This window comes from Onychomys torridus, chromosome 5 (genome assembly GCF_903995425.1).
Source record: "Onychomys torridus chromosome 5, mOncTor1.1, whole genome shotgun sequence".
NCBI lineage: Eukaryota > Metazoa > Chordata > Mammalia > Rodentia > Cricetidae > Onychomys > Onychomys torridus.
The window spans coordinates 14,395,315-14,539,493 of NC_050447.1; positions in this window are offsets into that span (position 1 = coordinate 14,395,315).

Sequence of the window (144,179 nt, forward strand, 5' to 3'; positions counted from 1 at the left end):
CTTTACAGAAATGTTTCACAGGATTTTAACAAAGGATTGAACTTTCCTGATCCCAACAGCAAACAGTACAGCACACAGACTTATCAACCTGTATCCATGTCGCTTCCAACATTTATGGTGGATATTTGTTTTGTAAGGTTTCTTTTCAACTCATTTGTTGCTCTTAGCATTTATCACCATAATTCATGTGCAAGCGCGTGCGCATGCACACATGTGTGCGCGCACACACACACACACACACACACACAAGTGTGTTACTGTTACTCATGGGTCAGGGGAATGAGAGACTATATAATTTAAGATTACAGCTATTCATTAACTTAGGTTGTAAAAGCTGATTATATGAGAAATCCAAGGCAATTAACTTGGCTGTTACATTGTTCTCTTAAAGGCAGGTCAAACAAACAGGCTGAGTACACAGTAGGAGAGCAGTCTTAAGTCTTAGATGACGTTAAGGAGTATTAGTAACTCTGGCTGTGAGGTCCAGCAAAAGTTCTGGTCTTTTAGAATATAAGGTATTTTCACAATAATATACTGCTACAGCATATATTCATGCCTGTCTTGGAGAATCATTGCTTTCCAACCCTCAGCCTATGGGGTTGTGTTATGGGTGGTACCCTTGTTGGCCAATCAGAACACTGGATTCCCTTAACCATGACTCAGTGTTCACACAGAGACTGCATCTGGTGCTTGGCTTTATGCTACTGTAAAGACAAGAGATTATCTGTTCAGATGGATAAGGGCTTGAGCTCCGGGTAGTATCCTGCCACCTGGGAGTGAGCACTTTGCTGAGAATGAATCCAGCAACAAAAGGAACAGAGAGGAAGCAGTGCCAGCCGCCATCTTTGTCTGAGCACTGTGGGGGTCTCAGTCTGAGTGGCTCATCCTCCTAGTCTGAAGAACTTGGCTGCAAAGGCTTATACAAGGCAGAGTCGAGTGGCCTCATTTTACAGAAGAACACTTAGGGCCCAGAGAGACCAGGAACCATAGAAAGAACCAAAGCCGGTCTGAGCCTCCGTGTGTGTGTGTGTGTGTGTGTGTGTGTGTGTGTGTGTGTGTGTGTGTGTGTGTTTTCTAGGAAGCCCAGACTGGCAACCATGATGGAGAAAAGGGAACACAAGAAAGTCTGACTCCTACACCACCTGACATTCAGACTCAAGTTACGTTAAATGCATCCAATATATGATTTTTTTCAGAAGCTCATGTGCTTATACAGACGTATGACAGGCATATGTTGAAGACCAAGCATGGGCTGTGACCAAACATTGTGTGTGCAGTGGTAAGAGAAAATAGACTCCAATGTGAGAAGCCCCAGGTTTCAGAAAACAGCTGTGTGGGTTGCTCACTGCCCAACTCAGGGAGGATCCACAGACATTGAAGTAAGTGGCACACACTAGCATTATGCAGGGCAGAACAGTACATGGCTCCAAGGGCTCAGGCCAAATTTCTCTTGACCCTGAAACCTGGCTCTGTGCTTAGCAATGCAGAAGAGACTGCCTGAGCCCTGGGGAAGTCTGTTGTATCTCATCTGCAAGCCTCTGTGGTCTACTTGTGGGGTATATCTTCACAAGCTTGAGTTCCCTGCCTTTAAAGGCACCAGAGGTAGTGCCAGGGGCACATGAAGTAAGCTTTGCTGTGTTCTGCTTAATGCCAGGCTTTCTTAATAATTTCCAATGAGTAGGAAGAAGGGGTAGAGTAAGGAGGGGCCGGAAGGGGCTGTGGAAGAGCCGTGCACAGCCAGTCAGCAGAAACATCATAGTCAGTGCCCCAGCCGGAGGGGCTCATTAAGCCACCAAGATCTCTGACAGCTTTTGGTTATAGGTAAGGGCAGGCAAGGACCCTCTGCTTCCCGTGTGTGGCCAGCCCTATGCCTCTGAGCCTGCAGGTCTACCTGTTTCAGGACCTTGCATCCTCCCTGTATGCCCCCTGGGGGGTCTCCCCCCCTCCAGGTCTTTTCCAAATACCAAGCGATTTCCTGCATGCGCAAATTACATTTTCCCCTGGAAAGTTTAATCGGAATGCTCAGTGTTCAGTTGCCAAGGGCTGTGAACTAATTTTTCTTGTCATTGCCACTTGGTGAAAATGTCATCATTAGTGAAGTAGATATGCTAAAGAAGGGAGAAGAGAGAAGAGGAGTATGATGGGGCATCTTAGCTCTCCCAAGGGCTCCAAAAGCCACAGGAACTACAGACCCCAGGATGGCGAAGGGAGTGGTCTGTTAGGGGTGAGCATCACTGAAGATGTGCAGCTGGGGAGTTGACCATAGACTTGTGCTTCTGGGTGGAGCAGGGCTTATTCCATGGGTCATTGTTCCCTGGGGACAGGTAGCTAAAGCCCTGAGTGACCCCTGTAATGAGAACAGTTTCTGAAGGATGGTTCTGTGTTTTGCTAAATCACAGTTCACTCTGTGACCTGGCTTATGTAAGGGTCCTTGCAGCAGTGACTCTTTGCAACCAGACTGCAGCGACTTTGGGGACAGGCAGCCTTGTTGCTTGTTACTGGTCAGTGAGAACTCATCCGATTTCTGGGGTAGACTCTGGGTTTACTTCCATCTTCAAACATGCTTCCTGTCTTGTGGTGGCTAGCTCTGTTGTTTTCTATCCTCTTTAATTGTTTGTGCGCCCTGCCTTTCATTTTGTGTGATTTTCCTTTGATTAAAATGATGACAATTTAATAAGACCAAAGCATTGGGAACATAACTGTTGGAACCTTCCTCCACTGACCTCTGTCCTTGACACGTGGAAATGTGGGGTGTGCTGTTAACCCTCTTAATACACCTCACATTTGATTTGGAAAAAAATGGATCATAATCAAACACAGTCAGATTCTGAACACCTGTAGGAATGTGCTAGACACTTCCCATAATTATTTTTCCCAGGTTTTGCAGATGCTAGCCAGAGCTCTAGCACTGAGCTACAGGCCCAGTCCGCAGACAGCCTTATGAGGTGGGCTCTATGGTCTTCATGTTTCATGTAAGGGTCAGAAATGGTCTGTGATTTGTCTCATGGTCTGCAGTCTAGTAAATGGCTGTGCTGGGATTTGAACCTAAGACCAACTGACTAATTGTATTCTTTGAATGATTTATATGAGGCTTTCTGCTAGCAATTATGAGATCTGGTTTCTTTCCAAAGCTTGGAGCATATGCTGAGATGGGTGACTGCCACTCTTGGGGTCTCAGTTCCCCCATCTATGTCCTGACTCTCTTACTGCCTTTTGTGCAGACCAAATTGGATGAGGACATGGGTTGAGGTTCTGCATTAGGGCTCCTGGGATGTCAGGAGTATGGTGTTGTCTATCCCTAGCTAAATTTGCAACACAAAAGGTTAATGACATCAACAAGGACAGTAATCTCTTTCTTTTCTTTTGTGCCAACTTTACAAAAGGTATTTTTTTTTTTTTCATTACTATATTAAACCCTCTAAACAACCAGGGATGAGAATTTCTCCTCATTTTAGGTGATGGTAGCCCAGCAAGACCCAAGTTCACTCAGGCCTGCCTCTTAGAATCAATTTTACACAGGAGTATTTTAGAAGTGCTGGGGGGGGGGAGGGAGAGAGAGAGAGAGGGAGAGAGAGAGAGAGAGAGAGGGAGAGAGAGAGAGGGAGAGAGAGAGAGAGATCTTGAAGAGTATGGGCCTTGGACAAAGAAAAGAAATAGGCAGGCAATGACGTCTCAAGGTCATTCCCTGCCCAAGGTCTCTCTGATTTTGCAGGATCCAGATGCCATCCTCAATCCTCTCTCCACCTCTCTCACTAGGGACCAAAGGCTCAAAATTAAAAAGTCATCATTTGCCAGAACAAGGCAGCTTTGGGCCCTAGGGCTCAGGCAATGAGGACCACACTTGACGCTGCCTGTTCACAGCCTGCCTGGGTTGGGGGGATGGAAAAGTCCTTGCCATCTGGCTGCTGAGCCACACTGTGGTCGGAGAGGACGCCGCACTTGGCTGGGGTCCTTGACAATGGGGCTGAAGCTGCAACTTGTGCCTGGATTTTGTATTATATTTTGACTTCACTTTCCACCACTTTCTTATTTATTTTAAAGATTTTTTAATTGTGCATGCATGAGTCTGTGTTTATGTTCATATTTACTTATTTATTTATTTACTGTGCATACATATAGTATGTGTGTAGGGGACACGTGTACGTTGTGCTGAAGTCAGAAGACAACTTTGTGGGATTGGTTATTTCTTTCTACCTCTTTACGGGTACGCAGAAAACACTTTAACACACGGAGCCATCCTGCTAGCTTTTGCCACATCTTGCTAATCTTACCGAACTCACATTCCAGTTCAGTCCTGAGCCAGGGCCAGATCCGAAGAGGGCCTGAATCTTTAGAGGAGAGCAGGGTGTAGGGTGGGGAGCAGGATGTGGGGCAGGGAGCAGGGTGTGGGGCAGGGAGCAGGGTGTGGGGCAGAGAGCAGGGTGTGGGGCAGAGAGCAGGGTGTGGGGCAGGGAGCAGGATGTGGGGAGGAGAGCAGGGTGTGGGGTGGAGAGCAGGGTGTGGGGTGGAGAGCAGGGTGTGGGGTGGAGAGCAGGGTGTGGGGTAGGGAGCAGGGTGTGGGGAGGAGAGCAGGGTGTGGGGCGGAGAGCAGGGTGTGGGGTGGAGAGCAGGGTGTGGGGTAGGGAGCAGGAGGGCATAGGTGAACAGAAAATGAAATGTGTTTTCAATCACATGAGAAAAATTGCTTTTGTTTTTTTTCAACATCACGGTTACCCAAATGTCTGCCCATTGTGCCGTTGAGGGGTGCAGAGAGAAGTCAGACACTGCCACTTTGTTTGAAGCCACTTCTGCTGTGTTATATGGTGCAGCCTTGACTGAGCTGTTTTCTGGCTTGCTGAAACCTGGATTGAAGATCTCAGACACAAAACAGGAGCCGTGGGCAGAAGAGGCACCAGCTCAGTTGTTTATAAAGTCCAAGCAGAGAAGGTCAGTGATAAATAAGCCAAGTCGAGTTGTGAGGAGTGTGGCAAAGGAGACCCACCCCAAAAAGACACCATTCCTTCACAGCTCCTACCTGCCTTCACAGAGGGAAGAGACCTCAGATGAACATCTCTCCTTATTTCTCAGGAGAAGCTAAAAACCTGTATTTTAAAAGTAGTTGACAGCTAATTCAAATAAGTATTTCAAAAACACAGTTAGGGGACCACACATGTGATATTTGGGCTGAATTGGCCTGACCATCTCTGTAGTAGGAAAGAGTTAGTGTGAAGGAGAAGATGAGAAATATAGGTTGGTCAGCAAAATGAAGGTCCAAGAACATCAGAGCTGTATAGAGGAGGAAACAGCCCATTAGCTCTGAAGAGGAAGATCTGGGTGTTGCTTGCAAGACATTTTGCAACAGGAGTTAGGAGCAAGTAGTGTTTGGAATGGAGGTAACTTAGTTACTTTTATATTGCTGTGGCAAAACACCACAACCAAGGCAACTGATAGAAGAGTTTATTGGGAGTTCACAGCTTCAGAGGGTGAGTCCATGACATCATGGTAGGGAGCGTGGCAGTGGGCAGGCAAACAAACACGGCATTGGAGAAGTAGCTGGGAACTTATATATTGATACATAAGCACAAGGCAAAAAAATAACTGGGAATGAGATGGGCTTCTGAAACCTCAAAGTCTCCTCCCAGTGACACACTTTCTTTAAGAAGACCACACCACATAATCCTTCCCAAACAGTTCTACCAACTGAGCACCAAGTATTCAAACATATGAGCCTGTGAGGCCATTCTCATTCACACCATCACAGGAGGAAGGAGATTTGGGTCTGTCTTGGCTAGATGTTATCAATTTCATCACTGTTAATGTATGCATGGTACTAGTGCTGAGAGCCATGTTGAATACACAGGACCAGCTCAAGATGTTTCAGAAGGGAACAATTTTAGCAACCAGGCTAGAGATGAGACAATTCTTGTGATGTTCTGGCAAAGAATGTGGCTGCTTTCCACCCTTGTCCTAAAAGTCTGCCAGAGGCTAAATTGAAAGCTTTGGACTAATTTTGTTGGCAGAGGAGATTTCAAGACAATCTAATATTGACTTTGTCATGCAGTTATTAGTAATCACTCTTATGCAATTCTACAAGGTAAAAGAGCAAGCAGGGCAAAAAGAAATGTAAAATGTAAAATTTCTAGCGCCTCCTTTTTGAGGAGAAAAAGGGCACTAGAAAATTTAATGTTGGAGCCAAGGCTTGTGTTGAAAGAGATAAGGAGAAACAGAAAAATGAAGAGATGCCCTCAGAGCAAGATAGCATCAGGCTAAACTTGCAACTCATGAAAAGAAAAGGCCCAAGACATTTTATGCTCCTAAAAAGCAATATCAAACCAAAGCTGTGGCAAATGTGATTTAAGTAGAGAGGGAGGGGGCGTCCAAAGTGGGCAGCATCAGCCACATGGTTCTGAATTGGCGACATTGGCTATGTGGTTCTGATTTTAGAATCATGAAGGATAAACAAGGGAAGGATTTGTAGAATCTTCCTCTGCAGTTAAGGTAAGATTCCAAGGCCAGGTGTGTAGCAGGGGAGTCCTTGCACAGAGATCCTTGCATAAAGCTTTGAAAGTGAATCCTGGATAGAACTCTGGGTTTGGAGACATCAGAGTCATGGGATAACTGCCTCAGGATTTTTGTTTTAAAATTAAAAATTATATTGATCTATTTAGTGTGTGTATGTGCGGGTGTGGCTGCCATGGTGCAGAAGGTGACTTGTGGAAGCTGTTTCTCTCTTTCTGTCATGTGGGTCCTGGGGACTAGACTCAGGTCATCAAGCTTGGAAACAAGCACCTTTACCTGTGAGCCATCTCTCCAGCCCTGTTTGTTTTTTGCTTTAATGCAAATTCTGAGAAGACTGGATTACACAGACTCCTGGCTTATCTTTAGGTTGAAGTAACATGTTTGATGTATCAGGAGTTATTTCTACAAATTTACTATTGTAACAGTTGGTGAGGTAGATGGGTCCTGGCAACTGCTCCTTTGATTTAGTTGGTGAGGATGACTTTGCCAACCTTTCTACCCTAGAGCTCCTGGGGTACATGAGATGGGGGCCTGAAGTTCTGCTCACTTGTGTGTCTCAGCTGTCCTGTGCCTCTCATGTCACTTTCTGCAGTGGATGCTGTTCTAGATATGATGTATGTGGATTGTATGACATAGATCTTGAATATGAACCAGCTATTTTTATCTAGCACCCAAATAAAAGGTGATCTCCTCTAAAATTGAAGGAAAACATGGTCATTGAATGGTGTATGGGACACACCATGACTTTACACCCTTCTGAGGCACTTTGTGTGTGTGTGAAAGGTACAAGTGTGGGGTTTGTGTACATGTGGAGGTCAGAGGTTGATGGGTGAGGTCTTCTTCAATCAATTTTCTACCTTATGTTTTAGAGGCAGGATCTTCCACTTAACCCAGAGGTCACTGATTGGCTAGACTGGGCTGACCAGCATCCCCAGGAATCCTCCTTAGTGCTGGGATTACAGACATGTCCCAGTGTGCCTGGTATTTTATGCAGGTGCAAGCATTTTAACAACTGAGCATAGCACCTTCTGAGGCACTTTTCAAGGGGGATTTTTACCCTGGGTGAGGTTTGCTTTGTGTGTTAATGTTTCAATTAACCATGTGTATGTTGTGCAGTGGGATGCTAGGAAAAGCTATGAAAACCGCTGTGACTGTCTTGAGGAAGTAGTGACATTCTCCTTAGTACTGAGGAAGACTCAAGAGGATCTGAACTCACAGAAACAGTATAGACAGCATGAGGTCCTTATGCTTACAGATAAGCACTAGGAAAGTTAGGGATGTTAAACACACAGGGTTATCTTCTTAACAGAAGAGATATATAATCTATTTTCCTCCCAGAAGAGACTGGGAATAGATGTAGTTAACAGCCTGGTGATCTGTGCTGTCTGTAGGACCAGCTCATACCTGAATCTCCCAGACTATAGTATTTATCCCAGACTCCTCCTCTCTAGATCTTTATCTTGAGCATTGTTTCTCAGCCCAAAGAACCCATCCTTATGGGAGATGTACTTTGTGGATTGGTGATCTATGTGAGATCACACCAGATCCTCCTCTAGGCCCTTAAGCCGTAGAACCCATCATTATAGAAGAGGTCACATGTATTTTGTGAAAGAAGTTTTGTTGTGCACATGGGATTGAGTTTATTGTTACCTGGAAACTATTTCCAAAATTGTACTCTATTTTAGACCTACTTAAATATGTCTAAAATAAACTGTCCAGTGTCAGGTTCTAGAAGTTTGAATCAGCACTGGCTACTGAGTTGTGCTGAACCAGATTTTTTTTCTTTGCTCCACAGAGATCAACACTCTGCTGGCTGTGGTGTGTGACACTCTGTTGGCTATGGCATGTGCAGAGACTCTCACAAGATGTAAGTAGAAGTTTGTGAGGAGTTGAGAAAGTGATAATATAGGGGGAAATCAGCAGAAGTTTGGTCTAAGCTGTTTCCACACCTCCAGATTGTACACGATGAACCAGGCAGTGGATAAATTTACTGGAACATGATAAGAATGTTCTTTAACAAGTAGTCTGTTTGCTGGGTCTTGAGGTAGATTGATTCCCAATTTTCTGAGAAACCACCATACTGATTTCCAAAGTGGTTGTACAAGTTTGCAGTCCCACCAGCAGTGGAGGAGTGTTCTCCTTGCTCCACATCCTCTCCAACTTAAGCTGTGATCAGTGTTTATGATCTTAGCCTTTCTGACAGGTGTAGGATGGTATCTCAGAGTCATTTTGATTTGCATTTCCCTAATGACTAAGGATGTTGAGCAGGCTTTGTTGACGCCTCACAAGAGGCCTCTCCGAGGAGGGGATATGGAATGGGGTGAGGGCGAAGTGAGGGGAAAGTAGGAGGAGGGAGGGGCAACTGTGGTTAGTATGTAAAATGAAAAAAATTAAATAAAAAGTTAAACCAACCAAATAATAACAAAACAAATGGTCTACCACATCAGCAGAGTTCCAAGCAGTCACAGAATGCCAATTAGTTGCAGATGCCAACCCATTCCACCACACCACATCGTGCTTAGCCAAGGCAAAGCCAGCTGGGCTCCTGTGCCTTTTTCTTTTTCTGTCTGTGAGTACTGATGCTGGGTGCTGTCTGATTCATGAGCCCTTTGCTCAAATTTACCCCGCTAAATGTAGTTTGTCTGACATTTCATTATTAGTAGCAGTATTACTAAATATTTTAGCATAGGGGAGAGTCATCTTAGGCAGAGAGAACATTGCACAGAATAGCATGACATTAAAAAACAAAAATCTGAATTTATCTGGGAAATGCCATGTCACTTGCTGTTGGCGGTGGTGACAAGTACCATTGTTATCTGCTGTCATATGCTGTACCCAAAAGTCTGAGATTTAGCTCACAAATCTTGTTTTGGAGCAAAATGGGAGTAATATGATGTTACAAACTAACTTCAGAGACCAGCTCAAGAAACTGGGAATGTGGAAAGATGATTCTAATTAAAATTTCCTTATTGGCATATGAACTATATATACCGTTGGGGTTCAGTGTGATATAGTCACAGGTGAGTGTAGCGCACGCCTTCTTTCAACACTCCCATGGCTCTGCTAATCCTTATTCTGCTCCCAGGCCATTTGGCTTTAGCTTCCATTTATATAAGAGAGCATGTAGCACCTGACAAGATGATCTAGAAGGTTCTGTCCTCCTCCAGGTTCCCAGATCCTTTCCCTTTTAGGAAGCCCAAGAATGAGTGAAGTGCTATCCCACTGGGAGAGCTGCAGAAACAGATTTCTTATCTGTCTGCCTGTGGACATTCCCAGGTGTCTTGCTTATATATCTGGCATGCATTTACTTCATTTATTTACTCACTTGAAAAATAATATCCAGTACTCTCTCTGTGATGTACAATGTTAGATTTTTTTTGTGGGTGAAAAGACAAAGAAGAGGCAGGCAGAAGACAGCTGCATGAGGCCTGCCCATGGCACAGTGGTGCACCAGCACTGTGAGCAAATGTGTGGTGAAGAAATGGGAGAGAAAGAGAAGGGGAGAGGTTCATGTGCTGTGGAGAGAGGCGGAGCTGGAGATGGGGCAGCAGTGAGGAACAGGCTGATGTGAGTAGCCTGTGCTGCCACTGAAGGCCAGGCCTGAGTCCTGCTGCAGCTGGAGTCTGTGTTGATGTCTCTGGCCAGTGTTACCAAGGGCCATGTGGATGCCTGTGGTCTGGACTGCCACCTAAAGCAGTGTGGATGTCTGAGGACCATGCTGAGCAGTACCTTCCCCTCACTGATCTTGGGAGAGATGGCCTCACCCCTCAATGGCCACTTTAGCCTGGAGAACTGGCCCTACAGGTGGGAGAGCTGGCCCAGGTGGCCTGATATCCCCTGATAGTCAAAGAGATGTCTCCTGCCCCTCATTGGCCACCACATGCTGGGCTGCTGAGTGGCTGTATGTGCCTGGGCACAGGAGAGCCAGCCCTGGTGGTGGTGGGGGCAATGGCACAGTTGGTCCTGATGGGGTGGATGCAGAAGAGCTGACTCCATCCCTCCCCTGAGGGCATGAGGATCCCCATGGAAGCCCAGGCTAGCCCACCCAGTTACCACCCAGGCCCACATCCAGGGTTTTGAATTAGCCCACCACAGCATCTGCCCCATCTATGACCTGCTGGAGTGCATGAAAGGACTGGTCCTGTGGAACCATAGCTGCAGGATCTCCATGACTTGGGGCAACAGCAGGATATCTGGGAGGAGTTTTGGAGAGGGTCCATTTGTTACCTGCATTCTCCAACTTTAACCTTTGGTATGATACTGAGTAGAAACGGCAAGAGATTTCATGTTGGTTTTACTTATAACCAACATTTTATCAAGGAAACTGAGTTGTTGATGACAAATTTCTTAAAGACATCTTAAACAGAAAAATAAATGAAATTCTATACTTAGCAATATAATGACCAAACCTGACTTTCTCACTCTATTTTGGAAGATGCTTCTGTCCTGAAGTCTATCCATCATTGTGTGTGAATATTCAGTGTCTTAGTCACTGTTCTATCACCGTGAAAAGACTCCAGGATCAAGGAAACTCTTATTTTAAAAAAAAAATTAACTGGGGGCTTGCTTACAGTTTCAGAGGTCTAGTCCTGTAGCTGGAAGATTTCCTGTGTTCCGGTCAGCCGGAGGTTGGGACAAATCTCTTCTACTCGTGTCCCCCAAGTAAACACATAGACGCTTATATTAATTAAAACCATTTGGCCATTAGCTCAGACTTTCCACTGACTAGCTCTTACATTTAAACTCAGCCCATTTCTGTTAATCTATATGTTGCTACATGTTCTGTGTGGCATTTACCTATGTGTCATTACATGCCACTCCCTGGACTGCGGGCTCTCTTCTCCCCTGCCTTCTTCCTGTCTCTCCCTTTGAATTTCCTGCCTGCCTCTAAGCTGTCTTGCCATAGGCTAAACAGCTTTATTTATCAACCAATCAGAGAAACACATATTCTCAGTATACAGAAAGGCATGGCACTAGAGAAGCAGCCAAGAGTTACATCCTTCCTGATTTGCAGGCAGAGAGGGAGACACTGGCTCTGGTGTGGGCTTTTGAAAGCTCAAAGCCTGGTGACACACTTCCTCCAACAAGACCACATCTCCTAATCCTTCTAATCCTATAAAAGAGTTCCACTCCCTGGTGACTAAGCATTCAACTATAGGAACCTATGGGACCATTCTTATTCAAACCACCATATTCAGGTCTGCCAGAGGACACATTCTCTGAAAAAGGAGACTGATGCATGCAGGAGTCCTCTTCAAGGAATGATTCATGCAGCTTAGCTCTGGGACAGACATCATTAGCTAACCCCTACCCTTGTCCTCCTCAGGCACTGTCTCACCTCAGAGAGCCACATTGCCTGTGGTCATACCTCTTCCTGGGTGGACCACATCCAGTGACTGCCTTGTTGTGGAGTAACATTTTAACTATGTAAAGTTATGTTACATTTGTTTATGCCACAGAATATTACTTTAACTGAGTAAAGGTGTGTTACATTTGTTTATGCTGCATTTGTTAGTGGATGTAAGAATGTGCTACATTTGTTTATATTGCAGTTATTTAATTATGAAAAGAAGTGTTGCTGTTCCATTTTGCCTGCCTAAGGCACCTGATTGGTCTAATAAAGAGCTGAACAACCAATAGCTATGCAGGAGAGGGAAAGGTGGGGCTGGCAAGCAGAGAGAATAAGTAGGAGGAGAAATCTGGGCAGGAAGAATGGGAGAAGGATGAGAGAATGAGGGAGAAAAAGAGAGAGATGCCCGGGGCCAGAAGCCAGGCAGCTGCCAGCCAGCCATGGAGGTGGCAAAAAAGTAAGAAAAAAAGAAAGAAAGAAAGAAAGAAAGAAAGAAAGAAAGAAAGAAAGAAAGAAAGAAAGAAAGAAAGGAAGGAAGGAAGGAAGGAAGGAAGAGAGAGAGAGAGAGAGAGAGAAAGAAAGAAAGAAAGAAAGAAAGAAAGAAAGAAAGAAAGAAAGGTAAAAAGCCCTGAGATAAAACATAGATGTAGAGAAACAGGTTAAGTTGTAAGAGCTAGTTGGACAAGCATGTAGCTAGAGTTTTTCTGGTCCTGCCTGGCCCAGGGTCAAGACAAATCTCTCTCACCTGTCAGTCCCACAGCTGCTTAGACCCAACCAAGAAGACACACAGAGACTTATATTACTTATAAACTGTATGGCCATGGCAGGCTTCTTGCTAACTGTTCTTATATCTTAAATCAACACATCTATTAATCTATTAATCTATACTTTGCCATGTTTCTCGTGGCTTACCTGTACCTTACACCTCACTTGTCATGGCGGCAGCTGCAGGTCTCTCCTTCCCAGCCTTCACTTCCCTCAATTCTCTTCTCTGCTTGTCCCACCTATAGTTCCTGCCTGGCTACTGGACAATCAGTGTTTTATTTACTTACCAATCAGAGCAGCACATTCACGGCATAGAGAACATCCCACAGCACAAGCATAAGATAAGGTTGAGCTTTCAAAACTAATAATAAATCTCTGTGTCATGACTTGGGAGCTGGTTGGTGGCCCCAAAGTGAAAAGCCTGGTACATACAGTCTTGGCCCATAGCAGCCCCAGAGCCCCTGTAGGCTTGGCCAGTGTCGCTGGTGGCGGCGGTTACTGACACCATCCAGACATTTCCTCTGTTTTGCCTGCTTCCTCCTTTCCTTGCCCTTGTGTTGGTTCCCGAAGGCTTTTCAAAACATTACAGAGGCCAAATTCCATACCAGAGTCCACCTCCTGAGGACTATCATCTATATCACACATGCCTGCTTATCCCTATGCCAATAGAACCCCAGACTCAGCAAACTCATAAGGAATATGACACCAGAAGTGCATCTTGTGAGCACTTAAACACTTTTCCCCCCACGTGTGTCTCTGGGCCATCTCTCCTTTGCAAGCAGTGCCAACTCTTGCAGTGACTCCCAGTTAGCACTTGGCATCTGGGAGTTATATTAACACCAGCATTCCCAGGATGCTGACTCAGGAGTGATTATCCCGGGAAGGGAGATTGCAGTACATGTAGGGTTCTGATGCTAAATTTATCCTGACCAGCATTTTAAAATTGATTCTAAGCGCGAAAGGATGAGAAACAGCAAACAAACAAACAAACAAACAAAAGGCCCAGAAGAGGAGCTTCCCCAGAAGCTGTAAATATGATCTTAAAAGGTAAAGAGTTTTGCAAATGAAATTAAGGGTTTCACTCTAGAGAGATAATCTTGCAGTTTCTAGGTGGATCCTGAGTTTGAACATGAACATTTTTATAAGAGAGACAGAGGGAGACCTAATACCTTGAAGAAACGGTAACTTGCTACAAACACAGAGATTGAAGCCGTGCAACCATAAGCCAAGGAAGGCCAGCAGCTGGAAGAGGCAGGGAAGATTCCCAAGGGAATATGGACCTTTTAGCATCTTGATTTGAGCCCAGTGAAACTCATTGTGGACTTCTATTCTCCTGAACTATAGGAAAACAAACGTCTGCTGGCTCAGGTCACCAAGTCTGGGGTAATTTGCCATAGCAGCCTTGAGTAGCTAATATCCTGGCTTTTACTCACTGTTAGGACATCTGCCACATCTTCAAAGATCTTACCTCAGAAGGAAAAGGTCAACCAGTGCCTGATCCAGGGTCCTTCTAGGCAACTCCGTTGAAGATACAGATGTGTGATTGATTTATAGACAGGAAGAAGCTCAACCCACTGGGGAAGCAACAGGTATGCAGGTTCAGCAGGATGCCAGCTAATTTTATCTCTAATGTATGTAACTTAAGTGTCTGCCTTTATGTCCAGGAGTAGAGTTCATGCAAGTCACTAGACTGAACTGTAGGGGCTTGAATTCCTTCCTCAGCATGCATAATAAGTCTGTCTCACTGTTGCATGCTTATTGACAGCTTAGACCCTGCTTCCTGGGAAACTGAGTGATTGCACAGCGACTTAGCACACAATCTTAACCTTGTTAGACAAAACTAGCAGTGCTCTTGGCATCTTGAGTGCCCTAGTTGGTGGCCATAGGCAAGCACTGGACTTTCCCTCTTGTGATGGTGTGAGTAAAAATGACACCTATGGACTCATATATTTGAAGGCTTACTCATCAGGGAGTGGTACTACTTAAGAAGGATTAGGAGGTGTGGCCTTGTTGGAGGCAGTATGTCACTGGGTGGACTTTGAGGTCTCAAAAGTCCAAGCCAGGTTCAGTGTCTCTCTCTTTCTGCTGCCTGTGGATCTAGATGTAGAGCTCTCAGCTACTTCCTGGCACCATGTCCGCCTACATGACACCATGCTTCCCATCATGATGACAATAGACCAAACCTCTGAAACTGTAGGCAAGCCCCAATTAGATGCTTTCTTTTATAAGAGTTGCCAGGTTCTGACACCTATTCAGAGCAATAGAATACTGACTAAGACATCCCTTTTTGTCTACCTTTACCTGTAAGGCTTTAATGACCTGTACATTGGAATTAGTCACTTTTCTTGTTGCAAGGGTTTACCTTGGTTCACAATCTGAAGGTATATAACTATCATGGCAGGGAAGCCTTAGTGGCAGATGGTTCCATGACAGTAGGCAGAGCTCCATGGCAGTAGGGTGAGCAGGTTATTTGGTCTTCTCACATCCTTACATTTCAGCAGATCAGGAAGCAGACAGCAGAAAGAAGGAGTAGGCTTGTGGTGGTTTGAATGAGAACGGCCCCCATTGACTCATATTTTGAATACTGGGCCCCAGTTGGTGAAACTGGGAAGGATTGGGAGTTATTACCTTGTTGAAGGATGCGTGTCACTGGGGGCTGAGCTTTGGGGTTTCAAAAGTACATGCCATCTCCAGTTAGCTTTCTCTACCTTGTGTCTGTGGATCAGATATAAGCTCTCCACTACTGCCCAAGCACCATGGCTGCCTATCTGCTGCCTGCCTCCGTGTCATGATAACCATGAACTTTAACCCATTGGAACTATAAAGCCCCAAATAAATGCTTTATTTTATAAGTTACCTTTGTCATGGGATCTTATCACAGATTATAAAAATAACTTAAGCAGGGCTACTAAGCCCTACACCCTAGCAATCTGTTTCCTTTAGGTAGGCCCATTTCCAAAAGGTTCTATGACCTCCCAAAGCAATGTCTTTAGCTAGGGACAAAGCAATCAGACACATGAACCTGTGGGAGATCCTTCACATCCAAACCCTATCAGCCTTTTCCTTCAGCTCAACAACTAAATTTGTTTCTACTGGTCTTGATATCCTCCATTGCTTGGATACAATAGATTTTTTTATAGGTCAATGCTGTCAACTCAATACTCTTTGCCCAAGACAGTGAAGGTTTGTTTAATAAACTCGTGGATGCTACAAAACTATAAGGCTGAACTCTGCAAACCTAGGATAAGGTGACAGACTCAGGGCTTATAAATATTTTTTATGGTTGGAAAAGAAAGTTCCAAAATGACATACTGAACAAGACAAAAATATAAACTCACACATTTAGTTTCAAAACAATCAATTGTCTTATGTATCGAAATGGAGAGCCTTTTATTTTCCAATGAAAGCCATATGGGAAAGGGTCTATAAGATTTAGTTGAGCACAGGCTCAGTATGAGACATCTAAGTTCCGTGACCCTGAGAAGTTTGTGGAGTTACGGCGTGCATTAGTAGGAGTTCAGTGGACAGACTGGGGGGCACTGTGAGTTCTTGACTGGGCAACTTGCACATGGAATTGGCCTCTCTTCTGGTACCAGATCCAAGCGGGGGGGAGCCCTGAGGAAGACAATAAAGAAGTGGAAACTTGAAGAAAGGGCGGGGGTGGTGGGCAGAGGTAGCTGTCCTGGAGAGGAACAGACCAAAGACAGGCAGAGCACTGGGTTCAGTTCCCCACAGAGCCGTCATGTGGACACGATGTAGCCCATTACTTAGGAGCTAAGAAGAACTTAGCTCCCCCAAAGAGGCAAAGTCAGAGATTTCATGTAAAAGATGTCTTTGAGATGTCTAGAGTATTCTTTATGCAGAGGGAGGATGAGCAGTCTACCAGAAATGTTCTGGAAAAATTTCCTGCAATTGGAAAGAAATTGGGGTAGATACCCACTCCCTGGCCCTGCTGGTCCTGGGTTCTCTGGACTCCATCAGGCCTCACAGGAAGTGAAAGGGAGGCAATGGGATTTCTGCTGCAAAGATAAGAGCTGTTGTGCTTTGTCCAAGAGTTGCAGGCCCAGGGAAGAAGCTCAGGCTCATCCAGAAGGAATTGCATGGAAACCTGGCTTTTAGTTTATGCCTGTTGTAGAAATCTTGAACAAGACAGTAGAAGGCCCCAGGGATCTTTTGGGGACAGATTTGTCACCTCACTGCCCAGTTTTCTAAAATTCAGATTTCTACCAGTGTTTGCCCACTGGCATACATCTGAATGAGACGGAAAAACAGACTAGCTTCTGTAGCACGAATCTCAAAAGTTCTTACTAATAAAATCAAACCTGAGGCCAGGTATTGGGGTGAATGCTGGAAGATCAGAGAAGCAGAACAAGCCACAGCTTCCTCACCTCACCAGTTCCTCAGCTGGTCTGTTTCCTCAGACTGGAAGCTTCTGAATCCTCATCCCAATGGCTCTCAGCTGGACTGTGCTGCTCCAAAGCCTGAATGCTAAACCAGCCAAATGCTTAACTAACTCTGGTGCCTGGTTTTCACGCCTTATATATCCTTCTACTTTCTGCATCACTCCCTGGAATTAAAGGCTGGGTTTCTGGGATTAAAGGCGTGGGTCATCTTGCTTAGCTGTTTCTAATGTGGCCTTGAACTCAGATATCCAGAGGGATTTCTTTCTCTGGAATGCTAGGATTAAAGGCATGTGCTACCACTGCCTATCCTTTTTAATAATGTGGCCGTACTGCTCTCTGACCCCAGATAAGTTTATTTTGGGGAACACACAATATTTTGGGGAACACAATACCACCACAAGCTTCATTTCATCCTTCCTAGAGATGATTTGAGGGAGTTTGCCTGGGTTGGTCAGGCTTCACTTTTGAGTGGCCTTGCTATCCTTTATGTCCTTCTGCCCTCAGAAGGCAGTCGGTGGGGAATAGGTGCTTCAGAAAAATGTTCAAGTTGAGTTGTCTCTCTAGCAAACACCAAAAACTCAGCACACTGTGAAGATGGATTGCAGGGCCAAGATGTGTGAGCCAGAGAGGCTGTGACAGGTTGTAGAGATGGCTGTTTTTGTGGGATAGGGGCGGCATAGGGTGAAGAGGGAGATGAGATACAACTAGTACTAAAGATTTATTACATGTTTCCAGATATTATCTTAGTAACTCAAATACCCAAAGATTTAATATTTTTTTCAAAGCACTTGGGAAACTGAGGAGGGAGGCTTATAAGTTGAAGGCTAGTCTGGGCTACATAGCAAGACCCTTTCTTACCAAACAAAATGAAATGAAGCCAAACCAAACATTATCTAACCAAAAAGAATCAACAAACCAAAACCAAAAAGATTGCTCAGAGGAGGGCTATCAGGCCTCTCTGGACTATCTGATGGTGGCCGTGTTTCTGACTACTCAGCAACCCTTGCTCTGTCTTAGTGTCTCTCTAGTTCCTCCTGTGTAGATGGCATTGTTCACGGGAAAAGCATTTGTGACATCCTTTTGCCAGAGTCAGTGGACTGGGAGTCAGCCTTCATGTTAAGCACCATGGAGAGATGAAGTGACATCAGAGAACGCCTCATTCCCATTCTCTTCTCTGCCTCTGTTACTTTTGTCTAAGCAAATATCTCACATTTGACTTCTAGCCCAGGCAGAACCCACCTACCTCTTCCCCAAGACGACAACAGGGTTGTCACAGGCTGCAAATGAGCAGCTTCGATTGCTCAGGAAAAGATATTACAATTTTATCTCCTTGTACTGTTCAATAAAACATTAGTATCTCAGCATTTTTATTTAACAATAGGCAACCTTAGGCCAGTAATTATGCAACAATTATAATCATAAAAACTGTCCCCTGCTGCTCACCTAGAAACACGAATATATTAAACCAAGACTAACCATCTAAAAGGCAAGCAGCAAAGCCCCCTCATTTTTAATGTCCCTGCAGTGCACCATGGGAAGCTAATAATTCACCCTCTAATTAGTATCCCTTCTGCTGCTGTTGGCGCAAGGACAGACAAAGAGGGAGCGGATTCCTTACAAACTCGCCTTGGTAATCTTTAAACGTCGGCACGCTCTGCGGGTTGGCCGAGTGGAGCTGGGCAAATGGGGTGTGCAATTAGAGGCGGGCAGCACCTCACCTTGTCCTGACTGGGCATTCTTGCCCTAACAAGCTCTGGGCAAGCACCCCACCAGCTTGTCCCTTTCTTTTTCAAGCCATGCCATGCTCTTGATCCTCCTTTAAATCTGGCTGTGACTGCATTGACAGTAGTGGTTGAGGGGAAAACCAAGGAGTCCTTGGCCTGTAAGTGCTCCCATGCAGAGACCCCACACTGGGGCTGTAGTTAGTGAGAGCTGCTCCAGCTGGCTGGACAGGGGCCACTGGGCAGTAACAATGTCCACCGGGCATCAGGAGGGCACAAGCACCTTCTCCAGCTCTTCTGCGGCGAACAGTCTGACTTACCTGCCCTGATCCTCTGACCTAAGCCCCAAGGGTCATGCTTGTGACTTCAGGAGGGCTTATAGTAGGAGTCCTTAAGGAACACAAACTCTATCCTGTGCCACTGTTAGGAAGTAGTCATCAGGGATCTTAGTCATGAGTGTCAAAGGAATAAACATCAGGGGCAATAGAGAGCAGTGGTGACTGTGGCTACTGGTACCCACACCCTGTATTCCTAGAGCTGTGTTCCCAAACTCAAGCTAATTAGTGACACAGGCCAGGAATATTCTGTGTTCAGGGCTTCTGTAGCAGAAAAGAGAAATCTACCTTTTGTGATGTGAAATCTGAAGTAGATATTTTTAATGTCCTAGGATCACACAATTAGGTAAAATGGTAGAAACCTTTTTTTTTTTTCCTTCAATGCATTGACTATTTCTGATCTAGGCCTGGCTGGAGGACCTCCAGTGTGGGATTCTGGGTTACAGGCCAACATCTGTGGACACATAGCCAGATGACATAGATTTTTCTGTGCTGAGTTTTGGATTCAATTTGACCAATAATTGGCCTTCCTTGTGCTCTGCTTGTGAGGCCAGCCAGTCAACCCCCTCTCTGGACAGCTGGGAGCAGGCTGGGAGGGTGTCAGAGAATCACTGAGTGCAATTAGGCAGCCAGGATTAAATCCGAGCCTAAGACGATGGGGCATTTTTTCTCTCCGTCACCAACTCATTAAGGGCCTGCTTGACAGCCAAAGCATTCCCAAGGCTGGCCACAGCACATTTCTTTCTCCAGAGCTGCAGAGAGCACCTAAGATTGGGTAATGAGATGTGCCCGAGCTGAGTTGAGAGGGCCGCAGAGGGCTGAGTCATGAACTCCTGGGACCGACTCTCCCAGAGAACCAATTTGGCCAGAGGAAAAGTGAGTAGAGTCTGGGAGGACAGGACCCCTTGCTTGAAAAGGAATCAAACTCCCAGGACCAGCTACTGTTCAGGGTCCTCCTGGCTTTTGCCACAACACCACTCTGAAGACCAGGAGGAAGGCTGGGAAGGAAGATCCAGTTTAAGGGGAATACGGTCCTTCCTGGAGCCTCAAGGGACCAGAGATGCAAAATATTTTTAGTGTAGCCCTCTGTGCTGCAGGGGGCCACTGACTTCTTTCCCAGGGACTCCCTAGCAGAGGGAGGATCGCCTTTTGTTTGACCTCTTAGTTCTTCTCAAAAAGCAAAGGTGATTGTATTGGCACCTCACCCCACCCCCAGTGTGGGGAGAAGCCTGAACTCAGCAGGTGATCCAGCCACAGGGCAGCTACTACAGTTACTGGGTGTTGAGTGCCACTGGCTCTCTGTGGCTGCTTTGAACAGGAAAAGCTAAGAGCTCCATTCTTAGCTTTTTATTATGATTTTATTATGATTTTACTATTTTTTTTCTGTTTGAACATTGTATTTAGACTATCTATGATAGGTTAAATTCAAGAGAACAATTGCTCTTGGTAATCAAGGAAGTAACTACCACACACTTGAGTTCTTTCACATAGTTGCTGTCCAGTGAACTTAGGGTCACTTACATCCATTTACTCTTTCAGGGCCTTGGTTACATTTTCTCAGCACATAGTGTTGATCATACCCATTTGCAGATGAGGAAACAGGCCTAAGGCTTTTGAGTCACACCATGACGGTTAATTTGGCATTCAACTTCAAAGCCTTCTCATGGTCCCATCTTCCCTTTGCCCTGTGTTTTGGATGCCTCCTCCTCCTCCTCCTCCTCCTCCTCCTCCTCCTCCTCCTCCCCTCCTCCTCCTCCCCCTCCTCCTCTCCCTCCTTCTCCCCTTCCAGGACACCCTCTTCCTCTCTATCTTCTTCTTAAGTCACAACAGTTTCTTTAGCTAAAAGACAAAAACAAACAAGCCAACCGACCAATCGTGAATTGTACAGATGCCAGAACATGAGAAAAACATTGAAATGCTTGTAGACAAAGATGAAAGTGGGGGAGTAATGACTGACAGAAAGTTCTCCTGAAGTTTGTGCTGCCCTGATACCTGCCCAGCAAGGGTAGTGGTGCTAATAAGATTGACTTCTCTCTTCCTGTTCTATTGCTATGCGGAGACACCATGACCACGACAACTCTTATAAAGGAAAGCATTTAATTGGGGCTTGTTTACAGTTTCAGGGGTTTAGTCCATTGTCATCATGGTGGGATATGGCAGCGTGAAGGCAGACACAGTGCTGGAAGAGTTCTACATCTGAGAGTCCTACATCTGGAACCAGAAGAGGAGAGACACTCTGGGCCTGGGTTGGCCTTTTGGAACTTCAAAGTGACACACTTCCTCCAAAAATCTGCACCTACTCCAACAAGGCCAATCCTTTTCTTCCTTCTCAAGTAGTGCCACTCCCTGATGACCAAGCATTCAAATCCATGAGCTTTGTGGGGGGCCTTCTTATTCAAACCACCACAGCTTTGGAAACATGGGTATGCCGTGGACACAGCAATGCAAGGACATCCAGTCTAGCTGATTGTAGGGACCAGAGAGATAGGAAAGTGAATCCCTCCCCAGAGCAATTGCCAGGTGGGAGACTAAACAATTCTTGGCACTTTCTCAGTATCATGCTGTCTGACAGCTGGAGAGATTGCTGGCCTTTCTGTTTTCCACCTCTCCTGACTTTCCAAGATAGCCTACCAGGACCAACACAAACTCAATGGGGCTGCAGCTCCAAGAGTGAATGAGTCCTTGGGCCTTTGACTTAAGATCTCAAGCCAGGTGAACCAAAGGGTGCTGACCAGAACCCTGTGAGAACTGAACAGGCAGGGGTTCTGTACACAAAACCAAGGGTGGGAAGTCAGCATGGGTTGGCCTTGCTAGGGTGACACATATGGCTCCCAGCAGTCTGGGGCCAGTATGGCCTTTCCCAGGGTACAGTACAGGCAACTTATCTCTCATTAAGGCAAAGGGGCATCAAGATGTCCACAGTTCACCCTGGGAAGGGCTGTCAAGGAACAGCCACATGGAACACTCAGACAGCCTGAGTCCATTTTGGATTGCCCACACCTCACACTATCTGTATAGCATCAACTGTTCAGCCTTGCAGCTGTCCCCTGGTGGGTGGGGTGGGGGCTTACCTAAACTGTCTCCACAGCACTGTGCAAGAAAGCCAGAGTGTAGAGAGGCTGAAGGTGGAAACAGTTCTGGAGTAGAGGACCAGAGCTCCAGGGCTGGCTCATCTGAACTTTGTCAAGGTGTCTGTCAGGCAAGGCCCACCTCTGCTCTGTCCTCCAGCTTGATAGAAAAGTCTTAGGCACTGAGATTTGCATCATGGGAGAACTGATGGTGCCCCCCTGCCCAGTAATCACACTGAACACCCAAGAGGGACTTCTCTGAAGGAAGAAAGGAAACAGAATTAAGTCTCCTTAGCGCCCCTTTGTGAATTTTTATCTTTGAAACAATATATAAAAGTTTTCTGGGCAGGGATTTCCTACTGGTAGCTGTTCTCATAACTAACCTTTCCCTTCAGGTTAATCAAGCTACAGGGCACACTAGACTAAGAACCCACTTTCCAGCCACCAGGCAGGTCTCCTGCTAGGAGGGACATGATGCTCCCAGGCAGGACCTCAGCTCCACAGTAGGAGAACAGAGATAGCCAGCCCCAAACTGGGAGCCTGGCCTGGGGAGATGAGGGTCAAAAGCACAAAGGAAGGAAAGTGAGCGGGTGATAGCAGTGACCCCCATTCCTTCACAATTTCAGGTGATAATTTTGAGATGCTCAGTCCCTCCACTGCAGTGGGGGTATTAACTGGGTCAGGCGTGTGGGACCTGGGCAGGGCTGCACTGCATTTAAAGTGTGTGTGTGTGTGTGTGTGTGTGTGTGTGTGTGTGTGTGTGTGTGTGTTCAGTCCCAGCACAGCAGTTGGGGCCCTTTATCTTGAACATGTTTCTGAGTCCAGTGTACCACGGCTTGTCCCAGAGTTAATGAATCATAATAAAAACAGACTGGAGTCCTGGGTCAGAAGGATGGGGGTGAGAATGGAGTTAGATGGCTCTGTTCAAGTCCTGCCTGTGTGGTTGCTTCTCATGTTTCACACGCATGTTGTTGTCTTAGACCAGATTTAAGAAGTGCATGACTGAGGGAAACAAAATTCTGCACGTGGAGGTACTTCCTGAGGGCTGAAGTCACTGTGCACAAGTCTGTCATCATTCTCCTAGACATACTCAAACCCAAGCTCAGTCTTTCCCTCCAGAATTACCGGAAGTTCAGGGTCATGCTGGAACCATTGTGAGAGTCCTTATTTCAGACTCTGACAATGCCACTTCCTCTTCCTGCAGCTGTTTGTTGATGATTAAATTATTGTAAATAGGTTCTACTCACAGCATAATAAAACGCCATTAGCATGACTAATCACACACCTGATTATATAACCCACTCCTTTTCCCCCAACCTATTTTCTGCATCCTACACCCAATAAATCCAGGGCTGACAGGGAGCTCTTGTTAAAGCTGATAAATGGGAGGATCGGGAACTTTGCCGGGGTACCTTATTCCTCCCACAATAGAAAAGACCTTTGGAGATGGCCATGAATGAAAAGGGTGCTGAGGTACGTCTCCGCCCAGTTTGTCTCAGGTTCTGGCATTATTGTTAATTGTTGTTATTCATCTAATGGTGCACTAGTACTGTTTGATAAAGCCACTTTGTTTCAGGCACTGATAAGCTCCTTTATGTCTTTATTTTGCCTGTGGGTGTTTTCTTTTCATTCCTTCAAGAAACCATAGGATGTGTGAATTACTGTTATCTCCCTCGTTTTATGAATGAGCACACTGAGAAGTGGAGATCTAAATAACTTTCCCACAGGTGGAGTGTTCTCATTTGCTTTCTATTGCTGTGATAAAACACCCTGACCAAAAGCAACCCAGGGAGGAAAGGGTTCATTTCTGTTTACAGGTTACAGTCCATCACAAAGGGAAGCCAAGGCAGGAACTCAAGGCAGGAACCTGGAGGCAGGAACAGGAGCAGAGACCATGGGGGAGTGCTGCTTACAGGTTTGCTCCCCATGGCTTGCTCAGCTACCTGTCTTATACAGCTAACTATAACGTGGAGTCAGAGTTGGGACTGAAGTCAGTTTGATTCAAAAGTGGTTTTTTCATTATCTGTCACGTGCCTCCTCTGCATGGAGAAGCACTTCCCAAGAACAGTCCTGCTGCTATGGGGCAGGGCCAGAAAGTGAAGGTGCCGGAAGAGTGGTGAAGATTGACCAACCAAAACTTTGGGGAGTTAGCAAATGTCTCCTGAATTGCCTGCCTCTCTGGTTATTAGTCATGTGATGGCTGGGGACCTGGTGATGTTGGCAGAGGATGTGTGGCTCCATGGGTGTGTGCGGTGACAACAGACAGGGGCTCAGTGAGCAGAGCTGTAGTCTTGCCTTGGCCCTTCCTCTTGTCTTTGGCCCATAGGCCTTCTTGTGCTGGGCCTGTTTTCTCATCACAGGGCTGTTCTGAAGATCAAATGAAATCAAGGTTGTGAAGGCACTATGTAAGCTGTGAAGTGATTTCCATTTGCAAAGAACTGTGCCCAGCCTTCCTTCCTATGAAAGAGGACCCCAGCACTTTATATGTAGAGACTTGAGTCCTTTGCAAGTAGAGATGGATCTTCTAGTTAAGCAAATAGGCAGGCAAATATGGTCCATATTATCTATAGTCTAGCCATCTGTAGAATTCTGTTATAGCAGCTGAGATAGACTGACAGAAGATACATTCTTGTATCTCTTATCTGAGGTGCTTGAGACAGACATATTCTTGGTTTTAGCTTTTGTAAAGTTTTAGAATATTGTACATTTTTAATGTGGTGTCTTTGGGATGAGACTCAAAAACAGCCTGGAAATTCACCTATGTTTCAAAGAACCTGTACACAGTATCTGAAAACAATTTTATATGCTTCTAATGCTTCTGTGTCTTAGCCGTGACCTATGTGAAGCCAGATGCAGAGTTTTCCATCTACACCATCATCTTTGTTGTTGTTTGCTTGCTTTTTGGTTTATTTATTTATTGGAGCTGAGGATCGAACCCAGGGCCTTGTGCTTGCTAGGCAAGCACTCTACCACTGAGCTAAATCCCAACCCCCAAAAGGCATATTTTCATAGTTTTTTTTTTGTTTTGTTTTGTTTTTTAAGTTTTACTGTTTCTTTTTTTGTTTTGTTTTGTTTTTTTGAGGGGGGGGGGTTGAGGCAGGGTTTCTCTGTGTAGCTTTGCAGCTCTCCTGGAACTTGCTTTGTAGACCAGGTTGGCTTCGAACTCACAAAGATCAGCCTGCCTCTGCCTCCCGAGTGCTGGGATTAAAGGCATGAGCCACCAACGCCCGGCTTTTTTGGTTTATTTTTAAGTTTTAGATTTTGTAGTTGTTTTGGATCTTTAGATCAGTGGTGCTCAGCCTGCGTGTTCTTCTCCACAGAAAACTACTCCCAACATACCCTACAGCAGTGGCCATTGTCCTTACTCTTCCAGCAGTAATAGACGATGAGAACAAACGTGGGAGCATGTGGTGCCTCTGGAGGCCAAGACTCAGAACTGACTTCATGAGTCAGTACCGAGACTCCAGTACTGTGACAAGTCACCTGAAATAAATTAGTTTGAAGGAGGAAAAGCTTATTTGGGTTATGATTTTAGTCCGTGACTACTTAGTCATTCTGCTCTGTACCCATGACAGCACAGTGCACTGTGGAGGGAGTGTGGGGGGATAGAAGCTGCTTGTGCCATCCCATAAGCAAAGAGGGAAAGAGAGGAAGGGGCCAAGGTCCAATATCCCTTTCAGGATGGGACTCAATGGCCTAACTTCCTCCCGCTAGGCCCCACATCCTAAAGGTCCCATCACCTCCCAATGATACTCCAGGCGGGGGACCAAGCCTTCAGCACATGTGGGGGGACATTCATTCTCCCCCAAACCACTCCATGAACACAGTGTCACTTCTGCTATATTATATTGTCCAAAGCAGTCACAGATAAGACTGGGACTGGGATGGGGAAAAAGTGCCCTAGGACACGTGTTGGAAGGTGACGTCAACTCTTGGGCAGTGGCCTTGCACTTGACTGACTGCCAGTGTGAGCATCTTCCTACAAATTGGACCTTCAATTTTGGACCTCAGATTGTATATTGATTGCCCCAGTCTCAGAGAGGGGTGAAGAAGCAAGCCTCATCTTTAGTGGGAAGACCTGGAGTCACATTGCTAAAGTCACTGTTCCGAGGGGGAGGAACAAGGCTCTCAGTGCAGTGAGTCAACAGAAGGGCACTACAAAGCCAAAGCCGGCCTGGTCGAGTCAGAGCTCCCCAGAGGGAGGGAGCCTGAAGCTCGTGTTACTGAATATACTTCTCTTCCATCACTGGGCAGCCAGTTTTCTCAAGGAAGCCTTTGTCCTATCCAGTTTCCTTATTCCTAAACACTTTGCCCAGTTCTGAATCAGTTTGGTTCACCTACAACACTACCAGTTTCTATGTCCCCCTGAGTGTGATCTGTTACACTTAAGTTGGGGGTCACTGTGGTCCTGGGAAAAAGTCCTAGATTTTAGGTCTTCAGAGATAATCAACATGTGTGTGTGGGATGTGTGTGTGTGTGTGTGTGTGTGTGTGTGTGTGTGTGTACATGCATGCATACATGGAGGCCATAGGATGTAGGAAGTCCTGCTCATGAGCTCTCAGCCTTATCCCTTTGAGATAATGTCTCTCACTGAACCTGGATCAAGGCTAGCAGTCAACAAATCGCAGCAAGCCCCCTGTCTCTACCATCCTCAAAACTGTGGTTACAGGCACATGCACAACCTCGCCCAGCTTCTTACGTGGTTGCTGGTATCTAGACATGGGTCCTCATGCCTGTACAGCACGTGCTCTTACCCACCAAATCAGCTCCCTAGCTCCCTGTATTCTATTTAAATCTACTGGTAATGACCGTTTTGTCACAGCCACAGGTTATTTTTGAGGCATACATGATTTGATGTGTTTGTTAAATCTAATCTAAAAGCTTGCTCCTATGGGATTCTAGGAAATAAAGAATTTATGAGTTTTTGAGGTATTTTCCAAGGATGCAGGTAGTTGAATTCATGTTTATGTCTAGCCCTGAGAAATGTGGATCTGTTAGGACCAGAGGAGTTGTCACTAGAACCAGCAACTGGGAGAGCTTGGCATGGTGCATGCCTATAACTGCTGCACTCAGGAGGTGGAGGAAGGGTTAGCTAGTCTGCCAGCAGCCTGGGCTACACAATAAGGCCCTGTCTCCAAACACAAGCAAGTAGGCAAACAGTAACACCGAACCAGAAGTGGCACTTAATTTGTGCTGTGGCAGACAGAAGTTGTTTCCCACCTAGGATGAAAAACCAGCCCCCTCCCCAAAATAGGTTGTCACTGTCACTGAGCCTAAGGCCATCCTTAAGTCAGGGGATCAGGATGGGTAACGTGGTTGAGACTGACCAGACCACTGTCTCAAGTAATGACATCAGCTAAGAGGTGATGCCCAAGCTCCATCTTCAACTTTGACCTGTTTGTCAAGGAGGCCTGGAAATAGCTTTCACGTTTTCCCCCTTCCTTTGCCACTTGACTCCCAGGCTTACCCTCTGACCTCTAAAGGTCAATAGGCGATCATCTAAACTACAGCTCTGATAGTGTCATATTAGTTAATTCCATGTACCTGGTGGTGACGCTCCTCTAACTCCACACACTTGGTGGGGACCCCAACTCCACACATCTGGTGGTGATGCTCCTCTAACTCCACACACTTGGTGGGGACCCTAACTCCACACATCTGGTGGTGACGCTCCTCTAACTCCACACACTTGGTGGGGACCCTAACTCCACACATCTGGTGGTGACGCTCTTCTAACTCCACACACTTGGTGGGGACCCTAACTCCACACATCTTGTGGTGACGCTCCTCTAACTCCACACACTTGGTGGGGACCCTAACTCTGCACATCTGGTGGTGACGCTCCTCTCTGGCCACATTTCCTCTTGCCTCCTGTACGAGTGTGTCCACCGTGCTGAGCTTGGCTATCCTCTGCACCCAGCTGCTCAGCACCAGCTGTCCTCTGCGCTTCTCCTCAGATGCTCTCCCATTACTACTAAGTCTGAAGCCTAGCCTTCCTTAAGGCACAGACCAGCTTCCACCTCATCCATGAAGTCTTCCTCGATTTCATTGCAGGACCCTGGCTCAGAGACCTGTGCTATCTTTGGGGGTATTAGGAATATGGTTAAAGGAGAAACTTGTGGAAACTATGGTCAAAGACCAGGTTCATCACTTCCTTGCTGTGTGATCCGGAGTAATGTACTTCACTCCTGTGTGTCTAAGCCCTAGAAAGAAGTGCAGAAACAGAATTGCCCCCCCCCAGGTTATGATAAAAATTGAAATCTTTATTACACACTAACTTGCAATGGGAATGATGCATCGTGTCAACTCTTATCTGTGTTTTAACATGTCAGAAAATATGCAGGCAGAGAGGTGCATGCCTGTCATTATAGCACTGAATGAAAATACAGAATAATAAGTTGGAGGCTAACCTGGGATACACAGTGAGTTTAAGGCTAACCTGTGCTACATAACCAGACTTTGTATTAATCAATCAATCAATCATCTCAAAAGTAGTTATTAAGTCTCTTCTATGAGCCCTGGAGATAACAGTAGTGCATGAAGAACACAGTGCCTTCCAATAAAGCTTGCAGCTTGGCAAATAAGACAGGTCAGTTGATCCTTTTAGTGTGATATTAGATTGTTAGTTTTATTTTCTTTTTCAGACCATGGAGGCATTTTTTTTTTTTTAATTTCTAAGGATTTGGCATCTTATGTCATGCATAGTAAGTGGTATGCCAATGAATGAAAACATGGTAATAACAAAATCACTCACCAGTCCAGGCTGTAGCTTTCCTGCCAAGAGTTACTGGGCACAGGCTCTACCTCCCATGGGAAAGGTCCAGAATGAAATGCAGAAATGGGAATCCTGGGCCAGCAATAAGGCCTGGTGTTTACAGCTGGTAAGAAGCCTGGGACAGGGGCAGGCTTGTCCTGATGATGTCTTGGGGTAGACTCCCCAGTTCTTGTGCTGTGAAATACAATTGTATCTCTAAAATTGAAAATGCATAAGGGGGCCACCAAGAGGACTTGGTAGCTTAGTAAGTGGAGCACTTGCATTTGGGTGCAGGCTCCATTGTTGACCTCTTGGTGACATTAACAAATTTCTCCCACTTTCTGAGTTCTAGTTTTCTCATTTGAAAAATAAGGAGGTCAGACCAGGTGAGTCTCCTTCTTTCTCTGTTCCTTTTATCTTTCATTCTTTCTCTTTCCTTGGAAATATTATCATTTAAGCTATTTTTTCCAAGTAAATTTATATTTGGGAGTGTTCCCCATATTTGGGGAAAATGAGACCAGAAACTGGGGCTTTTGCATCCAACTCTTAGCCCTCACTACTTCCTACTGTGGCCTGATAGCACTCCAAGAAGAACCCTAAGGACCCCAGGATTGCAGCAAACACAACAGGAAGACCCATGATCCTTCAGCTCAGCCTTGGGGTGAAGCATCTATGACTCAGGGCACCAGAACCCACAGCCTTTAATTAAAACCACTTCAACTTACCCCCATTAACTATGATTGATGCACCAACCGGAGAATAAGTGCATTAATACTATAATTATCTGTTAAGGATGTTTTATTGATTCTTCAATGATATTCTAGTCAGTTTGTATTATTTAGTTTCTGGCTTAAATCAGGAAGAAATGGCTATTGGTGAAGAAATTAATCATCTAAATCAAATTGCCATTGATGCTTTCAGAAATAAAACTCTGGGACTGCGTTAGTCAAGCCGCTCACTGGCTAATGTTGGTTGCTGTGATGATTGATGGTGTGGGCTGTGAAGGCTTCAGTGCATAGCTCAAGGCTGTGGGTGAAACATCGAGGCATCCTGGGCTTCTGTCGAAGTGAAATCTTTTCTCCAGCTCAATTTACTCTCCAGTCTTCTGGGTCCTTGAATTGTGGGTCAGTAGGTGACAGATCCCGGGCTGGCCAGGTCCGGGAGCTTCATGCTTTTGGGTCCTAGGAGCACATATGCTTTAGTTATGGTCCCATGGCTCCTGAGTCAGCCTTTGGTTCCTTCATCTCTTGCGAGGAAAATGGGAGAGGCTGAGAGAGGAGAGCATATATTTGGAACCTCTTTCAAGCAGAAATCTTTTAGTTACAATGGATGAAAACTCTGTTGCCAACAGTCCTATGTGAAAGCCCTGTAGGGTAGGGTATGGTTTTCCAGATGGCTTTGCAGGAGCTAGAGCTGCCACAAAGGCAGGCTTCTGTATGCCTCAGCTAATGGTCCTCAACATCTGGGCCTTGCCTTTAAGCTCTAGGATAGCTGGAAAGGTAAGCAGATGCATGTACCCTGTTCCCTACCTTACACCCTATGGAGAAAGTGACCACACCTTGCTTGTTCCATTATGTTAAGTGTGGACAGCTCTGGTTGGCTCCTAGGCTTCCTACCATGGGTCTTCTTGCTCAGAGAGCATGAATATTTTCTTTCTTTCTTCATTCATCCTTTTATTTATTTTGTTTTTACATTCCAATCGAAGCTTCCCTCACTCCCCTCTTCCCAGCTCCTCCCTCCTCCCTCCTCCTCCACTGTTTCTCTTCAGATACAGGCAGACTTCCCATGGACATCAACCAGCCATAGCATACCAAGTTGCTGTGAGACTAGGCACCTCTTCTAGTAAGGCTGGATGAGGCAGTACAGTAGGGGAATGGGTCCCCAAAGCAGGCAACACAGTCAGAGACAGCCCTGCTCCCAATGTTAGGAGTCCCACATGAAGACCAAGTTACACAATTGTCACGGAGTCCCATGCCATTAATTTTTGTTTTATCCTAGATCTCTGGGGCGTCCTGCCTATGGGTCCTGGCCCTCAGAGATGAGATCCCTCCCAAGGTATGGCTATCCAGCTGTTCCAGTCATTAGCTGGCCACTCCCACAATTTCTGTGCCATCTTTACCCCAGCACATCCTGTAGGCAGGACAATTGGTTGGAGTCCCAGTCCCTCCCCTGGAAGTCTTACCTGGTTTATAAGAGATGGCCTGTTCAGGCCCCATATCCCCAATTGCTAGGAGTCTTAGCTGGGGTCACCCTGATGGATTCTGGGAGTTTCCGTTGCTCTAGGTTTCTAGCTCATCCTAGAGATGTCCTCAGATTCCAGTTATCTCTTCCAGTACTCTCAACCTCCATCCTACCCTAACCTGATCCCTCCTGTTTTTATCCCCATTCTCCCATCCAGCACCCCCTCCATTGGCAATGTCCATTTGATTATTGTGCGTCTCCCCCTCCACACACACACACTTGAGCCCTCCTTGTTACTTAGCTTCTTTGGGTCTGTGGGTTGTAGCATGGTTCCCCTTTACTTTACAGCTAATATTCATTTATGAATGAATATGTGCCATGTTTGTCTTTCTGGGTCTGGGTTACCTCACTCAGCATGATTTTTCAAGTTCCATCCATTTGCCAGCAAATTTCCTGGTGTCCTTATTTTTAACAGCTGAGCAATACTCCATTGTGTAAATGTACCACATTTTCTTTATCCATTCCTCAGTTGGGGGACATTTAGGTTGTTTCCAGTTTCTAGTTATTACAAATAAAGTTGCTATAAATATAGTTAAGCAAGTGTCCTTGTAGCACAGTAGAGCATCCTTTGGCTATATGCCCAGGAGTGGTATAGCTAGGTCTTGAGGTGGATCAAGTCACAGTTTTCTGAGAAACTGCCACATATTTTCAATGTGTGCTAAAAGCACTCTGAGAACATTCAGAAAGAGCAGAAGACAAAGGTGAAAAATCATGCTGAGTGAGGTAACCCAGACCCAGAAAGACAAACATGGCACATACTCATTCATAAATGAATATTAGCTGTAAAGTAAAGGGGAACCATGCTTCTAGTCACACATGTTCCAGTCAGGATCACCTGTGTTCTATTGGCCAAGGCTAGTCACGTGACTAAGACAGGCAGTAAAGGGCTGGTGTGCATATGGCTCCCATAGGGATGGGGTGAGTGGCACTCAAGAATCCTCATAAGATCTACCATGACTCCCACTCTAGATAAACTGAAAACAGAGAAGGAGCTTCCAAGCCAAAGGGTGGTGTGCCAGAAGAATGGACAAGACAAGACAGGCTCCTGGAGGGTGACATCCCCATCTAGTGTTTTAAAGCCCTCTGCTGGCCCCTGTGTAGGGGAACTCAGGCTCCAGCAGCAGCATGTTCTACCTTTTGACCACTCTGACACTATTCCAGAAAAAAAAGGGAATGAAAATATTCTTTTCTTAACCTACCACTATAGAAGCTATTACTGTCGAGCAAGGGGAGAGATGAAGACAGGAGGCTTCTCTGTAAAGAGAAGAGAGAATGGGGTGTGGAAGAAGCAAACCCAAACATCGCTCTAGCCCTCCTCACTCCAACCCATGCACAGGAATTTAATGCCTGCCACCCTGTGCTTCCTTCAGGTAGGTGACACCCTTGTGACTCCGGCAGAGACATATCACCGATCGGGACAGAGGGCAGGAGCCTCAGCCCACAGGAACACGACTTGCTCTCATTCATGTCTTCGGAAGAACTATTTGTTCTACCATGCTTTCAGTTTACCAGCCAACAATTAGAGCTGGCTAACGGGCCAACAAGCTGGCGTGGTGCACCCAATTATCTTCCGAAAATGGATTTCTATGACTGGGGCTTTGAATCGCAGCTTAAATCAAAAGCTCGTGAACCCAGTTGTGGTGGAGGGAATGAGTCTAGCTGATGAGATAATGAGAGTTCTGACTCCAGCCCTCTCTCTCTCTCTCTCTCTCTCTCTCTCTCTCTCTCTCTCTCTCTCTCTCTCTCTGTCTTTTCTTCTCTCCCACTTATCTTCTTTTTAAAAATTGCCTTTGAAGACAACAATGCCTCACATCTCCTCTCGGGGCGGCGATGTGGCAGATGGCAGCTTGTTCAATGGCCTCAAATGAACAAGAGCCCTTTAGCATTCAGGTTTCCCTCTGTCCATCCAGCCTTTGCCTGCTCTGGTTCATGTGGGCACCCAAGCTTGCACTCCCATTCCCTCAGACCAAACTCCCCAAGCAGAGCATTTGCAATCCAGGGTCACAGAAGGAGGAGCTCTTGTCCCAGGGACTGATTTGTTTATGCAGATATGGTTGGAGCCCAGAGCCCAGAGGGCAGGCATTTGCCTGCTCACTCATGGCACTTAATTCCGATTACTTCCCTTTTAAGAAGAACCAATTTGCCAATTATCCCTGAAATGTTTGATTAGGTGGCTTTCACCTAAGCTGCTCTGCCACTGGCTGTGGTCTTCTGGGGTTCAGTCTCTTTGGAAGATGGGGATGGGGCTTGGATGAGAAGCACCCAACACAAGCATGCTGTTTCTCCTAGGGTCCACACACCTTGGCATCTGGAGAATGTGAGTTTAAGCAAGCAACCGCAGCAGTCATAAAGCTCCCATTTCCCCTCTCTTTGCTGCTAATTACAGTCCCCTCAGGACTTCTAAAAAAATGTTCACATCAAGGCTCCCACTTCTAGGGAGGCCAATTTTGTGAGTCTGAGCACTTTTTAAAGCTCCCAGATGAATCTCACATACAGAGGCAGGGAGAGCTGATTTGAGGCCCCCAGTATGCCAGGAATGGTGCACAGATTGGCCAATGTGAGCCTGGGGATGAGGAAAGCAGTACCTTCCTGTGGCCAGGAACCAGATCCAGCAAGCTTAGGAACTCATTGAGGGTGGTTTGGAGAGCAGTCAGCAATAGAAAAGTACTCAAATTAGGTACTCTGTGGGGAAAGAGATACCTAAGGGTGTTTGAAGCAGAAGTGTAGAGGGAGGGTAGTGGTAAACTGAGGGAAGATGAGAGGAACCTCCTATCCCCCCGAGACAAGCGTGGGGCCTCGGTGAGGGGACACACTTGCCACTTCGAGAGTCACATTTGTTAATGTTCAAAATTACTTCATTCATCCAATTTCTAAATTGTTTCTATGTATATAGAAGCTACACACACACATATGCACACTCACTATACATGTATTGTATACACACACACACACACACACACACACACACACACACACACACACACACACACACACACACACACGGGAGGGGTGGTTTATAGTCTCCTTGACTATAACCTCCATGGAGTCAGGGAGCTCTCATGGTTAGCACCAATAGGCCTGGCAGAGCCTAATTACTTGATCTGTGCATGTCACTGAACCCCCCGTCTCTAGAATCCCACAGACCCCTTGGATCATCACCCAGAGCTTCTGGAAGGTGGAATTTTTGGTTATGGTTGACAAGGGATTCTTCTGACAACAAAGTCAAAGAATGAGCCATAGGAAGCAGGCTGACAGTGCCTTTTTGAGAGCTGGCCCAGAGCATCTGATAAGAATACAGGGAGAGATCAGAGCATGGTGAATCATATTTGGGAGAAAATCTCTTTTGAAAAGCTAAGGATAGGTCATGTTTTTTTCATGCTTGTCAACTTGGCTGAATAATTTGCTTAAAATAAATGGCCGAGAATGGTAAGTTGCTATGTAAGGGGAATCAGGTAAACTCTGGGCTCTGTGAGTATGTCTGCTCTGGAGGGCCTGGCTCGGGTGGTGCAAATTTTGTGGGTGGGGGAGGTAGTTATGCATTCAGACAGGTTCAGTGTCTCCTTGGCACCAGCACAAGGTTTCTAGGGTGCACATTAGCCAATTTCCAAGGCAAACAGACCCCATCCATCAGCAAGGCTGAAAAGGAGCCCTGTATCTACAGTGTGTCAGGTTTTCAAACATGAGCCAAATGAGTTAATATCTTCTCATTGTCATTTTTATTAAGCCTTTGTTAAGCTAATCTTGGCTAATGATGTGTCTCTGTCAGAGGTTGTATAATAAGGTAAGCATTATTTCCATAACCTCTCCAGAGAGAACACAGTAGCTTTGCAAGTGCAGGGAATGGCAATGTCCAAAACATAAATGACCTGGCCAATCCTTGCAGCACAGAGCCCAGGGAACCACTCGACACTTGTGGCACCAGCTTTGAGGAAAATATTGTTTAGGCAGTAACGGTCGGATGATCTTCAGTCTGTCAGGGGAGAATTGGTAAGTTCAGGATGAAGCGGGCAGAGTGCCAACCTCACCACCAAGTGCCAGAGGCACGGCACAAGAGCAAATGCAGGAAACAACATGGCTTGGCTTTGTTCTTTCTGCCTCTACCATTCACAAATAGTGTGCCTGGGCTCAGGGAAACCATATTTGGGTACTGCTAGTCCAAACCTTGCTGAGCTGGCTCATCCTGTCATGGAAGAGCCAAGAATCCAAAACTTTCTCTAGTTTCTCTGCTTGTCAAAATTCTCTTTTTTTCCCACCTAACCATTTTTCTTCTGTAAAAAACTGATCAATGAATTTATACTAATACTGTAATGATTTATGCAGTAAGTAGCTATTGAGTTAACTGTTGGCCCCGGCCTGCTGGCAGCCACAGTATATATCCTGGCTTCTGGATAGTTTGTTCCGGGGGTGGGGTGTTGATACAAATATAAACTTTTTATATTCCTATTTAAGATAATTTGTATATTGATACAAATACAGAACTATGTTTGTTATATTGTACACATATTTTTACTCTTATTTGAAATATTTGTATATTGATACAAATGTGAATTTATGTCTGTCATACTGTATGTATGTTCTACTTCTGTTTAAGATATTCTGTATACTGATATATATTTAGGATTATTATCATATTGCATATTGCACTATACATTCCTACCTCTGTTAAAGATATTTTGTGTATTGTCACAATTTGAAGTCATTGTCCTTTTACTGTACATTTGCTTACAGACTGTTTGCCTTATTTATAGGAAGCCTTAGTCCTTAGGTTGTTTAGGTAGATGAGACTTACAGAGTTATTGTCACCTATGCTTGTCATCTCTATAATTATGTTAGTTAGGTTATCCAGATTTATAATACATAGGTCGGATGGACAGGTAATCTTCAAACACTTCATGGACCTAGAGAATATGGCATTTAAATAATTTAGAATTCTGTTGACGTGAGACATAATTGCTCCTGGCAGCACCAATTTGATCCCGAGAGAATGTTGGGCTTCTAAGACATTTCCATTTGGAATTTTGTCTTCTTGGCACAAAATGGCCTACTGGGCAAAGAACTGCCCTTGCCTCAACTGCTGACAGTACAAATGCTGTCCTTTCTTGACAAGCGGGACACAAAGAAAGCGACCACCATACTTTGCCAAGACAGGGTAAGATGGTCTTTCAGAATTCCTGCTTCTGAAAATGGTCTGTCAGAAACTCTAGGCCTGTAGCCAATTTGAATGCACCAATGATACTGAGAAACATTAGGTGACTGTCCAGGCTGCTAGCTGTCTCTGTCTACTCTTGCAAGACTCCCGAAAGTTGCTTGCATCCTTCTCCCATTTCTCAGGTATTATTATATTCCTTTTCAGGTCTTTGATGAGGTTGGAGATGAACAGTTATAGTTACAACTTAGTATATATACATATATGCTGTGGATATAGCTCTGTGTAAAGAAAGTTCTGATTGGCCAGTGGCCAGACAGGAAGGATAGGCGGGACAAGAGAGAAGAGAATTCTGGGAAGTAAAAGGCTGGAGAGAGACTGAGACTCCGCCAGCCGCCGCCATGAAAAGCAACATGTAAAGACACTGGTAAGCCACAAGCCATGTGGCAAAGTATAGACTAACAGAAATGGGTTAATTTAAGATAGAAGAAGCAGATAACAAGAAGCCTGCCACGGCCATGCAGTTTCTAAACAATGTAAATTTCTGTGTGCTTTCTTGGTTGGGTCTGAGCGACTGTGGGACTGGCGGGTAAGAGAGATTTGTCCTGACTCTGGGCCAGGCAGGAAAACTCTAACTACACATACCTTAGATAGAATATATTAAGTATTAGACTCAGGTTCTTTAGGATAGTACACCTTTTGGAATGATCCTTGTAACATGCCACCTACCCATGCCCCAGACTTCCCTGGATTTTACTATGTGTTTTTTGCTTGATATTGTTTGCACTTATTGTAATTCCAACTTATCTAAGTCATTATCCCTCATTACTCCTGGACAATATTTGATAACCATCTCTTTGTGTATAGTCTTGTATTAGGTTAGAACTTTCTTATTTAGACAAAAGGGGGAGATGTAGTGGATAGCCAACCCAGCATTGGCCTGGAAGTTCCAACCCCCATTGAGGCTTCAGTAATGATCACGCCCACAAGGCGGGGCAGAGGAGGGAGCGGAAGACCGAGGATCAGGAGGAGGTCGCTCTCTTGGTTCGGGACTCTGGACGCTGGAGGTGGACCAAGCAGAGTTCTCCAGAGAACACCGCAGGACTGCGCTATACCTTTGCCAGACCCTGCAACCTATCCCTTCATTTGTAAGTTACCCCACAAAATAAACCTCCCTTTTAACTACGTGGAGTTGCCTTAATAATTTCACCAATAGTGGGGAGTGGGGGTAGGGGGGTAGGAGGGTAGGGGGGTGGGGGGATGGCGAAGAGGTGTCAGAATATCTGAACATGAAGGGGAGTCACTTCTATGATAAGTTATGAAGGGTTCCTGGCTCTGTTTGGACAGCAGACTCTTCATTACATTCTCAGCTTGCACAGTCTTGGTGAGGCTCATGCAACCACAGACTGGCGACAATCTTGAGGTGGCCAGATAACAGGGAGCAGAAGCTGTCTTCAGTCATTCTTAGCTGAATGCCCCCAGAAGCCATGAGAATTTGGAAGTGGATTCTTCCTGGGCGAGCTTTTGGATGAGGCTTCATTCAGCTCTGGCTGATGTACTGTTGTGGACATTATTAGCAGTTTAAAATTTAGATTTATTTATTTTAGTGCATAAGTGATTTGCCTGAATATATGTTTGATTACCATGTGTGTGCCTGGTACCCAGGGATGTCAGAAGAAGGCATCAGCTCCCCCGGAATTGGAGCTATGGATGGTTGTGAGCCACCATGTAGGTGCTAGGAAGGGGCAACAGTTGCTCCTAATTACTGAGCCATATCTCCAGTCTCAATTATTTCAGAAGACAATGGGTTTCTATGTGATTATATATATAGACATACATACATACTGCGTACATACATATGATTATATTTACTTCCCTACTCCACCATGCTGGCTTTCTTCTTCTTCCTGAATAGAGTACCTTTTACTGTTTTGTCATTTCTTTGCTAAATATAGAGTCCACATATGAGGGAAAACAAGCAGGACTTTGTCTTTCTGAGTCTGGCTTATTTTATTTAACATAATGATCTTCAATTCCATCCATTTTTCTATGAATGCTGTGGTTTCATTTTACTTCATGACTGAATAATGTTCCACTGTGTGTACGTGTCACCCATTTCTTTGTTCATTCATGTGTTGAAGGGATCCAGGATGGCTCTACATCTGATGTGTGTGTATCTCTGTGGTGTGCTGACCCAGCAGGGACCTTGGGAGGTCTGTGTTCAGGACTAGAAAAGCTGAGCCATATGGTAGATCTACTTTTTACTTAATGTTGTTTGTTTGTTTGTTTTGAGACAAGGTCTCACTATGTATCCTTGGCTGACATGGAATTCACTATGTAGACTAGGCTGGATTTGAACTCACAGAAACCCATGTGGTGCCTGCCTTTGCCTCCCAATTTCTGGATTAAAAATGTGCACCACCATGCTTGAATAGTCTTAGTCTTTGGAGGAACCTTCATATCAATTTCCATAGTGACTAATTTAATTTACATTCCTGGCAATAGTGAATAAAGGATCCTTACCCCAGCCCTGGATCCTCACCAACATTTCTTGATGCTCTGGCTGTCACATAGATTGCAGCTTTCAGAGGGATGTGTCAACAGATGGATGCCTAACCTGCTCAGTCCTACCCATGGGAACCATGGGAACATCTTATGATTAAGCCCCTACACCTGCAGCCATCTTTTGTGTGGTAGTTCAGAGATTGGCCACTGAGGTTCAGGGGGCTAACCCTCCCATCAAAGGCTGCAGCACATGTTACAGAGAAGAGCCTCTCCAACTGTGCCCATGATAGCAGGCAGTTGGGCAATGCTATGTGTAGGGGATATTTCTAGGGATAGGCTGTGGGGTGAAGTTCCAAAATCCCTTTTTGAGGCTTCCCTAAAGTGTATGGGTCTCTGTCCTTTGGTGCCATTTCTCTGAAGAAGGTCTGCATGGCCACTACTTAGACCCAACCACCTTGTTCTAGGGAGGCAGGACAAATGCACCATCCTGGTTTCTCTTGAGGACAGCTATTTGAACGGTTCCATGTTTATTTGTTTGCCAATTACCTACCTATGACTCTACCTTCCTTATGAGTTCATGTTCCTTCAGGACAGGAAGACATGCTTTGGCCAGACCATAGGTCAGCATTTCAGAGGCAGGTTTCCTGATCTGCCAGGCCCTCTCCTTCCAATTGTGTGATGAGATCTCTCTGGGTCTCAGTTTCCTCACTGAAGAGTAGGGTAAGAGTATAGCACTCTCTATGCAGTTTCATAGTGACTAACTGGGACTAACTGAGTAGTTACAAACTACTAGGTCACAGGAGTCAATCAGTGCCAGCAATTTCTTCACTCTTTCCCTCTGAAATGTTGACTTTCCTCAAAGCTCTCGCAGTAGAATTCAGGTCCCATGCGGGCACCCGTATCTTGGTGTCAGACGAAGACTTTTTCACAGATGTTGAGAACTCTCATCCCAAGGTCACTGTCTCTTTTCAGAGTCCCCTGCTCTCCTTCACAGGCCTCTAGTTGTCACTTTGTCACTTGAGAGGATCATTTCTTTCCCAACCTCAGTTTCTTCATCTATAAGATGGGACTAAAAGCAGCTTGATCTTCCTGAATGGGCTGTGGTCAGAACTAAAGGAATGAGAGCTGGAAAGGGGTGAGGAAGTGAGACCTCCCCACAAATAAAGTCAGGAGAACACTGGAGAATGAGGACAGAGGAGGCCAATGAGTGGAAAGAATATTCCAAGCCCTTGTCTTCTCTTTCTGGCCCTAGAAAGAGTGTTGATGCTCTTGCCTCCTCATGGGACAGTACATGCTTGGTGCAGAGTGTGGGGTTTCATCCATTTCTAGGCCCAGAACATAGGAAGCAATTGGTAGGTTTGTGCTGAACGAATGTGTGAGGGAGGGGAACGGGTTTCTAAGTACTTGTGATTCACACATGACAATATCCCTGAAGCACAAGATGCTAGAGGACTAAAAATTGAAGGCCAGCAAACTATATATGCATACATACATGCACACACATATGTATATAGCACATTATATAATTTTTATATTACAGGTCTTCTGCATATATAATATATATATATGCAGATGTATGTATATGCTGAAGACCTGTAATATAAAAGAATGTACAGACACAGTATTATGAGACAAAGAACCTTAAAAATTCCCACTTAGCTCATTTTGTGTTGGCCATCTACTGCTGGGCATGGGACCCGGCCTTAAGTGTGGTTTGTATATTCAATGAGACCCCCTTGGAGAAAACAAATTTTTTCTTTGTAGGTGGTTATCAATTGGAGATAGCATCTGGGTTAAGAATGGGGGCTTGTGTCTGCTTCTCTCAGTTGAGACCCCATGAGGCTTAGACCAATGCAGGCCCTGTGCATGCTGCTACAGTCTCGCCAGCAGGCCTTTTAACCTGGATTCAGATCAGAATCCCACCATGCTGAGGTCATACTGGGATTTTGGTCTCAGCCATGTCCAGAAGTCTGAGCCCAGAGGGTAAAGCTGGGTGGATCTGTTAATTCTGTTCTATGCTGGAGTGGAACAGGCAGGTTTCTGACCACTAGAACATTCTCCTATATGTTCAGGAGACATTTTGATGGTGGCATGTTCATCACTCAGGAGTGGTGCAAGGGAACCTATCTGTTCAGATGACAGCCCAAGGTTAGAGAAAACTCTGCTAGGCTGAGACAGGTCCCAGAAAGCTGTAACCCTGCCCTGGCAGTTGTCACACTAAATATGAATAGTAAGTAGTACCAAATGACCTCCCAGAGCCAGGTCAAGTGTCCTGGAAGGGTAGAGGTCTTGGTTGATGCATCTGGATTGTCCATGGCAGGGCAGGAAAAGTCAGGGCTGAATAAGTCATTGAGTACATCAGGGAGTGAGCATATTCACTGCAGTATGCCAGGGAGCAAGCTCCAAGCTCCAATGTCTAGAAACCATCAAACTTAGAGGCTAGACCAGTCACTTTGCCTTCTCTGGTCCTTGATTCTATCCCCTGTCAGCACAGACTGGGTCTGAAATTAGAGCCTTAGGAGCCATACCAGGTTGTAATGTGTTTTGTTTGGCCAGCATTAAAATGTAAAATTAAAAAATCTGAATGCATTTAGGCCAGGCACAGTGCTATCCAGTGGTCCACAGAAGCATCCCCTGCTAGCACGTGTATCCTGTCCATGCTCCGTATGTGAGAGACCTGTTAGCTCAAGGACACTTGGTTTGCTAATTCTGACATAGGAAGTCTCTGGAACTCACTTGCTCTGATGTGCTAACATCTTATTAAAAGAAGAGGGCTAAGAAAATGGAGCGTAACAGAATAAAGGAAGCAGAGGGGGAAAAAAGAGAAAGAAGAAAGTAGGAAATGACTGAGAGGCAGGGGAAAAAATCAGCAAGAAAAAAATGTTCCATCTCAAAGAGTCACTCCAACCTGTCCTTTGAATCAAAAACAAATCCACGGCCACTTAGGAGAAAATGGAATCAATAGGCAGATACTGGGAGAGACTGCCATTCCTGAGTGTCCAGGCACAGCCAGAATTCCTGGCCATGACTGAGTCCAGGGATACACCTACCTCTGCTCTTGTAAGCAAAAAGACTTGACCTCAAGGGCAGCAGCCCCCTCAGATATTGTCCTAAGAAACAGCAGCTCACCTGGCCACAGCTGTCCACAAGTCTCCATGCCCTAAGCCGGAGAGGAGCTGGAGGCTGGCCGCTGCAGTGGCGTTGGCCATGGTGCTGAATTATTAATGCGCATTTCAGTTATCCTTTGCTTCAGCAGAAATATGACAAAGCAATCCCAGATAATGAAATCAGCCACATTTCTGCTGTTCACAGCAGGTTTTCAGGGGCCAGATTTTGCCCCCATAGTCACGGTGCTGATTGAGTTACATGTTTGTGGGTGGGAGCATGACTGTCCGTGTTATCGATTGGTATGTAGTACATAGATTAGAAGGACCTGAGGCCCTTTATTACAGTGGGTCAGTGACTGTTCATAGCCAGATGGTAAGAGGGGGGGACTCTGCAGAACCAGCAGCTGTCATTTCTGAGAGGGACTCTGGGGGACGGCTGGAGGCCACACAGCCTTAGTCCAACCTGACAAATCTTTACCATCCCTGCATCTATCTGTCACAGAAGCGTCATGCTTTCAATGACATCTGGGCTTGTGGAGGAGCTTTGATATAAGGAATGAGATATGAGATTCCACAGCTCTTCCACTCTCCCTTCCTCTCTGCTACCCTCCCCCCTCTTGGCTATGTAGTGTTAATTCCCCCACCTCCAAATTCAAGTAACTAGAAACTAAAGTTATATTCAATCATCCATCAACTCCAGGGCCTCTATCTACAGATAGTAAACCTGTTACAGATCAAGGAACACTCAGGCATGTGGACATGCTTTGTTTTCTCATGCTGAACAAAATAACCTCCATGTGATTAAGATATCCACTCTAGCTGCTTATGCATTAAAGTTAGAAATGTGACAGAATTCAGGGCCAGGGACTTCTAACATATTATACCTGCAGAGCCCAAGCCCACAGATAAGGGTAGATTCCTAGTTGTTACTGCAATTTTCCCCAATGTTTTATACAGTGATGTTGAACACAGCCTCATAAGAAAGAAAGAAAGAAAGAAAGAAAGAAAGGAAGGAAGGAAGAAAGAAAGAAAGAAAGAAAGAAAGAAAAGAAAAGAAAAGAAATAAACAAATTCACCATTACATACAATTTCCTGATTTCCAGGTGCCAAGATGCAACCAGAAGAACTTGACATATTTTGTCATAACTGTAATTGGGATTCACACAACAGCATTTCTTAAGGCATTCATCTTCAAAGTGTTATTTCCTTTTGAAAAGCTTCACCTGGGTCATGGGTCTTTCATTACTCCAATCTTAAACCTGCACAGGAAATAAGAACACTCCTATTCAAAGAATAGAAAATAGAAATAATTTCTGGTCTATAGACCAGGTACAGTGAGTAGGTTAATGTCACTCTGGGATGTGGGATAGAATCAAGTTGACAGCAGTCATGGGGTGGAACAGACACATTTGCTCAGACAAGCTTCTGTGGGCTAGCCTGTGGTGCTTGGCACCAAGAGTGATATCAGTGGTACTTGGGTAAATCTATTAGCTGGTATTAGCGATTAGCTAATTATTAGCTAATGGGTAAAACTGCCAGCTGGTATTTTAGTACTTGGTTATTGTGTGTTGTGCCATTCACATGGAGTTTGGGAATACTTTCAACTCTTTTTCATCTCTTATCCAAGGGCACCTGTTTTTGAGACAGGGTCTCATGTGGCTCATGCTGGCCTTGAACTTGCTGTGTAGCTGAGGATAAACTTGAACTCCTGCTCCTCCTACCTCAGCCTCCAATGTGCTGGGATTACTGTCATGTACCACTATGCTTAGCTTAACCTGGGGTTTCTTGAATGTTTCCACTCATGATCTACTTTCACCTGAGAAATTTTCATGTGACTCTGGGTATGTATCTAAAACAGGCATACAAATAAAATGCTTGATGACAATAAATCATAAGGAGATTTATTGTCAAATAATTATTTGATATGCATATAATTTTTCTATTTATTAGAGATGAAAGCACATTTGTTTAGTAATGCATATGCTTCTTTATTTTCATGTAAAAAATTAAATCTTGGCTAAGCAGTTTATACTGCAAGGCATAGAGCATCTTCAACATTTTTCAGGTTGATGGCTATTTTGATTTTATGAGTGTCAGTGCTGAGAATGTCACTTCACATAAATACATAGCACAAAATGACAGCAGTTTGTTTGGGGCCATTTCAGAAATGGTTGGAAATTTTGTCCTAATCCGGTCAAATTTCATTTAACATTTTAAAAAATAAAATTCAAGTCAGAAACCCAAACAGCATCCCCCCTCTCTCTCTCCGTGTGTGTGTGTGTGTGTGTGTGTGTGTGTGTGTGTGTGTGTGTGTGTATGTGTACGCACACAAGTACAAATATTTTACTAGGAACTGAGCTCAGGGCCTCAGGGCCTTACCCATACTGGCAAGAACTCTACCTCTGAAATATCTCTCTAGTCCTATTTTCACATATTTATTTTGAGACAGAGTCTCACTAAGTTTCCCAGGCTGACCTTGAACTTACGCTGTAGTTCAGACAGGCCTCAGCTTCCTGAATGGTGAGATTTTAAGTCTATACCATCATGCCAGACTCAAACAGTAGGTTTTCCAATCAAACATTCTATCATAATTCAATCCAAAGAGACACCAATTTGATACCTACATGCTGAGGAATGATGGTAGGAAAATATTCAAAGCATTTGTTTTCTGTAATTAAACCAAAAGTACTGCAATTCATAGCATGGAGCAGCCTGGAATTTGAGCCCAGGTGTTCAAGAAGTGTTTGACGACATTGCATGGAGTGATAGCATGCACACAGTATGAAGTGAGCATGTTGTGCATTCAGAATCAAGGCTGCAGTAAAATCTTGAGATGCAACATGAGTGAACTTACTGTTGCCAATTTCTTTTGAATTGTTACATTTGATTACTGTGTGAGTGTAAATACGTGTGTGTGTGTGTGTGTGTGTGTGTGTGTGTGTGTGTGTGTGTATGTATGTGGGCATCTGCACCACAGTGCATGTGTGAAAAATCAAATGATAGATCTTTATTTATTTTTGAGACAAGGTCTCGCTCTATAGCCCATGCTGGCCTAGAACTTGCTATGTAGGCCAGATTGGCCTTGAACTTGAAGAAGTCCATCTGCCTCTGCCTCCCAAGTGCTGGGATTAAAGGTGTGCACCACCACCATGCTCTGCCCCTTCCACACTGAGACTCAGGGATAGACCTCAGTCTTGGTGGCTAGTACCCTTCTCTGCCAAGCCATCTAGCCATCCCTGTTTTTCATGATCCCTCCATTCAGTTACATGTCTCTATCTGGGGTCATGAGCTGCAGGTTTGGAGGCTGGTGACCCATCTTGTCACAGGGCTCTCTCCTTCTCAGTCTCCATAGGGCTCTAGGGCTATGGATGCCCTATGCCACTAGCTTGGTTTCCAGTATGTCTCCAAGTGGGGCGGAGCTAAACAGTTGATCTTGAGGCCAGGTATGTGGGTTGCCATGAGTTGCCCTACATCATGACCTGTGCAGGTAAAACGATAATAGCTACAGAAGCATTCCCTTAGGAAACTCAGAACCTGAGCTGGATGCAGTGGCACTCACTTGTAGCTCTCATGATGGGTGATGCTGAGGCAGGATCATTGCTTGAATCCAGGACTTTGGACCCAGTTTGAGCAACATCGTCTCTTGGGGGGAAATGGATTAAAAACTCAGAACTGGGCTATTGGCTCACTGACATTTGGTATCTTAAAAAGGGCTCTGGCAGAGTCATCAGCACAGAGAAGAAAAAATGGTAAGAGTCTTGAATGAATGACACTAGACCACGCCTCTCCTGGAGGGAACTCACCCACTGGAGGTTTCGTCCAGCTCTTGACCTCAGGCAGATGGGCTCTGGCCCTTCTTAGCCCCATGGGAACCTGCTCTCTTTGCTAATCCTGCTCCCCAGCCTCCTGTGCCAGTCTATGTGGACAAGGCTGGCAGGACACATCCCTTGGCCAGCATGGTCCCTCTGGCTTCCTCTGGGTGGTGAGCCTCAGCTGGCCCCTCAGAACCGCCTCGTCCCTTTCCGCTCCCTGATGTTGCTCTTTATCTGTGACTCAGAACATCTCTGTCTTTTATCTTCTCCCTATGAACATTATTGTCCAGTTCATCCTAAAATAGCCAGGCCCGGCCATTCCATAATACCTAGTCCCGGTCACTCAAAACAGGGCTGGCAGGGGCTCCGGGCTCTTCTGCCTGTCCCTTTCTCTCCTGCAGTAAACACACCACTGGCTCCACTCAGTGTTTCCTCCAGATTCATGAGGCAGCGGCAGCAGCTTGTGCAGCAGCACCAAATCCTGGCAGATAAATCTCTGTGGAGCTGTCAGCACAGACAGGGGAAGGGCTGGGCTGAGTCCTCAGAGAGGCAACTGTAGACACCAGATTTATCACCCCACCTGCCCCTGGAGTGCCACCCTGACCTTCAGAATAGAGCAGAGGTCAGTGTGTGGGGCTTATAAATTAACCTAGTTATTGTTTTTACTGTTTTTATTTTTTTATTTTTTTGTTTTTGTTTTTCCTTTGAGAGACCTAGATGCTAAAGGTGCTACCTCCAGAGATCCTCTGTCCTTTGTCCTTTGTGACGATGAAGAACTCTGTCCCCTTTGTCCTTGGTGATGACGAAGAACCTGGTGTTGGAGCCACTTGGGAGGTGAGGGACACTATGGCTCCCTAAGGAAAGACTGAGTGTGCCACTGGCCTTGTGCAGAACTCTTGGTCACTGGAGGGGTATATGGATTGCAGCCTGTCCTGCAGGGTCACTCTGGGTTAATTTTAGCTCTTCCATGCCCATGGACAGACCACACATTTTTCCTCCTTAGCCATGTCCCAGGCTCATCTCGAGCAGCCTCAGCGCCTTCCCGAGTGAGATTGAGACATGTGCTTATGACAGCATATCTCCATGAAGACGGATCACTCTCCCTCCAAGGTCAAAGCTCCTGCTGGCCAGGCTCTTCGGCAAATGATTTCATCAAGCAGGGCAGTGCGGAGCAGACAGCCTGCTCTCCGGCCTCTGGCCACTCCGATCATCACAACCTTTCTGTAGATTCCTGTGCCCTGTGGAACTTTTCTCCTTCTGCTGTCTGTCTGTGCCTCCCCTGACATCCTCAGGCCCCGACACAGAAGGATGAGTTGGCAAAATATCAGAAATGATGACAGGAGCCCAGAAGGCAAAACAAATCTTCCGATAAAAAAATTGGGAAATTTCTCAGATAAGAGTCATAGTGCCTCATGAGTTCCTTTTTTGTTTTTTGTTTTTAACAGAACTGCAAAGACATTACCTGCTGTGCATGTCCATTCTCTGTCTGGCACAGACGATAATGAGGAGGGCCAGGCCTTTGTTTTCCTCTAGCTGAGGCCGATGGCTGCCACTCCTCATGAGTGTGTTTATGGCGTACTTGTTACTAAGTTCCTGCTATTGACCTAGGTGTGGGACTATGAAATAGTGAGATAAATAAGCAGGAGAAAATAAACCAAGAAAGCCTTACAGAGACTGTGCTAGTGGGAAACCTTTTGCATGGCCTCAGGTGATCCCGCCACCTTGGTAGTCATGTCCTTTGGGAATGTTCTCTCCCTTCAGTGTGGGATGGATGTACTTCTCGAGAACAAAGTGTGGCAAATATGGTGGACAACACCACCAAGACAAGAAGAGTGGCGGCTGCGGCTTGTTACCAGTCTCACCTCACTGATGGGAGCCATCTGCTGTGAGTGTGAAGCCCTAGGAGAGGCCCCTGTGAGGGAGCAAATGTTGGTGGCCAATGGCAGGGGGATCCCTGGGCCTGTGACCAGCTACACCAGGGATGTTAGAGACATGACCATAACCCCAGTCAATGCTTGGTTCCCTCCTGAGAGACATGAGCAAAGCCCAGTGGAGACAGGTGCCTCAGTTAAGCTGTGGTAGGATCCTTCATCACCACAGAAACTGGATGCTATTTATTTATAAGTTATTTAATTCAGGATGAAATTTTCAACTGGAATGAATTACCGATGCAGGCATCATTTGGAATTTTCTGGTGAAGTCTTAAGATAAGTGGCTTGAACAGAGTCTATTGCTCTTGTTGGAAGATGAGACACCAGTAAAGCCAGAGGAACAGCGTTCTGGCAAGGAGGGCAGCCTGGGTGCCAGGATGCTCAATTAGAAGCATTCGGCTGGGGAGGGAGCCCACATGCTCTGTTTGCATTATTTACTCCCTATGTCTTATTCTTCAGCAGAGCCTTGGAAAGTAGGCGTTAGAACCCTGTCCCACTGTCAGGAGCACCAAGGCAGCTTCCAGTCACTAGCCAGGGTTACCCAGCCTGGAAGGGGTGGGAAGCCAGGGGCACATGGCTGGGAAGGGGCAAGGTACAGATTCGAGCTGAGGTTTTTCTACATACAGATGTTGTAGATTGGTCTGCGTCCTAATATCACATGACTTTGTCGAGCCACTTAGCAGATGGCTGGTGCTTTCCTGCTATGTTCTCAGGACTCATAGCCCCTGACTGGCAGGAACTTGCATTCCAGCACCCAGAGCAGTGATCATTAACAGTTTCACTTGGCTTTTACTCATTTGAAGGCAACTTGGATTGGAGGAGTCTGTCATTGCTGGTCCTACATGAAAGTGAAGCCCAGACATGAGAAATGGCTAGCTCTAGGGTGTTTCTGTAAGGGATATAATGAGGTGCTGAATTCTGGGGCTTGACCTGGATGCTCACCTTTCGTCAGCCTGTCTAGCTCTAGGGTCCTGAACTTTTGTGAAAGCTGAGAATGCTTCCTGGAGTTAGTAGTCTGTTTTCATAAGTCAGCTTTTGGGCAACTCTAGCTTTTATAAATCACTGTTGCTCAAGTTGGGGTGCATGTGTGTATGAAAGTTCTCACCTAACAGCTGAGTGGGGAATATTTATGATGCATGAAAGTCTTTAACTTCACAGTTTCCACTATTAGCTTCATTTGAATAACTAGACTTTCTGGTTCATTACTCTTAAGAACTTGAGAGACAGGCGAAATTTGCAGGCCGGGTATGTCTCTCAAAGTGAGTGACTGGTCTTCCAGCGTTTACTCAGTCTACTGCCATCTAGTCTTTGTTTAAACATGACCTCTTCAGAAAAGACTCGTCTGACTTTTGGTCCCAAATTAGGCATCCCCAATACACTCTCATTTAGCACACTAGCACTGCACCCCCCCCCCATACACTGTCATGTAGCACTCTGTGACTGCCCATTTTGGTCTTGAACTGGCACCGCCCCTCCCCAAACCCTCATGAAACGCTCTGACTGTTTTAGCTCTGATGAGAATAGTTGAAAACAGCTCCCCCAGTGGGTAAAGTGCCTGTCGTGCAGATGTGAAAACTGGAGTTCAGATTCTCAGAACCCACATAAATGCCTGGTGGACACGGCAGCCTAACTGTTATTCCAGCCTTTAGAAGGGTGGTTCATGTCGCTGGCTAGCTAGACTACTCATGCCAGCCAGCTTCAGGTTCAGTTGAGACCCTGCCTCAAATAATAAGGTGGAGAAGAAACAAAGAGGACTCTGTACACATGCATGCAGGTGTACCTTTATACAGGTATAGTCACACACGTGTGAATACACATGCATGAAGGCACACCACACGTGATATATATGACCCCCCCCTCAAAAAAAAAAAACCCAGAGGCTTTTTATGGTGTGGTTTCTCTGATGGAGTCATACCTCAGATCTCCTGTGAGTTAATCTTTTTCCCGAGATGTCAGAGAGAGAACACAAGACTGCCTGCCCTCTGGAAGACCTTCAATGGTCCTTGATGGTTGGATAAAGGAACTTCAGAGAAAGTCCCTCCCTGTACTTTGCTTTGGAGAAAAGGAGGGTGGAGAGTTGGGAGTGGGCCTCAGGTAAGGTCAGAAAGATCTTGAGGCTGAGTTTTTAGTTGAAAGCAGCACTCAGCATGTCAAATGCCACCTTCAGCAATCATTTTCTGAGCCGCTGAAACAGTGTTTTGTGATATGGTAGGGACTCCATGAATTTAGTTGAATTAAAATGATGCTGTTTGATGGAGTTGGGTTGTAGGTCAGTAATAAAGCTTTTGTTTACTATACATTCAGCACTGGGATTCAGTCTCTAGTATTTATTTGCAAAGAAATGATGTAATAACCCATCAGAAACTGTTATAGTTTGGATGCAAATGTTCCCCACAGGTTTGTATGTTGAATCTGGCACCTAATGCAATATTCACAAATGAAGCTTTTAGGAAGTGATTGGATCACAGGGAGTCTGATCCATCAATGATGAATTCATAATTTAATATCATCCCCCTTTTCCTCTATCCCATTGTCCTTCTCCATTCCCACTCTCTCCTGCCGTAGGATTCTATTGCCATCATGCTCTGTCTTCTCACAGACCCAGAGGTGGAAACCGGACAACCATCACCTGACCACTCCAACACTGTGAACCAAATGAAGTCTTCCACGTTCATGCATTTCTCTCAGGTGTTTGTCACAGAGGATGGAAGGAACACCTTCAGATACCATCACACCAGGACAGTCTGGATGTAACAGCGACATCTGTGTAACTGTAGCTAAGACTTATTAAACACGAATATGTTTCCACATGATCATTTTTTAATATAGAATGCTTCACAAATTTGTCTATCTTCTGGGCACAGGGGCTTTCTTATGGTTACTATTGCTATGATGAAACACCGTGGCCAAAGCAAGTTGCAGAGGAAAGGGTTTATTTGGCTTACACTTCCACATTGTAGTCTTTGAAGGAAGTCAGGACAGGAACTCAAACAGGGCAGGAACTTGAAGGCAGGAACTGATGCAGAGGCCATGGAGGGATGCTGCTTACTGGCGTGCTCCTCATGGCTTGCTCAGCCTGCTTTCTTACAGAACTTAGGACCATCAGACCATGGGGTGATTCCACCCATAGTGGGCTGGGCCCTCCCCCATCAATCACTAATTAAGAAAATGCCCTACAAGCTTGTCTGCAGCCTGATCTTATGGAGGTATTTTCTTAACTGAAGTTCTCTCCTCTCAGATGACTTCAGCTTGTGTCAAGTTGATATGAAACTAGCCAGCAAAGGGACCATGCTAATCTTTGTGTTGCTCTATTTTTAGCATGTGTGCTGTGGAAGGGAGACCCCATAAGGTTTAAGTATAGTGCGGGGTAATTTCAAGACCTGACATAGAGACAGTTATTTTGCACACAAATTTTCTCACATCAAATGACAGGGAAGCTCATCTGTCCTGGTTTACTGAGGACTGTCTAGTCTTAAAACTGAAAGTGCAGCATTCTAGGGACAATCCTTAAAGCTGAGTCAAATGGGGTGGTTAGTCATCAAGTGAGGGCTCAGGACTCAAGAAATGGGAAGCCTGAGAAAGGTGAGACAGGAAAACGGTGAGGAATCTAGGGACAATGAATTTTATGCTTGTATTTGGCAGGGGTGGATATATATGTGTGTCTGTCCATCTGTCTGTCTGTCTATGTGTCTGGGTTTGTGTGTGTGTGTGTGTGTGTGTGTGTGTGTGTGTGTGTGTGTGTGTGTGTGTGTGTGTGTGTGTCTGTGTGTCTGTGTGTCTGTATGTGTTTGGGTTTGTATGTGTGTGTGTGTCTGTGTGTGTGTGTCTGTGTGTGTGTGTGTATGTGTGTGTGTGTGTGTGTGTCTGTGTGTGTGTGTGTGTGTGTGTGTGTCTGTGTGTGTGTGTGTGTGTGTGTCTGTGTGTGTGTGTGTGTGTGTGTGTGTCTGTGTATATGTGGAGAGGAAGAAGGTGGTAATTAAATTAATGAAAACAAGAAACAAGATTAGACTGTGCAGACCGGCGAGGGCTACTATAGGAGACGATGTCATTTGCTTCTGTCCATTCGTCCTTGAGCTCTGCATGGTGTGGCAGCTGTTTCAGGATATGCTGGCTGGATCCTTCCACCAGCACCTCCACAGGACTTACCCAGGTCCTCACCATGTCTCTTCTCAGGATTCCTGGCTATCTGCTGGACACCATGAGCCCCAGGCTTTGGGAACACTAGGCTCTAGAGCATGGAAAAAAGCACACAGTGGGGCTGAGTGCTCACCTCCCCAGGATCTTGTCTTAGACCTAAAGACTTCTCCAGGCAGGAAGGCCAGCCCTCGGCACCCTGCCTCAAGGAGATGTCACTGTGGGTTGCCCATGAGGCTCTAAGCGCGTCTTTCTGGGACTCACAGTTTCTTGAGTTAGTTTTAATCACTTGCAGCAGTGGTCAATGAAGGCTTTGTGGTTCTGAGAGATGTTTCTAGACACAGGTACTCTTGGCTGCAGAAAAACTCCATGACAGATAAACTCCAGATAAAAAGAAGCTGAAAACCAAATTCTCAATGACCAATCCAGGATCTTGAGGATGGTGGGAGGTGGTGGGGTGGGTTCCTGGATATAACAAAACACGTCCTCATTCTCACAGGCCCCCAGGAGCTCTTGGCTTTTAGAAGAATGTTTTGCCAAGAGAAGGAAGTGGAACCAAGAAAAACAGTCCTTCCTTCTTGGTTTCCTGAATTAAAGCACCCCCACCCCTCTCGCATATACACACACACATGTGCAAGCATGCTCATGCACCTGCACAGAATCTTTCTATACACCCCTGGTAGACATTAACCTCCTCTTGCCTCTGGCTCCCAAGTACTGGAATTACTAGCATGTACCCCTACCCTCAGATCTTTTGTTTTATAACTGACAAATTGTACGTGTGTATATTTAGAGAGTGTCAAATGCTGCTATGTTACAATAGAGGATGGTTTAATCAGGGCTATTAACATATTTATCACAAATTTCTATTTCTTTTACCAGAATGTTTGAAATTTAAATTGAAATATTCAGCTTTTTGCTAAATATACCGTGCTTTGCAGCTGATCTGGAAAAAGAGAAACCAAAGACAAGCCCCCCACCCTGCTCCTGTCTGAGGTGGTGCCCCCTCCTCCCTTCCCCAGCATCTGGCCCCTTCCTCTGCATCTGTGAGTTCAGTTGCAGACTCCACAGGTATAATAGGAATAGACAGTACATCTTTCTGTGTTGGGCTTATTTCATTCAGACAGGGTTCTCCAATCCCGTCTATATTGTTGCGAATTTACAGAATATCTTGCTCATTTTCAAAACGTTAATTGTACAAAGCAATGGGTTTTATAATAGTTCCATCCATGTGAGTCATGTACTTTCGATCATAGTCACCCCTTCTGCCCCACCACATCTGCTTGCTCCTTCACAACCCTGATAGTACTTTCATGACCTCTCCCCATCCACACATGAGGGAAAACACACAACCCTTGTCCTTCAGGGTCTGGCTTATTTCCCTTAACACAATGATCTCTAGTTCTATCAGATTTCCTGGAAACATTGTTTTTTTCTTTATGACAGAAAAACACTCCATTGTGTATATACGCATCCTATTTTCTTCATCCTTTATCTGTTGATGGGCATTTAGGTTGATTTTGTAACTTGCTATTTTGAGTAGAGCGGCAATGAACAGGGGTGTGCAAGCATCATTTGAAAACTGCTTCTTTTTCAAATACTGAAGAGTACCCCATTGTGCACACAACACATTTCCTTTATAATTGATCCCTTGATAGGCACTTAGGTTGATTTTACAGCTTTGCTAACTGTGTCTAATGCTGCAGCCAACATGGGAATGCAGTCTTCAACACAACGATTTCAAACCTGCATCCCTTCATCATTTCTGTTTTCTCACTTGCTGACTCATTATTTTTACATATTCACGGGCACACATCGTCTTTCAGCTGTGTTCGTATCTCTGCTCACTCTTGTATGTTTTCACTATGTGTTCTAAGCTCTGAGTGGTCTCTGCATCAGGGAGTGCTTCCTCCATCAGGATGACAGAACCCCAGTCTGTGACACACAGACAGCACATGGACTTGTGCACTGCATCATCTCTTTGGGAACACAGCCCACTGCAACTCCATGAAAGTCCTAGACATTTCTGTCAAAAGTCTATGGTCCTTTTGGCCATCTTACGGTGCGGGCATGGGGAGCAGGCCCTGTAAGATGGTCTATTACCAAATTGGGTGATCTCCTGGCTGAGGATATGGGGGAAATTGACTCAACAATTCTTATTTGCATTGGCCTTGCTAAAAGGTAATGACAGAGGCAGATGGGGTCTGACTTTACAGGTCACACTGTCTAGAGAGCCCCAGGATTGGGAGGCTCCAGAAAGAATTTTATTCCTCCCAGATTTTTCAAAGCAACCTATGGGAAATCAACCCAGAGGGAAGCTTTCAGGAACCACACACACACAGTTCCAAGGACAGCTTGCCCAGACTGGTGCACAGTCTGCTATACACTGCTGAGCCCTCAGCCCTGCTGACAACCGCTCTTGGATGAGGCACTGTGAGCAAAGGCTGTAAGAACAGCTGAGTGCCCACGTCTCACACTGCTAGCAGAAAGTAGAGGAAACACTCTGGGAATAGCATGAGTCTTTTGAAACCTTACACCCCATAGCCAGTGATATGCCTCCTTCAAACTAAGTCACACCTCCTAATCTTTCCCAAATAGTCCCACCAATGGCAGACCAAATATTTAAACATGTGAGCCTATGGGGGGGGGGGATTCTCACTTAATCCACCAGCCCCATTAAAGAGAATAGAGCCAGGGTTTGAACCCAGGTCTGTTTGATTCCAAATGTATGTGGGTATCCATGGACACAGAGCCAAGCCTGTCACAACTCCAGGCCCAGTGATGGCTGTCTTGGAGGCACTTTGGTAATAGGAGAGGGCACTATGGCCACAATTAGCCAGAGATGTCTTCTTGCAGGAAGCTTGGGCTTATAGAGTCTGGACTAGATCTGAATTTACCCTTCCTCTTTTCTCCCAGCAGCCTTAGAAGCAGAGATGGTTCCACCTCAGCCCTCCCTGCTGCCTAGAGAAGAGGAAACTGATCTTTTATTCCTCAGAAACACTGAGGCCAAGGCATGAGACCAGAAAGGAGAACTGGCCTTGATCTTCTCTGTGGGTAAGCATAGTTAGCGTGGATTATAGACCAAACCCTCCCTCAGCTCCAACTCTCCACAGTTAAGGGACCTGCTGACTTTTGGCAACTCTCAGAACCCAGGACTTTTGCTGGGGCCACAGCAATTTGATTTATCTAGGAAACAAGGCAACATTATAAAGCAAGGTTTGCAATTTCAATATGCAGAGATTAATTCACATGCAGAGCTAATTAGGCAAGTGAAACACCCACGAATTGATTATTATATGAAAAAGAACACATTTATTTGGAGAAATATGCTCTATAAGGTTGTACAGTATTTGCAAACTTAATTGCCAAGTGGAAATTCTCCTTCTAGTGGTTAAGAAATTTAAGCAATTAACCTTTGCTGGCAGGGCCTTTCAATCCTCACACAGCACAAGGAAGCTCTGGGGCTCTGCCTTTGCAGGGACATCTGGAAAAGAACCTAGCACTTTGGGCCCCACCTCAGCCCCAGCCTGGCTCACAGGTCTGTGAACCAAGGCTCCATGTCTGCATGGCCAGTTCTTACATTTTTTTCCCTATTGCAAGAACTTGGCGGTTACGACTTTCCTATAAGACATGATTATATTATCTAACTGTAGGCTTTGTGGCTTTCATGGAAGTATATCAGCTCACTCAAAGTCACAGTGCTAAGGGTGGAGTTGGGCCCCAGTCTCCTGCCTTTTCTCCAGAGCTAAAGCCTCTATTTACTGATTTCCTTTTCAGCTCTTTCCTGTGTCGCTGAATAAGCTGACAATGTGTATAGTTAGAACAGACAAGCATCCATGATCTGGGGTGTACCGGGTCCACACACACACACACACACAGAGAGAGAGAGAGAGAGAGAGAGAGAGAGAGAGAGAGAGAGAGAGAGAGACAGAGAGAGACAGAGAGACAGAGACAGAGAGACAGAGAGACAGAGACAGAGACAGAGACAGGAGACAGAGACAGAGACAGAGAGAGAGAGGCAGAGAGCCAGCTAATTAGCAGTGACCTCTAGGACTGCTGTGCAAGCTTTCAGTTCTCTTTCGTCCATTACCCGCCTACCATCTCTCTAACCTGCTCTGAACTCTAGTATGGGTTTTCTTTCTCCTTGTGGACTACTTTCCACTCTGTGTGGAAGATATGGGCAGAGCTCACACAGTGCAGGCCTTCCAGAAAGAATTTGTTCTTTCTCACTACGAACCTCAGTTCTGAGGGTGAGGATTCTGATCGCTTCATTCTGTGTGGAATAATTTGTGTCCAATCATCTATAAGTTGAGCATTGTGTGTGAGACACTACAAACATGGCTGCTGTGACCTGAGGGAAGGGAAGAAAATCAGTTCCCAGAAGTGGGGACAGAATCAGCCACCCCAGGAGCTCAGCACAGAGACTAACAGACTGTCTGGACATCTTGCACTTTGAGAGAGGAGGCAGCACTGAGGTAGGCTGAGGGCTCGGCCAGGCAAGGAAGGCCTGACTGCTGAACCGAATAAAGCCTCAGGATAGTTAAGTAGTCACCCCACTGGGCCTCCACTTCTCCAGAGGGAGGGCGGGAATTCTACAGTAAGGCCACACGGGGTGCTCAGGAAGGAGCTTGTTGGGGGTCTGGCAGAATTCCTCCTGCACGGTGACCAGTTTTCTACAGTTCCATCAGGCAGTCCCAGAACTGAGGAAAGCTGGAACCCTGGCAGAGGCCATTCCTGGAATGCTGTGGGTTGGTTTATAGTCCTGTGGACTCAGGCTAGCAGATCGGCCTGTCTCTCCTCACATGGCAGGGTGTAAATTTTTCTTGGGAAATGGAGCCAAGCTGTTTGCTGTGATCATCTCCTGGGACCCTTGTACAGAGGAGGGAGGCTCTTCATACCTTAGCTGCCAGTCAGCCACCTCCTCACAGCGGATCCCAGCCTTCTCTCCACGTAACGCTCTGGGTCTTGAAGAAGCAAAATCTTGAAAGATATTTCTGACTTAAAAAAAAAAATTTAGTCTTCCCCACCGCCCCTCTCCCCCGCCATCTCCTCCACTGTGTGTGTGTGTGTGTGTGTGTGTGTGTGTGTGTGTGTGTGTGTGTGTGTGTGGGCACATGCCTGCCCCAGCACATGTGTAGAGCTCAGAGGGCAACCTTCAAAGTCTTTGGCTTTCTACCTCATTTGAGGCAGGGTTTCTTAACTGCTGCACACACCAGGCTAACTGACTTTTTTCTTCTAGAAATTGTTCTATCCCTGCCACTGGGATACACTGGGACTACAGTGTGATGACTGAGTGGCTTCCATATCCCTCTTGGGGACACACTGGAACTACAGTGTGATGACTGAGTGTCCAGCTTTTTCATGGGGTCTGGGGATCCAAACTGAGGTTATCAGATTTCTAAGGCAAGTAAGTGCCTTGTTCTCGGAGCTGTCTCACCAGCCCCAGCTTCTCCCTTAGCCAAAGCCCATTCTCTAGAGCAGTGGTTCTCAACCTTCCCCATGCTGCAGTCCTTTAATACAGTTGTTCATGCTGTGGTGACCCATCCCCAAACATAAAATTATTTTCATTGCTACTTCATAACTGTAATTTTGCTATGGCTGTGAATCGAGGTAAATATCTGCCGTGCATGATATCTGATATGCAACCCCTGTGACCCCAAAGGGGTTGTGACCCACGGGCTGAGACGCACTGCTCTAGAGCATCTCTCTCCCCTGATGATTTGTCCCCATTACCAGTGCCCTGCTCAGGCCACCGGAGTCCCTCTTCACACTGCTACATCACACTTGTGACTGTTTCCTCTGCCTTTAATTGTCTCCCAAATTCAACTATTTCACTCCCTTGACCAAACCTGTTGTGCAAACTCCTGTGAGAGGCTGATTTTGAAGTCTGTCTGAGCACTTTGGGGTACAGAGAGCTTCTGTTGGTGAGGGTCAAATGTGATTCAGCAGTTCTGGAAAATAGCTGGACAGTTTCCCGAAATGTTAAACATGCACTTAACACGTGACCCAACATTCTTACTCCTGTGCGTCCCTTAGAGAAACTGAACACTCATGCTCAGACACAGATTTACATACAACTCTATGAATCATTGTCCCTGGCTTGCAGCAAACCAGACGACTCCCATCAGGGAAATGCGTGAGCATCCATATAACTGGATACACTCCAGCAATAAAAAAAATGAGTAACTATTGGCACAGGCTGCCACATGGTTAATTTTGACGTATCATGCTGACTGAAAGAACAGTCTTACCAGGTTACATAGTGCATGATCCCATTTATGTGACATGTACAGAAAGTAAAAACATAATGCAGTGCTGGCCGATAGAGATCCTTAGTAGTGGAGGGAGCATGTGACCATAGGTTATGAGACTGGTCGGTACCTTACCATGGTCGTCCTTACACAGATCTCTATATGTGCAAAAACTCATAGAAATACCCGATGAAAGCAGCGTTTTGCTACTGGACAATCAGGAACATACTCTTCTTTGGGATGGTGTTAGGTGCCCAGTCTAGCTGCTTCCTCCCTCATCCCTGCCTTTGGTGTCTCTCCTCTTTTGTGCTCTAGAGACACCAAGTACTTACAGCATTTGAACATACTTCCCACTTCATTGCTCCATTCCAGGTGACTGATGCCAAGCTCACATTGCTGCCTAAACTTGAGTAAGTCATTGGGAATGCTATTTTTCTGTAACATCTTCAATTCCTAAAAATCCAAATATAATACATCTCGATGCCTCTAGAATCCGATCTCTGAACTCAAGGCTAGCATGTGTCCCAAGGAGTCAGGGAGCAGGAGAAAGTTTGAGGTTTTCCCAGCTGAGTCCCACAGAGCTGCAGAACTCTTGGTGGATGAGGCTTGAGGATCAGTGGCCTGTGAAAAATGAGGCCACATCTTCTCCTGCACACCATAATTACACCTTCCCCAGGGCTGGGGGTGTAGGACTGCAGGTATTTGAGATGGCATGGGGGGGGGTCATGACTACTCACCCTTGCTAATGCAGCAGGCCAGGGTTTTAATTCCATGGGGGTCAGGATGATTTCCCTGGTGAGTTCTGCAAGGTGGATAACTGCTTGGTAGGAACAGGCTGAACCTGGGGGACTGAGGAGAGAGAGATTGATACATGATAGGTCTCAACAAAACCCAGCAGTAGGGGCTACAAAAGCCACAGGGATGCCTGGGTCTAAGTGAGGCCTGGAGCGTTGGCCAGTGGCTTACATATGAAACTGACCCCATGCTTCTTTTACTTTTTAGAAAGATTGATGAGGGCTGGTGAGGTGGCTAATAAGTCAGTCAAGGTGCTGTAAGCCTGAAGATCTGAGTTCAATCCCCTGGACTTCCCATGACTGAAGGAGAGAGAACCATCTCCCACAAGTTATAGTCTGATATCTACACACGTGCTTACACACACACACACACACACACACACACACACACACAGAGAGAGAGAGAGAGAGAGAGAGAGAGAGAGAGAGAGAGAGAGAGAGAGAAGATCATTTCTGGATAATCTGCTTGCGTGATGGGTACTATTTCTGAGTGGGGGGATAACTTGTATGAGCTGCCACACTGGCTTCTGGGATTGGAAACAGAAGAAGAATTTAGGCTTTGTTGAATAAAAGCCTCTGGACCTGACTTTGGGTATGGCTGAGGGAGAAGAGTGTTGATTGGGAAGCCAGTTTGCGAGATACCTTTGTTAGTAAGGAAGGGACAAGGTGTTTGCTGTGACAGCGGCTGCCGCCTGATGAGCACCAATGTCATGGATCTGCTCATGGGTCTAGGGGCCATGGAGTCTGTCAACTTGATAATCTAGAGTCACCTGGGGGGGGCTCTGAGCATGCCAGTGGGGGTTGTCTTGATTGCAGTGAGGTCCTAAACTGTAGAGAGGAAATGAGCTGAACCCAAGCATTCATCTTTCCTTGCTTACTGACTGAGGATGACATGTGACCAGCTGCCCCAATCGCCCACTTCTGTGACTTCCCTGGCACAATGAACTGTAACCTCAAGCTATACTTTTAAAAGATTTAATATTTATTTATTTATCATTCATTCATTTATTCATTTTGTTTTTTTAAGACAGGTTTTCTCTGTGTAGTTTTGGTGCCTGTCCTGGATCTTGCCCTGTAGCCCAGGCTGGCCTCAAACTCACAGAGATCTGCCTGGCTCTGTCTGCCTCCTGAGTGCTAGGATTAAAGGCATGCACCATCACCACCCGGCTTAATTTATTTTTGAACTAATTGTGTATATGTGGGGTGGGAACGTGGGTATGTGTACTTGAGTGTGGGTAGCCATAGACATCAAGGCATAAGATTCCCTGGAACTGGAATTATAGGAGATTATGAGCCACCTGATGTGGGTTCTGGGAATTGAACTTGTGTCCTCTGGAAGAACAGCTCTTAACTCGGAGCCATCTCTCTGGGCCTTTGATTTATAGCTTGTACCTTCATTTATTTTTAACAAATATTTATTGAGCATCAGCTAGGTGGCAGGCACTGATGGTACAGATTTCAAAGTGAACTAAACATCACCAACACTCATGCTGTCCTAAGTTTAAAGTTGTTTGTGGAAGTCAGTCAATGTACATGCACAAAACAAAGATACTATAGTAGGGTTTCGGAGATGGCCCAGTCAGTAAAGTGACTGTCATGAAAGCATGATGACCTGGGTTTGATACCCAGAGACCATGTAAAAAAAACCTGGACTGGTGCTGTACACATAGAAACCCAGTACTGGGAGTCAGGGACTAGCAGACCTCTTGGACTTCTTGTCTCAGTCAACAATATGAGTAGTGTTCCTGAGGGGTGACAACCCAGGGTGCCCTCTGATCTCTGCCTGAACGTACAGAGAGAGTTTGTGGGGAAAAGGAGGAGGAGGAGAAGGAGAAGAAAACAATAAAGGAAATATTGTCATAGAGACTATGGGGGGATAGAGAAGGGAAGGGGACAGTGTCTTCAGGGCCATTGGCTGTGGGACTGTCATTAGAACATATCCAACACAGCAGGAAATTGAAGGCACGGAAGAGCCCAGTGTTCTGATAAATGCTAGGTTGTACTGTAGAAGGGCTAACCCAAAGTGGCTGAGGGATTCCTCCCACAGGACCAAAGGGAGATGCTATAGGGATTTACTCTGTTTGCTCCTTAATAAAACATGAAAATGGACACGAAGCAAACAGAACACAAGAAAGCAAGACTACTGATCAGTTTTTCCAAAGCAGAAAACATCCCCAGTCCAACCACAAACATAGACCTCTGATGTCAGCAGAGATCATCATCACTAAATGGATGATTACATTCAGGGTTTCCTGGCTTTCCATTAAAGAGGACTATTAGAGATTTAATGCCACCTGGTATATGACAGGCCCAGGACAAAACGAGAGAAAAAAGACCCTAGTTGTTCAATACAGGTTTCATCTAGGGAATCCTCTGATCCAATATTTTTTTTTGTTTTGAGACAACATCTTACTATGTATCCCTTATAATAATACTATAATGCTAATTGTTCTTATATCTTAAATCAACCCATTTCTATTAATCTATAAGTTGCCATGTGGTTTGTGGCTTATCAGTATCTTAACATCTTCTCATGGCGGCTGGCAGCATCTCTCTGTCTCAGCCTTCCACTTCCCAGAATTCTCCTCTCTCCTTGTCCTGCCTGACTACTGGCCAATCAGTGTTTCATTTATTAACCAATCAGAGCAACACATTTAACATACAGAACATCCCACAGCAGGGGGTGGGCTTTGAGGTTTCAGAAACTCAAGCCAGGCCCAGTGGCTCTCTCTCTTCCTACTGTTTGCCAATCCAGATGTAGAACTCTCAGCTCCCTCTCCAGTGCCATGTCTGCCTGTGTGCAGCTGTGCTTCTCAGCATGATGATAACGGACTGAATCTCTGACTCATAAGGTAGCCCAGTTAAATGTTTTTCTTTATAAGAGTTGCTGTGGGGGTTGGGGATTTAGCTCAGTGCAAGGCAAGCACAAGGCCCTGGATTCAGTCCTCAGCTCTGAAAAAAAAAAAAAAAAAAAGAGTTGCTGTGGTCATGGTGTCTCTTCACCGCAATAAAAACCCTAACTAAGACACTGTCACAGCTAGATTGGCATAAACACATAAAGCATAATTGCTAGTCCTCAGTCACTTTTATTGTTTGTACAATTATAAAATAATTACCAAAGGTTTTCATTCTTGACTGATGCACAGATATCAGAACTTACTAGTAGGCCTGGAAAGTGTGGTAAAGTTTTAAATGAACACAATGTCAATGCTGCTTTGAAATGACATATAAAGAGTGCATACACTTATGCACAGTGTTTTGAAATATTCAGAGTAGAGTGGCCCAATGAAGCTCATTAACATACATCTCCTCGGGTACTTACTGCTTGGGCAAGAACACTTAAAGCCTCTTTATTACCAGGTTTCCAACTACAACACATAAGTACAGCCATCCTGCAGTACACTAGCTCTCTGGAGCTTCTTCACATTAGCTGAAACTCTACATCTTTTGACCAAAAGCTCTCCAGCCCCCATTTTCCCACTTCTGGCAACCACCACTCTACTGGACTTCTACAAGCTAAAAAAATAATTTTGTATGGCTTCCACGTGTGAGATTATATGGTAGATGTCTTTCTGTGCCTGATTTTGCTGTGTTGTCAAAAATAACATGATTTCCTTCTTTATTAGAATTAAATAGTACTCCATCGATTCAGTTCATACTAACTTGAGCCATATGTTTTCTTGAAGTAGCATTGTACTTTGATATTGCATTGGAAAGCCAGACATAAGCCCCTCTTTCTTATGTTTCCTATGTTATTTTTTGGTGGCTGTGTCCATTTGGTGACTTTCTTATGTGGTTCATTAATTTACTCCTTCTCTGGTAACCACAGAGACTGGGTGATATACTGGAACTCTATAGTCTTCTCTGGGATCATGGGTTTTGTTTCTTTCTTTTTTTTTAATAAACACAGAAAACCTTCAGGATTTTGGAGTTCATTAATCAGTTCATCTAGCAGGTTATTTTTATTAACCAGCAGATGTGTGGGTTTTGCTTGAGGATCCCCTGCAGAATCCCACCTCTCTTAGAAGTAGTATTAGGGTTTCACCTGTATTGAGTTTGAGAAGAATGTCGAAATCCCAAAATGTCAACAACAAAAGTAGTTATCAAGTCTCTTTGAATGCTTGAGAAAGTGAAGCTTTCCTTTGCTGTTTCTGCTCATTCCATCCAGCCCAGGAGCTCAGCCCCGATGCCTGCAATCACTGCACAAACTCTTCCCAAGACCAGGCTCTGGTTCTGTGAGGCAGCCTGCCCTCAGAGGCATCATGTGAGAAACCTGACTTAGCAAAGATTCTTTTCCAGAATTTGTGACTGCTCCTAGGACAAGTCAGCTTGGAGTTTGAAGGTGACCCTGGCCTTTGAAAAGTGAGAAATTTGTAAGTAGTTAACCACGGAGGCTATGTTCAGCCACCCAAATTCTGCCTTGCTCACTGAGGTCTCCTGTAACCAGCTACACAAATACCCACAGGCATAGGGTTCACAGCGATTCCCTTGGCAGCTATCTGTGCACTACAAAACACTTCAATGGTATCTGTTCTAAAGTTTATTCAGAACCACTTTTAAAGGTTTTTAAAATTATCTTTAATAATTATGTGTGTAGATCTATGGGGGCATATGCACAGGAGTGCTGGGACTAGAGGAGGCCAGAAGCATCAGATGCCCTGGAGTTGGAGTCACAGGTGGCTGTGAGATGTCTGCATGCTGGAAATTGAATGAGGGTCCCCTGCAAGAACAGCATGCACTCTCAACCACAACCACTGAGCCATCTCTCCGCCCCCTCCAAATCATTTTTTATGAGCTGTAACCTAGACATCACCACCTGTCTATCTTCTCTGTCCAAAGGAGGAAAACCCATCCCACTACTTCTCTTGTGAAGAGTCTTAGGTTACCAATGAAACTTTCATACTTTCTGAATAATGCACGATCAACAGTGAACCATGACTGCCAGGGGCCAGAATTCACCCCCTCCCCTTTTTTTTGAGGAAAGTCCTTTGTCATCTAGAAGTCAGGTTGAAACTGAACTTGGTTCCATGAACGTGTATATGGACTCTACAGTTGTAGAGAGAACTGACTAGCCTTGACCTGGACCCTCGATAGCACTCTTACATTAACAGATGCAGAGAGTTCTCTGTACCTAAGCTAGGAGGTCTGGAACACAGAAAAGAATAGAAACGTCTCTGATTGGCCCTTGTCCTTCCTTCTCTCCACAGGGCTTGAGCCTGAGTGGGGAGGGATTGAGAGGAGCTTTGAATCGAGCTGGAGAGAGAAGAGAACAATTTAGAGGGATACGAGTGTACTACCAGACCACTATGACACCAGTAGCTGGAAGAGGCTGAAAAGTTTCAGAACTGAACCGAGAATCATCACTGGCCAGGTTCAGATGCGGCATCTGCTCAAGCTGCCTTTCCATGCATTACCACAGAGAATTAACAGGTCCTGTGTGAGTTCTCCTCCACCCCCACCCAGCATGCTGGATCCCATCTCCTTCTGCTTCTTCAAGGTCATTTCTCCAGCCACCCTGCCTGCCTTCTCCTATGCTTCAACATCGTCTGCTCTGCTGAATCTTTCACTGCAGCACACAAGGCACGCTAGTATCCATCCCCACTTAAAACATCTTGACTCCCGTTACTCCATCAGTTACCGCCCCATTTCTCTGATCACTTCTGTAGTGCTAACCATTTCAGGGTGGTCAATATCTGCTGTCTCTGTTTCCTTCCCTCTCATTTTCTCTTAAGCTAAATCCAACCTGACATCTGGACACCCACACAGCTGCTGCCACTGGCAAAATTACCACTGACACCGTGAGGCCAAGTCAAGGGGTCGGCTCTGAGTCCTGTCTTGGTTGAGTTGTGGCATCACTGGCCACAGTTAATCACTTCTTGCAGCATGTTCCCCGCTGGGCTTCCAGGACACGTGCTGCCCACTCCTCAGACCTCCGCCACCCTTTCCTCTGAATGTTACAGGTCAGGGCTCAGACCATAGGTCTCCTCTATGGTTCCTGGTTGGTGTCTTTTTTGCTTTTCTTTTCGTCAGGGACTCCACAGTCTACCTCTTGCTGAGGTTCTCTCTCCCAGCCTCATACACTGTTGCCTATCCACATTCCAATGAGAAGTTGTATTAGTCCTCAAATCGTGATGGCCTGTTGCCAAAAGGTTTCTTTCTCACTGGTGCTGTCTGTTGCCCATGCTCAGTCCATGCCATGCTCATTGCCGCCCGATGGACCAGCTCCCTGTCTGGATGGACCAGCTCCCTGCCTGGAACTCCACTGGTCACGGTGTGACAGAAAATGAAAGCAGCAAACTATAAACTGACACTGGGGACCCCTGCCCACACTTGTTTGGTCGCATCAAGCCCCATGGATAACCCTACAAAGACCACAGCATTTGTCCGCACAGCACAGTGGTGGGCAAATATGCTGGACAGACAGCCTAACTCATTTTGGCCTAAGCTGAAACTCATTTTTCACTAACCTGTTTCCCTGAGCCTTCTCCATGTTGTTTATACCAGGTCCGTACCTTTGATTGCTCAGGCTGCAATGCTTGGATTTCTTGAGTTCCGCGCTTTACCACCATGTTCAGCTCTTCAGTTGCGTTGTCTACACTAGCCCAGAAGCTGAGACTTCCCCAGCTCTGCTACCACCACACACCACTATCTCTTTCTTGGATCCTTTTCTTTTCTTATAAGGCAGGGTCTCCTGCAGCTTAGGGTGGCCTTGAATTTAATATATAGCTGAGGATGACCCTGCACTTCTGATTTTTGCCTCCATCTCCTAAGTACTAAGATTAAAGACACAGACTACCAAGTCTGTTTATGAGGTGACTGCCAGGAATCAAACCCAAGGCCTTGGGCATGCTAGACCATCATTCTACCAGCTGAGCTACATCCCAATTCTATCCCTGAATTATTTCAATGGTGGCAGGCTTTCTATTTCAACCCCACCCCATGTTTATTAACCCCATCTTGTGTGAATACAAGTAATTGCTTTAAATTGAAAGCCTTTCACTTCTTGAGACTTGGATAGCCAGCCATCTTTACCTTTCTCATCTTAGGAAGAGTCATACTTTTTAATGCTTGTAATCCTTTAGTTTGCTGCCAAAGACTTCATTTGAGTCAGCCATGTGTCTCTTTTGGGAAAAATGACGTGAAGAACGGAGATGACACGCTCTAGCTTATTTTCTCAGCCAGTCATATCTCCAGCTTCTCCTTGTCTCTCTTAAGCACTTCCTGTTGTTGATTGTTTTTACTCTTTACTCTTTGCTTTTTGGGGGGCCCACCACCCAGCTCCCAAATAAATCATAAATGTGGAGAATTATTATTACTTATAAATGCCTGGCCTTAGCTTGGCTTAACCAGCTTTTCTTAATTTAAATTATTCCATCTACCTTTTGCTTCTGGGCTTTTACCTTTTCTTACTTCTGTGTATCTTACTTTCACTCTTATTCTGTGGCTGGCTGTGTGGCTGAGTGGCTGAGTGGCTGTGTGGCTGTGTGGCTGAGTGGCTGTGTGGCTGAGTGGCTGTGTGGCTGTGTGGCTGAGTGGCTGTGTGACTGTGTGGCTGTGTGGCTGGCTGGGTAGCTGTGTGGCTGTGTGGCTGTGTGGCTGTGTGGCTGGCTGGGTAGCTGTGTGGCTGTGTGGCTGTGTGTCTGTGTGGCTGTGTGGCTCTGTGGCTGGCTGGGTAGCTGTGTGGCTGTGTGGCTGTGTGGCTGTGTGAGTGTGTGGCTGTGTGGCTCTGTGGCTGGCTGGGTAGCTGTGTGGCTGTGTGGCTGCGTGGCTGTGTGGCTGTGTGGCTGCGTGGCTGTGTGGCTGTGTGGCTGTGTGGCTGTGTGGCTGTGTGGCTGTGTGACTGTGTGGCTGTGTGGCTGTGTGGCTGTGTGACTGTATGGCTGTGTGGCTGTGTGGCTGTGTGGCTGTGTGGCTGTGTGGCTGTGTGGCTGTGTGGCTGTGTGGCTGTGTGGCTGGCTGGGTAGCTGTGTGACTGTGTGGCTATGTGGCTGGCTGTGTGGCTGGCCCCTAGCATCTTCCTCTCCTTCCTTTTCTTGCTCCTTCCTCTGCCTCCTAGATCTATTTATTCTCTCTGCCTGCCAGCACTACCTATCCTTTCTCCTGCCTTGGTATTTGTTGTTCAGCTCTTTGTTAGACCAATCAGGAGATTTAGACAAGCACAGTAACACAGCTTCACAGAGTTAAACAAATGCAGTACATCTTCTCATCATTAAACAAATGTTCCACAGCATAAATAAATGTAACACATCTTAAATTAATATTCCACAACTTCCTTTGGTTTTCTACTCCAAAACATTCTAAAGTGGTTTTGATTCATCTACCCATCCATCCATCCATCCATCCATCCATCCACCCACCCACCCACCCATCCATCCATCCACCCACCCACCCACCCATCCATCCATCCATCCATCCATCCACCCATCCACCCATCTACCCATCCACCCATCCACCCACACATCCAATTTATTTGATAACAAGTATTAATGCCATTACTGTGCACACACCACACTACATAGGGTAAGCTACTGCAGAGGAAGGATGGAGGAGTTATATGGAGACAATGTTCATAGTCTCACAGTCACTTCTGAGAGAAAGCTTGTTTTGTTCTTGTATACATAGAAAATATGAGGTCATGTGAGGAGAAAGATGTGCCAAAGTCACATGGCAAGTGTGTGGCAGAGCCAGTTAAGAACCTGGTTCTTCAGGGTTCTCTGCCCTAAGTCTGGATGGGTGACTTCCTGCTGAGGAGGCGGACGACGACGACGACGACGAGGAGGAGGAGGGGCAGGTTTCTATATTTCCAGAGGAACCCTTGACATGTGTCTCTTGTCCTTCAGGTGCACTTCTTTACGATGAATTGCCATGGCCCCACCCAGTGAATCTTCAATGGGTGCATTTATTTGAAGCCCTTACATACCTTTCAAGGAAGGCTCATTTCTGATACAGGACATTGACACTATAGGTAGAACTCAGTACTTCTAAATTGCCCATGGCAGATCAGAAGGGGCAGTCCCTAAGAGACCCCTAACTCTGCTGTTGGCAGCTCCTAGGCTTCACCCGTCAAAAGAGCAACAGCTACTTGGACATTCCTCTGTCTGAGACAGACATGAGACATGACCGTGAGCACTCACCAAAGCAGCAAGGCTCCCATTTCTCTTCTGTTTCATGTGCTGGTTCACACAGGGTCTCATCCATGGGGCTGGTGCAAAGGATTGGCCTTAGCAGATGGGAGCCCTGAGAAGTGGCATCTGAAGCAGCTGACACGGGTTCTGCAGGTAGCCAGGAAGACAAGGTCAGGAGAAGAGCATGTGACAACTATGGTTTCTTCCTTTGCACACTGCCCCATTCATCTCCAGTGCCACCACAGCATTCAGCCTGCTCTGAAATCCGTCCTCTTCTGTTTTCACACTTGGGTTCATCTGCACCTTCACAGGAACAAAGCTCCATCAGGACCAGAATCTCCCCTGTCTGGAGTATGAGTAACATGTAACTAGAATAGTATGTACCCAGGGGAGTTAGATGTGAAGTCACTTAGAAGTGAACAAAGATGTGATAGCTAAAAGGTCACTGAAGTCAGTCACCAGGCAGCAGAGTAGACTGTGGTTATTGCCCAGGTCATGACAACTTTACTAAGAACCAAAGCGAGTCCTAGAAGGCAGAGCATGGTGCCTAGATTCAGCATCAAACCCAAAGTCCTCAAATTTCCCACTGTGCCACACTGTCCTGGGTTGAGTTATGGAGCTGGCTGAGCAGATCTACCCGATGGACCTTGGGTAGATGTTCTCCCTTTCAAGGTCATAAATGAGTGTATCGAATGAGTGTGACAGACACTCCATAAGCACTGATAAAGAGCTAGAAAAGGAACAAATACTACCAGCAACAAGACCAGAGGGAAGAGCCAAGGCTGCCTAGGAAGATCTTCAGAGGAATATCAAGGAAAATGGGTAGGGTGCACCAAGGACAGAAGCCAGAGTTGCAGTCAGGAGTTATGACCACACAGAAGGTCTACAAAATGTCCTATGGTCAGTTAGAAGCAAGAGATGGGTGAGAAGAGATAAACACAGACTGGGCATGTTCCACAGATTGTGGGAACCCCACAAGTCATTCATTCATTCATTCATTCATTCATTCATTCAATGATCCAAAAACACCTATTGAATTATTTCTACTGTTTAGGAATTGTCCTCGGCTCAGAGATAATGGGGTAGAAAAGCTGGTGAACCCCTTGTTCTAAAAAGTACCTGCTCTAGATCAGAAAGAAGACAAGCAGTAACTAAGAGAACTGCTGTGTATGTTAGGAATACAAACTTGAGAATTCTGGCTGTTCCCAATACAGATGATAAATCTTAAAAAGAAGGTTTTCTCGTCACCCTGAGAGGCTCATTACACTTTGCACACATACACACAAGTGTCACACAGCACACTGTATGTATGTACAGTTGCATGTGTCAGTGAAAGGACACTTTTAAAAGTGACAGAGAAAAGCAAAGCAAGGAACAGACCACATAGACTGCTGTGGGGAAGGGCTTTGCAGCCTCACCTGTGCCCAGTCAGGACAGGTCCAGACTTAAAGGAGGTAGATTTACCAATTCCAGCTCAGTGCCTGCATAAAGAAGCCATCAGGAGCCAATTAACCAGTTTACCATGATGTTGTTGTTGATGATGATGTTGCTGGTGGTGCTGGTGAGGAAGATGATGGACAACACAGAGGAGGAGGACTCATCATGGGATCCTTTTTCAAGGAGCCTGGGATGGCCAGCCCTCACCCAGGTTCCCACCCATCGAGCCTGCTCCAGCCCTGGCTCGGCAGGACTGCAGCTGGCCATTTCCAGCAGCAGAAGAGATGTGCAAATGGGAGCCAACTCTTGGAAATCCATCTTCCAAAAATTGCTTTCCATCCATTTTGTTCCAATTCTGCTTTATTTATGACCTAGCAGTGAGCAGACGGAGCCATTTTTCCTCAGAGCTGCTTGAAAGAGGCGCGCTGCAATTGTGCAGCCGGCTTTGGCTGATTTATGGGCTATGTGCCTTGGGAAGTAGGCCTGTGCCCCTGCCAATCTCTGAAGCTGGCAGAATGGAGCCCTGCGTGGCCCTGCTCTTTGAGTCTGCCATTTGGGGACAGGGGTCATGGGTGCTGACAGGTCACCTGGTTAAGGAGGCCTCTTCCTCTTTCCACTCACGTCTGCAGTGGAGTCCCCCACGAGATCCCTCGGCCATGGCTTCACTCCAGTGATCAGGGAACAGAAACCATTTCCCAAGGCTGAGCGATTTCCTTCTGCCTCAGGGAGCCAGCTCTTTAAACACCCAACTACTGGCTTTGGCCATTTGGAAGTTATTATAGAAGTTAATTTGTTCTTTGACATTTTCTATTGGATTCCCACTCCAATCACTCAAACTTGAGGAGATTGTGACCCTACCATGTGACCTGTAATCCTACATTGTAACTACAAATTGGGACAAATCTTCATTCTTCCTGTTACCTGTGGTGAGACCAAAGGGAAACTGTTGAACTTGCCTGAGCCTTAAGTTTCTCCATCTGTAAAATGGGGTGACTCAGTGTTTTTCTCTGAGGATTATGGTGAGATAAAGTGGGATGATTCCTGTGGAATGTTAGTATCCATTGTAGATCTAAAAATCAGTCAAGAAATGGTACCTGCAAACGCTATTGCTCAAAATTTGTGTCTTTCTGCCCTGAGCCCAAGCCCTGTGTCAATTTGGCTGTGGTTTGGGGCACAAGGAGGTCAGCCAAACTTCAGCCTGGGTGATTGAGAATGAGTAGGCTACCTAGACCTACACCCATTGTATATAACTGAGGTGTGGGGAGAGCACTGGGCTCCCAGGGCTCCTGAGATGGGTCTCTGTGTGTAGAGGCTTCTTGTCAAGGCCAAATCCATGCATCAAGGCCAGTGCCATCCCTTTTTGTGTGGGGTCTGGACTCACCTTCAGGGTGGCTCTATGACGGGAGGTATGTGTTTCTTACAGCAGCCTGCCTGACCCTGTGTGCCTGGCTTTCTTCAGGATGCCTGCAGTGTTATAGTGACAGCACGTAATACCTCCCTGCAAGTCTGTGTCTGCCAGTTGGATCCTATAGGAGTTGAGTCTGGGGCTCTCTTCTTGGTTCAGATGACTTTAGTATACTTGGGGATCCTACAGGGACTCCCCACTTCTGAATCAGAACTGCTCCTGACTGACCCATTATTTTCCTGGTATGGTCTCCTGGCCTTGTCTCTAAGCCGAAGCCTAGACTCTACTTGTATATTTGCTTACTGACTAAATAAAACTGAGGAAGGGGATATTGTGCATCCTTGGTGCCCTGGAAGATGCTGAAGATTGTGCTCAGGGGCCCCAGTGTGTGCCTCATCCAGGGATGCTTAGGTGGGAACCCACTGTGTGGGAGCTGCTTCTTCTCTTACCATCTTCCCATCACTACAGGGCCACCCCTAGGCGGGGGAGTGACAGACAAGATTTTACTGGCCTGGGACGTTTAGGAGAGAATGCGTAGTGAAGGTTCCTTTCCCAGTGTATCAGTCTTTGCCTGGCATAACTCCCAAGTTATGGAACAAGATAGACATGGTCTCCTAAGACTCTGGGATCCTGAGGTGACAACCTTGAAGAGGAGGGACTGTTTTATCAGTCTCCTTTCTCTCTTTGTGTTCTAGCCAGCACAGTCAAATAGAACATTCTTTGCCAGCACTAAGGTTTTTATACAGGGCTGGGCTGTTGGACAGTGGCAGTGAATAGCACAGCTGTTTCTCTGATTTTAGCTGCTCTGTGATGTGGTTGACCAATGGGCAGCAGGCTCCTTCATGAGCCCCATCAGGAGTTGGAGTTGTCTAAGAGAAACATTATCTTTCATCAGGTCTCTGCTCCATGGGGTAAGGATATCCTGGTGTTGTTAGTGAGCTGTGGAAGGCAGATATACCCAGGAAAGAGAACTCTGGTCCTATTCCAAGTGAGGAGCAGAATTCTAGGATGCTGGCTCATCATCAGAGGAACCCCAGGGTTCCCCTGTAGTTGTTTTCTTTTCAATTCTTTGGGGGGGGCACCACCCAGCTCCCAAATAAATACACAGAGACTTGTTCTTACTTATGAATGCTCAGCCTTAGCTTTGCTTGTTTCTAGCCAGCTTTTCTAACTTAAAGTTTCTCTTTAAATACATTTTGCCTCTGGACTTTTTACATTTCTTTGTTCTATATGTCTTTCTTTCCTTTTTACTCCATGGCTGTCTGTGTGGCTGACCCCTAGCATCCTCCTCTACTCCTTTTCTCTCTCCTCCTCTTCTTGTTCTTCTCTTGAGCCTAGATTTCTCTTCCTATTTATTCTCTCTGCCTGGCAGCCCCACCTGTTCCTTTCTTCTGCCGTGCAGAAGACTGTTCAGCTCTTTACTAGACCAATCAGATGTTTTAGACAGGCAAAGTTACACAGATTTACAAAGTTAAACAAATGCAACATTAAAGAATGCAACACATCTTTGTATCATTAAACAAATATTCCACGGCATAAACAAATGTAACACATCTTAAATTAATATTCCACACCATTCCCCCTCCACCTACCAGCATCCCCTATCCTGGCTTTCAAAAGAACTAGGTAATGGCACCCAAACTCTGCTCTTTTTCATGGTGGATTGGGCTAGAAGTCCATAGAGACCAGCCTCTGTCACTAGTAACCTGGAAATGTGAGGATGGCTAGATACTGGTAGGCCATGTCTCTCTGCCTACACGGTGAGAGGTTCCCTGGCTCTTCTCTGTGACTGTGCCTTTGGAATGTTCCAGGATGGCTCCATAACAGTGTCCTCTTTCAAGCTGTTTGCTTCTGTCTGTGTCTCAGAGTAGTTACGTTTTAAAGTGAGAAATTCCAGGCTGAGGACATAGCTCAGACAGTAGAGTGCTTGCCCAGCATACACAAAGTCCTGAATTTGATCTCCAGCATCCCATAAACTGGGCATGGTTCATGCACATCTCTAATCCCAGCACTTGGAAAGTAGAGGAAGGAGAACCAGAAGTTCAAAGTCATCCTTAGTTACATGGAAAGCTCAAGGCCAGCTATAATGTAAAATAGGCCATGCCTCAAGAAGGAAAAACATTTCTAAAAGGTGGAATAGACTCCCTATAGAGCAGAAACTCACAGCCAGGCCCATTTGCCTGCAAACTTTATTTAAGAAACACAGGGGTATACTTTATATTGCAAATACTAATGTATGCACTTGCCAAGTATAAGCATCTTAAAGAATTTTAGCAACACTGAAGAGGCTCTGTTTATAATTCTACTTTAAAGTTTGGGAAATTGAGGCACAGGTAACTCAAGAAGCTTTTCCAAGTTGACACAGTCTGTCAGTAGCAGGTGGGCCTATGAGGTGACTGACCACCCAGGCTCACATGGAACTGAGGACTGTCCTGGGCCATAGATGAGCTCCAGGAAAATGAGTCTGACTGTGAGTTCAGTTCTTAGTCTCTATGCTCTGCTTGCTTGTGAGCCTCAAGGCACCAGGGGCTCTAGGGAGGAGGCGGGGTGGATAAGAGTTAGCTTCACCCCAACCCTTCATTTTACAGACAAGGAAGCCGAGGTCCTCACCCATACCTCACAGAAGCTGCAAGCTAAATTTGCTCTTTCAGTTTTAACCTGGGCACAGTCCACAGTTCCTGGACATTTATGTATTCACTCAAACCTTGTCACTGTGGAAAAAGGGTTTGGGGAGACTTATAGGAAGCCACACAAAAGGACCAAATTGTCAAATATAAGCCGCAAAAGAAAACTGAGACCAAATTTGATTGCAAATATGTCTTCTTTGATGGGTAATTTGGGTTGAGCCTCCTTGGACTCACTGTTTAAAAAAAAAAAAAAAGAAGGAGAGCCTTGGAGTTTGCTTGGGGGAAACAGTGGCTCTTTACCATTCCTCTTTGGTTGGTTTCTTAATTTGAATTGCCATGCATTCAAGAGCCTTAGACAGGAATGGCCCTCACTTCTTCCAGTGGAAGGTGCTAAGTGATAGTTTGTGGCAAAGACAGAAGTATATTCTCTTTTCTTTCTTGAGGTTTAAGACCAAGCCTCACCATGTAGTCTAGGCCACAGACACCTACTCTTCCCACCCAGTCTTCTAGGAAGCACCAGTTGCTCAGAAGCATGCTTTCTTGTGCTAATTCCACTGACTAAGAACAAGACCACTACCACAGTTTAAAGTCAAATTTGAAGCAAGTTTTAATTAAATACTGGCTAGGTAGATGGGCTCTAGCCAGGTCCATGTCTGGGTTTCCAGAAGATGGCTGAATCAAGATTTGCAGTAGCTTAAGTATTTCCCATAAGGTCCAATCAGGGGCAAGCATACATCCTGATGTACCTCCAGCCTACATCCAATCAGGGGCAAGCATACATTCTGACATATTTCCTGCCTGTGAACCTCCCGCCCACATATGATCAAGCACGTTGGTGCAGATGGGTCAAACAAACTTGTTTAGGGGAATGAAAAAAAGTGAGGCTTGTTATCTCCCAGAAACAAAAGCCTCCAGCATTTCAGGAACTATGTGTCCTTGGCTAGGGCCTTACAGATTAGAGACATTTTTGTTCCTTGGTTCTCTTAGGCATAGTAATTAAAACTTAAAACATAACTTTGGCTCTCCCACTTGCTGTTCCTTAACCAACTTCAGACTTCTGAGGGTTCCAACATAATCCACAGAAAGTGATCCAGAAGTGAATCCTAAGAAACAGGTGTGTCTGAAATGCTGGGGACCAGAGTTGTGCCTGATATTGTTCCATTCGCCCCAGGCTTCCCATGGACTCATAGCAGCTCTGGTCTGGCAACTTTCCAAGCCTGGGTCCTACATGAGGGGAGGGGAACTGTAGTATGAATCTTAAAGAGTCTTATTAATAAAACTCAAACCTGAGGCCAGTTATTGGGGTGAATGCTGGAAGATCAGAGAAGCAGAACAAGCCACAGCTATCTCACCTTGCTAGTTCCTCAGGTGATCCTGTTTCCTCAGGCTGGAAGCTTCTGAGTCCTCCTCCACATGAATCTCGGCTGAACTGTGTTGCTCCAAAGCCTGAACACTTAACCAACCAAATGCTTAACTAACTACATGCTTTTTCCTCTTTAGTTCCTGGTCCTCACGCCTTATATACCTTTTTCTTTCTGCCCCCACTCCCTAGGATTAAAGGGGTGGTGGGTCACCATGCTTAGCTGTTTCTAAAGTGGCCTTGAACTCAGAGATCTAGCTAGCTCTGCCTCCCAAGTGCTGGGATTAAAGGTGTGTACCACCACCGCCCAACTTCTGTTAGGGCTTACTCTTCCCATTTTCTAGCCACCATTTCTGGCTCTGTTCTAGTGGCTGTCTGTTCTCTGACCCCAGATATGTTTATTTCAGGGAACACACAATATTTCAGGGAACACAATACCCACCACAGGGGTACAGCTCTATACCTCTCGAGGCTGCTTGACTGCCATTCCCTTACCGCCGGAACCATGTGTTGTGGGGTAGCACCCATATTAGTGACCTTTGCCCTTTATGTAACAAAATATCAGACAAAGCAACTTAAAGAAGGAACTGTGTGTTTTGGCACACGGTTTAAGAAGGAACACAGTCTGTTATGGCAAGGGAGTCAGGGTTACAGATGTGTAAGGCACCTGGTGTTAACATACAGCATGCAGAAGGCTTTGGTGGGTAGAAGTAAGGTGCCTCTCAGCAGGTAACAGACAGAGATGACACTCATTGAAGTTTTATTTGGTGGGGGGAAGAGAGAGAGGAGAAAGAGGGAAAGAGAGAGGGAGAGAGAGACAGAGACAGAGAGAGATAGGACAAGAGGGACAGGAGGGGTGCACACCTCATGGGAATAGAGTCGGGGGGGGGGGGAGAGGAGCTTCTCTTAAAGTAGCCTTTATGTCAAGACACACAGGGTGAGTTCCCAAGGGGTAGGCCAGAATACTAACATTCCTCCATTTTATATTATAAAAAGATGAGTTATGAATAGCAAGTGGTGGGGATGAAGGCGCTGAATTCTCGAGACTGCTTTAAGCTGACAGGGGGCAAAGTGAGGAGGGGGAAAGATGGGAGTCATGGCAGGAGGTGTGAATGAAGAAGCAGATCTTAAGCATGGAGGTCTCAGGTGTCTGTTCCTTGAGGGAGCTGAGAAGGCAGGTTGCAGCAGTGATGTTCCAGGGGCTTGGGAGGAATAGCATGCCAAATGAGGAGTACAGAAGCCATGGCATCTGCTGTTTCTCTGGAGGTCAGGGAGGAGAGAATCTGCAAAATATGCTCGAAAATAGGTGGGGTCAAAATGGGCTCTGGGGAGTGTTAGTTCTCATCAGACCAGATTCTTGATGCAGTAGCAGAACTTTCCCCAGGAGCCTGTAGGTGTCTGTAAGATAGCTGGAATAGATTTACAGACAGACCAGATTTCTTGATACAGTAGCAAGTTCTGGGTGGAGATTTTTCTGTGCCCAACCATCTTCTTTTATCATGAAAAGCTTTTTAATTAAACATTTGAAATGCCATATTCTGCAGATCTCTGAAGCATTTGAGGTCTGTCCAGGTATATCTGAATAGATAAGCTTTGTTTCTAGCTACTTGTTTTAAGCTCAACCCTGAAAACATATGCAAGGGACTAAGTAAAGCTTATCCCTGTAGTTCTGATCTTTGAGTACAGCAAGGTTATAGTCCTGAATTATTTCTTAAGGTGATATAATACTTATTTGGTTCTGCATAAATCAATGGGCATTAGGTAGCCATATGATCCCCTATGTCAGGGGTTTTACCTTTAATTTAGCTCTTTAGCCTATTTTGGGAGCAGGGAGCATAGGGTGATGCAGTCTCCTCCATAACTGCTTCAAGCTGAAACCAGGCACATGTGGTCAGTACCCTGGCTAGTGTATGAACTTCTGTTGCTGAATTTTATCAATATTAAATATTTCACTCTGTCAACATCTGGTGGGATTTTATAAATTCCCAGATTTGGGGCAGGAGGATGCTTGGAAATGAAACTGGGAAGTAATTGAGTGCAGTGTTATTGAAAACTGCAATTAGCTCATATCCTCGAAGATAAGGAGAGAATTTGGGCAATGGAGCATTTATCAGAAGTACCTGGTCATCTGACCTAGCTGTAGAGACAGGGAACAATTATGTTTGGCTTGACTGGTCCACATCAAATAGACAAGAGTCTCTGCTGGCATCTGTAGCTAGGAAACCTGGCACCCAGGGCTGTGCATTATGGTCCACAACTGCTACTTTGATATGCCAGTCAAGTGGAAAACCTGTTGAAGCAGGTAGACTAGAGACAGAAGCAGTTGACCACCTCAATGACAGGTGAAAAAAAACTGTTTTAACAAGACAGACAAAACTCCAGGAAACTGTCAGCTGACCAACTTAAAAAGCCAGAGATAAGAATGTACAGTATAAAGAACGAGCTGTAGGACTGCAGGCTGAGAGGCAGCAGGGTGGGAGAAAGCCAGTTAGAAGCAGAAGTTAAGGGAGGCATCCTGAGTCCCCCAGTGGCAGCAGTGGGGGCAGAGGCTGTGTCCCACACAATTCACCCCAACACCATGAGTGGCTGCGGCCACAGGCAGGAGAGAGAAAGGGACGGGAGTGTATAGCCCAAGAATCCTTGGATCTGGCTAATTCCCCATAAGTGAGGCAGAGGACACAGGCTGCTGAGCGACTGTCAGTCACAGAGCAGGGATCTGAATGACGCTGAGGTCTGAACGAGACCACACAGGCTGTTGCAATATCTCATCAATCAGAGAACAGGGTCGGGAAGGACAGAAGCCTGAGGGACACATGTTTGCTCAGTCCTGAGACTTATGAACTGGGCCAAAAGATGAGAGATCGTGGTCAAGAAGATGAATCCTCAGTGATGAGAAGTGGCCCGAAGGGGGGCTTACCAATTATGATGGTGTTGGATGAAGTTGAGTGTTGAAGGTTCCAGGGCCCCTAGCATGTCTTTGACTGCCAGCAGGCAGGAGAAATGCACCAGGAGGGCCTCTGCCGAGTCACCAGCACCAATGTACTGTTAGGCAGGTAGAGCCAAGGTGAGAGACAGATTCCATGTAGACAGTGCTCAGTGAAGAGTTTTATTTGGTGGGGATAAGAGAGACAGGAGAGAGGGGGAATGGCACGCTTCGTGGGACGAGATAGAGAGAGGGGGTTGTGTTGGTTTTAAATAATAAGTACGCTGTTACTCTGAGAGAAACCCAGCACCAGAGCTTTGTTAGGAGAAGGAGTGAGACAGAAGAGGAGGGAGCCAAGCCTGTGGAAGAGACACTTGAGGAGGAGGGAGAGAGGGGGAAGGAGGAGAGTTCAGGAGAAAGGGGAGGAGCTTTTTAAGGATTTCCTTGCACATGTGCATGTGGGCTTACAGAGCTACACCACGACCACCATGTGCATTACGAAATCATGCAGCGCACGGATGACGTAAGACATAAGACCCCTTACTTAGCTACTGAACTGCACATGTGTGGTCATGCAGCTGGAAGAGTGGCAGAATGCTAACAGGGTGCACACCTCATGGGAACAGAGAGGAAGAGAGAGGGGGAAGAGGATTTTTCTCTTAAAGTAGGCTTTACATCAGGACCTGCAGGGCAGGTCCCCAAGGGTCAGCCGGAATCCTAACACCTGGCCATATTACATCCACAGTTAGGATTACAGAAAGTAATCAAAGGCCTGCCTGCCAGTGGTCTACTTTCTCTATCAAGGCCCTACTTCCTGAAGGCTCCATAACCTTCTAGACCAGAGCTACCAGCTGCTGGCCAAGGGTTCAAGAGCATGAGACTGTGGGCAGTGTGTGTGTAGGGGAGGTATTTCATATGCAATCCAGAGCAGTGCACACTGGCATTACTCTACCTGATTCCTTGCCTAAGAGGCCAATCCAGGCCTTCCTGCTATCCCTGGCTATGCTGGGGTACAGCTGGCTTCACCACCCACCCCCTGAGCGGGCAGCCCAGTGTACGGTGCCAGTACAGTGCCATTGTGGCTGCAGCCTTCGTGAGGCTGGCTGCCCCACTGAGAAACATTTGCTTCTCCTTGTTAGTTCCTCATTAGGAATTTTGTCTGCTTTTCTTTTAGATAATTTCTTAGGTTTTTTTTTCAAGGTCAAGAGGGAGGCTGTTGATATAAATACATCATTGAGGGAGGGGAAGCGCCCCACCCTAATCAAATTTGAGCAGAAACAGGGTAAAGATTAACCTTCATTTGAATATGTAAACAAATACAGCCTTTGGTAATTTCCAGCTGTCCTTGGCCTGGGCTGCTCAAGAGCGGCAGGAAGCGATTCATCTGCCAGATCTCTTTATGGCAGGGACAACTTTATTCTTAAAGGCTTTTTACACTTGAATAAGTGCTAAATAATAATAGTAGGCCAAGACTGAAAGAAACTCTCGGATTGGAAGGGCGGCGTCAAGAGGATGAGGAACTCCTCTTCTAGGAGCTGAGGGCTGACAAAATCCGGGTTGATGAATGCCGACATTCTGAATAAAATCACTCCATGCCTTCACCTAGGTCAAGAAACGACATTGTTTTCCTGAGCCGCAGTGACAGCGAGGTGACAGAGATTAATAGCCTGGTATTGACTGAGCAACTTGGAGTTCCTTATCTCTGTCAAGTCAAGGCTGTGTCCAAGGGTGGAAGTGTTATTAGACTTATAATTGCAAAGACATTTAAAGGGTTTCCCCTTAAGGGACTATGAAATCCAATAAACCTTTCAAAAAACCTGGAGTGCTGGAGTGCAAAGCCCGTCTGGGAGACCGGTGCTCCCAGCCAAGCGCCGGGGAAACCTTGAAGCCGCCAACATAGAATAATGTTTGATTTATGAAGTTGGTTTTGAATTTGTATCAGTTGTTTTATTAAAAATATATGGAAGGAAGCTTTAAATATGACCAAGCCCTGTAGGTCTCGTCTGCATTACATGCCCCGTACTGTTGTATGGTGTCCCTTTCCCTCAGCCCTAGCATGGACTAGGGAGGAGCAGGAGAGTGAGTTGTGGGGCTCATTTTGGTCTGCCAAGGATTAAATCTCAATTTCTCAACTGGGTTCTACAGGAGCAGGAGGAAGGCCTGATGCCGGAGTGGGCATGCGCAGAATGGGTTTACTGGGTGGCTGTGGGACTCACTCCACACACAGGCTGGATTTACTTGTCAAGTGGCAGGGCTGACAAGTGTATCGGCTTCTGGAAAACATGTCCCTACTCCCTTCTGGAAAGTTCCAGCCCTGGAGGCTGTGGGTAGGCTGAAAGGTCTGAAGACCAGTTGGGGAACTAGATATGGGCTCAGGTCATGGAGGGTTTAGGAGCTGGGTCTCCACATCTGCTATACACATTGAGCTAAAGTTCAGCCCTGATACATCTTCCCAAACAAGCTGTCCTTGGGTGTTCTAACTCAGCAGCAGTCTGCTGAGACCTCAGTCCCCCAGCACCTTGGGCTTGTCCTCAAGCAAAAACCACCCCCTACCCTCCCCACTCCTCACCTGTGATGGCTAGGGCTGTCAGCTTGACAGAATCTGTAATCACCAGGGAGATGCACCTCCGGGCGTGCCTGTGGGGGATTATCTTGAATGTATTAATTAAGGATGGATGATGCACCTGTTGTGGGTGTTAGAATTTCCTTGCTGGTCCTGGAGTCAGGTTGCCGAGCAGACTGCAAGCATTCACTGCAAGTATTCACTGCAAGCATCCTGATTATGGATGTGACCTGACCAGCTTCCTCAAGCTCCTGGTGCTGTGACTTCCCCACTATGATAGACTATAACCTGCAACTGTGACTCGAAATAAGTCTGTTCTTCTTTAAGTTGCTTCTGTGAGAGAATTCTATTACACCAAAGGAAAAGAGCGTGACTGCTCCCCAAATCCCTGGCTCCATCCTTAATTTCCTTGTGCTCTTAGCACCAAGGCAACGCCCTGCTACGCACATGAATGTAATCCTGGGAAGGGTCCCTGAAGATGGCATCACTTCTTGCCAGGGCACACCTAACCTTAGGGCAAGCCCTCATGCTTCAATGGCCTTCTTGGGCCTCAAGAGCTGACATTGCTAACATTCTCCCCCTACAATTAGGCTCCCATGACACTGGATCAAGGGACTAGTAGGCTCTCCAGATTCTTTTCTGAAAGACAGTCTTCATCAGTCTATTATGCTTTGTTTTGCCATCTGAATTTGAGTAAACCTTTGTAGAAGCATTTAGGCCTCTGTGGCTATGGCTGCTGGAGACAGTGAGGATTGAGAGAAGGGAGGGGCTGGGCAGGACCAACAGAGACAGGGGTCTGCAGATGGCTCTTAGCACAGAATTTCCCAAACTGGCTGGCTGTATTTGTAGATCATCTGGGTCTCTTCTCTTTTGTCCTACTGGACTCACAGCTAGAGTGAAGAGGAAGGCAGAATCCAGCCATATGCCATCAAAAGGCCCATGGAGAGCAGGTCAGCTTGCCTGTGGGGACTTACACATGCTGTGGGTATCTCTTGGGATTTCTAGTGGGCAAGTAACTTTCTGACAAGTTGGCACACAGTATCAGTGCCAGAGGGGTAAACAGAGGCAGTCCTTCCCTGCTCTGGGGGAAATGAGCTATTGGTTATTGGTAGATGGAGTCTCATTATATAGCTTAAGCGGGCCTAGACTCACCATGTAGCCCAGGCTGGCCTCAGGCTTAGTGTCTTGGTGTGAGGTACAAACAGGAAGCAAATCAGCTGCCCAATAAAGGGCAAGACAGACACCTGAGTGGTCAAGCCCGTCTTTGCCCAGACTCCTCATTCATCTCTATGTTGGTTTCTCCTGTGGATTTCTGTTCTGAGATTTAATTGTTAATTTGTTGCCACATAAACTGTTAATTTGGTGCTCCTTGTAGAGATCTTCCCCATTCTATCCTTCATTTATTTATGCCGTAGAAAGGTTAGAGTAGGTGGTCCATGGCTCCTTCCTGATCCTGAATGCTGCACGTAGCTTCCCCCTGCAGTGCTCAGAAAACTTGCCATCTCCTTTAGTGACTTCTCTCCAGCCAGCACAGCTCTGGTGCCTGCAGACTGCAGACAGGCTGCTCAAGTCCGAGCACTGTGTCCCTCCTTCCTGAGGTCATCCTACATTGTAGGGTTGAGAAGACCCAGGAGTGGGAGGCGTGGATAACCTCTGCTTCTGGGTATCTCCTGTATCTCAGGAAATCGGGAGATGCTAAACCATGGCAACAGATCTGTACTGGTTAGTTTTAGTCAACTTGATACAAACAGGAAAAGGGACTCTCAGGCTGGAGAGATGGCTCAGCCATTAAAGGCTAAGCTCACAACGCAAAATAGAAGAGGGTCTTTCACTGAGGAATTGATGGCAGTAGGCTGGCTGGTCTTTGGCATGTCTGTGGGGCATTTTCTTGATTGCAATTTGGTGTGGGCCATGGGCCCTGGGCTGTGTAAGAAAGGTAGTTGAGCAAGCTAATAAGCAGCATCCATCCCCTGTTCCTGCCTCTGCTCCTGCTCTGGTTCCTGCCCTGACTCCCTTCAATGATGCATTATAACCCGGCAGCATAAGATGTAATAAACTCTTTCCTTCCCAAGTTGTTTTGGTCATGATGTTTACTACAGTAACAGAAACAAAACAAGAAGAAAGATGAATCACATTCTTCTTTAACAGACCAGTTCTTTAATGCAAGAGCAGATATGGCAGCAATTTACTCTGCCAAGAACTTTTCATGAACTCAAGATGCCCAGCTTTTATGGCAAATGCCCAGCAATTCCAGACTTCTGATACAACCAGGCAGTGCTATCTAATTATGATCTGAATGCTGACTACCTCTAACCAGCCTTAGTTCTGGTTTGTGTTCTAACAAAGGCAATGTCACACAATGCAGTTTGCAATCCACAAGACAATTGTGGGCATTTTAATTAATTAATTTTAAGGCAGGGTTTCATGTATCTCAGGCTGGCCTTAAACTTACAAGAGCCTAGGTCCACCTGGCTCTGCCTCCCAAGTGCTGGGATTAAAGGCACACCCAGCAACTTGTTATTTATTATCATTGCATGTGTGTGAGTACAGACACGCACGTGCCTCCACCTCACTCCTAGAGAAACCAGAGGACAACATTTAGCAGTTGGCTCTTTTCATCTATTGGGAGGGAGGGCTGGAACTTACGCCACCAGGCTTGTGACCTAAGTGCATTTGCCAGCTGAACCATCTCAGCAGCCCCGGAGGATGCTTTTAAAAGTCTGTTCACATCAGGCAGTGGGTCTGGCCAGGTGGACCCATGTTTGGTGTTGAAGCATGAGAGTCTTTTCCTAGCCCTCCTGCATGCTGCTGTGCCTTATGTATCATTTCCTTTGGTGAAAGTGTCCTGTCTTGGGTTCGAGGCCACCCATAAACGTGAGGCTGGCCGAGGAGTTTCTCCTACAACACATTCCTTCTCCCACTCACACGTGCAGAGTGTGTGATTACACGGGCCTGCAGAATTACCGAATGTCACTAATTCAGAGGCCTAATCCTGTGGTAGAGATTTGGGAACAGACGGGGTGGGGTGCTGGGCTGGCCAACATGGACACATTGGGCAGACAGGCTGTGATGGCGCAGCGGGTGTCTGGACAATCTTCTTGGCCATGCATATGCATGACACAAGCCTTGGGGAGCTGGGGACTTGGCCGGCCTCCAGGAAGGGCACCATATGGAAAGTGTGTGGATTTTTTTTTCAGAACTTCAAAACAAAAAAAGTAAAAAAGAAAAATGTAAAACTTAGAGAAAGGATCATGCAAGGTTACTGATGAAAAGATTCATAATAGGGCTTTTCTAATTGTTCCAGACTCATGGGCTCAGAGTAAGAAACAGAGACATGAAGAGTTGAGAGCCTGAGTCCAGATTGGGAGGAAGAGCCAGGTTTCCCGCGAGGCCCCTGGAGAAGGTAGTTTCTGGTTTCTGGAGGTCCTGCTGGTCCTGCTGTGGACTTCCTGTACAGAAGTCTGTGGCTTTGGGTTTCTGGTCCTTTCTGATAATTAGACAAGATCCTGGCAGCTGGTATTTTACATAATGAGTTCTCCAAGTGCAAATGTATCAGCCTAGATCATTTTTTTAACCTCCAAGAGCCTTTAAATTTTCCTTTTGGCTTAAACCATTTATAAAAATTTAAAACCATGGTAGAAGACACCTAACAGAAAATGTGCTGTCTTAATTATGTCCTTTTTTTCCCCAGTATTTATTGAAATAGAAATATTTGTATAGTTATGTTCCTTTTTTTTCCTGTTGTGGCAAAAATCACATAAATTCATTTTCTTGATGATTTCCAGGAATACAACAGAGAAGTGTCAGCCTCATGCACTTGCTAAAGCTCCTACCTTTCATGGCAGCCCACAGCCACTGAGCATGCCCCTGCAGCCCCTGGCATCCCCCTTCAGCTTCTCTACTGTGACCACAGTCCTTTAGATGACTCATGGAAATGGAATTGTGCAATGATTACTTTTCTGTGACTGACATTTTTGTTTAGCAGGATTTTGTTCATTTTAGGGCTTAATAATATTCCATTCCATCTATTCACCCTTTTTCTTCCTTTATGTCTGAATGGACATTTAGGCTGTGTCCACCTCTTAGCTGTCACAAATGATGCTTCAATGTACACAGTATGCAACTGTCTCTTTGAATCGTGGTCAAATTCTGGGGGATAAACATACCAAGGTGGGGGTGCCAGGCTGTATATATGGTATATGGTATATATGGTAAAACTATATGGTAGTTATAGTTTTAATTTCTTTGAGGAATCTTCACACTGTTTTCTGTGGCAGCTGTGCCATTTGGTCTATCTCCAGTGTGCTGGAGCTCCAGGTTAGCTGTGTTTCCATCCCAGCTTTACCCTTCCTACACACACAGTTCAGTAGTGTCAAGTATTTCCACGTTGTTGTGTAACTCATCTCCAGAACTTTCCATCCTGCAAAAACTGGAACCACGTGACTTTGGGTGTCTATCACTTGCAATGAAAAAAAATCATAGTCATACCCCAGCATAGAGCATACCAGCTCCCTGCAGAGAGAAACATAAGCTGAGTCTTGCCAGTGTGCCTCAGGTGTCAACGGGCAGATATAGCATGGTGGAGAAAGCTGTGCCTGGGATTTCTGAAATGAGATGGTAACAGTCCTGGGAGATGAGAGATGTTCCAGTGTCATGGAGAAATGTATGTCAGCCAAACAAAAAAAGTTTTCACTCTGAATCACTTGACTCCCAGCCTGACATCCTGTGGGCACTCACTAGGTGCTCAGATGCCCAGTCTTCTCCTTTCTCCGCAGGACAGGGGATTCCTTCTAAGACACACCTCGGGTTCACATAAACAGTCCCTGGCACAGAGGTTGAAGCAAGCCTTTGCTCTTGAGCTGGAAACCCAGTACCTTTCCAGGTGTCTTAGGCCTGGAGCACAGGAGGTTAAAACTACCATTTTCCTGTCCTTTCTTTTGCAGGAGGGCGGCTGAAGGTCACACTACAAACCAGCTGTATGTCTACAGAGGGAATTCTTCCCAGTGAGTTGGGGAAACAAATGCTTGGCTACATATCAAGGCTAAGGACACGCTTGTAATAATGAAAGGAGAAACTGCCCAAAATTCCAGAGGGAAGTGTGACTTAGCCATAGTCCCCGAGGAAAACTAGGGTCCGTGTGGAACGCTGTCTCTCCTCCCTGCTGTCTCCAGAGAGTCCATTAGTCACTTGTAGTTTATTAGCTAATTATGCATGGCCAAAGGAGTATGAGTCACTTCATTTAGATGCTAGCATTTCACAAAGTCTATTGGAGTGCTTTCTGATGGGTTCTGGGAGTGTTTAGACAGCATAGGGGATAGCTTTGGGGGGCCAAAGATACCCCATATCTCTGCCTAGCTAGCAACTGTCTACCTCCTCTGACCACACCCCTACTGTTTTGCTCCCACTCACCTCTGGTGGCATGAGTCTAGGCAGATGATCCTGCTTCTGGATGACACAGAGTCCCCTGCTCACCCACTCTGCCTGCTGCAGTCAGCGGGCTGGCCAGGAACTTGAGAGCATGGTTCTTAAAATACCTGGGTGTTTGCCATGCTCCCAACTCCCCAGAGGGCTGAGAAATGCCAGGCTTTAGAACTCAGTGACTCTTTTTACCCAAGAGAGGTACTATATGTGGACACAAGATCCAGGGTGCTCTTTACACTGTGGTGTTATCAGCAAAGGACAGCACACAAATTCAACCAAGGGATAGAGAGAGAGAGCTGAGGAAAACGTGCCCTCTCCAAAGGCAGGGACCAAGCAGATAGCAGATGTGAAGATCAACTTAGAGTTCATTTATGGTAAGAAATTGGTATGAAAAATGCCATAAGGTTTTTCCATGAAAAAATTATCTGTCTGTCTGTCTGTCTGTCTATCTATCTATACATACATACATACATACATACATACATACATACATACATATGTGTATGTAGATATGTTTATATATAAGCATATACAAATCTTGCTTAATGATGGGACTATATTCCAAGAAATGTGTCACTAGACCACTATATTACTGTGACCATCATAGGGTGCTTCCACAGCCTAGAAGAGATGGATCAACCACTTGATATGACCTCAATGCAATCAAAAGACACAGTAAACAGAGTAACACAGCACAGTGTCACAGGTAGAGAGCTATACTCTAAAATAAAGATACCAATCTTGTGTAGTAAGAACAGAAAGGACAAGACAGCATTCGTGATGATCATCTAACATGCTGGCTGTGGTTGTGTGTGCTTCTTGGTGTCTGCACCCTGGCAACTCTTCAGATATGTGAGTCATGTATCAGATATTTGACTTTGTGTGTCTAGTTGACTATATATATATATATATATAATATTTGGCAAACATAAATATATAAATAAATGGCATATAGCTGAATATAGATTTGATATCTGTATTGAATGTGGATTTATATATATATTTGTATCATGGTGAAGGATAGCAATTGCCCAGAACTATATGTGAAATGGATAACTCAGAAGCCTCAGGTTCTTACAGCCAAAAACTCCCTGGTCACTTGTTCTCACATGTGACTTCCTGATGGAGCATAGGGCTGGGTTTGGGATTCTCACTTTGCTTTGTCTGAATCAGATGTTCTACTTATGTCCTGGTTGTAGTTTTTGCCAACTTGATACAAACTCAGGTCATCTGCTAAGAGGGAATTTCAATTGAGAAAATGCCTCCATTGGATTAGCCTGCAGGCAAGCCTATGGGGCATTGTCTTGATTGACGGTTAATGTGGGATGATCCAGCTCACTGTGAGTGATGCCACCCCTGGGCAGGTAGCTCTGAGTGCTAACAGAAAGCAGGCTGAGCAAGCCACAGGGAGCAAGCTGGTAAGCAGTGTTCCTCCATGGCCTCTTCATCAGTTCCTGCCTCCAGGTTGCCATGTGCAGTGTTGGTGAATATGGAGACAGCCCTTCTGCATAGTTTATGATGCATGTGATCTGGAAGAGTAAGCAAAATAAACCCTCTCCTCCCAAGCTCCTCTTGGTCTTGTTTTATCACGGCAACAGAGGACAAATGAAGATAATTGGTTAAAAGTTCCTATTTAGCAATTATGGGCACGTGAGTCCCCACCTGTTTCAGATGCTCGCTCTGCATCTGATTCTGCTCCTGGGTACCACCCTTGCGCCATCAGCTCTGCTTCTCTTGTCTAGGACAGATTTTAATAAAGCTGCTGCATGTGGCTGAGGACTTCAAGTCTCATTTCCACTGTTTGGAGTCCTGGGGGAAGGAAAGCCTTGTTTAATTCAATTCATAACACGATTCATCCAACCATAAACCTGATGACTTGAGAGGACAGAGGAGGATGCTCCAGAGCCCTGTCACGAAGTGGCAAGTCCTTCTCTGGCTTGCCAGCAGGTGAGGCTCTTGGGGGGCTGGTTGGTTCCTCTGCTTCTATGAAAGTTGCTTCAGAAGCACGTTTCTATCGGAACTTTCCCCTTTCCTCCAAGGTTCTGCACTTCACACATGGGTAGTAGGTCCAGACATGTTGGGTAAGTTGTCTAAAATCATAAGGCTAAAAATTTATCAGAAACCTGGACTAACTCAGTTCTCTTGGTTTTATGTCAAAGAGAACTAGCTATTGTTCAAAATAAACAAACAAGACCCATTTGCCATATGGTAGGTTTCCACTTGCGTACTCCATATTTGCCAGCCAAGTCCAAGGAAATAATTCTACATATCTAAATGGGGAAAATTTCCAGCCCTGATGTATTTACCACTGCATAATTTGTAATTTAACATCTTGAATCAAATTAAATACATACTAGTTGGGGAAAGATTGCCATCAATAGCAGAATGATTATTACAAAACTGTTTTTTCAAAAAAGGTTTTGTATGGCTCAGATAACACTTAACGCCCACAAGTGCTGAACAACATCCAGCTGAATAAAAATAATTGTATGTATAAAGTTGCTTGATAATAACCTTATGAAAATATGTACATGAAAAGGTAGAAGAGCAAACTGTGCAGAAGGGCTGTCTCCATATTCACCAACACTGCACTGGGTATGCTTTGGGGCTGTGACATTTCCCGCTCTTTAATTCTTGCCCAAATATTTGGTAATGAAGATGATTATTACATAGACCGGGGGGTTGAACCGAGGGTCTCTCTCATGCATGTTAGGTAAATGTAAGCACTTTACACTGAGCTATATAAACAGCTTTTCTTTTCACTTTATGTTTTGAGATAGGGTCTCACTGAGTTGTCCAGGCTGGCCTGGAACCCATTCTGTAGCCTAGGTTAGCCTTGAACTTTAAGATCCTCCTGCTTCTAGCCAAGTGGTGGTGGTGCCTGTCTTTAATCAGTAGGGCTATCTGATCTAGCTTAATGGAAATATTATTAGTTCTGGTATTTTAATGATTACTATTCAATTCTCATTCTTAAACATGTTTAATTTTAATCTTTCTAATGCATTCATTATGCTTACTTGGCCATGTGACCCTTAAAAGTCATGTAGCCTTTTGCTATATAAACAATGCCTAGAAGAACACCTTTGAATATATGTCTTCAGATACATAATCTTAGGATCGATTCCTAGAGAGAATTGCATTTTAAAGCACAACATAAGAACTTTAAAAAGTTTCCAGGGCTGACCAAATGGTTCAGCAATTAAGAGCGCTTGTTGCTCTTGCAGAGGACCCAGGTTCAGTTCTCAGCATCCATCTGGTGTCAGTAACTCCAGCCTCAGGGAATCTGATGCCCTCTTCTGGATGCCCTCTTTCGATGTCCCAGGGACACCAGGCATGCATTTGATACACACCATATATGCAGGATGGTTTAGAGTCACTATGCCTGTGATGAAATGCTATGATCATGAGCAATTTGAGGAGGAAAGGGTTCATTTGGCTTATCCTTCATTGTCACTGTTCATCACCAAAGAAGTCAGGACAGGAACTCAAACAGAGAAGGAACCTGGAGGCAGGAGCTGATGCAGACCATCGAGGGAGGCTGCTTACTGCCTTGCTTCCAATAGTTTGCTCAGCCTGCTTTCTTATGGAACCCAGAACCACCATTCCAGGGGTAGCTCCACCCAGAGAGGGTGGGGTCTTCCCACATCAATCACTAACTAATAAAATGCCCTACAGGATTGCCTATAGCCTAGTCTTATGAGGCACTTTCTCAACTGAAGCTCCTTCCTCTCTAATGACTCTAGCTCATGTCAAGTTGACATAAAACTAGCCAGCACAAAGGCAAAACAACCATACCCATAAAATATATAAAATAAAAATCTACAAAAAATTTAAAATAATGAAAAAAATTTCAGCTGGATATTTGAGTGCCTGTTGCTTGAATGTTAAAAGGTCTTATTAATAAAAAACCTGGAGCCTGATATTGGGGTAAATGCTGAAAGATCAGAGAAGCAGAGCAAGCCACAGCTACCACCTTTTACCTCACCAACTCCTCAGCCTGAAAGAGCATCTAGTTGAAAGAGATGCTTATGCCAAAAAGCCCTTAGTTCCTGTCTCCTCAGGCCTTATATACCCTTCTCCACCCAGCCATCACTTCCTGGGATTAAAGGCATGTGTGCTTCCCAGTACTGCGGTTAAAGGTGTGTACCACCACTGCCTGGCTCTATTTTCTCTCCTAGACTGATTCAATCTTATGTAGTCCAGGGTAGCTTTGAACTCACAGAGATCCAGATGGATCTCTGCCTCCTGAGTGCTAGGATTAAAGGTGTATGTCACCACTGCCTGGAACCTATGTTTAGTCTAGTGTCTTGTTCTGTTCGCTGATCTTCAGGCAAATTTTATTAGGGTACACAATACATCATCACAAGTGCCCACCTGTAATTGCAGCACTTGGGAGTCTGAGGCAGAAGGGTCAGGCATTCCTAGGGTATATGAGACTCTGTCTCAAAACATATAAACAAACAATAAATAAATATATTGCATTATCAAGTGCTTTACTCTTTATTTTTGAAGCTGTTTCACAATGAGTGTATTGGTTTTGCTTGTCATGATGAATGTGTACTTTTTAAAACAATTACTTCTTTTACTTTAAAATTTTTTTGTTTATTTATATTTTTTTATTTTATATCCCAACCAAAATTTTCCCTTCTTCCTCTCCTCCAAGTCCCCCCACCCCACTCCTCTTCCTCTGTCGGGTGGTCGGAGCAGGCAGGAGCCTTTACTCTTAAGATGAGGAAGTGTTTTGTCTGAGAACTGTCTCTTGCTGAGTAGAATGTGTTGATGAGACCATCTTATCAGTGCTGTGAGGACATGCTTGCTGAGTCCTGTCCCATGTCCCCTATAATAATCAGCTTTGCAGCTGCTGTGATAAAAAACAAAACAAAACAAAACAAAACAAAAAACCACCATGGCCAAGGCAGCTTGTAGACGGAAGGGTTGGGCTTGGGCTTGTGGTTAGAGTCCATCACCATCGCGGCAGACAAGCATGGCAGCTGTAGCAGCAAGCTGAGAGCTCACATTTCTAGCTTCACAAACAGGAAGCAGAGAGCACTAACTGGGAATGCTGCACGGCTTTGGAATCTCAATTCCCACCTCCAGTGACATACTTCCTCCATCGAGGCTAGACCTCCTACCCTTCCCAAACAGCTCTACCAGCTGGGAACCAAGTATTCAAATTCTTGAGACTATGGGGCACAGTTCATTCAAACCACCACATCCCTTTAATGGAGTTTCAAAAGAGTTGATGTGGTGAACCCCACAGAGATATTGCATCCCGAGGTAGCAACCTGCCCCTGCTCCTTGACTCTCTAGTGGAAGCACTGGCACCCCTTTGGCAGAGGGCAAGTTCACCCTGCAGCTTGTAATGGAGCACAGTGTCTGCTGTCCTGCTCTGCTGCTGGTGTCTGGCACCAGTTGTAACACGGCCACACTCTTCTGGTTCCTGGATAGTCATGTCACCAGCAGCAGGGGGAGTTTCTCAGAAGGATGTGCTCAGCAAATGTGAGACTCCCATCAGAGCCACAATGTGCAGTGTCAACTGTAGGAACCATCACTTGCCTATGTGTGTCAGACACTGGTGATTCTTAGCAAATCTGTGTGGACATGAGTGCACTCTGGCAGTTACTGAGGCAGTTTGGTGGAATTTGCCGGGTTTTCTCCTAAGCATATGAGTTTACAAATCCGTGTCGCCTATGAAGTTAGGTGTGGTCATAGGACTTGCTTTCATCAATGAAATGTTAGCATGTGTCTCTTGCAGAGAGAAGCTTTAAGAGCTAGCCTGTATGGTTGGTTCCTTTCCTACTGTGGCACAGAGACTGGCCACATTCAACATGCTAGATACTCTGTCAATCAAGATCTCAAAGTGAGGGCACATAATTGAGCCTCTAGACAACCTGTGAGTCATGGAGAGTTTGAATGAGCAAAGTTCTTTATTTTACTTATTTTTTATGTTCTTATTAATGTATGTTAATTGACAGCTAGTTACTATAAGACATGGATGGTATGGGATTGTCAATATAACATAGCCTATCCTGTTCTAATAAAAAACTGACATCAGAGTGGTCATTCACTCCTCAAAGTCAACTGATAATAACAGAAGAATCAGGGTGTGTCCTTAGATACTTTGGCTGCTGTCTGCCTGTCCTCTACTCCAGGGGCTTAACTAGGCATTGGATCCGAACTGGAATGGAGAGACAGGAATCAAAAGCTCTTTTCTTTGGGAGTAGGGCTCCAGGATATCAGAGTGATGGATATTTCATTATGTGGGTTATCAAGTTGGAAAAAACAGAAACAGCTCATATTGACAGCGTTGTCACACACACACACACACACACAAGCATTCTAGAGGAGATTGGCTTAAGAGAATGAGGCTCAGTCAATATCCTCAGGACACTATCTCTCCATCACTTCCCTCTGCTTTCATTTGTGTGGCTTTAATCTCACACAGCCATGTGCCTTAGGGGACCGCAGGTTCCATCTCTAGTTTAGCACCCCAGTGGGGATGCATTTTTGTCCTCAGCAACAAGCCTGGACGAAATGATGAGTGTGAATGTGATTGTGGAGGAAATGGAATCCACACACTGGTGTGCAGCAGGTCAGCATCGGCTCTTGAAATTTTCAAAGCTGCCCTTGTCACTGCAGAAGGAAAGAATCAGGATACCAAGGAAAGACACAGCTTCAGAGTTCAGGACCCAGTGACAAATCCCAGGGCAGCCTGAGAAATGGAGCCACAGCCATGAAGAATTGAGGCTACTTGCAAGGAATACTGGGGTCACACCCATGGAGCACTGGAATTACACGCTGAGGCCACACTAGTCAAGCTTTGAGGGCCACATTGTGGGGTATAGGGGTCAAACCCTTGGCACACTGGGACTCTGGCAGCAGGTTTGGCCGTGGGGTCAGGAAGCACCTGTGCTTCAAGCTGTGGCTCCTGTACATGCAAACAGAAAGGTGGCCCCCAGTTAGGCTTCTGTCCTCAGAGTGATATTTGACCCCAAGGGGACTTCACGGAGCATGTCTGTGTAGTATGACTCTGACTAATTTGAGGTGGGAGATGCTATGCAGACTAGAACCAGGTTCTCTGGCACACATGATGATACTTGGAACAGACTCAGAAGTATGACCATGAGCACACTTCTAGCTGTAATGTTTTACTGAACATATACCCTGTGCTTGACATTCCTCTAGGGGCTGAGGCTTGATGTCAATGGATGTCAACGTAGATTGTACATTGAGTGTATACAAACATAACGATCAGTTCTGATGCTAACTACTATAAAGGAAACATAACAGGGAAATGTGGCCAAGAATGGCCAGGTTATCTTAGACACTTCTTGGAGACAGGCCACTGGAGCTAAGACTGCTGGGAGGAAGACTTAGGGATGGGGCTTTCTGGAAGGAGGAAAAAGCAAAAATCCCTGGAGGTGGAGAACTTGGCATCCAGTAACGCTGGAGAGAAGGTGAGTGAGGGTGGAGGATGGAGAGCGAGGGGAGAGACAGGAACTGAATGTGGCAAGGCAGACAGCAATGGAACTGGCCAGCCCTTGTCCTCCAGGCTCTAGACACCATAGGACTCATTGCCACAGGGATTCCTGGAGCTGTCCAGTGACCTGTTCTTCTCTGGAGTTGGCTTCTGACATCAGCAAGTGAGCTGGTCCCTTGCTCAATGTCTTCTCTCTGGCTCTGTGCACTTGGAGTGTCAGCCAAGTGTGGCTCCTGCAGGACCAGGCTCCCCTTCCTTCCACTGAAAACATCTGGTCCAGTGCACAAGGGTGTCTGGTCAGGTTCCTCTTAAGTTCCCCGAGCCTGGAATGACAATTCTCATACAAGGAGTTTAAAGAGAGAGTGTCCCCAGAAGAGCCTTACAAAGAAATGAGAAAGCTGAGCTGAGAAGGTACCATGAAGAATCATTTTAGCACACCATTGGTTCATATGGTCATCTTGAAGCATAAGAAGCAGATTTCGCATCTGCTGCCAATCACTGCCTGAGAGGCTTTGCAGGCCACGGGTTAAAACTCTAAGCCTTAGGCTTCTCCAGACAGATGATTCTCATCAGTCAAAGACAGGCCTTCAGAGAAAGGCACAACTGGGAATGATCAGCAGCCCGAGCTTGGAGTGGACCTGGTTTGTAATGAGTCCATTGGGAAGGTCTTAGTTGGGGTACTATGAGGAACAGTCTACATTTCTTTAGAGGAAAGCTTGGAGCTGGGTCAAAGATTGAAGCCCCAGACTGGTATCAGAAGCCAGTTAGTCCCTGGATCCTTGCTGTAGGTGAACTGTACATACTGCTAGACTTGTTGGACCAGTTAAGGATTGGGGGGGAGAAGGAAAATAGAGCACCGTCAGGCCTGTGCTTTATAAGCGATGTCACCTTTGTGGCTGCTCAGCTATTCTCTGCATTTTACAGATGGTAACAGTGTCCTCAAGGCTGTGTGGCTGACCCACAGGACATGGCTGGCTAGTTAGTCAATGTCTTAATCACTGTTCTATATCTTTGAAGAGATACCATGACCAAGGCAACTCTTCTAAAAGAAAGTGTTTAATTGGGGACTGGATTACAGTTCAGAAGGTTAGTCCATGATCATCATGGCAGCAAGCATGGTGGCAATATGGTGCTGATGAAGTGGTTGAGAGCTACATCCTGATCCATACGCAGAAGGCAGAAGGCAAAAGGCAGAAGGCAGAAGAGAGACAGAGAGAGAGAGAGGGGGAGGGGGGAGGGGGGAAGGGGAGGGGAGGGGAGGGGAGGGGAGAGAGCAGGCCTGCAGGCTTTTGAAACCTCAAAGCCCAACCCTAGTGACACACCTCTTCCAACAAGGCCACACCTCCTAAGCCTTCGCTGACAGCTTATCAATAGGAGACTAAGCAAACAAACATTTGGGCCTATAGGGGCCAATCTCATTCAAACCACCATAGTAGGAAAACCAGAATTTGAATTCAACTGCCTCCAGACCTGACTCTGGTAGTGGCTCAGAAGTGGGAGTGAATGTCAGCCTCAGAGGCCAGGTCTCCAGAGCCCCATGGTGGCCATCGCTATCTCCCTGGAGGACTGCATAGGCTGCTGTGGTTTTCTTTTGTTTGCTGTATTTTTCTTTCTGAGAGAAGGTCTTATATACTAAAATGTGCAAAAGAAACCCACTTGAGGACATGTTGAAAGCAACTGAGAAGGTGTAGTTTCACACTGAAAGGGGGAAAAAAAACATTTACGAGGAAGAAAATACCAGATGAACCTGTTTAACGTTCTGAAAGGATTTGTGTTCGTAGGCTGGTCTTGAAGGCACTGCACAGCTGAGGATGGCCCAGAGCTTTCTTTGATCCTCCTGCCTCTGCCTCACAGATGCTAGGGTTACAAGTGTGCACCATCACACTGGCTTGTAGTTTTTCACTTATGTGCTATTCACCTGCCCCTCTGGTGGAGGCACAGAGGTTTACTCTTTCCTGTAGTTTTGTTCCCCAAGTCTTGTCAAATGCAGCCACAAAATATTAGATTGAAAATTCCAGAAACCAAAGGTTCCTAAGTTTTGTTTTCTTTTATTTTTGTTGGCACATCCTTTACATGATGCTCAGTAAGCATAGGAATTATTTTTCCTTGTAGCTGTGACAGAATACCTGAAAAAAACGTGCATTGAAGAAGGGAGGGTTTATCATGGCTGCCAGTTCAAGAGGACATCATGGTAGGAAGTTATGGTAGCCAAATGGAAGGTCACACTGCATTCATAGTCAAGAAGTGGACCAAGATGAATGTCGACGTTCTCATAGTCTCCTATTCATTCAGTTCAGGATCCCAGCCTAGGGAACGAACGGTTCCCCTTACAGTTGAGCTGTGTCTTCCCACCTCAATTAACCCAATTTGGGAATTTCTTTAAAGACGTAGGAAGAAGTTTGTCATCTTGGCCATTCTAGATTCTGTCAGCTGAGATATTAATCATCTCAAGGCACTCCTTATCAACTTGATACCCACTTTTTGCATATTTCAGTTCTTTTAAGAATACAATGATATCATTTTGCTCTTCCCTTTCCTCCTTCTAAACCCTCCCATATACCCCTCCTTGCTCTTTTTCAAAGTCATGACCTCTTTTTTCAGTAATTATTGTTACATGCATATATGTAATACATATATACATATACATTCCTTAACACATAACTATAGCCTGCTCAGCCTGTATCATGTTACTCATATGTGTGTTCTCAGGGCTGACCATTTGGTACTGGATAACCGGTGGGCTTCTCTTCCCTTAGCTGCCTGTGGTTCTCTGTGCAGAGCTGAGGCTTCGTGGGATCTCCCCTGTCACTTTCAGCACGTCTATTGCAGTTGTCCTTGCTCAGCCCACGGTTAGGCAGCCGTGCTGGTGAGACTGTGGGTGTAGCTTCTGGCATTACTAGGAGACACAGTCTCACAGCAAACTCCCTGATCCTCTTACTCTTACAGTCTTTCCGTCCCCTCTTCCTCAATGTTCCCTGAGCCTTAGGTGCAGGAGTTGTTTTGTAGATGTATCCATCGGGCCTCGGCTCCACAACTCTGCATTTTGGTTGGTTGTAGTTTTCAGTAATGGTCTCCATCTGTTGCAAAGGGAAGTTTCCTTGATGGGGGGGAGGGTGAATACTTCACTTATCTGTGGGTATAAGAAGGGATACTTAGAAGTTAGTCAGGGATTATGCTGGTTTAGTAAGGTGGTGATTGTAGGCTCCCCTCCAAGATCCATGACTTTATTAGGCCTGGATAGTTGGCTGGATTTCCAGTACCAGGGATGGTTTCCCTCTTATCAATCAGGCCTTTAGTCCAATGAGAGAACTATTGGTTACTGCCAAGGCATGTGTGCCACTACTGCAGCCTTAGTGTTATTGTGCCATGTTAGCTGTTGTGGTGGTTTGTAGGCATCATAACTAGGCAGGGTTGTTGTTTGTTTTCTGTTTTAGAAGCTTGCTTGGTACCTTTTGGTACCACTGAATATAGTACTCACAGAGAGGGCTTTCAGGTCAGTTCTGGCTCAGGGCCTTCAGGTGATGAGTTTGACACCTGCATGGTGTCTTCAGCAGCAGGGACTTACCTTACACCTCTGGGGGCAGCCAAGGGTGATAGCAATAGCCTATGATGTTTTGGGAGTCTCTTGGACAACCCTGACCAACAACTCAAGAAGTGGCTTCTCATGCCTGGTGTTGGGGGTTGTTTTGTTTGTTTCTGTTTGTTTTTTTATGGTCTTTGGTTCTTGAAGAAGAATGAGAAATTTTAATTTATTATTTTTTTCTTCTCATAACTTTTTCATTAATTCTTTGGGAATTTCACATCATGTACCCCAATCCCACTTATTTCCCAGTCCTTCCATGTCTGCCTTCCACTCTTATAGACTCCCTGCAAAAAGAAAATTTAAAAAAATGCATTTTGCTCCTTTGTCTTTCTTGCCTCTCCATCATACATTAATTTACTGTAGTGGCCTCGGCAACTGCACTATGTCATGAAGTATTTTCTTTGGCCCACAGCTTTACTTAAAAATATTCATTGCAGTGAGTAGTTGGTCAGGTTCAAGGCCTCTGGCTTCTGGCATACCATCAATACTGGACCCTCACCAAAACTTCTCTCAGATATCCTGCTGTTGCCCCAAGCCATAGAGATCCTGCAGCTGTGGTTCAGGTCCCTTCATGCAGTCCAGCAGGTCATAGATGGGGTAGATATTGGGGTGGGCCAACTCAAAGCCCTGGATGTAGGCCTGGGTGGTAGCTGAGTTGGTCAGTCCAGGCCTCTACCAGGCCTGGCACCATTGGGGCCAGCTCTCCCATGTGCATGGTGAGGGGTGGGGCCAGCTCTCCTGTTGTGGTGGCCAGTGAGGGGGGGGGCAGTTCTCCAAGAGCCATCCTAAGTTGAAGCCAACTCTTCTGTACACACACCATTAGACTAGTTGTCCCAAGAGGAGAGAGAAATTTTAATTTAGATGATATATGTATATTTATATAAAGACTGTGTGTTGTAGGTTTCTTCAGTTAGTACTATGATTACTTGGGACCTTTTTAGACATCCTTAGTGTTATTTTACCCTCCTTTCTCCTTCTATATCTGTCTCCTACCCCTAATTATTTCCCTTTTCCCTGAGCAGATCACTCATATCCTGCTATTCCCCTCTCTACTGCCCCCTACCTCCCTTTGTTGGTAATGGTCCCTTTTTACTTTCCTGGTCTCTGTACTTACTATGGGATATGCACTCACATCTGAAGATTTGGAGCTAAAATCCCCCAGTAAGAGAGAACATTTGAATCTTCTGGGGTCTGGGTTACCTCACTAAAATATGATATTTTCTATCTCTATCCATTAACCTTCAAAGTTCACAATTTTTTTTAACAGCTGAATACTATTCAAATAGACCACATTTTCAGCATCCATCTGTAGGCTGAAGAACATTTAGGGCACTTCTGTTTCCTAGCTAGTGTGAGTAGAGTAGTGAGCATGGCTGAGCAGGTGTCTGTGGAGCAGAATATCAAGCCCTTTGGACGTTTGCTTTCTTGGCCTTTGCCATTCTAATGGGGTAAGATGAAATCTCAAAGATGTTTTGATTTGCATCTCCCTAATTGCTAGTGATGGATGAACAATTTTTGAGATATTTCTTAGTCTTTTTTCTCCTTCTTCTTTTAAGAACTCTTTGTTCAGGTCTCAGGCTCACTTTTTGAATGGGTCTTTTATTTTTAATTTATTTATTTGTTTGTTTTACTTACTTTGTAAATTCTTTGTATATTCTGGATATTAATACTTTATAAGATGTCTAGCTGGCAAAGATTCTCTCCCATTCTGTGGAGTTCCTCATTACCTGGTTTCTTTCTTTCTTTATTCATTCTTTAAATAAATAAGAATAAACTTTTTATTCTTATTTATTCTTCTTTTATTTATTTAACCTTTTTAAATTCTTTGTATATACTGGGTATCAATACTTTATCAGCTGTATAGCTGGCAAGGATTCTCTCCCATTCTGTGGAGTTCCTTATTGCCCAGTTGACTGTTTCTTTAGCTATAATTTTTAGTTTTATGATGTCCCATTTGTCAACTGCTAGTCTTAATTCTTGGTCAAATGGAGTCCTATTCAGAAAGCCCTTTCCTACACCTATATCGTATAGGGTACTGCTTATTTTTCTTCAATCAGTTTCATGTTTCACCTTTATGTCTCTGGTCCATTGGAGTGAGTTTTTGTGTAAGGTGATAGATATGGATCTAATTTCTTCTTGTGCATGTGAGCACCCAGTTTTTTCAGGACCACTTAGATAGTTAAAGATACTTTCTCTTCTCCAGCATATGTTTTTGGCATCTTTGTCAGATGTCAGATGGCTAATGTTCCATGTACTTATTTGGGTCTTCAATTTTGTTCCCTTGGTCTACACTGACACCCACTGTTAAGGCATCACTTTCCAATCCTTGTCCTGTAGAAGCATGGCCATCTGGTTATTAAAAATGCATTCAGTCCTACTTCAAGGGTACTGATACTCTTTAGAAGTCCCAACGTTGTTCAAAAGTGTAAGTGCAGAGTCCTTCTGAGAATCAGACAGTGTCTGACCAGTGAGCCCCTATAACATCAAGAACAAGTCACATAGGTGTTTTCTTTTCTCTTCCTCCTTCCCTGCCCTGCTCTCTGAGACAGGATCCCTATGTAGTCCTCCTATGACTGCTTCTCCAATGCTGGGATTACAGGCTTGAGCCACCTTGCCCATCTCAACCATGTACCATTTCTCTGTACTGGGTAACATGCAAAATCCTCTCTCTCTCAATTGCTATTTTGAGTCAATTAATTATAATAAACTAGCTGCCTTCCTGTGCTGCATAGCATTAGATGCTATTCCTCTCGCTCTGCTTCATCTCTGTCTACCCACACCATTCCAGGAAGCGAAAGGAAACCTCACAATATTTGGCTCCATCCTGCATGGGATGTGCATCTCCCACAAGCTTGCCCTGTCTTCGCTGTATATGCTACCCACCCTTTAGTCCTTTAATGGCTGCCTCAACTACAATCTCAAGGCTGTAGAGCTGGCACTACCTGTGGTCTCAGGTATCCACTAGAGTATTTGAAACAGACCTACGATAGATAAGAAGGGGTGAGCCTATCTTCCCAGCTTGGCATTCCTCTTCCTTTCCTATTGCTCATCTCCAGCAATCATGGAGCCAAACAACAGCCTGCAGAGGCTGAGAGTGGACACAGAGGGGAATCTGTGTAAGTATTAGCTTACTCCTGCTGGATCCTTCAGACCTTTGCTATGATTGCAAAGACCACACAGAAGGAAGGGCTTGTGGCTAGAGTAGGGTGGTTCTGAATTTTCTGTTTATCCACAGTATTTTCGATAATGTACATAATGCTTAAGATACTCTTAGCTTAAAAAATTAACTTGTATCTAGAGTTTCAAGACAGTTGAGATTTCACAATTATTGTGGTAAATAGAAAATAGCATTCATGAGTCACAACTACATAGCTTGGGAAGACAGTAAAATCCCTAAGTGTTCAATTCTCCTTGTAGATCAACTGTGGTATGGGTTTTAACTTGTTAGACAGCTATAGTTAAGTACTAGTTTAGGTTTCTGGAGAGCACAGTGTACTTCCAGCGCTTATACCAGCACAGCAATATTTAATATCTGTTGATTGTATACTGAGCCAAGTACTGAGGTAAGATTCATTTCCATGATCCACTCAGCTTCTCTCTCCTGCCCCTCAAGAAACCAATATTGGGGTAAGGATTTACGGACACATGGTATCTTCTCTTTCAGGTGAAAGCAAGTGTCAATAGTAATGATATTCCAAGTTTTAGAAGCTGATGTGGATAGAATTATAGGATAAGAATATTCTTTGTGCTTCTCAATTCATAATAGAATGTATCTTTGTTACTCGGGTATCTTCTGATTGAGACAGAGGTCAAAGCTGGTATATCTTGGTCCTAAGGAAACTATTGCTTCCACCTAAGAATTCTCAGAGTGGCTTCAGGCATGGCTGCATCTAGTTGTCAATCATGTGCTAAGAGGTCTGTTTTCAACTCTTATCTCCTCTGTTATATCCTGCATTTTCTACTAATATGGGCTCTTCCCACATGGTGGCTCTAGGCTTACATCATGCTAGACTCCTTGGTAGAAGAGATGTTCCTCTTTCTCATAGTTCCTTTGAAAGCCCAGGGTAAAGTGGTCATCGACCCCTTAAAGCCACACGCCTAATCTTGAAGATTATGGTCTTCACCATGACCCTGGAATGTGGTTCTCTGGTTGGCTATATCCAACCACCATCTGGGTATCCCCAGGTACTGATGAGCCAGGAGGAATCAACCTCACCTGAACCCCTAGTTGGTGCAGATGGATCTAAATGAGAAGCTGGACAGCAGAGAGCAAGTGTTTAGTCCACCTGTGAGCACAGCAGCTTTGCTCTGCAGGTCAGGGAAGAAATGCAGAGGACAGCAGGGAACAGAACATTGTCAAATGTGCTGACGATGTTCAGGGAGGGGTTCCCACTGGCAGCCCCGAATGCAATCAGCCAGCTGCATTTGCCAACCCCAGCACCTGTCATATTTCATCTTCTTTTAAATAACTTCAGGGATATGAAAGTCATAAAAGCAAACCCAGGTGAGGTCAGAAGTCACCAGCTCCTGTGTGCAGGGGGCTGTCACTTTTTGGCTCTTTACCCTGCCTCAAGTTTGCTTGGCCTTAGGGGGGCTGGGCAGAGCGCTAGCAAGTATCATTCAAATAGAGCCGTGGGTCCACGTAGCAATAAATCAGAACTGCTTGCCCACCCCCAGGATGCACTCAAAAAAGCATGGTGAGATTACCCTCTCTGTAATTGTTCTGTATTTCTTTGACCTCACAGCAGCTAAAGTTGGCTTTCAAAGCAAAACAATGTTACAGTGCTGGGGAGCAACATTTTAATGAACTCCATAGGGTTTACTGATGACTGTTAATGAGCGAAGAATGAGCGGCCTGCAGGAACCTCCTGTCTATCTTTAGAAAGCTGCCCTGGATGATGGAGGGTGGAGGGTGATGGAGGCTGGAGGGTGATGGAGCCACCCCAGGACTGCAAATGGGAAAACAAATACATCATGCGTTTAAGGTCAGGCAGAATGTGCACTTCAGGAGCTAACCAAAACTCATTTGCACCTTTGCTTGTGTTCTTCTCAATCAGCAGCAGCCTTTAAAATTGAGACGCAAGAACTTCTGTCTGTAAGTGTTGTTAGGGCCAGGTTAAAGAAATGAAAATCAACAGACACTTTAATCTCTTAGCGGCTCTTCACCTGATAGTGCGGTTTAGAGTCTGCTTCATGGGAAGGTCCTTTAGTGCCATAGTATTTCGTGTGTGTGTGTGTGTGTGTGTGTGTGTGTGTGTGTGTGTGTGTGTGTGTGTGTGTGTGCTGGAGCTGGGGCTATACACCAGTATTTAAGGACCTACACATGAACAGGGTCACAGTCTTAGGACTGAAGAATGATTTTGCCATCCAAAGCTCTTTGTGCTAAACTGGGTGTGGTAGCACATGCCTGTTACCTTAGTGTTTGAGACACGGAGGCAGGTGAAATCCAGGCCTGTAGTTGAATGTGGCTAGATTATTTTCTTCTAGAAGTAGGAATGTTCACTTTGTTAGCTTGTTAAAATGGAGAGCTGGCAAGATAACAGTCTATTGCATGTAATAAAAGACATAAAACATGCTTTGGTCATGAGAATGACAGAGACAGAACAGGTTGACAGACACATTAAACTACTCTTAACTTCCAAACACTTCATGGGTGAGAGCTAGCGGTGTGTGTGTGCTAGTTAGTTAGTTAGTTTTTGAGACAGAGTCTTGTTATGGAGTCTAGGCTGGCCTGGGACTCTTGCCTCAGTTTTCCAAGTTGCTAAGATGTCAGGAGTGTGCCAGTGCACCCAGTTTAGCACTAGTGACTTTTGATGGCATATGTACAGAATCCAAGACAGAAGAGGAGGTGACATCACAAGTCACTGAATGCTAGATGGGGCAGAGGGCTTTACCTGGATCTCCTCATCAATGTCCTGTAGCTCAATGGGATGGCTGTTCCTATGCACTTTCTACAAATGAGAACTTTGAGGCTTGGGAAGTTAATACTCTTCCTTAAGACCATAGTCAGTCACAGTACTCTCTCCCTCTATCCACCCACCACCTGGGTGCATTTGGGACGAACTAGAAACCTAGAGCAATGGAAACTCCCAGAAATCCACAAGGGTGATCCTAGCTAAGATTTATAGCAATAGGAGAGATGGAGGCTAAACCAGGCATTTCCTGTAACCAGGCAAGACTTTCAGTGGAGGGTCTGGGACACCAACTCAGCCACAAACCCTTCAACCTACAATTTGTCCTACCTACAAAATGTGCTGGGGTAAAGATGGCACAGACATTGTCGAAGTGATCAACTGATGACTGGCCCAGGTGGAGACCCTTACCCTGAGAGGGAGCTCACCCCAAGGGCCAGGACCCAGAAGCAGGATACCTCAGAGTCCTAGGACAAAAACAAACAAACAAACAGGTCAATTAAGTGATTCCTAAAGATATTCTGCTCTACTCATAGATTGGGGCCTAGCCCAACTGTCTTCAGAGAAGCGTCCCCCAGCAACTGATGGAAACAGCCAAACATTAGGCAGAGTTCGGGGAATCTTACAGAAGAGGTGAGAAAGGATTGTAGGAACCAGCGGAATCCAGGGCACCACAAGAAACCCTGTAGAACCAACTAACCTAGACTCACAGGGGTTTACAGAGACTGAGCTGACAACCACGGAGCCTGCATGGGACCAACCTAGGCCCTTTGCATATCTGTTACAGTTGTGTAGCTTGGTCTTCCTATGGTACTCCAAACAGTGAGAGTGAGGGATGTCTCTGACTCTGTTGCCTGATTTGGGGACCCATTCCTCCTGCCAGATTGCCTCATACATCCTTGGTGGAGGAGGGGGTGCCTGGTCTCATTGTAAGTTGGTGTACCATGGCTGGCTGATACCCATGGGATGTGTGCCTGTATCTGAAGAGAAACAGTGGTAGAGTGGATGGAGTGGGGTGGGGTGGCTGGGGACAGAGGAACCGGGAAGATGGGAGGAAGGGGAGGCTTTAGTTAGGATGTACAAACAAGAAAGAAAAAAGACCATAGTACATAATGATCTGGCCCAAGGTATCTTGACACCAAGGCCTTCTGTCTCGACTGTGTCCAGACCACTTGTTTTTTAAAATATTGTCCAAGGGATTGTACCCATATGCATAAAAATGCATTTTTTGTTGTGAATAGTAATGTATGGACAGGGTGCAGAAATCAACTAGAGCAAGATTATAATGAGAAATCAATCATCTCCACCTCCCCTGTGATGTGTGATATGAGACATGCCTGTGCCAATGGTGCCAACCTTGCCTGACTCTGGCTCCATGGGCCTGAGTCTGTTTTGTCCTCACCCCTCTCCTGGGAGCGGATAGGAGCACTGGTGTGAGAACAAGCCGGTTTCCTTGTCAGAGTCTCTAGCCAGGGCAGAATTCCTGGAAGGGGTGCAGTAGGAGGAGTTTGGTTTGTCTTTACCAGCATTTCGATGCCTTTTACCTCTCCTTTATACCCAGAGGAACTGGCTCCCTGCTGCGGAGCTTCTGGCCTCTGCCACTGACTTAGGGTTAAACACCTTCAGAAAGTTTAGAACCTCCGTGTGATAAGTGAAACAAATCTACGTTTCGAAGCTATTTTTAAAAAGTAAGATGATTTCAAAAGACAAATTTTAACCAAGCGATCGCACAGGTGGGACAAGGAAAAAGCCCAGAGTGGTGCTGTGGGCAGCAGCTGGTGCTAGAGGCTCTGCCTTCTGCTGTGGGCCCGGGACCCAGCACTCACCCACCGCCTGCAGCCACTCTCCCACTGTGCCTGGAGAGCACTGAGCTAGCACGGTGGGTGGTGTCGTCCGCTCTGTCCTTCAGCTGCACCAGAGTGGTGCTCATCCCTGTTAGGACTCTCAGCCCTCATGCCAGTGGTGTGTAGGTCCTTCCTTTCTGTCACCTTCCTCCAGGTTGGAGATTATCTTTTCAGTGTTCTGAAATGTTTGATGCTTTGATGGTGTCTCTTCAACAGTGCTTCACGTCTATTGCTGGGACTTGACTGTATGACTATACATATGCTCATGTGACACATACACACAGACACAGGAAGAGAGAGAGAGAGAGAGAGAGAGAGGGGGAGAAAGAGAGAGAGAAAGGGAGGGGGAGAGAAGACCCACAGATTTAGAGACACAGAGACAGAAATGCAGAGAGAATAATGACAGTCTTTACCCCCCAAACACACACACACACACACACACACACACACACACACACACACACACACACAAACAGGCTTAGATTGAGTGCAGTTTCCTTCCTCCCCCTGAATCAAATACCACATGCATTCTTCCTAAGCAGTAAACATGCACCTGCTCCATCTTTGCCAGCTGTTAGACAACAGCCTATTGGATGGACGTACTGCCATTCACTTCAACTGTCACATCATTCTGAAAGAGGCTGTGCTGTCAGGATTTCAGGGGGTGCCCTGGGGCCCCCCTCTCTTCATTTAATCAGGCCACATTCACTCCTCTCCTTTGGGCAGACCGTGTTGGGATACTGGAGGCGTGTGGATGACAGTGCTGGGTGCTGGAGGCTATTTGCCAAGGAATGTGGGAGACATCCTGGGAGCAGGGAGGTGGGGCCACACAGCCCAGGCTTTGAAGAACAGTTGAGAACCTCCTTTTGATGGACTGAAGTGGGCCACTGACCCCTGGAGCCACCCTGGACAGCCTCCTGGACAAATGACCGTGCTCCTAACAGCTCAGACCTTGTGGAATGGTTCAGTCCTTAGACAGTGACTTCTGATTAAAAACTGGTCCCTTGGCCATTCTGTCTTCTTCCTTGATTCTGTGATCCTGACCTTTGAGGGATCACTGGTCGCAGGGGCAAAGGGAAGGAAGGCTAGGCAACTAGCCTAGGGCTAATTACTGAGCCCTCTTCCCATTGAGCCTGGGCAATAGAACCAGCTTTTATTAACCCCACTCGCAGCCTGTTAACATTGGGAAATCTCTCCCCAGGTCCTGCCGGTGGTTCTGGCTGGTTAGGATGACTGACAGCCACTTATTACTCCTGTCTGCCCTGCCTGGCCCCTCCAGAGGCTTTTATTAGCCCCTCACCTGGGTGAGTTGGGGCTTGGCAAACACTCTCCTTGAGGCAGCTTCAAGATTATGTTTTCTCACCTGAAATAACTGGCACATTTATTGTTTTTGGAAGAAAGAAAAATCTCATAATTGAAGTAAAAGAGGAATGTGCTTCTGTTTTTCTGGAAGTGTGTCTTTGAGGAAGAGGGACAAGTCCAGCACCCACCGGAGGGACTGCATCTCTGCAGAAGAACCCAGTCCTTCAGCTACAACTCACTCATGGAGTGTTCTTTTGCTGCAGCCCCCATGTGCTCAACCGCCTACCTAATGGCTATGGAGAAAGTACTTGCAAATTGACACCTCATTGGGCAGAAAAGACTCTTAAAATTCAGGAACATCACCACAGGCTTGTGTTTCTCCTAATGCAATAATGCTTCCCCAGGAAAAACACCCTGTGCACTCCGTCACCACCAAGGAGAGAATTGGACAGAGATGGTTTTCAGCAAATTGACAAACTGAGCTAAACTTTATTTAATTTAATTTCAAAAAGGATGGATCTGGAAATAACATTGCTGGTTTCACGTGCTGGAAAAATCGATGCTATGATTTTTTATCTTCTTTCTTCCTACTCCCTTGCCGGGCGGGTGTAATAAGTCATTTGGACTGGCCAAGCAAACAACTAGCCCTTGCCCCTCTGGGTTGGTGTGGCTGCTAGCCTGGGGACCCAGCTCTGCCTTAAACCAGCTGTTCCTGCATACCCTGGGCAGAGTGTCCCCTGTGTGAGGAGGATTGGCAGAACCGCATCTCCCACTTCTCCGGACCACATTTGATTCTGAGTGCTTTATACTTACCATTTGGGCAAACTTTTGCTACTCGCTGAGGTGGGGAGATTTTGTGTGTGTGTGGGTGGGAATCTTTTCACAGATAAAGAAAGTGGGGCTTTCAGATGGAAAGCCCTTTCTTGGGAGACACATGCACCGTGCAAGGGATTAGGTGTGAATCCAGATAGCTTGATTTCAGAACCAGAATTAACAGGTGGGGGAGAGCAAGTGGCCAGCTGCTCCTAGCTTTCTGATTGCTGTGGGACAAAGCTTTTCCTGGGGAGATGCTACACATGTCTTCTCAGCCCTGAGAGGGAGCTGATGACTGACCAAAGAATAGCTGTCACCAAAGTCCAGTTTGGTGAACCATGAGTTTTATTGGAGTTATTACAGGAATATGGATGAGGGGTTACTTACAGGAGCAGAAATGATTCAAAAACCAGCTAGGAACCTAGAGCACACTGCATGGCCCACAGGTAGCTCTGGATAGTGTCTTCTCCAAGTGCCTCAGTTGGTCTGAGCCTCTTTCAGGCAGCTCAGCAGGTTTCTTCTTCTTACAGGCAGATGGTCTGGTCTCCGAATCTTTTTTTTTTTTTTTTTTTCCCCAGCTTGGCTTGTTTGAGAGTCGTTTTTGCAGCTTTATTGCTTACTCTGGGAAAAAGGGACCTGGTGAATCTGGTCAGTTTTAGATACTTCCGGAAGCTATTTTGAGTTGTTTGCCTCCTTTTCTTAAAGAGCTTCCCTGGGGGATGGAATGTTTCAATCTCAAAGGAAAACTGTTACATGTTACTGCTCAAGCCTTGTCCATGTCATGGTCTGGGGTTCCAAATTTCTTCAAACAAGGTCCCGAAGAAGAATGTATCACAGCAAAGCTTGGTGGTAAATGTCATGATCTCTGCTACTGGGGAGGCCAAGACCAGAGGATGGAGTCCTAGCTGAGTTACATGGAGTTCAAGGTCAGTCTGGGCAACAGTGAAATTTGGTCTCAAAATAAAAAGCCAGGGTTGGGGATTTAGCTCAGTGGTAGAGGGCTTGCTTAGCAAGCGCAAGGCCCTGGGTTCAATCCTCAGCTCAAAAAAAAAAAAAAAAAAAGTGTGTCCCACCACACCCAGCTTTCCTTCATTCATGAGTAATGTTTTTGCCGGGCGGTTGTGGCGCACGCCTTTAATTCCAGCACTCGGGAGGCAGAGCCAGGTGGGTCTCTGTGAGTTTGAGGCCAGCCTGGGCTACCAAATGAGTTCTAGGAAAGGTGCAAAGCTACACAGAGAAACCCTGTCTCAAAAAAAAAACATTAATAATAATAATAATAATAATAAAGCCAAAGGAGGGCTGGAGATGTGACTCAGTGGCAGAGGACTTGCCTAGCAGGCTTGAGGTCCTGGGTTCAATCCCTAACTAGTATCACATTTAAAAAGTTAAAAAGAAATTTAAGAAAGAAATTGCAGAGGGGAGAATCAGGCCCAGGCCTATACGGCTGTGGCTAGGGAAGCCCTAGGCCCTCCTGGAAAACCTATCGATGTTTCCTTGATAAACCATTGTGTTTTCAAGCCCTCTTCTAAATACTTATGATTAGATCAAAGATTTGTGCAGCTCTTGGCCTTGATTAGAGTCTCATTACAGAGGGTAGGGGTTAGTGTGGAGACTCTTAACTGTTCAAAATACCAGGAGTAAGCAACTGTGAGTGTTCAGTCATAGGCAGAATAGCTATGTTATCACCCTCTCCAAGGCTCAGAGAACACGGAGTGAAAAGGGGCCAGAAAGAACGTGGAAACGAGAGGATGTGTTGTACAAGGCTGGCCTTGGGTGTGACGTGGCCGGCACACACATGAACTCACAGCAGCTATGATTACTTTGCACATGACCTCCAGAAGATCAAGAACATGAAAGATTTTATCGTGGAGAGGGAGGACTTCCTGACACCCCATTCTTGGCGGAGGAGCTAGGCATCCCAAATGGCTACTGAGCAAGGAAGTGTCACTTTTCTTTGGGCATGGGCACCCATCGGTAGGTCACCCATGCCACGTGAAGGACTCCATGCTCATGTACCTACGTACAGCACCCATTGGACTTGGTGGGTTAAAAGAAAATAAGAGACATGAAGTTAGAAGGAAGATGGGAGATATGATAGGGTGGGAAGAGTCAGAGGAGCTGGAGGAAGGGAATGGAGGGTGGCTAAGACCAAAATACACTGTATAAATCTATGGAGTTAAAAAACAAAGAAAGGAATATAACCGGCAGAGTTGAAATGAAGAAAGCTCTTGTTTGGGACAAACGATTTGCCCTTTGACAAAAGTCTGCCTTCCTCCTCAGGGAAGCCCAGGGAGGCTGGAACCTCTCTCAGGGGTTCTTGGTCTCCAAGACAACCAGAGATGAGAAGAGCCTCCACTAGGCTTCAGGGGGACATACTCAGGCACAGCCCACCACCTGAGGCCTGGGCCAGCACACTGGACCGTGCTGAGGGGCTCAGCTCTGCTTGTTACTTCAACTAGAGCGAACTCTCAGACATTGGGACCTCCAAACCACCCTCAGGGTTGAGAGTTTGAAAGTTGGCAGACATCAGTCATGGAGAATCATGCTGCCAAGCGCCACTCTGGCTGCTTATCCCCAGTGTCTGAGGAACAGCATGTGAGGGCTGAGAGGACTCTTGCCTCTGCCCAGGTTGCCACACCCACATGGCTGCCACAGGTCAGGTTCCCATGGCTGCTTCCCTGCTGAGGGAAAGTCAGCTTGCTTTTAGAAATACCAGCAAAGCTGAGAGGAAGCATCATCAGTTCACTAATAATACCTCAGAAATGATTCCTCACACTTGAGGGGAACTACCTTTCTGAATGTCTGCTAGAAGGGAAAAATGAAAGGGACCCAACAATACACCAGCCTTACCCACATGACCATGACCTCCATAGATGTGGTCAAGGAGATTTTCTCTGATCTTTGGTTTTCCCTGCACAGAATAAGGTATCTGTAAATGAGGACATTTCTTTACTCCAAGATTACAAATGTAGTTTTGCTTTCTTTTTGATGCAGTATACATTGTATAATGACCAAATCAGGGCAATTAGTAGCAATTTGATCACATTAAACACTCATCATTCCATAGTTGTGAGAATGTTCAAAATCCTCTCCCAATTATTTTAATAAATTTTGCTAATGTTTGTTACTCTACTCAGCTGCAGAGCATCAGAAGTCATCCCCTCTCACGCACCCCCACCTTCCTCTCCTCCATTCCTCAGCCGCTTGGCTCTCAACCTCTATGACATCAACTTTTTTTTTTAATTTCAGAAATTGAGATCATGTGTTCCGTGCCTTTCTCTGCCTGAGTTATGTTGCTTAACACGGTGTCTTCCAGTCCTATCCGTGTTGCTGGAAATGGCTAAATTTCTTCCTTCCTTATGGCTGAATAGCAGTCTCCTTTGTGTGTATCTCTTGCCTTACCCACTCATCAGCTGGACTTAATTTGACTGGATCCTGTTATAGTTGTTTTGAATGCAGTTTTCTCTTCAACATATTGACTTCAATTCCTTGGGATCAATCTAGTAACAGTGTTGCTGCATTATATGGTAGTTTTGTTTTCAGTTTTTGCAGGAACCCCAGATTGTTTTCTATAATGGCAACACCATGCTTGACTTGGTTGCTCAGACATATTCTCTTCCCCAGGGTCACTCACTGCCTTCACAGTGGAGAAGATACTTCTTTTGACTCTAATTCCAGTTCAAATCTTGTCTTAATCATTAAGGAGTATCTTTTTCATTGAATTTTGGCCTTTTTAAAAAAAAAATTATTTCTGGACCAAAGAAGTTATAAGGAAAGAAGAGAGAGAGAGAGAGAGAGAGAGAGAGAGAGAGAGAGAGAGAGAGAGAACGAGAACTCGGGTTCCTTAGAGCAAAGTGTGTGCTGCAGAATCCTGGCCTCAACTCCACACCTTTGCTGCTGTCCAGCAAAGCCTGTTCCAATCTCTTAGACTTGTGCACTTCATGACAGGTCAGGTCCTCACTAGCCAAGCTGTTAGAGGCAGGATGCTTAGAAAGTCACATCGCTAAGTCAGCTCATCTTCACCTTCCTGGAGCTTAAACACAACACAGGGTATTTGCCATGGCACTTTTTATATTCAAGAAGTCACCCAAAGGTTCAGTATGAAGTAGCATGAAAATAATTAATTTTTTATCCAAGTAATATACACATGCGGCTAAAAATAATAGAGCCATCAGCTAGGCTGGCCTCGGAAAACAGTAATGCCCCATCTCCTCTCTTCTTTCTCTTGGTCCTCAGAGGCAGCCACTTTGATTTAGGGAAACCTTTAATTGAAGTATAACCCACAGATAGAAAACACACATACGTCATAAGTATGTGCTTGATGGGTTTTAGAAAACCAATTCTCCTGTAAGCCAGATCAAGAAGTAGAGCATTCTCAGCACCCTGAGCCACCACTCACCCCCTCATAGTCAAGGGCTCTTGATCTCTGCCTCAGTGGCTTTGCCCTTTGTTCCCCATGGTGGGCATGTTACACGCTGCTTGGCAGAAGTTTTGTCTTTTTTTCTAGTGCCCTCTTCCCTTCCCAACTCCTCCAAGTATGCCTAAGTCACCCCTTTCTTTTCCTCTACGTGTCGGGTGCCTGTGCAAATTCAGCCACGTTATAAAGCTCTGTGCTCTCTTTCATCCATCATAGAACACGGTTCACGGTAGAAACAAGCAGCTGCCTAGGATTTTAGATTCTCATTGTTATAACCCCTGTGCCGAGTTAGGAAGAGTATTCTTAGAATCTGTAGCCATCTTATTCACTCTTAGGATTTGAGTTTGGACCTTCAGCCTCTGATCTGAAAGCTCATTCCCTGTCTGGGGATGCCAGTTTTGGAAGGCTGTGGAGCCTTTAGGAGGTGGGGCCTGGTAGGCACATGTAGGTCACTGGAGGGTGGGACTTTGAAGGTTTTAACAGTCCCTGCTTCCTGTGGTCCACTATACTTCCTATTCCAATGTGACATGAGGGTCCCTGCTACACCCTCTTAGCCACACTGAGCTGGGACTGGAAACTCAGAGCCCAAACCTTTCTTCTCTTAAGGGCTTTTTTTGGTAGCTTGTTTTTTTTTGTTTGTTTGTTTGATTGTTTGTTTGTTTTTTTGTTGTTGTTGCTTTGTTTTCCCTGTCTGTGATTATGGTCACAGTGACACAAAAGCAAGGACTATGCTCTTGTTCACATTTGTCCTCAGATAGGTGAAAGGGGACCTGTGAGGACCAACGCTACAGTATGAAGCCTCTCACTTTAGTGACACCAGGATAAAGCACACACGCATTGCTTGGATGGGTGGTAGCCTTGTGCTCCGCCATGATTAGAACCAACCCTGTTCTGAATGTGTTTCCCTCAGAGCTCCTTTGAAACCCAGGCTTTCCCTCATAGACTCCCAAAGCCTGCTCTTTCCTTCAGAAACTACACAGTCTGCTGCACCAACTGAGGGCCAGCCTTTCCTCTTGAGATGATATGTACTTGTGAGGGCAACATCAAGAGTCTATATATATGTTCCTTAAATGGAGGTGGTCATAAAATCAGTAGCTAATTGACTTACGTCAGCACTCAGTTTTAGGAGAAGGGTGCTCTGAGTGAAAAATACAATATGGGAAGGGGCTTAATTTCTTCTGGATTACCCTTAACCAGGTAGCATGTAATTGCATTAGTAATCGGAGTCCTTTGAGCAGAATCTCAAACAAAGGATCAGGGGGAAGGAAGATAGAAGAGTGCTGACTTCACAATAACTCACCGCCTTCCTAACCTGATTATATAAATAAATTCAAGCAATATTTTTCAAGACACGGGAGCTTGATCGTAAAGGCGTGAGGGGGCCCGGGGCCTCTGCATGGCCCCTGGTTGGCGGGCAGTAACGGATTGCTGCAGTAGTGAAGGGCAGTCCCCAGGTGGTGAAATATCCAATATCTCTGAATTATCTGTCAGCACTCAGAAATTATTGAAGCTGGGCTGACTTCTCCAGTGGGGGGCAGGAACATCTTGGCTTCATTTGGCTAAACAATGGGGTTAAAATGGAAACGTCCCTGCTGTGACCTCCCATCAGCCCTTTGGGTCACTCAGCGAGCTGTGGGCCATGGGGAGTACTGCAGGGCTGCTCTGGACACTGCTACCTTCTTGACCCCCAGCTAAGGCATCCCGAGCTGCATTTCAAGCTTGTATCTTTGTCCACAGGGGGTTGGCTAATCCTCCCGCTTTGCTCTCATCCACACAGACAAAGGAGGCAGGCACACTCCTCTCTGGCTGAATGAAGCCTGGTCTGGGTGACACACACATCAGAGAGCAGTGACATGCTGTCCACATTGTTTGCCCAGAGCCTTTCAATTTCTGTTTTTACTTAAGCCAAGGCCTGCTTTGAGGCCTTAGTTATCTAGTTTCCATTTCACCATGGCTGGGCAGGAGAGACAGAACAAGCCCCGTTTCTCACCCCCCACCCTCTGCTCCCAAACCTCTCTGTCCAGCTGCTTAAGGCACTTTCAAAGCATCTCAAAACAGCCTCTGAAATCCGGGTTGTGGGAAGCTCTGGACCCACAGGAGTGTGACACTAAGAGACCCAACAAAGGGTGCTAACCGGAAGCCATGAGAGCAGACTGCCCTGGGGAAGACACTGCCAAAGGAGCCGTTCGAGGCTCCAGTGAGCCTACTGGCTTCAACACTTAGTTTCCTCAACAGTGACTTGGGAATCATTGTTATTCTCTTGTCTCAAGGATTAAATGAAATGATGAATAGGACATGATTTTTGTATTTTGTGCAAACTTGTTAGACATAGGCTGAGTTCCAATCCGATGACTTTCCTAAGCCCCAAAGAACTAGAAATTGTCTGGCTGTGTTCATCTGGAATGTTCTCTCTTCCCCCACCTTGTTGACTGCAATCTGACCCTCTTGGGTTGTTCTTTGCATTTCCTTGGTCTTCATGCAACTGATTTCTCATAGCTTTCCACCTATGACCTTCATTTGGTGTGGTGGTCCTGAGCCCAGCAACAACGACCGTATTCATGGGACAAGGCTCTGCATCAGATACAGGGATGTGGGAAGCCCTGAGTGAGGGAAGTCCTGGGGGAATGCATGTTTTATGGGATTTATTAGAACGGTTTATAGGCTGTGGTCTAGATAATCCAACAATGGCTGTCTACCAACAGAAGGTCCAAGAATCCAGTAATTGTTCAGTCCACAAGGCTGGATGTCTCCGTTGGTCTCAGTAGACAATGGAATCCTGAAGAAGTAGGCTCTGATGTCAGTGAAGGAAGGGCAAGAACAAGCAGGCAGAGAGAGAGAGCTTCCTTCTTCCATGTCCTTTATATGTCAAGGTGTGGCCCAGATGAAAGGTGAATCTTCCCACCTCAAAAGATCTGGCTTATAGCCAGGTGTTGGTGGTGCATGCCTTTAATCCCAGCACTCGGGTGGCAGAGGCAGATGGATCTCTGTGAGTTCGAGGCCAGCCTGGTCTACAAAGCAAGTTCCAGGAAAGGCGCAAAGCTACACAGAGAAACCCTGTCTCAAAAAAAAAAAAAAAGATCTGGCTTAAGGGTGTTTCTTCCCACCTCAAAGATCCAGATTAGAAGTAGGTCTTACCACTTTAGATAATTTAATTAAGGAAAAATCACTCAAAAGTATGGCCAGCTATTTGGGTTTTAGTTAATTACAGATGTAATCAAGTTGACGATCAAGAATAGCCATGACACCATCTATTGGTTCATTTAGTAATTTAACTTGGGTATCATAACAGAAGATCTTCTGTGCCTGGACTTGTATTGCATGATGCTAACAGGAGAGTTGGACCCTCTTTACATGTCATGCCCATGTACTTTACTCTCTTTATTTATATGCCCACTCTGCTTAGATGGTGCTGGGGGTGGTGAGAAATTAAGGAACAAATAGCAAGGCATGGCTCTCACCTTAAAGATATCTCTTAGGAGGTACTAAGCAAAAACACACATATTAAATTTTTCTCATTTGGTTATTTCTATAACAAATATTTATCGATGTTTATTCCAGGCACATTGCTGGGGACTATGGGTAGGGGGCAGAGAAAGCTCCCAGGCATTGTGAAGTTCAGTGTGGTGGATGAGGAGGGTGTGTCTATAGACATGGATACTGCAGTGTGGTGTAATGATGACCACAGAAGGATGTGCAGGCATGTGAGAACACTAAAGCCACAGATGGTGCATGGCTGGGAAGGGTGGTTCTTCCTGGGAGACCAAATCTAGCTGAGGTCTCATAGGCAATTGAGCTGTCTAAGAAAGAGGTCAGAGGGGCACATGGCAACCATGCAAGTGATTCAGACAGAACCAGGGAAGGATGGGAAGTGCTAACAGAAAGGTTGGTGGATCATCTATGTGAAAATGTGGGGCTGGGAGCATGGCTCAGGGACCACGCCAGACAGCATCCATGAGGTCTATAAGGTAGGGATTATGGTTATCGTGTCCACACTGAAGACAAAGAAATGAAGATCAAGGAGGTTGGGTGGCTTATCTGAGTCCCACTGCTAAGCAAGAGCTAGCTCTGAAGCTTTGATTTACTCTGCCCCTGGTGGAGCGGGTAAGTATGTAAGAGGGCATAGGCTATGCTGTCTGTCTCTGCCCATGATGAGCCTGTGTGATGCTAGGAAAATTATTTAAATGCTCTGTGACTATGATTCAGCCCCCAAATGACAATGCTAACAGTATCTTCTCCAGGGGGTGGGTTCTTCTGAAGTTCAAATGAGTTAATATGTGCCAAGCATTTTTCTAGACACACTAGCACATTATCAAGTGCAATCACCACTAGGTACCATTGCAACAATGGACTGAAAGAAGAGACAAACCCAAAACACACAAAAGACACATTTCCTTTGCAGTGCATTGGAAAATGGGGCCAAGAGGTGCTGGTGAAGGAGAAGGAAGCCAATTTGGAAGAAGTGCCCTGTCCCTTACAGGTCTGGGGTCTGCACCTTTGTGACCCCTTGAGCTTGGTCTCTGGATCCCTCTAAGCTGTCCACAGATGGGAGTGGACTCATGCTTCCTGGAGAAAGATTGGTTCTTCCCAAGAACATTATAGATTTTTTTTTTTTTTTTTTTTTTTTTTTTTAGCAGAGCTTCAGGAAGCCACATCCCAGAGCCTGCTGTATTGACTCCACCTGCTGGGACGTGTGGTTGCCAAGGGCAATGTAATCAGCTCCTTGCTTGTCCTTGTCCTGTGGCTCCCAAGGACTCTGCTCACAACCAAGCAGCTAAGCCCTCTCTCACTTCCTTTCCTGGAGGTGGGAGGCTACAGCTTAGCCTCTGGTCCGGGCCTGGCGACTGAAGGGGCTCCTGAATTGGGCCTTCACAAGCTGCCCAGCAGCAGCATTGCAGGGATTTGTGGGGATCGGTAAAGGAGTATCTGGTCCCCAGTACATCTGGGCCTGCCACGCCTAGGCAGTGAAGCCCTCAGCCCTAACTGGTTATGCCTTTGTGTGTGACTTGCAGCACTCTGTCCATGTTCTGCGAGCTGTGGTGGAGAGAATTTTGGACAAACAGGAGGGTTGGTCAGGCTTGAGGGAGGTGCTTCTGGGGCGTGTGTCTAGATAGTTCCAAGGCTATGGAAGGGCCGAAGAACAAGGGACAAGTGTGGAGGAAGTTAGACTAGTCCCTTTATGTGCTCCATCAAGTTTTCTCACTATATTCCCAGATTGTTGGTGGGTCACAGCAGGAGTCACCATAGTTTTGGAGGGGTAAGGCCAGAGGTCAGAGGTTTAGGCACTATTTTTTTTTGTTGTTGTTGTTGTTGTTGTTGTTTCCGAGACAGGGTTTCTCTGTGTAGTTTTGGTGCCTTTCCTAGAACTCACTCTGTAGACTAGGCTGGCCTCGAACTCACAGAGATCTGCCTGGCTCTGCCTCCCAAGTGCTGGGATTAAAGGCGTGCGCCACCATCGCCTGGCTAGGCACTATTTTTAATGCTGTCATTATGTTACTTGTAGACTAAAGTTTTTCTGTCCCACCCAGTCCCAATCGGGCACAAACCGTTTTTATAAAATAATCACTCAGAGGTTTAATATTAATTACAAACTGTTTGGTCTATGGTAGCCATTACACCGTAATCCATTTCTATTAATCTATGTACTGCCATGTGTCTCCTGGATTTACCTGTGTTCTATTACATCTTGCTGCCTGGTCACAGCATCTCCTCTACTCTGCCTTTCCTCTCCCTGTGTCTCCAGCCTGGCTATATCCTGTGTTGCCATAGGCCAAAACAGCTTCTTTATTAACCAATAGTTGCAACACAAAGAAAGACCATTGGACAACAGTTACTCTGTGATCTTGAGAAATTACATCCACCCTTAGAACTGAGGGTGTTTCCATGCTTCCCATACTACAGGGCCTGGGAGTGCAGGGAGAGGTGGGTTCTGTAAGGAAGATTGGTATGCCTTTATCAGAGGCACACACACACACACACACACACACACACACACACACACACACACACGTTTGCTCAGTGGCTCCTGTTCCTGTGATTCTTTCTAACCTCTTTACAAAAGCTGTTCCCTGTAATAGTAATGGGCCAGTACACTGTGGCAGGTCTGAGTAGGAACCAGGACTCACACATCAGGCCTGGGGCTGGGTATTCTTACTGCCTAAAGAAAGGTTCTTAATATTCCTCAGAATCCTGCCATGTCCAGATACTACTATAGGAGAGGGAAAAAAAGGAAAAGTCCATTGATAACTCATGTATTCACACACTGCCAAGTGTTCATATGAGCTGTTTCTTTGATTGGCTGTGGGAATGTGAGGATCAGGTTTGGCTTCTTTTATGCTGACGTAGCAAATTTCCCCTAGATACAACTTCAAGCAACAAGAACTGATCGCTGGCCATGTTGTATACTTACCACAGACTGGTTGGTGGCCTCTTTTCTGCTTTCTGATTGATGAGGCTTATCTTTGCCAAATACTTCAGTCAGGATACGTGACCCTTAGCTGAGGCTATGCTGGAGCCTTCAGACACATGAGGCGTTTTGGTGATAGACCTTTCCAGAACGGTCCTTACCTCTAGCATTGAGCTTGAACCTTCCCTCTGGGCATCCATCATCAGAGCAGGACTTGTTTGGGACAGGCCCATGGTCCTGAGCCCCTCTGGTCCAATCGCCTACATTACCACTTAGTGTGCTCTGCCCTGGAAAATCAACACTACTGTCACGGAGCCATTTAGAAGAGCTAACTGCAACAGTACTTTGTCTGGATTTAAGCGATCACCACCCCGAAATAATTAAGTGCCAAGTGGTTATTAAACAATACATTCACAGAATTCTGACAACTGTTAAGAGGAGCTGTCCCCTCCCTCCTACAGCGAACATTCCCTAGTAAATACACTTGTAATACTCCGCTGGCTTTTAATTAACCCAGCTCGCCTATAAGCCCATTTATCTTCTCAAAAGAAGGCTGTTCCATGTGCAATACGTGTCAATAGATAATTAAAATGTTTCTCTGAGAATGAGCAGGGAGAGGTGATCTATGCATTTCAGAACCTGATTACTAAAATGCTATTTATTGAGGCTCAACACTTGTTACTTTGTGACTGTTTAGCCATCCTGTCTCTTTGATACCAAAATTAAATAAGCGCCACAGACAGAATGTGTAATGTTGGCAAATCTCTCGGGTCATAATTAAATAGTGCAAGTGACAAACATTGGATTCTTGTTTAGGAAACAAACATCACTATGTGGCTTTCAAAATCAGGCATCAAGAGGGTGTGTCCTTGGTCTTCTTTTGTTCTTCCAGGACAGCCCAGTGGAGTCACTGTTCCCATGCAGAGGTTTCCTACTCTCCGCAGCAGGGCTTTTGCTAGAAACAACACAGAATGTGTTGAACCACAGAGTTAAAGACAACATAGAGCTGCTTTGGTAAGTGGAGATGTCTCCAAAACTAGCAGCTACCAGAAACCCTGAGCCAGCAGAGAGCTGTGGCCTGGTGCCTCCATGCCTGGAGGAGAGTCTCCCATCCCTAGAGCAGTCGGCCTTGTCCAGGGGACCCCTCCCTGCTTCTCGGTACTTCATCCCAGCATGCCCTGAAGAAGCTTCCCATCTGTATCCGGCCTGCAAGCTCCTCTACCATTGGCCCCAGTTATAAATTTTATATCTCCAAGGTTGTGGAAGTCTTAACTCCAGGACCTGTGGATATGACCTGATTTGGAAATAAGATGATCAGGTTAATTTGATCAAATTGAAATTTGATCATTAGGATGGGTCCTGATCTAATATAATAAAAGAGGGAATTTGGAGACAGAGGCAGACAGGCACAGGAGGAGTACTGTGAGAAGGTGAAGGCTTTGGTGGGCTATACACTGAGGCACAGGGATGTGTGGAGAGCCAGGCAGCTGCTGAAACTGAGGGAGAATAGGAACAGCATCCTCTCCCAGAGAGCCAGCTTGCCATGCAACTCAGCCTCTGGAGCTCTGGGCATTTCTGCTGATAAAGCGCATGCCTGCTGGTAGACCCCTGCTACAACAGGCTACAAACATACCCTGAGGAAGAGACTCACACCCTGGCCCTCTTGTTAGTCCTTGGTTTTGGAGGAAAACTTGGCCTATGGATCTGAGGAGCCAGGGAAGGTCTTCTTCATGTGAGGCGATTGGGTGGACCCATACTCGACCACAGGCCACCAGAGGATTTATCCCTGCCTTTGAATGTTCTGTTTTTGTGTTTATTTTATCGTGATCAAAGGAGTGACATGGAGAGGGAGTTCACAGTTGATCCATTTTGACTGGTGGGTGTGATCAGGACACATACATGTGTCTGCTGAGTGCCCCTTCCTGGTGGAATGCTTGTTTAGAACAGAATACAAAGAAACAACCAGAACAGGTTTTAGCAAGATGTGGTGGTACACAGCTCTATTCCCAGCCTGGGGGGTTGGGGATGGGTGCTGAGGCAGGTGGATTTTGAGTCTTAGGTTACAAAGTGATACCCTGTCTCAAACAAAGCAAACACAAACAAAACAGACCAGTGGCCAGTCATAGGTGAGTAGAAGGGATCCTTCTGACATCCGTTGAAGGAAAGAAATGAGTTATGGGTTTTTTTTTTAACTCAGATAAGAAATCTCAAGAACGTTAAACAAGATTCAGCAAACAAAAGATCACAAAGACAGTGTCCTGGCACTTGCGCAGAGCTCTACCTAATTTATTATTTATGACATCATCACATGTATCATGATTTGTAACACTCTGACTTCCCTCAGGAAGGTCTCCTCTGTCTTGCTGGAGTCCTCTGCCCAGCCTGCCTGTCCACACGGAGGTCACAGGAAGGAAGGAAGAGTATTCTGCACGGAGAGGGATTGCAGTCAGCCTGGGCGGGACCTGTACCCTGGCCCCAGAAACAGTCTTTATTAATAACTCAAGGTACTCCATCCTGAGAGGAGCAGGTGAGCTGGGTCAGGAAGAGGCAGAAAGGCAGGTCTCGGGAGAAATCTACAGAAGCAGGGTGCTGGAGAAGCAGAGGACCAAAGAGCTGACTAGAAGGGATAATGAGAAGAGAAGGTTGGAAAGAGAACGGCAGGGCAAAACCAAGTCCAAATCAGCATCGACAAAGACCAACAAAATTGCAGTTCTGTCATACATGATACTTTCACTGTTTAGGGCTTTGTTTAGGCATGATCTAATCTTCAGTTAAAGAAAATGTCTGCCTCCTTTACAGGGAGGTATTTGAGACACTATTATAGATGCTGAAGGGAACGGGGCTCTTCCACCTGGGCAGGTGTGGTTGGGGTTCCTACAACACCAGCCTTCAGGTTGTAACTGGGTTTTAGTCACTAACACACGCATGTGCTTTGGTCCCTTCCTCCTGGAAAGTGAGAGCAAGCCCCCCCCCCCCCTCCCGCCTTAACAGATGTTCTCTGTGCCCTGCAACTGCCTCGATTCCAGGAGAGGAGAGAAAGAATGCAAGAAAGGGCTCCAGAGGCCTCTCCTCCTCTCCTCCCTGTTACCATAGAATCTCGTTTCCTTGGTTACGGGTGGCCAAGGAAAGGACACTGGGCAAGTGCAGGATTTTGATGGAACTCTCTACAGAGAGATGTCAGTGAGGACCTGGTCTCCTCTTACAGAATTCTCCCACTGAGAGGTGGCTCAGCATTGGGAGTGGGAGAAATAGGTGGTGCTCTGGGCAGTTCCAATTTAGAAACTTCATCTCCACTGACAGCAATCGGGCTCTTCAAGATGACCCCAAGGTATCAAGGCCTTACCCATCTTTCAAATGCTGGTGATCTGGAATGGGCAGGAAGGTTATGATGATAATTAAATAATTTCCGCAACACTGCATTTACCTGCACCCCCTGGGGTTGGCTCCCTGGCCCTGGACTACTATTTCCTCTGATAGCTGCACCTCAGTAGGAGAAGCCTTTGGTGTCAGCCTTGACCTTTCCCTGGAGGCCACACTAGACCCATGAAATCTCTCCACAAAGCTCTGTATTTGTTTGTTTTGTGAGACAGGATTTCAGTATATAGTTCAGGCCGACCTTAAACCTTCAATTCTCCTGCCTTCACTCCTGATTGCTGAGATTACAGGCATGTTACCACAATGCCAGGTATTTTAAATTTTTTAGATAGTTGAATGCTGCCTTGTAAGGGTTAATCAATAATCTCCTCAATAAGAGTATCTTCTGTTGTCCACCTACATGCTATGGCTTCTCTCAAGAACCGAAAGAGCTGCAGAAACATTTCATCATTTGCTGTGTTGCTTACTTTCCTGGTTTGCTTAGGTTGCTGTGAGAAAACACTGAGGATGAAAGGGCTTACTTTTCCACATCACGGTCCATCATTGAGGGAAGTTGGAGCAGGAATTCAAACAGATACCCAGGAAGAGCATTGCTTGCTAGCTCATTCCTTCTGGTTTGCTCAGCTACCTTTCTTACAGAGCCCAGCCTCATCTGTGTAGGGATGGTTCTGCCCACAGTGGGCTGGGCCCTTCCTACATCAACTAACAAATAAGAAACTGCCTCACACACATGACCATAAACCCATGCGCTTTAAGCAATTCCCCAACTGAGGTCTCTTTTTCTCATGTGGCTCTGGGCTGTGTCAAGCTGACAGCTGAAGTTAACTATAACACTCACTAATTAGGGGATAGCAATCTGTCTCCTGTCTTCTCTACCTTTTACTTTTATTTCTTTTTAGTAATGTATTGTATTTTTGGAGAAAGATAGTTTAAAAAGAAATTGATACAAACGAACATATGGTAAAAACATTCCCAGTACAAGAACCTTGCTGCTCTTACCTCTAGCTCCAGCTACCATCATTGTGTCTTTCTGAGAGCTGATGCAAACACGAGCATTTGTCTGTCTCTATCCCTCCTTCTGCCTCTGCCTCCCTTTCTCTTCCTGGAGCACAAATAAAATAATACTATCCATACCATTTTGCTCACTGTTGCTAAAAACTCATCTACCTTGAAGGTTCTCTTCATACCACTGTGTACAGGGCTGCCTGATCTTAAGCAGTTGTGGTGTATGCCACTATATGGGGCTCCTTCTCTTATTTACCCTGGATGTCTATCCACTGTGTGCTCCCTTTCACCCTGGATCACTAAAGGCCCCTAGTACAGTGCAAGCATATACTTTCGAGAGTGAAATTTTCCATATACATTAATGAAAATTCTTTACTCCAAGGGAGATTTTACTTAGGGCTTTAGGAATATGAAAAGGGCAACTGAGTAAGACACGACTGCATCCCCCAGTGAGACTTATGCTTCTGGCCAACGGTCTTCATTCAGTAGACCTTCCTGGAGAAAATGGGCAGGGGGCGGGGTCTGCATCACCAATGTCCTGCACACTTGAGGTGGCCTGATGGGCATTTCCTGTGGCTGTGCATCATTAGCTGGTATTCTCTGAGGACTGTGCATTTGGGCCTGGTATGTTTGAATCCGGGTCTAGATTTGTTCATTTTCTCTGTGTTTGGGGAATGGAGACAATGTGAACGCTCCAGCAGGCAGCCGTCTCTGGGTGGCCTGGGTTTAGTTTACAGCTGCTACATATGATCTGAGGCTGTGCTCCTGGAAGATGCTGAAGGGGTCATCCAGCAGTCAGCTCCTCACTTAGAGTCTCCTTCAGCTTTTCCAGGGGGTAGGCACCCCTGGAAATGGGAGTGTCTTCTCCTACTTGCTCTCTTTAAAGCTAATGGGTTAGGGTGACCCACATGTACTAGAGTCCTTCTTGAGTCTTTTCCTGAATGTTGTCCTCACTCACACAAACAATGACTGCATGCCCATTTTGAAAGCAATCATATCTAACCACTGCAAGGAGGCTGGGCTTGCTGGGGAGACCACAAAAGAATGTGGAGAGAGAACCACAGGAAGACTCCAGATCACGGCTGCTTCTAACTTAGCCATCAAGTCCCCTGCCTCAACAACCCACCTCATTAAGGTTGTGGGATGAAGGGGTGTCTTTCTTTCTCCAGCCAAGGTCTCTCACGTAAACCCAGAATTCACCCATTTGACTTGTCTAGCCAGTTAGCCTTTTCTGGCGGGTTCCCTGTCTCTACCTCCTGAGAAATGGTGTTACAGGTAAGCTGGCTGCCACATTGCCTGCCATTTATGTGGGTCCTGGGAATCTGTAGTCTGGGCCTCACGTAGGTGCTACTGCTCCACTTCCTGAACTTTCTCTCCAAGCCCTAAGTCTCATTTTCTATTGAGAACATCTGGAAGGAGCCTTCTGTTGAGAACATCTGGAAGGAGCCTTCTATTGAGAACAGCTGGAAGGAGCATGGACTCTTTCTATCTCTCTCTCTTCTGCTCCATTCTCTCCATATACTGAAGTGGTTGAATGACGAATGTCCTCCAGAGTCTCAGCATTTGAACACTTGGTGCCCAGTTGGTGGCATTGTTTGGGGTGGTTCAGCCTTGCTGGAGGAAGGAATTCACTGGGGGTGGGCTTTGAGACTAAAGCAGCCTCACCTACTTCCAGTCTGCTTTCTCTGCTTTGTGTGTATGATTTAAGGCGTGACCTCTGAGCTTCTTGCTCCAGCCACCCCGCCTCCTCCTGGCTGCCCAGTTTTGGACTCTCATCCCTCAGGAACTTTAAGCCAAAATAAATTCTTTCTTATATAAGTTGCCTTAATCATGGTGTTTTTATCACAACAACAGAAAAATAGCTAATACATACATGTAGTCTCTCTGTGTGTATATACACACATGTATCCACACACATGTGCACATGTAAGGTGAATGAAGACATTTTTGGAACTGGAGTGGCGTTCACTTAGACAAACATGTTATTACACCACCCTTCCATATGTCTGCGTAAGTGTTTGAGATTGACTCTGTACTTGTGTTTCTTGTAACTCTGTCTCGGTACCGCAGTTACTCCATCTTCACAAAAGGAGTTGGGAAATGCTCCCTCTGCCTCCGCTTCCTTGAGAGTTTGCATAGGATTGGTGTAATTTGGATAAACAAGCTATCTAGGTCTCCTAGCTTGTTTTCTGTTGCTTCAAAAACACCACAGACCAAAAGTGATGTAGGGAGGAGAGGGTTTGTTTGGCTTACACTTCCAAGTCACAGACCCCCACAGAGAATTCAGACAAGAAGCTCAAACAGGAGCCCGAGGAAGGCTGCCTGCACATTCACTCTCTGGCTTGCTTCCATGTTCACACGTTGCTAGCTTTCTTGTACAGCACAGTCCTACCTGCCTAGGGATGGTTCCACCCACAGTGGGCTGGGTCCTCCCATGCCAAGCATTGATCAGTCAGACATGGCCACAGACCCATGTGATCAAGGCGATTCCTTGGCTGAGGTTCTGTGACTTTAGCATCTGTCAAATTTTCTATAAGAACTAACCGGCACACTGAACTTAGAGCATTGTGGGAGGTTGTATTTTGTTTTCCTGTCTGGGGATTTGGAGTTTGTTTGCCTTTTTTGAGACAAGGTCTCAATCTGTAGCTCAGGCTGATCTTGAACTTTCTGTGTAAACCAGACTGGCCTCAAACTGGTCAGATCCTCTTGCTTTGGCCTCCCAAGTATCTGGGATTACAGTTGTAAGCCACAGCATCAGGCCTATGGGAAAGCTTTAAAAATTCAGTTTCTTTGTTAGATATTAGATTATCCTCATTTTACATTTCTTTTTCTATGAGTTTTGATGTTTTTGAGATTTTATTTATTTTTAGTTTATGTGTATAGTGTTTTGTCTACATGGGCCATGCATCACATGTATATGTAGTACCTATGGAAGCCAGAAGGAGGTGTCAGATCTTCTGGAAATAGAGTTACAGATGGTTGTGAACCTTCATGTGGATGCTGGGAACTAAACTTGGGTCCTCCAGAAGAGCAGTCAGTGCTCTTCACTGCTGAGCCATCTCTCCAGCCCAAAATTTGGATAATTCTCATCTTTCAAGGAATCTGTGCATTTCCACTATTAGTTTATTTTGTTTTGTTTTTAAACAACTCTCACATTGCAGACTAAGCTAATCTCAAACTTGTGATTTTTCTGGCCTCAGTCTCCCCTGTGCTGAGACTACAGGTGTGTGCCCCCATTAGGCTGTCTCTATGCCTTCAAATTTATTCCATAAGGTTTCTAATAATATTCTCTTATTTATTTTCTGTAGCATCTGTAGTAGTGTCCCTGGCGTATATGATTAGTAGAGTTCATATTCACTCTCTCTGTCTCTCTCTCTCCTCTCTCTCTACTCCTACCCCCTCCTCTCTATCTTCACTAGAGACGTATCAAATTTGTCTTTTAAAACAAGTGATTGCTGATGGTTTCAATGATTTAAATTTTTCTTCTTTCCCGATATAAACATTAGGAGTATGAATTTCCTCCTAAGCCCCACCTTAACAACATCTTACAAAGTCTGACATCACTTTTTCACTATAATTTACTTCAGATACATTTCCTGCTTTCCCTTTTGAGTTTTAAATTTTGACTCATAGACCCTTTAGAGTGTATTGTTTAGTTTCCAAATATTTGGGCAGTTTCCAAATATTTACTCAATAATTATTTTACATTTGTTTTCCTGTGACCATGGCGCAGATACAATGTGGTTTAACTCTGCTTGATTTTCTGAAGTTTTTTGTTTGTTTGTTTGTTTCATGATTTGGCATATGGCTGCCCTGGTAAATATTTAAAGGACTGTAACATTGTATTCTGGTTGCAGCGTTCTGTAAATGTCAGCCAGTCAAGCTGGTTGAAAGTGGTGTACAAGGTTTTGTGCCTTTCCAGGTCTTCTGTCCACCAGTCTATTCGTTACTGAGGAGGCTAACCTTTCTGCCTGTAACTGTGGATTTCTCCTCTCATTTCTGTCAGGGTTTGCTTGGTGTATTTTGTTCTCAGGCCAGGGTCATCTACATTTTGAACAGATACGTATTGGCGGATTGATTGCTATGATCATGGAGGATTTTTTTTTTTTTTTGAGACAGTATTTTAATATATAGCCCAGCCTGGCCTGAAACTCATGATCCTACTGCCTCAGCTATCTGAATGCTGGTTTTATGGGTGTATGCCTCCATGCCTGGCATTAAGGAATGTTTTTAAGATGATGGGAATGTTCCGCATGTTGGTGGTTGATGACCAAGTACACATGCATGGGCGTGTGTGCCAGCATGCATAGAAATGACCATGCACATATGCATGGGTGCATGTGCCGGCATGCATAGAACCACAAGTCTCTGTGGGAGCTGTCTTGTGTGAAGGGGGAACAGGAAGTCTCAAGACTGGAATATGAGACAAGTTGGAGAGCCAGAGCTGGCACCATTTGTGGGTCAGAATGAGGTGCCAGGTCCCCAGTGCTGTCACTGGAGAACTCTAAGGAGTGTCCAGCACAACACTGGCATTGCTGATTTGGCCAGGCTGATGGCTGTGTTTTTACTGCTTCCTCTAGTGATGTTTCGTTGCAATTAAAACAGTCTTCCAGGTCATCCCAGCACCTGCTCCTGAGGGTTAGGCTGCTTCTCTCTCTCTCTCTCTCTCTCTCTCTCTCTCTCTCTCTCTCTCTCCATTCTATGCTATAGCCCAGAGTTTGCACTGTGGTGACTATGGCAGGGTATGTAAGTCACCCAAGGAGACAAGAGTCAACCGTCACACGCCATCACCAGATGTCATCAAGCCTGTCCCATGTCCAGCACAGTGCTGGAGGCTGTGTACTTCCAAAACTGAATTTTAGGTCTTTGCCAACCTCAGAGGGAGCCTGGCATATTAACAGAGTCAAGACTTGCTTGAAATAAGCAGTAACTCGTATAAGGCAAGATTAAAATCCACAGCTAGACTGGACATATTTACACAGGATGTCAGAGCAGTCTTGCATTTCTGCAGAGACCTGCATAAAAGAACCCCAAAGCAGAGACTGCTGGGAGGAAACACACACACACACACACACACACACACACACACACACACACACACACATACTTCCTTAAAGTCTGTGATTCCAGCAGAAATGATAAGTTAATAGCTTAATATTACTGCCCTGACCTTTAAATGCCTGCAGGTAAACAGCACTGAGTTTCCTGGAGAGAAGAAGTTCTCAGCTGGAACTGCACAGTCCCTAAGAACTAGCCCTGCAAGACACACCACTGGCCTGACTTTAGTTGGATCATCAAGTCTCCTGTTAAGTAAGGTAGCCCCAGTGTTTACTGAGCATGTGTCGCAGTATAGGTATGGCTTAGCTCTTCAGGAAAGGCAGTGTACACAATAGAACAAGAACCAAGCATGTGATTTCAGTTTGCCTCATCCTGCAAGCCTTCAGTCAGACTCCCAACTCTCCCATTTGAGCTGTGGAAACCATAGCAAGAAGCATCACATCCATGTGCTTTCCCATCTATGAGACGAGTGGCATCATTTTTGGTTGTGAGCCTAGCCTTTAACAGCTGAGCCATCTCTCCAGCCCAACAAATGACATCATAACATCTTGTGTATGTATGCAGTAGATGTGAGGAAGGAAGATTCAGGTTCCAGTAATGGGTTGCACCCAAGGTCTGCTGATCTTTCAGAAACACACTTGTGATCAGGACCTGTTGAGCACATTGTCACACTTGCTGATGCTGGCAGGAAAGAGTCTCCCTTTGGGATGTGCAGAAGACTCTTGAGATGAGAGCTGTCAGAAATTTGCTTGGGAATGCTCTTGGTACATCTGTAAGCAGTTGAAGAAGGCAGCCAGGGAGGGAAGTTAACTTTGGCCCATATCTGGAAACAGGGTGGCTTTCAGAAGCATCCCAGTTAGAGAGGAGAGAGTGGCCTTTTTATCCTCACACCCACCAGTCCTTGGTCATGGATAAAGCGAGATCCTAGGCAAGTAGATCTCTGGAGCCGAGGGTGAATCCCCAGAAAGAACCCAGTTACTAGTCTCTGACAGCTGTGATTCCCAGTAGCCTGGACAAGGTGAATGTGTCCACCCTAATGACAAGACCTCATCAGGACATCCAAGGAACACAGCCGTGTGTCATACATTACACCAGCCTCTGAGTTTTGGCTTTTTCCCTTGCCTAACAAAGCACCTATTGGGTGACCATGGGTAAATTGTGTTCCTCTTGGAGGCTATAGCTTCACTAAGATAAAATGAAGCCAGTGTTCTTAAGTCATTTCCAAGCCCAGAGCTGTCAGAGAGTCTTCTCAGATGAGGGAGAACTGAGCCAATCCTCAGGGATGGCCAGGATTTGCATAAACAGAGGCGAGAAGGGAGAAGAGGGGGTCCAGGTAGTAGAGACTGGGAGCTAGGATCATCATCTGAAAATCATTATGACACCAACCAGCACCCACAGTAAGAACTTGGAATGGGAACGTTGTCCTGAGAAAGTTCTCTGGCCTGACTGGAAGCATACTGGGGCTATTTGGTACAAACTTCCAAAATGTTTCAGTCAGCTTCTATTTTAATTGGCTTTGTTCAAACTAACATCTTCATTTCTCACAGAAAGAGGGTTTCTGTGAGAACAGAAGGATCATGGATGCTTTGGGTTGCATTTTCTTACATTGTGTTAAAGGGTTCAAATGTATAGTTTTATAAAGATTGGCCACCCAAAATTTTCTCAAAGGACATCTCTTGTTGGAGGCTATTGCCTTCTCATTCCCAAATAGTTCACTATACAAAAATTTGAAAGATGTGGAAAAGAAGGAAAAAAATAAAGGAGGGTGGGCTCTCTTATGGTGCCATCCCCCAGAGGTGAGTGTTTATAAAATGTTGAAGTATGATGCAGCTCCAGGAGCACATGCTGCTCAACTTATGATGGCCCCATCCTGAGAACTCATCAGAAGTGGAAGATACTTTGTCAGGATGCTTTGAAGATATTTATCTTAGTGAAACCCCAGCTACGCTAAACAGCAGCTATGCAGGTCTTGTTTTCCCTGGTGATTCGGGACTGCCTGGGAGCCATGTCTTGCTGCCCAGCATGTCCCCAAAGCTGTACTGCATGCTGCTAGCCCAGGGAATATGCGGTTTTTATTGGATGTGTGTCACTTTTGTGCCACTGGGATGTAAACACATTGTAAGTAGCTTCATTGTCTGGGTAGATTTGCCTTTTATTTGTTTGTTTGTTTGTTTGTTTAAGACAGCGTATGTAGTCCTGTAGACCAGGCTAGCCTCAAACTCACCAAGATCTGCCTGCTTTTGCTTCTCAAGTGCTGGGATTAAAGGCATGCACTGCCATGCTCAGGTAGATTTGCATTTTAAATAATACTCTTCTGGCAGGCACTTGCCTCCTGGGCTTTTCCCACGTCCCTAACTTTCCCCTCTAGAAGATGGTGTGATGGCTGCAGGCCACCATACTTGCTTTGCCCAGCCCTCCTTTTGTTAAACAGGTTTAGTGAGTTCTTTTGTCTTCTTTAGTATTGTGAATTGAAATTCACAATTGTGCATGCTAAGCAAATGTTCTACTGCTGAGCCTAGGGGGGCAAAGAAGACCTGTACCAGGGGCCATTGGTCCATAGTCTGCCCAGTATGGCTTCCTGCAGGACTCCAGACACAGCTTGTGGGATGGGAGGTAGAGAGCACTCCTGCGTGTCTCAGAGCAGGGAGAAAGTCATGCAGGGGTGAGAGGAGTGAGCAGAGAGCTATTCACCTCCACTTCCCCAGCATCTGGTGGGAGAGGCTTCAGATGTCTCTTTGATGGCTGTTTGGGTGTGACTGGGAGCTGGAGACATGCATATGAGTGTGTTGTGAAAGGTCCAGGCAGAGGGCAGGGGAGCAACTCCAGAAGAAAGGCAGGCCTGGGAGTCTTGGGGCTGCCAGGGGCAGGTAGCTGTCCTCACTCTGCCTGCTATCTCTTGACCATGCTCCCTAATGGTTAGGATGCCAGTTCTCTGTGCCTATATTCCACATGCAAAGTGGAGATCAACAATAGACAGTGACAGAGCTCCAGCTACTACTGTGTGAGGAGCAGATGGACCTCTTCTGGAGGGACACAAAGCCTTGGCTCCAGCATCTGTGTGCTCCAAGCTCATGTTCCACACTAGCCACTGAGTCTCTCAGGCCCAGTTTTCTTCCCAGGAGCCAGGTAACAGTCAGGCTAAGGACCACTGCTTTGATCAGAAGAACATGCAAGAAAGTAGAATTCAGACATCAGGGCAGCTGAGGTTAGCCTACCCCACTTCCAGCACAGTGAGGCCTCCTGCCCTGGCTAAGAACTCCATCTCTACTGCTCTCAACTAGCTATCTGAAGGAAGGGGTACATCCAGACAGATAAAATGCAGCTGAATGACTGCCACAGTAACAGGACAGATCTGCCAGGAAAACACAAAGGAAGGCACTTGCCAGGCTGTGGCAGAGGTTGTCCCCTGCAGTAGCTATGAAAAGGTCAACTCAGCGTCCTACAGACGATGTGACAGTCCACCAGCTGGGGTGTGGCTCAGTTGTAGAACACTTGCTCAGTGTGCGTGAAGCCCTGGGTTCCATCCCCTGCACCAAAATCAAACAGGCAAACAAACTAACAGGAAAAAAAAATCTTCCCAAACAAACACACACAACCAAACAATTGGATTACCGGGGCAAGCCTACCACTAACAATGCTGTGACATCTACTTCAAAATGTGTAAAGAGGATACATTTTATGTTAAGTGTTCTTTGAAAACACACACACACACACACACACACACACACACACACACACACACACAAAGTCAGAAAAACAAAAGCAAAGAACCCACTGGGAGATGGTGATGGTCATATCTGTATTGTGAGTGCCTATGTTCAGGCTCATCACATGGTACACAGAAATACCTGCTATCCTATCCTTTGTAGATCAATTATGCTTCAATAAAGTTCTTGAGAAATGATCTCAATCAAGGCATTGTCTCTCTCGTGTTTAGAATAATTCTCAGCCTGAAGGACACTGAGTGGCCATCTTTGCTGTTTCTTCTCCCTCTCACATCATGCCCTGGAAACCATTCCAAGAAGATAATTTTCCATCTCTTATTTTTCAAATGGGATGAGGCTTGCCCTATTCCACTAAATGTCAGGAGGTCATAATGGAACACTCTGGCAGAGTCTTTAGTAGTTAGCTAATGCTAACTGGAATCAAATGTTGAAGGACAGGCCCTGGCTTCATGCACAGCTGTGGTGCTCAGAGCTGGAGCAACGGAGTCAGCCTGTGTGTGGGCTAACCTGGAGCCTTCTTTGCTCAGGTTTAGGTCTCTTCTGAGCAGGGCAAACCTTCTTCTAGCTACTGATGGGTTGCTGACCCTGAAGAAGAGAGGGTCAAAGGCCACCCTGGTTGGAGGCCTGGCTGCCTGAGCTGGGGTGCTGGCCATAGGCTCAGCAATAAATGCTTTCTTCTCCTGCTACTTTGCTGAAAAGACTCTTGACCCACAAGGAAGGAGCTGCATATGGCTAAAATCAAACATGTCAATCAAACAGTGAAGGTCTTTAGGACCAATCTGACTTTGAGTCAATGCCAGGGTCAAGGAATGACCCGGCTACCCCAACAAACCAGCTAGGCATCTGGGGCTGTGACTGCCAGCATGAGAAAGGGCTCAGACAGACTATGGCCTATGGCTAAGGAGCCAACTGTTTTGTTTTAGTTTATAGACTGTAACACAAGAAAAGCATCCCTGATAGAGCTAGGACGGCCATTAATGAGTACTTCCTGTATGCAATACTTACAGTCACATTTTACCTGTTTCATCCCACTCATCCCCTGTATCAGCCCTCTGAGAGTTTCCATAGGATTTGGGGCCTTGACTTCCAGACCACAGATCATGACAACTCATATTGTATCCCTATGTCTCCCAGTAACTATTCTTCAAGGGCATTGGGCGTTCCCTTCTCAGAGGAACCTGATTCTATATCCATCCAAGGCACATAGTTGAGATGCCATTTTACATCCATTTAAGGAACATGGCTGAGTCACCACTCCATGTCCATAAGAAGAACATAGCTGAAGGACTATTCCATACCCATCAAGATCTTGGCTGAGTCACCACTCCATATCTGTTAGATGTTTCCCTCATTTTCATCTCAGTGTGACTACCTCTAGGCTAGGCACACTGGCTGGCATTCTGTGCTCTAGTGGGCCAAGTCCTATTCTTCCTCGGAGCTCTCTGTGTGGTTCCTCTTGATGGGAATCCTTGGCCTACCCATGCTTTCCTCCAATTGCCAGACCAAGTCCTATTTGCTGGAAAGTCTACCTTTATGAGGACTCTTCTTAAGTCTTCACACTGCCCACAAATGAGCAATCTTAACTTACTCCTTTTTATGACACCTCATTTCATTTCCTCCACACCACAAACCCTAATTTGTTATTCTGTTTTATCTGTGCCTCCTGTTTGCTTAACTCTTCCTATCTGATGGGCTATCATGGTACCTACCATTTGCCACAGGATGCCCTTGACCCTGCTGGGTGTCAGACACAGAGCTGGGCTCCCTAGATATTTGTTCAATACATGATGGGTGAGAAGAACAGGCAGATAGGACCACCTGACATCCTAGTTTGTGAGGTTCGGCTTTGAATAAAAAGCCTGCGGAGGAAATCTGCTGAACTTTCTAAAACGCTGATCAAACTAGGTGGGAGTAAAAATCAGATTGGATGGTCTGAGTGGTGCATCGACTCATAACTGTCAGCTGCTGCAGAAAGTGATGCCAGGAGACCTTGAGTGACAGCCCAATGAGACATGGGCAAGAGGGAAGGTCGTCTCCAAGTTTGATTGTCTCATGAAAAAGAAAGTTATGTTGTTGAGTTGTCTTAATTGGAAGAAAAATTCAGTCCACAAAGAGCAAGATTTGAAGGGCAAAGGGCCCCATCTTTTTGTTGGGGAAGAGAGTGTTCTAGAAGTTTACACATGGATACAGCTCAACTGGACCTTCGGGCAGTTGTTTGAGAGCCCTGCACAACAGAAAGCTGTTTAGTGAAGCCATTAGCTCTGTTATGATCCTCATTTATGATTTTATTTACTTAATAATTCAGTCTTTCAAGTCATGAATTTTTGAGAGAGACATTCAATTAGGAATTATGGATGCAGTTTGAAGAGATGCATAGCCTCACTTTGGAGGGTTGGGTGCCAACTTTCTTTTATGGGTGTGCCTGGATAGAGTCCAGAACATACTGAGGAAACAAATTTTAGCACTTATTTTTCCTTAATCCCTCAAAGCCTGGGAGTTATGCCAGTTAGAAAAACCTTCCCATGTCCCCTCAACTCTAAGCATGGTGTTCTATTTGTCAGTCAAATAGACAGGGATACAGCCCAGCTGGCTCACCAGGAGAAACCTTTCCTACCATGCCACCACCTCCAAGGGCTCCCATGGGCCGCACTGAGGCTTTTAACTGGGCTTTCCTCCTAGTTTCTCCCAGTTAAGTCTTTCCCATAGGGATCTTCACAGCCTCCCATGAACCAGAGTTTCCCAACTGGAGTGGATTCCCTTAGCGCTCCTCAGTTGCAAACAGTGGGGAAGCATTCCAGCAAAAAGGAATGGAACTTATTAGTGGTTCAAGTTACTGCTGGAAAGCTAAGTAAGGAAGGGAAGGAGAGAGAGAGAGAGAGAGAGAGAGAGAGAGAGAGAGAGAGAGAGAGAGAAGGAGGTAGGAAATCCAGGCTACATCTCCAGTGTAGTCAAATGGGACCCAGCTGTTGCTGGTATCTGCTTAGCCTAGGGAATGGAGCTCAGTGAACTTTGACAGCCCACCAAACCATGTCCAATGGAAAGCAATTCACTCTAAACAAAGCAAGGTATATCATCCAAAGAAAAGAAAACATATTCTAGGTGGGTGGGGAAAATAAAACATCTATCCTCTGCAATCAGGCAGGTCCTAGATGTAATGCCACCAAGGAATGGTTAAAGAGATGTATGCTGTTCAGCCTGGAAACCAGAAAACCTGCTGTCGCAGCCTAGCCTTCAATCCTGGGAAAGCTGCTGTCTATGTTTATTGGCAGGTAGGTTGTGTGATGACCCTCATTTTATTGACAGCAAACAGAATCAGAAAAGTTGAGTAGTTTGCATGATGTCACACTGCAAGAGAACAGGCAGCTGGGTCACATCTAGGTTTCCTTGACCCTAAAGACCTCACTGGCACAGAGTTTTTCTCTCTTATTCTAAAGGGTGGAATTAAGAACACTGGGTAGAAAAGCCAGGTGAGATTTGTTTGTTTTCATTTAAATTTTGAAGAGTCTTTTTTTATTTGTGTGTTTTGGGCATATAGCATTCTCCAGCAGAATTCTTCAGAAAAGATGCTCTCCCTGGGATGGACGTTGCTATTTTCATCTCTCTGCTCTTGTCCACCCACCCTTTCTTTTGGCACCAATGGGTTGATTTAGCTTTGCAGGTGTCAAGGATTTCCCTGGCTGCTGACGCACCGGTGGTAACTAGAACAGACAGGCTCATCTAGTGGAGATTTGTCTGGGATGCTATGGAGGGGATTCTTGAATAAGGAAGAAGCAGAGATGACTCCTGGGGTCTTTTCCTTCTCTGGGATTCATTGAGTTTATGAAGGCTAAAGACATTCTACTTTGATTTAGGTCCCTTTCTGGTGTTTATAGAAGCAGAGATAGATAGGTAGGTAGACAGATGGATAGAAAAATGATCAGACAGACAGATGGACAGATGGACAGGTGGGTGGGGGTAGATGGATGGATAGATAGATAGATAGTAGATAGATAGATAGGTAGGTAGATAGATAGATAGACAGACAGACAGACAGAAAGAGGAGCATGTGTTTATATTAGTGGGAAATGTGATGTGGCTGGCTCGTCAGGCTCCCCCGCACCTTTGCTAAGATCACAGTCAAAGAAGGTATAAAATACAGGCTACTTGGTCACATTCCTTCCTCAAAAAGACTGCCCTTAGCCACAGTCCCTTCACTAACCCTGTCATCACTATGTCTTATCCCATTTTTCTTTGTCCCAACTCTGGCCATACCTGATTAGACGAAGGTAGACCTGATGCAAAAACACATTCAGAGTTTTCAGTGAGCCAATCAGCTTCTCTTGAAGGTCATCAACAGGTCCTCAGATGTGTTCACATTCATAGTGGCATTTCTCTTTCAACTGCACTTGAATAAATCAGCCAGCCATGTATTCTCTTGCATGACATGGGTCCCCATTACCCCCTTGTAATATTCAGACCAAAGGCTTCTGCAATCCATCTGGCCAGTCGGAGTTTGCATTCCTTGCGGGCTTTACGGCAGTTGATGTTTTTAAGCATTCATTTTCTAGGTATTCTTCCGAGTGCTTCTCATGAGTTCACTTATAGACTCCTCACACTGGCTTTATGATGTGAAACATTTGCTATTCCAGTTTTATAGAGCAGAAAGCTAAGATCACCCCAACTGGAAGCGGCAGAGTAGCACTACGAACCTAGACCACCAGGCCCCAAGGCTTCAGCGTCTTGGTTGCTTTAGTGTGGAACTTCAGCTGCAAAAGCAGCCCAAGACACCACATTGCTGATGTTCTGGAAGGGCAAAAAGATTACATGTCAGAAGAAAATGGCAGAGTGTCCCCCCAATCAGAGGAGTAGAGGAGTGACAGATGCATTCTTCTGTCCCACACCCCTTAGGACCCAAGAGTCCCTCGGTTCCACTTGGCCATTCATTCCCTTTCCAATCGATGTTCTGACCTAGGTGATTAACATGTTTCTTACCTCAGTCTCCTCTGCTTGTCATTCTTCCCTGATGTATAGCTTCACCTAGGCTAGGTCAACAGCATCTCTCTCCAGCTAAGACTGAGTCCAACCAGATGAGAAGCCTTCTCTGTTCTCGAAGTTCCTTAAAGCAAGAAGGTAATGGAATATCTGAATCATCTTTCACTTTGAAAAAATATTTCTGAGTACCCAGCCTGGGAAAGACATTCCTTTTTAGTGAGAATTTACAGATGCCCACACCGTTGGTAGCAAAAGCAAGAATGTCTGACCCCCATACTGGTCCCAGGCAGAATAAGTTCCCAGACCACCTGCTAGAGATCAAGATCCAAGTTTTTCTAGAGCGCTATGCAGTCGATAGTGTGGCTCCATGGCCTTGTTGGTGTCATTACAGGCAGGTGGCCAGTGTCACTGGCCAGCTTCTCTCCAGGGCTTTCTAGTCAGTGAAAAAGCACACTTCCTCCTCATCTTCCCTCTGTGACACTGGCTTCTTCAGAATCTGGAAGGAGGCTGGCTTCTAAGACATGGAGGCAGAGGACAGGAATTCTCCTAAGACTGGCACCATGACCTGCCTTAAAGACCAGAGGCACAATGGCCACCAGGCAGCCTTCCCATGGTGAAAATGCCCTCTGGAGCTGTCAACCTATGAAGAATGCCGGAAGGTACTTTTCTGCAAAGTCCAGCCAGTGAGGTATCAGATGGACCAGAGGGGCCTGTATTCCCAAGCAAAGCCATTTCTCTCTCTCCCTCTTATTTAAGCCACTTTCCAAAGAAAGGTGTTTGTGCAGGGTGAAGACACATTTATGTGAGGACTCTGGAAGTCCCTGGGACAGGTGGCTTAGAAAATAGCATCTGAAATGAAAACCAAGGGTCTATCCAAACTGCACTCGGTACTGTCTCTCTATCCCATTGGACAGACACGAAGACAAAGGCGCTGGGCGGTTGACTCATGCTACAGTAAGAGTAGACTGTCTTGGCTCAGAGGCCTCCATCCCGACTCTTCAGTCTGTAAATGGTCTTACACAGGCCCCAGGTTCCCTTCCTCTCTGGTTCATCCTTCTTCTGTTTGTCTACGCCTCCAGCACCCCATAAGATACCCCACTATGCGCCCTCTAAGTTGCCCCACACCTCTCTTTCCAGGCCCCGTGGCACTGGGGGTCCAAACCAGGTGACTGGAACATGACTGCTCGGCCCCCAGATCACTCTTCCATTACCAAACACCGGTGGTAGCTCTCTCTCCTCACCAACTTAGCTTATCTGTTCATTTCCGTTAGTTGAGCACGTTTTGAGCATTTTTAGGGATACAGCCTTGCTCTGTGTCTTTAGGATGAAACAACAAACAGGCCAAAGAAGTTCCCTACCTTTCTAGTTCTAGGTACCTAAGTCCTTTTCTGGGAGACAGACTACAAACAAGAATATAAACACGCACAGAAGCTACATTAGCAAGATGGAGGCCGTACCAATGAGGGAGCTGGGAGAGGCAGCCTCAGACAGGAAGGACAGCGTTTTTCTTTTTTTTTTTTAAATAAATATTTTATTTTATAATTAATTTTACTTATCAGCCACAGATTCCCTTGTCCTCCCTCCTCCCACCCTCAGCCTTCCCCCTCAATCCACCCCCCATTCCCACCTCCTCCAAGGTAAGGAGCCTAGGGCCTATGCTGAGACATTTTGCTCAGCCTTGGTGCAGGGAGGAGGGGACTGGACCTGCCTCAACTGAATCTACCAAGCAGGAGAGCGTATTTCCATCACCAGATGGGCCTTAGTGCCACACTATAGGGCCTGAGCAGGGCCATGCTTCAGCCCCCAGGGCTCTTAGCCTGCCAATGGTCCTCCTGATTCCCCCTTCCCTACACACATCCTCCCCCAAGGCAGCAGGGAGTCCTTAGGAGGAGAGAGAGTGAGCAGCCAGATTTAATAAACAAGGAGAGAAAGGCCGACTTAATTTAAGTCCACTGTCCTTGTCCCGAAGGTTTGCAGCTCATCCTCCTTTCAGAAGGACCACTGGGTTGCTCTGGGAGGTGTTGTCAGCCCCCTGCTAACATGATCAGTTGTCAATGGACCAGAAGGTCAGCATCCAGCTCTCTTTTGTCATCTGTCCAAGTCAGCCTCCGGGCTTTCCCAGTCCCCGGGTTCTCACCTTTGCATTCCCGGGCTCCATTTTGTAACTGTCTCCACTGACCTTCCACTAAGAGACATTTGTAAGCATGCTTCATTTATCCTCCAGGCTCCTGGGACCCCGGGGTTGCTCAGTCACTGGGGAGAGTTCTCTGGGGTGGGAGTTGCGGTTCTCTTCCCTGGGAACCTTACTCACCTTGCCCAGGAGCTCCTCGGTCTGGGAGTCAAGGTAATTGGGCTGTTGCAGTCTCCCATTCTGGAGGACAACTGGACGGATGGTACCCATTAGTGCTGTCCTCGGGGGTTTGGACCTGTGAGTCAGTAGACTAAAACCACTCACTCACCTGCAGAAGCCAAAACTGCATTCAAACCAAGTCAGTGGGCTTTTTTTTTTCCCTCTCTCTCTCTTTAGATTTATGAACCAAGCCAAGGTAATTTTCCATTTTCCCCAACATCAGCAGAAGACCCTTAATACCCACTGAGCCAGTTTGAACTTGTAATGAACTTGAAAACTGTCTGAAGCTTTTGAACCAGGTCCTTAGAATAGTGTCTGAAATAAACCCCAACAACTATTGCTGCTGGGGCAGGCTCAGTGTTTCCTCAGTCCCACTTCCGGCCTGTTTATCAGGCTGGACTCCATGCAGCTGCCAAGGGCTTCCTTGTAAGGCCTTCTAAAAGATGCGAAGGTGTCGGGTCTATATGACCCTGTGGACACCTGATACTTCATCCCCCACATAGTAACTTGGTGGTAGAAGTCTGCCATCTGCTCATGCCATTTGTCAATCCTTCTGACTTGCTAGTGGCCCTTAGCCTGGGCTATAGATCAAAACTATCCGGGCACAAAGGAACCAGCAAAGTGATTTGGTTCCCCATCATCAACCCAAATGGACCACTGTGAGCCCTGCTAAGGAAAGAGACAAGCTCAAAGTGTCCTGGGCTGACTGCCGAGCTCCTGCTGGGCTGGGTGAATCTCATCTATCTCTCACTCTTCCCTCAATCCCAGCCCATCTCCCTTGTTATCCAGCTGCCATGTTCTTCTGCTATAGTGAGGAAATTCACGTCTTTTTGCTGTGACCAAACACTTGAGAAAAGGGAGCTAAAGGGAAAAAAGGGGGTTATTTAGAACCAGAAGTTCCAGGGGCTTATTCATGGTTGTCTGGCTCCATTGTGGTGGTCCAGAGGTGAGACAGAACCTCACATTGGCGGGAATATGTGGTGGAGGGGCCTGATTCTCCATGGCAACCAGGAAGCAAACAGTGTGAAGAGACCAAGATCCCAAAATATTCTTTAAGGGAAGCTCCACCAGTGACCTACTTCTACAACCAAGTGAAACATCCAAATGTCCACTCAATTATCGGCAGTGGATTAATCCATTGATGAGGTTAGCTCTCTAATGCTTTCTCAAGGCACCGTCTCTACTAAACGGGACTATATCTGCCTTCAATACAGGAGTCTTTGGGGGCAATTTCATTGTTATTATTACCCAGCTGTAATAGCCACTAAGGTTTTGTGAGCTCAGAGTCCTGTGCTGTTCATCTGCCGCCTTTGATGACCATCAAGTGTTTGGCACAGATTGGGTCAATGAAGACTTGTTGGAGAGGTAATAAAAATGAATGAGTGAGGCCCGGCAGTGGTGGCACATGCCTTTAATCCCTTGGGAGGCAGAGCCAGGTGGATCTCTGTGAGTTTGAGGCCAGCCTGGGCTACCAAGTGAGTTCCACGAAAGGTGCAAAGCTACACAGAGAAACCCTGTCTTGAAAAACAAAAACAAAAACAAAAATCAAAAAAACCAAAAATGAATGAGTGAATAATATGCAAATAATGGATGTGTAAGAACAGAAATTCCCCAGATGAGAAGAACAGGCTGGCTTCTCTCTCCTGTTCACAGCGGCACAATTGACTTTGAGAAGCACTAGGCTATTGCTTGGAGCCAAATACTGATCACACTGTATTCTGCTTGATCTTGATGAATTATTTATCATGCATGAGCCTCCATGCAGCATGTATAAAATAGGGTAACCAAAGCCCCTGTACTAGATCATACATGGTTTCCCCATGTACAGTGCCTGACACACCAGGGCCTCACAAGTGTTCACCTGTGTTATCAGAAAGGAATTATCACCAGTGTGTCTGTTTCCTCGGTCACCAAGCTGACATTAAGCAGGGGCTGTGTTTATCAGCTCAACATCTCTGGCTGTCTCTGTCCCCCTAACAGAGCTCTCTGCCTAGCATGTTTTCAGAGTTAAAGAGTTACAGTCCACATGGCAATTGTCACATTAACTCTTTCATTCTGGTTGCCAGAGTCACATCTTCTCAGCGGCTCTTTGACTTCCCCCATGCGCGTTTACTCCCACTGTCTCCCAGAACCATCTACTTGGCAAAACCTTAGCTCCCTGTGTCTGTGTTTTTTCCCAGGCACCTAATGTTGTCTGTCTCCTTGGCTGTTTCCTCTTCCCGAGTTGTCCTCTTGATTTGGCAGGAAGAGCAAATGCTTTTCATCTGCTCTGCTAGCTCAGATAGCCTGCAGGGCTATAGTGAAGCCTCTAAGGCCATGTCTAGGGTCAGTGGGAAACAGCATCATTAATTGATTAGCCATGTCTGCCGCTGACCCAGGAGGGAAGGCAGAGTGTCAAGTATGGCCATTTCTACCCTTATTTGGGCAAAGGAACCACGATGACTCATCTTTACAGCTTTGCTATAAATCTTAGAGCAAAATCAAACGTAGGCTAAACTACAAAGTTAAATCATCTAATACAGTCTACCACAATTTGGACAGGTGCTAAAAAATGATTTCTTCTCACTCTGTCTCCTAGCCAGAGGGAACATCTATATCCCTCTGTCTTTGGGGAGATGGGAGGCCTTGGCAAAGAATATTATTCCCTCTTTCTAGAAAGCACAGACTGCAATAGAAAAAATACTTCCAGTTTAATCTAAAATCTGCCAAGAAAACCCAGGGATATGTTTGGCCAGAAGCAAGGCCAGGCAATGCAAAGGTGAATGGCGGGTGAGGGCTAGCTAAGATCAGGCAGGGTGCCATGCTTGCTCACTTGCTCATGGCCTAGGTAGGATCGCTTTCCCTCATCTCCTTGCTTGCCATAAGATAGCCAGGTTAGGGTTTACTTGTGAACAAAGAACTTACCAGTGCCCAGGCCTGGGCACATTCATGTCACAGTTATGAGGCTTTTTCAGCCCAGGCCGGGGCCAACTGAGATTCCAGAATTGGCTCCTTCTGTGTCTTCTCACAGGTCACCAGACTCTACCCCAGGCCATGTGCTCAGGCCTGACTCTCAAGACCATCCTGACTAGAAATCGTTCTTCTGCAAAGGGGTGCAGGCTCAGGAAAGCCACTGAGGTCACAGCCCCTCTGCCTGACTGCTTCTCTTTCAAGCTATTCCCTGAGCTCTGCAACCACTGATGACAGCCTCATTTGTAACTGCAGTTGAAATGCCCGTTGTGGTCTTCCAGACCTTTCTCAGGCTTGTTAAGCCCTCTGCTCCTTAGTTTCCTCAACTCCAAGATGACCACCAGACTAAGAATGCATTCATTATGTGTGCATTGCTGTGACCAAAACACCCAAGAGGACAGCTTCTAGGAGGGGGATTTGTTGTAGCTGTGGTGGCCTGGCCCTTTGCCCTTGGCAAGCATCATGACGGTAAAGTAGTTTTGTCACCTCCTAGCAGTCAGGCAGCAGAAAGGGAGAGCGAGCATCTGGAGCACAGATAAGATATAACCCCCTGCCATAGACCCTGTGACTTCCTAAATTTCCTCAGCCTCCCCAGATAGCGCCGCCAGCTGGGGACCAAGCCTTTGGCACACAAGCCTCGTGGGGGCCATTCCATGATCAAACCCCAGCATTCTGTCCAAGTGCCTACATCACATGCATGAAGCTTTTAGAATACAGCCCGGCACGTGGTAACTGATGGAAATTTTGTGACTAGGAGCTCCCGTCTGTCTTGTTTGAGGTCAGTGATCAGGGCTGTAAACAGCACCTGAGGGGACTGACATTGAGGAAGATGAGCCCCTTGCCTAAGCCCCCTGGTGGGGCCTGAGCTGGATGGACATCCTCTCCTTTTCAAGGCCCTTGTTCAGGACTGTGTGAGGCTACTTAGAACTTTTGGTACCTGACTCCACATTACACTAGTGACTGACACTTTTGCCTCTTGACCCTCCACCCTCTACAAAGGATCTTAGAAATGGTCTTAAACCTTGACAGTCTCCAATTTGGACAGGAATATATAACTCTGTGTGTACACACGCATGCGCGCACACACACACACACACACACACACACACACACACACACACACACACACCAAGTGTATAGTGATGTCACTGAAGACGAACCATCTGTAGTCCCAGGGAAGAACAAGGAAGTCATGACATTCTCATGCTTCTGGCCCACTATTGACATTTTCACATCTCTGAGACTGTTCACTTTCCTTGTGATATCACCTTGATTTTTGGTTGAATACCACCCCTCTGCTACTAGGCAAGGAGATGCAGCTCTTAGCCCCTCTCTTCCAAGCCTGGGCTCTGGGGCACCATGACGAAGAGAGAGTGTTCTGGTGTTCAAGGTATCCACTTTACCAAAGGTTATGTCAACTAGGAATAAGTTCGCCATTCTCTGAGCCTTTGAACCACTATTTCTGCCTACCTTCTTTGGCCTCCATAATGCTAACACTCTATTTCTGTGCATTGGCATTTTTCCTGCATGTACGTCTGTGTGAGGGTGTCAAATCCCCTGGCACTGGAGTTACAGACTTATAAGCTACCATGTGGTTGCTGGGAATTGAACTCAGGTCCTCTGGAAGAGCAGCCAGTGCTCATAACTTCTGAGCCATCTCTCCAGCCCCAATGCTAACACTCTGCAAAGCAGTTCACCATGCTTAACTCCACCAGGCTGGATTCTATTGCTAAGCAATTCAAGTGTGTAGAAGAAAAATCAGGACAGACTTGGTCCCAGGACTAACTAGGATCAAGAAGGCAACAACCTAGGTTGTTTTTTGTTTTGTTTTGTTTTTGTTTTTTCTGTTTCCCTATGTCGAGAATGACTCTGTATCCAGACAACTGCTCTACCACAGAGCTCCATCCTCAGCCCCAGGCCCTTGCACTGCTGGTGGGAGGGCAAAGCCTGTGGATCTGAAGGAGGAAGCAGTGTCATCAGGGAGACAGCAGCAGTCTACACCAGCTTAGCTGCAGGCACCATGTGAGGTAGGTCTGCAGTGACAGCGGAAACAGGGGAATGCCATAAGAAATCGGTGTCTGTCGCCTCACAGTCCTGGAAGACAGAAGGGCCAAGATCCAGGTGCTGGAAGTTCTACTCCCACTAAGAGCAGTGGAGTCATGTCTGGCTCGGGCCTCTCCCTAGCTTCTCAGGTATCTCTGTGTGTCACCCCAGCACCTGCAGGCCCTGATCTTCATGAAACACTCTCTCAGTGAACAAATCTAAATACTAACTTCTTCCCCGTTTTATAAAGACACTGATAGACTGGAGGAAAACCCACAATAGCAGCTTCATCTTAACTAATTATGTTAGATGTTTACAACGTGTCTTTCCAAAGAAGTCCACATCCTGGGGGCTGGGAGCCAGGACTTCAGTGAATGAAGTTTGGCAGAGGAATGGTTCAATATTATTAACACCTAGACATTCCACTTCTAGGGACCTAGCCTTGTGATTGGCTTGCAGAACACCAAAAAAGATCTTTATGAACTGATGTGGCCATAGCAAAATTGGAATACTATGAAGATGAGTGTTGTGGTGCACATCTGTAATCTGAGGCAATCTTAAAAACTGGAGCAAGAGGATCTTGAGTTCAAAGCCAGTCTGGGCAACTAGACCCTGTCTCGAAATAACAGGCAATTAGAACACTGTACTGAATAAGGAAGATGTAGCTTTACATACACCACCATGGAATAATTTCTAAGGCTTATTATTAAGCATCGAAGCATCTTTCAAGAAACAGCCTGATCCTAACAGAGCAGAACTCCACACACAAAACAGGAAGAGGAGGTAGGCGTGGCTGAAGCCTAGCTCCTCCTTTCTAGTATCTTCCGATCATTTGGGTCTTTTATGACAGTGCCTTCCCACACGATGTTGCTAATTAAAATAAGAATCATCTCTTCCACACCCATGGTCAGGATGAAGCCACAGGAATGGAGTTCAAGCCAGAAAGTCTCTGGAAGGTCTCAGTGGCACCATGAGAGTGGACCTAAAAGAGCAGCCAGAATGGAGCCGCCCAGAACTTCTCTCCTCAGGGGTCCAGTGGCATGGTACCCAGCAGTGGTGGGCGGGGGGGGGGGGGGGGGGGGGGGGGGCTTTGGGTTTGGGGCTGGCCACTCCTCACTCCTCTGTGTTTCACGTTCTCTCCAGCAGTGCTATTAACAATACCCTATAGGCCCTTTGTAGGCCAGAAGCCTACATAAATCTTAGCCCACAGATCATCACAGCACAGGTAATAGGTCTACCATTTCTCTACAGCACTCTTAGGGCACTGACCTGG